General features: G+C 34.0%; 1 protein-coding gene and 1 non-coding gene across 4 annotated transcripts; both read right to left on the bottom strand.

The window, feature by feature from the left end:
• Nucleotides 1-41,295: 41,295 nt before the first annotated feature.
• LOC149540521 (uncharacterized) lies at nucleotides 41,296-108,448 on the bottom strand. Of its 3 annotated transcripts, XR_016356412.1 has the most exons (13): nucleotides 108,107-108,448; nucleotides 106,904-106,996; nucleotides 72,688-72,839; nucleotides 72,440-72,533; nucleotides 72,197-72,267; nucleotides 71,981-72,087; nucleotides 63,776-63,897; nucleotides 42,779-42,867; nucleotides 42,631-42,690; nucleotides 42,440-42,547; nucleotides 42,197-42,344; nucleotides 41,529-41,952; nucleotides 41,296-41,402 (listed from the first exon to the last, which is right to left on the bottom strand). XR_016356412.1 is itself a non-coding variant. In XM_089801607.1 (12 exons), exons 1-11 carry the CDS (start codon nucleotides 108,261-108,263, stop codon nucleotides 42,222-42,224), a joined length of 1,176 nt encoding a protein of 391 aa, XP_089657733.1. In that variant the 5' UTR covers nucleotides 108,264-108,448; the 3' UTR covers nucleotides 41,461-41,952; nucleotides 42,197-42,221. The 3 variants fall into 3 exon arrangements, 2 of the variants coding, with proteins under 2 accessions (XP_089657733.1, XP_089657732.1); XM_089801607.1 differs by lacking the exon at nucleotides 41,296-41,402 and having other exon boundaries at nucleotides 41,461-41,952; XM_089801606.1 differs by lacking the exon at nucleotides 41,296-41,402 and having other exon boundaries at nucleotides 41,461-41,965.
• A 31,578-nt stretch (nucleotides 108,449-140,026) lies between these two features.
• Nucleotides 140,027-140,114, bottom strand: LOC149540522 (small nucleolar RNA Z103). Its single transcript, XR_016356582.1, has one exon. It is a non-coding gene; the product is annotated as a small nucleolar RNA Z103 (small nucleolar RNA).
• Nucleotides 140,115-144,179: the final 4,065 nt, after the last annotated feature.

Below are 144,179 nucleotides of genomic sequence, written 5' to 3' on the forward strand. Positions count from 1 at the left end.
CCCCATTATTTGACTTCTTTTCATTATCATAGCTGGGAGACAGGAATGGGAAGCACCGAGACATTGAATCTCAAGTAAAGCTAGTCTTTTATTTGATTTCGTGAAATGGGTGTTGCTATTCACTTGTTCCATTTTTTTGTATTTTCACAAGAGTTTTGAAGACAGTATAATCAGATACTATTAGTGTTTGGATACATTTCTTGTAAATGAAAATTCCATAATCTTGCATCCTGTAAATACAAGATCTGCAAAACATATGCCTTTCACAACCTACGTTTTTAGAATTGGGAATAAAAAGGATGAGACAGTCGATAAAAGTGGATATTGAAATCAAAGAGACTAGCACACTGAATCTTTAATATCATAAGTAAAATAGATGATCATTCATTGAGGAATAGGTTTCTCTAAGGTGATTTTGGTACGATTAAAATCAGTTAAGCCAACACTGTATTGGGTTTTGGCTTTATTAAAAATCTCATAACCAAGCAATTTTAATTTAGGTATTCTGGATTTGGAATTAAGAAAGCAGTTCTAAGAATGTAATGGGTAAGCATTTTTTGTTTGGATTTTCAAGTTTTCGGAGTAAGGAAATAGCACTAAAACTGTAATGGGTTTTATTTATTAGAGTATTTTAAGTCCATTAAAAATTAGATTTCCACAGTGCATTGGTAGTGAATAGTGTTTCTGGATTAAACTATGTTTTGAAAGTTTTAGTATCAAATCTAGAAGCATTATGGATACCAAAAATTTGGAACACAACTATCTCCAGAATAATTATTCAATATGTTATGTCCATTTGGATGCCCTGACGTAAGACCCCGGATTCTTGTATAATTAGATACTAGGTTTGATTTTTGTATCATAGACTGTTGTGAGATTTTCTTTTCTCGATTGGAAATTTTGAGGTTAAAGCTGACTTATTGTGCTTTGTTGTTGTGATGTGTGATCAATTTTGTTTTTAAACAATTGTAGGCCCGTCGTTCGGTGTGTAGGTAAGAATGAAATTTATACTATTATGAAAGCCTAGGTTCTTGTTATAGCTTAGTACACATACAAATTTTTCAATTATAGACTATCTTTTACGTGAGATTTGCTTCTTGGTGGAAAAATTCCTAGATAGAGTGAGTATATGGTGCTTTGTTATTGTTTTGTGATCCAATCCATTTTTCTTAATTGCAGGCCTACTGATCACTGTGTTGGTAGGACTAGAAATTATAAATGCCTATTATTTGAGGATGCTCAGATGGGTTAAGAATTCAAGCAAGATCAACATTCATGAATTGCCCTCCAACCAAGCTTAAGCTAATAAAAAATTTGTTAATACAACAATACATATATTGTAAAACAAACAGGTTGTTGCAAAAAAAATAGCACAAAAGTCAAAATTTGTGATCCATATCAATCATTCTAATATGATTGCTCTAGAAATTTTGAAGTAATAGGTGGCTTCTATCCTCAAATTTTTGTTTAGATTGTTTTAGAAACTTGTTTTTATAATACAGCTCTTTATGTATTTGAATATTTATCTAGATATGGTAATTGTTGTTATTTCCCTTAAGCTTACATACAGAGAACAAATAGAAACAGAATACCAATACATTGATTACCAATCAAAATTCCATAGCAAAAGCAAAGTGTGAAGTATACTAATAGATATGATGAGTCTAGTATCCAAGGCCTTCATGGTTGTGTCATTCTTTCATTTTTAGGTGAATTACAAAACTAGCTCAACACAAATTGGATGCACCATTGATGCTTTCCTTTTCCTTCTAGACAACATGGATCTACATGATGGCACCTTAGAATGATTCTAATTAGGGTGCTAATCTTGTTTCTGTAAATTAGTAAGTGGCCATTCAACTTCATAAAACAATGCTAGTTTAGAAAGAAAAACTTGTATTGCTTTGGCTCCTCATTAATAAAATTAAAACTTTTTTTAATTTGGTAGTAATTGGTGAACATGATCTCTAGCAGGGAGTAGCTAATAGTTGTTTTCCAAAATCAAATGGACCTGACATGAAAAATTCTAGTGCAAATTGGCAAAATTGTGGGTGTTCACACTATTTTTCTTAGTAGCATCCTCAACTCCTTCTTGATGATCTTTTAGGACTGCTTTTTTATTTAGGCACATATTTCCTCTTCATCCTTTTTGAATCTGGATTACTTAGGATGCAATGTAAATCTATGTTATTTAACTCACTTCTATTTTATCTTTTCCTTTAAAAAGTAACCTACTTTGTTTTATGTACAGACCTAATCTATGACCTATTTTTCCTTCAAACTACCATTTCAGAAAACCTAAGATCTAGTTTTAAGTGTAGCATTGGAGTATTCCTTATTAAAATCTCATATATTTTTTAAGTGTAGTGGTTCTACCACTATATATGGTCACCTTCCTTTGTTAATCTATCATGACCTTTGTTTTTGTAAGACAGGCATGAAACTTCTCTTGACAATCACTACTTTCCAACACAAAAGCTTTGTAGCGATCCTTGGATATATTTAAAATCCTATGGAAAAAAGATGGATCATTTCTTAAAAGACTTGCTCCTTCCACAGAAGAAGCTACTTTTGAATTGTAGATATCAACCAAGTTATTAACAAGCTCCTACCATTCTTAGCATCATGGAACTCATAAAAAATTGAATCCTTAAAATTAAGCAGCTTATTATGTTTATGCCTGAAATATCTTCAGGTTATAACCAACACCTTGGATAGGATTATAAACTAGCAACACCAAGCAATACAGTTAAATAAATGTTTGTCATGAGCTATGGCTAATTGGCCGCATTCTAGATAACTATAGATTCAATCATAGGGATCTAATAAATGCTAAAATCTATTTTTCATTTTTGAATTTATAGAAGAGCATTTTAAACATAAAATAGTATCAATGTGTTTGGTTCAATAAGAATTTTCTTGGGTCACTTTGAATTAGAAATTATCTAAATTTCAAGATTGAAAATGAAACACTTATTACATTTTAGCTATTTTTCCAATTGATATGTTCATCAGTTGACCAAGGGAAGGCTAAATCAAGAGAGCTTTCTGTAGCGTACAGAATCACAATGTCATGGCTTAACATGAATATAGTCATAATTATAAGATGTTGAACTCAATTCTATAGATCGAATATATCTTAATACATCTACTAAGAAAGTTCCAATTTTTCTCTTTTATTTGATCCTCATTGCAAGTCTGCAAAGTGATGTTGCACATAACATATTTGGATTCTAGATAGCTGCATAAATTTCAACTACTGAAACATTAGTATTCTGGCTTTACATGAATTGGTATGGTGGAAACAAAGCTACATTTTTTTCTATTGAAGTTTCATATACCCATTTGATTTTGTTCTATTCAAGATTCACAATGTGCTTCATTCCTTAGTTTATGGAATTTTCAAACATGTGAGGTCTCAATCCGAAATAAATTTGTAGAGAGGTCTTGGTAATATTTTGGCATTCTATGTGTAATATATTAATTGCTAAAACAACCCAATAAGGGTCAAAGAAGAAGCTAAAATTTGAAGTAAGATACATCTAAGCCTCTTAGATTAGTTAAAAACTAAAAGTATTACTAAAATATCTTACATAGATTGCCTTCTTTTATGACTTGACTTTTGATAAATTTCATATATAATAATGACTATTGCATGCCTTAAGCATTCAATCAATGCAATTGGACTAGATTTATCTTCACAAAATCACATCAGTTTATTTTCTAAGCATCATGCTATATGGAAATTGGATAATTGAACCTTGATGAGTAAAATGCCTAACCTATGATCATTTTTAGTTATGAGACTCGAGAAAAGAAATTTCTTTTCCATTTGGTAAAAAACAAACAAGTTTATTCATTAAAAAATCATATGATTTTTCTATCATATTTTTGTTCTGGATTGGGTTATTCTCTCTATAAAAAGAATCTCGGACCTATTTGAAATTGACAAGCAATTTTTGCTACATTTTGAATGATCAAATATCAATAGTGTAAAACTTCTAAGATTTTGCTTTTAGTTCATCTGCCACACGCAAGAGATGGTTGATGTCAATCAATGGATAATGTTGAAGAAACTTCATATTTGATGTAAAATCACCAGCCAACAAGTGGCTTCTTACACACATTAGCATAGCACAACATATGCAGAGTAATATGTCCTGTAGTAACAGAGTAGGCAATGCCCAGTCACTAGATAGCCTAAAATTTTATGCAAAAATGTGATACACCTCAGAAGCATCGACTCAAGCTCTCTAATATGCTAGTATCTTTTATTTCATTATCAAGAAAATTAATAGAGCACATATTATATTTATTTAATTTTTTGGGTATTTGACAGCTTATAACTTTTGTAAAACTCTACTCGAAACTTTGTGTAAATGATTAATAGAAGATTCGCTCTTTCAAATGGAAGATAGAAACATACCATAGGCCCATATGGATTGCTTAGAAGTGAGTCCCAAATCCTTAGAACATCAAGGAATCTAAACTCTTGTGTGAAAAGCAGAGTAATCCACCTGAATGCATAAAACTGAGGGTTAACCTACACAATACAAGGAAGAAGAAGCACTAATATGTTTCGATCTTTTAGTCATCTTTACTATTTTATGCATTAATCACATTATTCATTGCTATCAGGATTAGTCAAGGCATGTTGTTGTTAGCACCTAAGTAACTTTCACCTTGTGACATCTCTTTGAGGCATTTTGCAAATAATTAACATACATTGTTTATAAATCCACATTTTGCAAACATCTAGGCCTTCTAGAAATTATAGGATCATTTTAGTTACATTTGAAAATATTAATCAACAAAAACCATATGTGTAGATATAAACATTAATCACAACATGTCCAATTTACTTGTAGATATATTTTCCTGTGAAGAAAGACCATGCCTGACAATATGAACACTGAACAAAATAATAAGACAATGGCTGCATTGTGGGCTCAGTTTCAAAGAAAACCTGATACATGTTATTGTCCTTGCAAAAAGTGTAAAGGCTTAAAAACTCGAAGAATTCTAATCACAACAGCCCAGAGTCATTGTAGGCAACATGGTCATGTTGAAGGGGGCCACCATTTTCATCCATTGTTGAATGTCAATTTCCTACTGGAGGAACATGGAGGTGTGAATATCCAAGCTGAGGATAACAATCCCATGAAAGAAGATGATAATGTGCCAGAGGACATGATTGAAGAAGATGGTATTGGGGCAGGTGATGAAGAGGCTCACAATGATGGTACTAATGAATCTGATAATGATGATGAAAATGGTCTTGATATACCTTTACTTAAAAAGGCACACGAGCCCTTATACAAAGGCTCCCAAACAACTCTACTCTCGGCTATAGTGGTGTTGGTGAACTTAAAGGTTATGAATGGTATATCCAATGTAGCAATGTCATGTATGCTAAGGTATGTCATTTTTGTCATCTTCAATGTTAGCAGACAATTACTATTCATTATATTAATAATGCATATTTGTTGTTGTAGGTTGATTAGTGAGTTTTTCTTACCACCATCAAACATTTTGCCTCATTCGTACTGAGAATTATCTAACATTATGAATCAGATTGGAATGAAGTATCAAACAATACATGCATGTCTCAATGATCACATTCTATATTATAAACAACATGAATTTGCAACAGAATGGCCGTATTTTCATATTAGTAGATATTGGTCAGATCAAATAACAAAAAAAGTGCCTCACAAGGTTTTTCGATACATTCTCATTATTCCACGTCTTCAATGGTCATTCAGGTGCGCTAGCTTGGCACAATTTATGGATTACCATGCATGCAATAGAAGTCGAGATGACATTATGTGAATGCCTGCCGATGGTTCTGTATTTAAAGAGATAGAAGAAACATGTTCACACTTTAAAGAAGAACCTCATAATCTAAAGCTTTCATTGACAGCGGATAGTGTCAATCCATATGGAGATATGAGATCTGTTTACTCAGTGTGGCCTATTTTTGTTATTAATAATAACATTCCTCCTTGGATGTCCATAAAGAGGGAGCACATAATGTTGTCAATGATTGTGCGGGGTATTTTTCATTTTATAGTTATCTAAATTAATTTATAAATAGTGCATGAAAATGGTCATAATAATTATGTAATGTTTATGTTCATTCAATTGCTAGGTAAATACCAAGTAAAAGATATGAGCGTATATATTGAGCCCCTAATTGATGAGTTGTTGAAGTTATGGAATGGCATCACTATGTATGACATCTCTAAACTGATAGGACATCGACAATTTCAATTCCATGCAATGCTTGTATGGACAATACATGATACCCTTGGGTTAACTCATTTTTGCGGTATGTTATATTGTTAATATTACATATTTTTGGTCTGTTATAGTGCTTACACATTACTATCGAATGTTTAAGTTATGTAGGCTAATTGTACATGATTCACTTATACATGATCTTTTAGGTCTTCTGGAACAAGAAAAAATTCGCATGTCCAGTTTATGGTCTGAAGATGAAATCTTGTCATTCTAGAACTTTAGGAAAGCAGGTGTTTGATGAGTTTAGACACTTTCTCCATAATAATCATAGGTATCAAATTGTCAAAAAACATCTTTTCAATGGGAAAGAAGAGACATCATCAAGGCCACGAAGAATGACACGTCATTTATGGAAGTTGGAATACGATTCACTAAATCGTCGAGTAATGTCCAATTTATCATCTGAAGTTTAAAATTTGTATTTTGATATTGTCTTATATTTACTAATATTGTAATTGATGCTTGTGAAGGTCGTCAAGGCATTAATGACCAACTTTCTAGAGGAATGAAAAGTTATCCTACTCAATTTAGTAGGTTATTTGTATTTCAAGGATCTCCCAATTGTGCATTTGTTTGATGCTATGCATATTGGAAAGAATGTAACAAAGACATTATGAAAAATGTTGGATGGAAGGCATGATAGAGAAAAAATTGCCAAAATTTGTACTGACATTCATGAATCCAATCATGCACTAAAAGATTTCATTGAATCAAATAGTAATGGAGACCGCATAAATATAAGTGCCCTTCTTTGGTTATTAACAGAGCAACAAAGTGATGCATTAAAAGAAATCATTAAAAAAACAAAATTTTCAACAAGATTTGTTGCAAATATAGACACTCTTCTATCAAAGAAAGGTGATTTTGAGCCAGGGTTGAAAACTCATGATTGGCATACCTTCATCAAGGTGAGTCATGCTCTCTATTTACAGTATATTTGTAAGATTGAATGTACTACCTATTGCATTATTTAATAATATATTGAAATGATCATTTTTAATGATTGCAGTTCGTCCTACCTATATCCCTTCCACAATAGTTTGACAACAGTATTAAACAAGTTATATATAATCTTAGAAAATACATGAGGTTAGAAGTGTTTTTTTTAGATTTGTAGCTTTTTATCTAAAATTTATTGTATAATTTTATTTGAAATCTCATTTATGTGTTTTTGCATGTTGAATCTCTTTTAGGTGGTTCTCATCTAAATAAATTGACAAAAAAGATATAAAATATTGGAAGAGAAAAATTCCACAGCTTATGTGTGAAATGCAAAAGTGTTTACCTCCAACATTTTTCAATGCTCAAGAACACTACCTCATACATCAAGTTGAGGAGATTGAATTGTGTGGACCTGTACAAGCTAGATCAATGTGGATGGTTGAGAGGCACTTGAAATTTATGAAGGGCTTGGTTTGACAAAGAGCACGTCCTTAGGGTTCTATGATAGAGGGATATATGATATACCAAACCATGGTGTACATTACTAAATATCTTCCAATGTTTGCAACAGATATCCATGTAGATCGCATTTGGGATCCTAACTCTAATGACAAATTCAAAGGGGAGTACCTAACAGGAAAAGGTCGATTGAGGAGGGTGAGAGATAATTATAAGTTTTTTTTTGTAGTTTAATAATTCTTACCCATCATCAATATATATAAGTTATTTCTAACTAGTGTAATTTTTTCTTTATAGTTGGTTGTGTGTGGGATACACTACACTTGTATATTGCAAACAGTCTTTATTAGGTGAGGTATGGATTGAACAGTCTCAAGAAAATGGTCACTCATTAACATGAGATGGTGTTGAATCATTGGTTAAAGAAGCTCATCGTAATGGAGATCCCAATGTTACACAAATGGTACTTGATCTAATATATGGCTTAAGAGATACAAAGGTACGCATAAGATTAATAATCATGAGACATAAGTTTAATATCAACTCACGGATCGATGCAAACAATCTTGACATGTTTGAATAATTACAGGTCAAACACCACAAAGCTATGTACTACCATGGCTATAAATTCTACACAAATAAGTTAGATGAAACAAAGAAAACGTGTGATTCCAGGATAAGTGTTGTCTTCATGGTCACTAATATTTCGTCTAGAACTAACATACATCCTCAACGATCTGAAAATTGATACTATGGAATTTTGGATGATATACTTGAGTGTGACTTTAATTCATTCAAAATAGTTCTATTTGTCGTCAAATGGTTCAGGTTATGACTGAATCGAAATAATCCTAATAGGATTGTTATTGAACATGATAGTGGCTTTACTATGATTAATACAAGGTCATTTGAGCCAGTCGGAGATAAGCCCTATGTTCTTCCAAGCCAATGTGAGCAAGTGTTTTACTTTGATGTTCCACATAAATCAGGTTGGTCATTTGTTGTTAGACATGACCCAAGAGGAAGGTCGGTAAAGTATAATGTGATCGAAGAAGAAGAAATTGAAGAAGCAGAAGAGGAAGTAAATGATTATTAAGAACAACAGTTACCCAGTGATGAAGATGAAGAAGATGGTGATGATTTTGGTCATGCTGACGATAATGGTGATAATGATGATGATGATGCTAATGATGATCATGATCATGGTGATGATGGTCATGATGATGATGGTGATGAAGATGATGATGATGGCGATGAAGATGGTGGTAGTGACGACGATAATCAAAGTGACAAGTACGATGATGGTGATGATGATGATGACATGGATGAAGATCATGATGATCAATGAAATGTCCAAGTAGGATCAATGTCAACTATGATGGGGTCTTGTACGACCAAACTTTTCTTTCTAAACCATATGTGCACATATAAACATTAAGTAGAACATGTCAAATATTTTTTTAGATATACACATTAGTTACACTAAATTTTTAACTTAAGACATGATTTACATATACAATCTACTTTATTATTAATATTTTTTTTGGTAACTCTATTACTTTAATTTCATTGCTGATTTCTAAGACTTACTAATTTTTTTCACAGGGCGATATGGATGCACCATCTCAGACACTTTCAGCAGAGGTAAACATTGATTAATGTAAATTTTAATGTTAATATAGAAACAAATGTCATATTATTATGTTCTTTTCTTTATGTCTTTGGAGTTATTTTGATGAAATTTTACTGATATTTTATGTCACAAATGATAGGAAAAAGCTAGAATGATCGTTGATCAAATGCGATCTGAAATAAAGGCTTCACATCTACATAACATCATCCTTAGTACTGACTGTCTATTCATCACCCAACAAATTAAGAAAAGATACACTGATGAACTTGTTAACATTATCATTGAGGGTGACAGAAGCGAGGAGAAAGAGGCACTGAGAATAGAATTGGACTGTAGAATTCAATCTTTGCAGGTAAGCAATAATTCGACTAAAGCAATAATAGAAGTTCAATAGATATGAATATTGTATACTATCTTATGTATCATGATCTCTAATTTTATGTGTACTTGTATAGACATATGTGCTAGTTGCGACATCTCATTGTGAACATGGTGAGGGTTGTTGCGCACAACCTTCGTGTAAGTAGCACGTTGTTTGTTTTCATCAACATTATAACACTTACTTTTTTTTGGTGGACATTTCTAGCTGGTATCCCATTTGATCTTTATCTATTTCAAATGTCTTTGCTAACAATATTGTATTCATGAGAGCAATGTTTCTGGATTAGATTGTGTGAGTTTGTTTTAGCATCAACATTTTGGATCATACTACATGATCCATCATCAGGATGAGAGAACATCAAAATATGAAAAAATGTCCATATTCTGATGTTCTTTCATCTTGATGATGGATCATGTAGTATGATCTGAAACATTGATGCTAAAACAAACTCACACAATCTAATCCAGAAACATTGCTCTCATTATTAATGGATTGTGGAAATCTGATAATGTTAATATTGTATTCTTCAACTCATGATGAAGTGCGGACTCCTGCTTCAATTGGCAGTCCATTATTGCCTGATGCATTGTCGGCAACAAGGGCCATGCAAACATCCTCATCTATGCCCACTGGAAATGGTAAAACATTGTTTTGCTATATTTTGTAATGTGCTATATTTTGTAATGTATTTGTACAAGTTGATGAACAAAAAAGTAGCATATCAGTGCTTAAATGATGTCTACAGAAGCCTGCATACACAAACACATGCATACACAACATTTGTTAACAATGGTAATGGCATATATAATTGATAAAATAATGACAATTATTGATGGAATTTTGTACAAGTTAATATAGGTCATATGCCTTGAATTCTTTGGCTTGTCAAATACACTTTTGTGATGCATTTACTTTTTAGAATTGCCTTGAACGGCACAATCACTCATCTACATTTTATTGAAAGCAAGAAGCTCAAGCACCTAAGGCATTTTGATTCATACATCATCCTTATGCATAGGAGCTTTAAGCTTCGAAGTATGTTTTCCATTGTGTTGTAGATGATTATGTGGTTAAAGCTTACAAGTAAAATACACTCTCCATTCTATAAGATTACAGTTGCCAATTTGAACTACTTTGCTAATGTTCTAGATTTTGTAGCCCATTGGTTATGCTTCTCTTTCATGCTAGGCTAGAAGTTATCTCCATTCATACTTATCCACATGAAATTCATTAAAACACACCTTATAAAAATTAGTGGTAATGTTCTTTCAGAAGTGGACATGAATTTGATTAAATTCTTGTTCATTAATACTTTACTAATATCAAACAATTGATAGATGAGGTTAACCTTCTAAGTAGAAAACAGCTTGAGGTAATCTATGAACCATTATTTGTAAAGGTTTTGTTGATTCATGAAAATGTGCTGCAAAAAACTTTAGATTCTAAAAAGCTTTTTGTGAGGAAGCATTTTATAGTTGATAAAGATTGATACCCATGGACCTTGATAGTTATATGACATTTATATGCTTCAATGTTTATGTGCATGTTTATAACTAATGTGGATCTGGGCTTGCTTGTATTGTCATTGAGAATGTGAAACACCTACATGGGAAGAGGGGTTAAATGTATAATACTGATATACTCTTTCACAAACTCATCATATTCAATTTGGCCCGGAGGAAACTCTGCAACAATAACATGATCGTCCATGTTTACTTCAGTTTCCACCCAATGCAGAAATCCATGTCTATTCTCAGTCTGCCTTTACATCAATAAAAATTGTTATTCAACAAATATTTTAGAAGTTAATTGGTTTGAAGATCCTTTTTGTTTGGTTAAGATATATTGTAGTTGAACTATAGTTACAATTGTAGAGTATTTAATGTCAAAATTAATATAGATGCAATATAAATGGAAAGCAAATCCTAAATTGCTGAATAAGAGATATGCTTTAATAAGATAATTGGAAAGCAAATCCTTGATGTGATCTGCTTAAATTGTCATGATGTTTCAGTTGATAGACCAACAGAGAACAGTACTGCTAAAGCTGATCCATTTCCTAGAGTAGTTTGTGTGATTAGTACTAGTTCATATGAAGGGACATTATTGTTGAATAAGAAAATTATGTTTTCGTTAAAAGAACAGGTGCTTTAAAATTATTTTTATTTAAAGTGTAAATTTAATTTATTTTTGCGTTACTCATTTTGGACTGATAAATCCTTTGTATTTTTGTAGGTAATAATGTTTTCTTTGAACATCTTTTTCATATGACAATGAGACTATTTGGACCCACCATACGTAAAAGGTAAGTAGTTTCATATCATTGCTACATAATTTTTCTTTTCTTCCATTTATTGTAATATATTAAAGTTATTGATCTAACAACCTATTTGTTTTTAAAAAGGTGGAATTTACAAACTGTGGAATTAAAAAATCAATTGATTGCATCTTTTGACGAAAAATTTGGAAAAACACATTTTTGACAATGGCCTACTTCTCAAAAGAGCAGCAAAGCATATAAAGACTGTGAGGGATCAATATAGAAGGGCTCTTAAGAATAACCCAAAGTACGACCGTCCTCCTATGATTCCACCAATGGAGTGGAATGAAATAATAGAAGATGCAAAGGAGAAAAGGCTATGTGAAGATAGAGATAATGAAGCAACATAGGGCAAAAAGAGGTATGTCATGATAGTATTAAGTACATTGTAATCATGCACTAATTATTGATATTTGTAAATATATAATCTAAGATGTTTGAAATTGTTCATAGATTGTAGGACACATCCATGGCTAAGTTTGGCCAACACAAACTTGGCTCTGGTGGCTATATGAATCTCCAGTCTCAACTTGTAAGTAGGAGCAATGAAATTTCATTTTTTTTTTAATATAATGTTGCAAACAATTTTGTTTAGTGAAACCATACATACAAAACTGATGATATTAAGAAAAAAATACAGGGCACAGAATTCAATGTGGAGGTCATAGATGAAGATAGAAAACTTGCCTTGAAGGAAGGCTATAAAGTCGTGGTTGCACGCCTACGTGAAGAATCTGTAAGCCTTGCCCAAGAATCCAGTGCACCAAAGGATATCTCATAGGTAAATTGGCCAGATGAAAAGTAAATTAAATTGAATAGTTGAGAAGATTCTTTTTTGGTATTAGTTTTGAACGTAAATTGACTACATAACAAAGTGCATAACATTTTATTGCAGCCTTCATACCTACCACAAAAGATGCTCATGACGAAGGCCATAATGTGCATTATAGTGGTGGAGGTATTAATTTGCTATTGGAAATTAATTATGCAATTATGAATACAATTTAACATCTTCAATTGCAATTTGACATGTATCCTTTTTTTGAATATTTCAAAGCATGTTGAACATCATGCCGAAGGAGTGGAGCATGTTCCAAGTGTTCAACATGTTGACGTGGTGGTGGATCAAAATGTTAATGTACATGATGTGGCATTGTCAGGTAAAAAAAATGCATGTTATATTGTACTAGTACTTGATTATAGACTTGTAACAGTTAAAAAAAGAAAAAGAGTATGCCAATTTATCCCATTCACTTGTTCTTGCAAGAAATTCCCCTTTATTGCAGTAGCTTCCTGCTTCTCCAAAGAGAAGGAGCCATCGTAATTTGACATTACACATGCTAGAAGAGGAGGAGAATGATGCAAATATAGATGCTCCTATGAGCGCTTTTCTTAAGAGAGCTCAGAAAAACAAAAAAAAGAAATGATGTTTTAAAAATCTTCTTTGATAAACCTTGTTGGATAACGAAAGAACTTTTTTTTAAGTAATTATGTATGAATGATGCGTATTAATACTGATTTTTATTTTATGTTAATGAATATTTTTATGTCTTAATGAAGTCTTGATTAGTATTGTGTATTAATGAATTTTATATCATATTAATGAATGTTATGTGATTGTATTGATTGAATGTTATAGTTCATAAATGGATGAATAAATGAATGAAGTATGTAATTAGATGATAACAGGTACTTTAGATTTATGTTAGGGGGAGGGGGGTGAGGCCATATGAGCTTCCACCTTCACGTGGTTGGCCTTGTTAAGTAGAGAATATTATAGTATTCTTGAAACCAAGTGAAGCTCAAACTAACATAAAATGGACACTTTGCACATGGTAGGTCTAAAATGATCCATGACTACTACTGCCCATAACATGAATTTGTGAAATACATTCTGATATCACCAATTTCAACACTCTATTCGAAGCATAGGAGTGGCCTATAGTCTTACCATGAATTTTGAGTAAAGCCTCAGTCCCAATCCTTATTAAGAATCTTGTCTTCTAGCATATCTTTGACAAAACCTAGTGCAACTTTTGACTCACAAGAAAAGTTGACCTTTAGTCTCATGTTGGAGACATGACCACATGCTTTTACCTCCTTTCCCTTTCTTAAACTATACACTTGCTCACCATCCCTCGAAAATGGGTTTAGCATCAATGTTCTTTCCAATCCTCCTTAATTTATGTTTCAAACATGCCTAATGTGAAGTGTCCTCCAATTTGGTTATTTTTATGCAAAGAAACACTATTTGACATCTTCTTTTCAGTCTCAACTGATCTATTTGCTTTTTATAGTCATTTCAATTGCCCTTGAAAGCATGAATAGAAGATATAAAATCAAGAAATTGTGGAATGTAGGAAAGTTTATGTACAATGCAACAACATGGGGAATCACAGCTATTGGGTCAATTCTCAAATTATCTATCAAAAATTAGTCAAATATCAATATACATTTTTTTACTGATTCTGTTAAAAGAAGTTTGAGGTTCTTGGCTAATAGACATATTGTGCACATAATAGTTGACATGGATGATGAAGCCTTTTACCTTCAAACCTTAAATCTTAATGTGTAACATTGTTGTCCCCAAGTCTTATGGTTTAATGTTTTTAGCATTGATCTCCAATAGGGTGTGTGCATTCAAAATTGGGAGTCCATTCCTTTAGGCTATTTATGTTTGGATTTACCTTATTTTTTTTTATCAACCAAGTCATAGAATATATTGAATTTTATGATATTTAACATAATATTATTACTTATTAAACTTCACCTGAATTTTATGATCCACAAGGTCTAATTCAAATTCAGAACTTATGATTTAAGTTGTCAATTCATTCCTATTCCTTATATTTTATTGTTAACATCTTCTTGCACGATTTCTTCTACTCCATTACTACCTATTGTAACTTCAAGCATACATTGACATTGATATAATTTCATCACTTCTTTTGGCATGTATAATTGCAATACATACTGTCTAGCCTTAAAGTTAGAGTTGTAGCCCCTGGCAATGAAAAATGGGGTCATCAACCAAGCAATGTGGGACACTATAACAATTGGCCAAAGGACACCCACTTCTTCAAAAGTGAAGGTGGAGACTGGAATTCAGCTTATGGACACTTTTTCCTCAAATGGTATTTTGACATGCTTCTCCACCATGCTGAGATCATTCTGGCAGCTATTGTACCCATTTTTAGTAGCACTGATGCAAAACTGGCTACTAAAGTCTCTAGCATCCATTGGCATTATTTAACAAAATCACACACACCAAAGCTAACTGTGGGTTACAATACTATATTCAATGATGGGTATCTTCTCATAGCTCATATGTTTTCTAGATTTGTGTTAGATTTTACTTTCCTTGCTAGAAGTAATATTTAGGTGCAATCTCTCTCTTACAACTCCCTATTTTGTTTCCATTGTACTCGATTGGTTTAGGTTTCTAAAGGAAGGGTTCAATTTGTGGCATAATAGGAGATGGAACACAACAATGGTGATGGATTTGGGGTGTTCCCAACTATAAGATGATACAACTAACTCTAATTTGGACAGGAGGATAAGAACTCTTCAACTCCTTGTTTGATTTCAACGTTGCCTCTATGATTGATTTTGTATATCTGATTTGGTCCTAGATATTTGTTAGATTTTTATTAGCATTCTAGAAGTAATGTTTAGGTGCAATCGTTGTCCCTTATAACTCTTATTTTGTTTCCTTTCTACTTGATTTTTTTAGATTCGTAAAGGAGGGTTTAGTTTGTGGCATAGTAGGAGATAGTACGTCACAATGATGTTAGGAAGTTTCACTAAATCCATTAAATAATATTATCAGATAGAAACTCAATTATATATATATGTATTTAGAAGTTTATGTAGATATTATCTTTATAGTTGAAGAATCAATCATGTGATATGTTCAGTGCGATTTAGACATTCACATGTTGCCCACTACACACAACCCAAAAAGCACTGAGCCTTGCATGTGCTCCTTTACAAGATGCCCACCTTCTCTTCATATGTTTAATGTATTGAAAATTCTTCTAGTACAAGTGGGTCATTCTCCATGCTTCTTGTCTTTTGGATTCAAATTTTCAATAATAAACCCCAATTTCCTTTTATCACAAACTATAAGCTCTTGCAGTATAATGGAATATAGAGTTAGGGGACAAAATGACTAGTGACTGATGTTTAATAAAATGGTATCCAATAGATTTTAGAAACCCATTTCAAAAATTTGTAAGCCTTGCCATATATCAGGCTTCACATTTTATTTGAGGCTTCTCGAAATGGGTTACTGCAAGAAATTTTAATGGAATAGAGAGTAAGAGGATAAATGTACTTGTGATTGATGTTTGTTTCAGTGGTATCTAATGGATTTCAGAGATTCATGTCTAGTGATGGATCATTAAGATCATAAGTGGGTTTTAAAACATATTGAACTAGATTGGTACACTAAGAAGATCTTGCATTATCTTCCTCCTACAACATCATCATGTCTATCATCTATTGTTGTTCTGGTATGTATTACTTTCCTTTTACTTTGTCGTGTTAATATTTTCCACTGAAGTTTTATGGCCCAAGTTTCTCATCAGTTTGAATTCATGGCTTTTTCATCAATATTTCATACCATTATCAATAGATGAGATCATATGTTCTTCAAAAAGAGCATAACTGTATACCTTATGAGCATTATGTACAAACATTGCTAGTTGTGAGTATTAATCCTCTTTTATGATCATTTTCCTATGCACTTGATTATCTTTCTTATCTTGGACTGAAAATGTGTTTTATTGCCACTAAAAGTAGTGCTATCACCATGATTTTATTGAAAGTAAATTCTACAATTGTAACCTAGAATGCTTGTGTTTTTTGGTTAAATTTTTGATATAAGGGAATCAAAAGATATTCAAAAGTTTATTTTCAAAAACTTCCACTTGTTGTTGATTTCTTACTTTCAACACCACTTTAACTCATTTTCTTCATTTATCATATCTAGATGAAAGGTCTTGAAGATGAACTCGAGTGCCAGACCCTGACTTACACTTTTTGGAATCAGTCTAAAAGAAAACTTGACATGCAAGGATGACACCCTGTCACATTTAAACATTTAGATGTTGATGGAAAATTTATGGAGAAGATAAAGGTACAATAGAAGTTTTAAAAAAAAAATTGTATTATTAATTTGCCCATTTCAAATATCCCTTTGGGTGTTTTTTTTGAATTGTTGTTTTGAATGATAGCTACAAAATTCATATCTTATTATCAATTAAATTTATTTCTAACTGTGAATTTGTAGTAAAATAAGCAATTCTTTAGAAAACATTACGTGATATGGAACATTATGGAATGCCAAATTTATTTATTTTTGTCTATCCCATACCTTTGAGAGAGAGACACAAGGTAAGAAAAGGATATATGAAGGTTAATCAAACTCAATGCAATATATAGCATAAAAATTTTAGCAGAGACTTAGATAAATATGTTTGTAGTCTTCTGTTGAATGACCTATCCAACTAATAGCCTAGAAGAGTGGAGAAATGTGATCAAACTTTCTAATGGAGTTGTCTGGGAAGATAGTAGCAATATGTCCTTCAAGGTGTTGTAGTATTCAATGATCATCTACAGTCCAAATGAAGTAGCTCATTTTATACTTTCACAACCCATTCATTCCTTATGAAGTAGCTAGAGTGATGTAGGTGTCTGTCTTTCACCACATTAGTGCAAGGGAAGTTTCTTAGGCAAGTTTGCATGTACATCCACTTCTTGGACATAGAGGTGATGTAGGTATTTATCTTTCACCACAGTAGTGTAAGAAAAGTCACATTTGGAATTGTATCCACACATCCATACCTATAATGGCTTTAAAAAAATGCAAGGGTTGGCACATCTTGGGTTGGCACATTTTTTAAACATTAATCTTAAATCTAATTTCTCATAAGGCTGTAACAATAACAAGGGAGTCACCCTTGGTCTGTACTTCGCATTAGAAAGCTACAACTTCTCTTAAACCCTTCAAAGCCATGAAAGTCTTTGCTTCATTGTTATTTTCAGCAAGACTAACTGTAAATGACCATTCTATGAAAGCAAATGCCCTAACCCTCATAGGATGGTCTCAAACTAACCTGTATCATACTATTCTAACCATTAGAATGCAGAAAGACTAACTGTGCAAGGTGATGCCCTAACCCTCATAGGATGGTCTCAAACTAACATGTATCATACTATCCTAACCACTAGAATGCAGAATGACAAATTGTGCAAGGTGATCACTGTACTTGTTATGATTGAAGGAACACTAATTATGAGCTTTGGTTACAACAGTGAGCAATCTACCTGAACAACATTATGTTTTTATGATTGGGATAAGTTTATTATGTTAATCTAATGCTAAAACATCTTTCATTTAGTTGAAACTTCATTGGAGAGTCATATAATGAGCAAGCCCTAATTAGATGAGGGTTTGCAAGATCAATTTGGGGCTTTCATAGTTATAGGGTATATGAGACTGAATTGGTTGTAATTTCTTTTGATTGGGGTTAAACAAAAAGCCTGTTGAAAGCTTGAGGGCTAGAAGCCACATATGTCACACACTTGTTCTGTAAAAGTGGGGTCAAATAGGCCTAAAACTAGTCACAGTCATCTATTGGGGATAGTTGGTCCAGAAATGAATAGGATATGGTTATGGAAGAGATGGATGTCATGTTGGATTTAAAGATACTGAGGTGTACCATCAGAGAGTGCTTTCAAAATATCTTTTAAATTCCCTAATCTTGAGGAATTTTGGTTTGTTTTGGTTCGAGGATAGTATTTTTCCTATTTTTATTTTATTTATATCATATTGTCTGAATGCTACTTAAATTCAACCATTTTCTTCTTTTGTGTGAATTAGCCTTTAATTTTTGCATTTTGTATATGATTTGTTTTGGATTACTTGAGTGCAAGAGAAATCAGTATCACAGAAGCCTTGGTAATGGTGAAAACTTTATATATTCACTATTTTTCTTTCCATAAGATTGTAAGCATTTGCCCGATTGGATATGAACTCATAGGTCCAGAAGCAATGAACAAGCATACTCTTTTCCATCATAAGCTACAAGGTGCTTCTAGCTTAATAATAAATATTCTTCTAGCCTTAAATAGAATGTGTGAAGTTGTATCGTTACTAATTGTTAGAATGTTAACTGAGTACATTTAATGTGCAATACCGAGTAGACAATAACTCTTTAGATAGAAAAAAAAAATTGATATGTTCATCTACCTTATATGAACTCTATCATATTTTAGTATTCAAAGGTATGGAGTTTGGAAACTTCTGAATATACATGTAATATTAATTTAGTGCATTTTATCATAAAGTTCAGAAAGACTAGATAGATAATGTGCAGGCACATGCCATGTAACAGATTTTCTCAAGAAAAATGCATCAATTCATCTTGGATCATTTCACTGAAATCCTCAATGGACTGAATCAGAATTGCCACCAATGAGGACCAGCATTATGCGTAAGGATCTCAAAATAGACTTATGCACAAGGAGAATAGAATCGCTAGAACTAAAGATACTTTTTCAAATCCAAGCAATGAACAATAGGAATATGAGGACAAGCCTCTATCTTAATAGATCACTGTATTATTCATCTCTCTTGCATCTACACAATTTTAGTTCATATCATTGAAACTACATTTACTCAAAATTCTTGTATCTAGTTATTGTCCTTAGTTTGTTTGCTACTATCTACTCTCCTGAATGTCGAGCAGGATAGTAGTTGCTTGGCTTACAAAGCAAAATTTATTCACTAAAGTCTAGGTCAAAAATTTAAGTGACACATCATGAAAGTATTTGACAAGGACAAATGCAATATACCAACGAGTAAGAGCAAAATGCCAAATATAAAAGATTGTTCATGTTTTGGTAGTTTTTTTTGAGTGGGCAAGAAGACAAATTGATTAAAAGGTGGATTGACATTTTATTTGCTTAATTTTTTGATGGAGGATTCATAGTCCAGACTTGCAAGGTAGCCTGGCAGAAGCATGAATCTTGCGAGCTACCAACTAGCAAAGGCAACCAAGGAAACATTTTAGCAACTCTATACTAGTGCACTCATACAAGAGCCAAGGCTCTGGCCTCATCCATTATAATGTCAGAGCCTTGCACTCAGCAAGACTTGAACCCTGGTGGACTCATTAAGAACCATTCAATTTTTCACCAATAGATCAAGGGCCCATTGACCATTTGTTGTCTTGTAATTTGGAGAAACTGGACAACTGTTTACAAACCCTTGAAGTGAGAAGAAATGTTTTTTTTTTTTTTTTTGTTGAATTTCCAATAAAATTACATATAGAGTTGAACCACTGTACAGATTTACTGCATTCATCTTCAAAGGTTGTCGAAAATCATAATCCTCCGTTATAGACAAGGTTGTCGAAAATGTTGAAGAATTATTTTATCAAAGATTGTGGTATTCATAAGTACCAATGCTAATGGTGCTTTGGATGGGACTGCTAGTTCCTGGAGATCGAATTGTCAAGGCTTCTCCCCTTATGGAAAACTTGAATCATGTTGCTACCAAATTTATTCAATTTTGTGATGCCTGTTCTTGGATCACATCCAAAATTTATGTTTCAAACATCAAGATTGCTATATGAAGGCTTTGGTCAAAACTTTCTAGTTTCAAATCTTCTGAACCTGATGTGTGCTGGATGGTTATTGTAGAGTTGAATACTCCATTGGAAGATATGAGACAAATGAGAGGTTCACAGATCCAATTGATAGCCATTTTGATTTAATGGATTTCATTCAAGATCATGCTCTTTTGGATTTGGATATTTAGAGTGGCTCTTAGACATTATCAAATAGAAGGGTTGAAACTGATCATTTCTAAGTTAGATTGGATCATGCTTTGTTTCTCATGAATGGTTAATGTCTAATGTGTGCTCTCTTTTATCTCTCTCATTGACTCTAACCACTTCCCCATTGTTTTCTAGTTGGAGATCTTGGGAAGGTCATCCCTTTCCACTTTGAAAAGATGTGGCTGAAGCTCCCTGATCGCAAAAATAGGTTAAAGGTAGCTGGAGCATCAATATTGATGATACTGCAATGTATAGATTAGTCAAGAAACTTAGCTTTGTGAAACCCAACATGAAGAAATGGAATAAATCATCCTTTGATTTATAAGAAGTTAAATTGTAAACATGTGATTGAATATTTGTACATTAAACAAAATTAATTAATTTCCAGGACTTTTAAATTCATCTAAAGAAGGGTTGTATGAGGCTACAGGACGTGTGACATCTTATACTCTTTTTATTAGTGACCTCAATTTTAAATTCTAGTTATAATTAAATTTATTTTGGAATTGCTATGTTTACAGCCATCTTTTTCCAGCGAAATATAGTTGCATCCAAATATTTTTCAAAATCTTGATATTGTGAGCTAACTATAATAAGTATATATTTGCTTGTAATAAATATATTTGCTATCTTCTCCTTGATCATATTAATAGAGTCCTATTTAATACATTCAAATAGAAATATGCCATTTATTACTCAAAGGTTTTGTTTAAGGATAGAGTTTATTGGAATCTCCAAAGTTCTGAAGCCTATCGGTTATTTTTGGCAGCTGTTGGATGCAAAATTGCAAGTTTGCATACGCAATTAAAGTGCAGACAGTTTCCAAGGCATGTGTCTCCCTTTTGGTTTTGGAAGGATACTATTTACAGATTATTTACTAAACATTCCTTCGATATTGTATGTCTGACATGATCATTAAACCCAATTTTTTGTACATTTTGAAGGATATGGGGCATAGTATAGGGCCCTCTGGTTGGCTGCATATTACAACAGTCTGTACTATAATGCTTTTGTGTATGATTTTTCATCAACATGCAATCTCCAAGAGCATTTATGAAACTGAGTTGGCTGTCCAAATCTGTCATGAGAGTCTATAGGTATGTGTCTATCTTTAAGATTGACGTTTCTTGGCAATTCAAATGAGAAAACTTAAATAGAGACAATTTTACATCTAATTCTAATTCAAATCATATCAGGACTGAAATTTTCATCTACTTCTATTGTGATATTTTGATTTCCTTTGCCCATTTAAAGAGTTGGAATTGGCAAATTGGTCTTTACTATAGTACACAACACACGGTGACACCAAAATACTATCATGAATCTTGTGTCTCATTTGCATAGCTTTAGGGTATAGTTATGGACTTCAACCATAATGTGCATTGAAGGTTTTTAATTTAGTTATCTCCGGAGTATCTTGATTTTCCAACATTTTGTTTCTTGACTATTCACATTTTGGGTTGGCTCTCCATTTTTCTCTTTTCTCGTTCAGATTAACTCTTTGTTCTGTACGATGATGCTTTGTGGGATATTGAAGCTTGTACCACTCACAAGGTGCTCTTGCTTTAACTAGCATTACCCCTGGATGCTCATTCATTTAATGCAGCATAAGCCATTTCCAAATGTCATTAGTCTACTAATTTAATGCTTTGTGGGATATTGAAGCTTGTATCACTCACAAGGTGCTCTTGCTTCAACTAGCATTACCCCTGGATGCTCATTCGTTTAATGCAGCATAAGCCTTTTACAAATGTCATCAATCATTAAATAAGCAAGGAATAAATCATTCACAATGCTGGATTTTTAGAGCTTGTTAATTTTATTTCCTTAGTACACTTATTGTGCCTTATCTTTGTTTACATATTCACAATATCATCTTCATGACACTTTATGTTGTATTTTCCTAAACACTGTTACATTGTCTCTTTGGGATCCTTTGTACATGATTTGGTGTATTATTTTGTCTTTAATTAGGATTGTTGTTTGGAGATTTCAGTGTGGAAGAGTGTGCTCTTTACTTGGAGACAATCAAACATACGAGAACAAGCCAGCTGACAGTATTCTGGAGCATACTGACAACGATTATCTATCACAAGTATTCTTCATACCTCTGTTGAATAAAAGTTGTGCATTGTTCATGTAGATTTAATAAAATGATTTATGTTTTAAGTTCAAATTTTCAAACATATAACGATCATTTAGATTTTGGAGGGAAGTATTAGTTTTAGACTTGCACCTTTCAACCCAATGATGGTTGAATTGGTTATATTGTGAAGTCTTATATATGTAAGAGGGAGCCGCTATTGCAGATATAGAAGAGGCAGTCGGGTGTATGGACTGGTGTAATACCACAAGCAATAAAATTTCAATTTCTACAAGATTTCCTTGATCCTTTGGAGTCTCAAATCAAGTTGGTTTGCTTTATTAATGCATTGATAGGAGTTATTAACCATCCACATTTCTAATTGATGTTTTCCACATTGTGTTAAACTTTCTGCCACACCAGTTGCAGAACTAGTTCTTTTAACTATTTACTTTCTGCAATAGAATTTAAGAATAATGGAAATCATTCCATGAGTATGGGGGCTCGATATTCATGGAATGATTAGAATTGACTGCATGTATTATAAGTTACTAACTAGGCACATGCAGGATTAAACAAGATAGGAGTAATCTCAGTTAAACAACAGCATGACAATTGAACTATTTGTCTAGGACTCCACATTTTTCATGCATGTCTACCAAGGTAGTTGCAACTTAAACAAATATATTCTCTCAATATATCTATTTTATGCATATCCAGCAACCATGGCTTTTGATGACCACATTACATTTAGGCATCTTGTCAAACAGTTCACATGACTTATCTATGCTTCCATTTTGCAAGCATGTCTCCCATGGCAAATGCTACTACTTCATCTACACCGTCTAACAAAATCATTTATGCTTTGATGGATGCCTATAGAATATCCCAAAGCTCTCATTCAACAGTTATGAGATGATCAATCAAGAGGAAACAGTTGAGAGCTTAGGGTGACACAATTTTCAGATGATCATATGAAATGAAATGGGTGTGCGAGTAGATAGAAACTAGAAAGACATTGTGTACAGATGAAGGCATGAAATGGATGGTTTTCGAGCACTCAACATAGACACTCAACATTCAGTACGTATCATCATTCGAGATCAAATGGATGTGTGGGATTATATGCATAGTGAATAATAAAGGAGGGAATTGAACCTTCCCTGAGGCTCACACTTCTTGAGGTCCACTTCAGCAATGGCCCTTCCTATGAAATTGCTATCGAAAACCTTTCTAATATGATAATGTGCTATGAGCTCTTCATTAGTGGGATGGAACATGAATCCAGGAGGCAGTTGTGCATCACCCATATCATGACTGTAACTAAAGTTAAGAGTCTCTATTATTGAATTTTCTTCCCTATCACCCATATTCATTTCCTTTTCTATTCATGCTTCACATGGGGGTCTTTTTTCTTTTTATATGATGATTTATTGTCAATCATGTCCATTCGCTACCAAACAATTCATATTCTACAAATTGGACACGCTGGAACTTTTGTGGATGTGCAGGCCATTGGAACATACTGTAGGGAGGATGATGAACTTATTCTCAATTGTCAGACTCAAGCAAGTGATACAAATTGTAGAATCTTAACATATGGTTGTTCAAATTCTGTATCTCCTAAATGATTTCCTTTTAGCGTATAACTTTTTGTGCATAGTTGCCAAGTTTTCTTATTGTATCGAGCATATTAATGAAGAAGCATATTAGTTACTGTCAATATTTTTCAGGCATTCTATAAAATAGTTCACATGCCTTGCGTATGATATATCCTGCACTCTCTCATCCGGTTGATGATGGATTACAGAGAGTGATCTGAAATGATGACGCTAAAAAATGCATAATCAAATCCAAAATGAACTTGCATTACAAATGGATTGTGGAAATCTGATATGTTTAAGTTGTGATTGTCCTGCTAGACATGCATGCAAAATCAAAAATATCAGATTTCCACAATCCATTTGTAATGCAAGTTCATTTTGGATTTGATTGTGTGTTTTTTAGCGTCATCGTTTCAGATCACTCTCCGTAATCCATCATCAGCCGGATGAGAGAGTGCAGGATATATCATATGCAAGGCATGTGAACTATTTTATAGAATGCCTAAAAAAAATTTACACCTAGGCGTTGGTAGAAATTTCTACCTTCATTGGTCAAAATTTCTACCTTCAATGGTCAAAATTTTTTACCTTCATTGGTCAAAATTTCTACCTTCAATGGTCAAAATTTTTTACCTTCATTGGTCGAAATTTCTACCTTTCTTGGTCAAGATTTTCTACATCCTTTGGTCAAAATTTCTACCTTTATTGGTCGAATTTTCCACCTTTCTTGGCCAATATTTTCTACCTACATTGGTCGAATTTTCTACCTTTATTGGTCAAAAATTTCTTCCTTATTTGGTCAAAATTTCGACCGAAATTTTTTTGACCAATGGGTTGGTCAACTTTGGTTAAATTTTGGTCGAAAAATGGTCTCAGATGTACTAGTGTACCATTCATGTGTCGAGTGATCATTCATGTGACGAGTGTTCTTGTTGATGTTGAGTGTCAGCATTTTGGACGAGTTTTCTACATTTTTGATGGGAGCCGACTTGCAATATTAATTATGATCGCTATGTTTATGATAAGATCTTGTCTTGGTATGTGTGCAGATAGTTTTAGGGTCAACCTTTATGTTTAGTAATGTTCTGGAATCTTTTGTAAGCCATTTTGACAAGCATAAATTGGGTGTTTAGGGTTAGAGTTAGGAAAGGTTTTGGAAATAGAACTTAGAGATTTTGGAGGACCGAGAAAGTGTATTGTATCTAGTCGTAACCCAAAAGGCCTTACAGCTGGGCATGTATGTTGATTATTTGATGATTCAATAAAAGAATATTTCTCTCTCTCTCTCTCTCTCTCTCTCTCTCTCTCTCTCTCTCTCTCTCTCTCTCTCTCTCTCTCTCTCTCTCTCTCTCTCTAGTGTTGTTCTCTTTGTGTGTTTGCTTTTGTTGTGTTAACTTTGCAAGGTTGGTTTGGATTGTTGGGTGTGCCTTTGGCCCTAGTTCTTCTTGCCCTCCTTGTGTCAACTTCATAAGAAGTCATCAAAAAATAACCTTAATTGATTCTATTTTTAATAAAGCACTAGTGATAAGATACCTTGATTTCTCATTCTACTCATAAGTTGAGATTTCATCTTGAGTGTTGAGTCCATTCTGAGGCAACACATAATTTGTCTCTACATACTTCTAAGTATCGCAACCAATCAAAACCAAATATCCTTTCATATGAGTTTTCCACGCATTCTTGTCTAATCTGTCAAGCATAAGAATATTTAGTTTGTGCATAATTGGATCTATCTAAGGAAGTTAAAATATTCACCAAGGAAATTGTTGTGGTTTCACAAGGCATGTCTCATTTCTAATAAGAAATGGGGACCCCCTACTTTATTTTTTTGGCTTTTGGACTCCTAATCCAGGATCTGAGCCATTTTGAGGTCTCACATAGTCCCCTAGTTCATGTCCAGGTCTTGTCGAAAAAACTCTAAGGTCAAAAATTTAAGAGAATTCAAAGAAAAAGGCTAAATATTCAGAGTTTTGGCGCACTAGGTGCACCACATGAGGTGCGCTAGTGCACCCAAAATGAGAGAAAAGACATTTTTGCAAGGTGCACCTATGCTGCCTCACCAAGATTTTGAAAATCTATTTAGGGGGGGGACCCCTCTCTCCCCACTTTGTTTTTCTCATTTATGCTTTTTTTTCAACTCTCCATGCCCCTCTAAGTGCAACATTACACCAGGTGAGGTGTGGATCTCTCTACCTTCTATCCTGCACACATTGCAAATAACTTAGAACTCAAGTCGAGTGTGCATCAGTGCACCCACCCACGTGCACTGATGCACACTCGGCCACCACCTTGTTAGAGGCAGAAAATAACATAACGCTAAAATAAACTTAAACCCTTAAAGGGGTGCATAGTAGCTCACCTAACTTGGTGCGCTACTCCACACCACCCCCCCCCCCCCCCCCCCAAAAGCATTTAAGACTCAAAACCAAGGAAACACCCAAATTGCTAAAATGAACGAAGAAACACAAAAATACATTAAAAACATTCTTTTAAAGGTGTGCACTGGTACACCTAATTTGGTGCGCTAGTGCTCACCTAAAAATTGTTTAAAACATAATCTTAAAACACAAAAATCTTAAACACCAAGTTTTTTTGTGTGCATCAGCACACCTGACTAGGTGTGGTGATGCACACCTTGTAATTGATATTTTTCTTTTAGAGAAATGTGCAATATAGGTGTGCCAGGTGTGCCATGGGGCTTTCTAAGTGTTAAAATAGGTTTCTTTATGTTTTCAAGCAGTGTCGCTATACAAATTTTGCTGACTTAACCTTTAGGGTTTGAATTTATCATAATTTCTTTTGAACTAATGGGTTCTCTTTTGTGTAGAAATAATGGCATCCTCATCAGCTTCCTTGAGCGAGAAAATGGCACTAAAACTTGTGGTCTTCAAGTTCCAAGGCATTCCATCAAAGTCAAAGTTTCAAGATGATTACTCAGAGATCAAAGATATAGAATTAGGGCATACTAATTTGAGGTAAATCCTGAAGATTTGTAACAAACCTACTAAGAGGTCTAATATGGTCTCTATGTTGATTCGATCAAGGCTAGTGAATGCAACTTCGCACCCAATGTCGATACAATCTTCAGAGCTCATAATGACACTTGTGGAACACTTTGTCCCTGAGGAGAGGATTGTGAAGAGCATAGCTGGGCAAATTTTTCTTGATCTTCGACCTAACAACATTGAGAAGGTTTCCATCTCCCACGTGCAGATCAATTTATCAAGCTTACCTATGAACAAGCAGAAAGGTGTTAGAATTCTTTAGAATAACTGAGAGGGGGGGTGAATCAGTTATTCAAAGTCCAATAATGTCCAATCAAACTTTCTAATAAAACAAAGGTGAATCAGAAGTACTATCCTTTTTACTTTCTTATCATGCATGCAATTAAACATTAAAGAATCATGAAAAGTAAACATGCATCACACCATAACACAAAGGATTTTGATGACCCAGAAACCTTCCAGGAATAAGAAGGTAAAATTGGGGTGGGGATGATACCCACAAAATAACTGCGCAATTGATTTCAACCACTTCTGATGGTCTGCCCTATTAAAAGCTACAACACATTGTTAAATGTGACCCTGTTAAAGGATTTATACATCCTGTTAGGAGTGTGGCCTATTAGAGGACTTTAAGAACATTCAACTTAGAATGCCACCCTGTTAAGGGATTTACATAGAGTTGTTAGGCTCACCCAAGCCCATGGGATTTACAGTCACCTTCTCAAAAGAATCTTTTATCCCCCTCTAAGGATCTCCTATCCTTCTTTTGAGGATCTCTTATCCTTCTCCTAGGGATCTTCTATCCTTTTCCTGAGGCTTATCCACCTAGCTGTTAAGCTAACCTAGCAATGTAGGATTTCAATATCTAATACAATGGTAAGAAAGTATTAGAAAGGTTTTGACTTGATAAAGGTTGCAACTTTAACCTTGCAGATTTCATATCACTCTTCAGTTCCTTTCTTTGCTTGGCTTTTCTCCATTGCAGTACTGACAGCTTGTTCACCCTTCAAGATCTGTCTCTTTGAGTTCTTCCACTCGTAATGCCAATGCACTCTATGGTCACTTGATCAACTCAGAGTCTTGATGCGCTATCCTTACTCCTCACTGTGTCCTTTTCTTGACACTTCACACTAGCCTTCTCTTGGCTTCTTTGCATGACCACACTTATGACCAACTCCCTCTCGCACACTTGATCTCTGACCTGTAACTCCTTATATTATTTTCCCTCCAAATTGCTTCTTCTAGAAACTTCATCAGTATTCGCCTTGAATTGGTTTGCATGGTTTACATAGAATTTTGTGACATCTACTCATCATCCTTATCATCCAACTAATTCACAAATTTCAATGTAATAAACTTATCATTACTGATCTGGCGAATCTTTGACTTAACAAATAATGCAGCAACTTGGCATCATCGGTTTACTGATGCTCGACACCTTCTGTGTTACTCGACTCCTACTGTATTTACTGATGCTCAACACCTGAAGAAACTTTCTCGATATCCATTACCTTTTTTTGATACTCAACACCTGAAGGATTCTGTGTTACTCAGCACCTGAATAATCACTCGGCTCACACTGAAGTTGAACTTGTTCGGCTCTCTCCAATGAACTTAGTTAGGCTTTACAAATGACTTAGTTAAACCTTACATCTTTGATGTGTCTCAGTATGTCCATCCTCTTAAAGCATGTCATCAATACACTATTTCATCAATGGCTTAGCTTATCCTTATACTTCATTACAACATCATAACTTCAACCTTTCTCTAGGTGCTCTAGTTACATCTTATTGATTGCCTCCTCCTTGTTAATCAACCAATTGATATTATTTGGATCACTTAAGCAATTGTCATTCCTGAAAGTAGCAAGTTTGACATCAATGACAAAACAATGATTGAAAAAAAAATTTACCCGTTCTATTATTCTTCATTCATGATCCTTTCAATCATTTTCAAAAAAAGGTTGTACTTGGAGCATATTGAGGAAGCCTCTAAGATCACTCAATCATCCTACCTTATAGAGAAGACTCCTTTGGGAAAAAAGATTGGTAAAGTTGACATGACCAAAGGATATATGAAAGAAGACATTGGATACTCAATTATACTTTTGAGTTGGGTTATGGGTTTTCTAGCAGCTAGACATTTGAACATCTTTATAGTGCATTTTATCGAAACCATCAAGATGACAAAGATGCCACTTGATTGGGCCTCTACTTTGAGTGAAAATTTATGTGAATAGTTGGAGGTAGTAAAGAACAAAAGGAAGTGCTATATGACATCATATTTGGTGTACTTGTTAGTCATGAGGGCAACAGACTATCCAGGGTTGTACAAGAGGGGTAGCATGCAAGGTCCTAATGCATAGCCATATATCGTCTACCCTTAATTGTTAAAGAAGAGACTCTTAGAGTAGAGAAAGGAGTATAGAATTGTTAATTATGCCTTCATATTTGCCATAATCAGATTCATAGAAGGAGATTATGCGAAGAGATTACCAGATGATGTAGTGGCACAGATAATAGTACTTGAAGCACACTACATTCAAGTCAAAACATTTACATATCTAAGGGTATCTGATACCACTGTCAACCCGAAGAAGCTTTTGAGGTACCCTTGTGATAGACTTGTCCTCCTAGAGATTTCTCAACAAATTGTGTCTACATGCGGCAAAGTCAAAAAACAACATAAACATTGTTGGACATGGTCTCTAACCATAGGACCTTTTTGGGTGCTTCGAAAACAAGATATTTCATCTTTTGAATTTGAATGGTATCAATATCCCTTAGAAGAGTAAATTTCTCCAAGTACATGTTTTGATAATATCAAGAGAGTACAATATCTAGCAGGCAAGACATTCCAGCATGAAGAAGCCATTGATTATCATTGGATGAATGCTACAAATGACTACAATGTCTGAATAAGGGACTATTGTAGGATGACTTTGTACTTGGTAGAAAAGGCCCTGAAGATAAAGATTACATTGAAGACATTGCAACAAGACTCAGGGGAGCTGCTTGATCCTTTATTCAATGTAGATAAAATTGGGAACTACCTATAGTGAATGATGAGGTTGACAGAGAAGAGAATTCTGACATTAATCATAGGGTGAGGCACTTCATTAAAATGATATAGGATTGGATTAAGAAACCATTTAAACTTGATCCAATACCTAAAACAATAATCTTTCATGCACAAGCTCGTCCGACCAAAGGTAGAGGGAAGAAAGTCACCATCCCTACCTTTACAGCTAAGTCATGAATAAGACCCGAAACAATGTACCAACTTGACAGACTGGTTGGATACTATCACCCTCAAGAGAGAAGAGGAAAGGAGAAAAGAAAGAGGAATTCTCCACAGAGAGTCAAGCCAAAAGAGGGTGAAATCCTAGCACCTCCATAGCAAGGAGAAGTAAATATACAAGGGCCACAGGATACTGGGGCATCACAAGTTCAAGATGACCTGCAACTACCAACAACTACTGCACCCAGCCAAATAAAGATAGAAGTTGAGATTCACGAGGTCTCTCAACCTCGATAAGCAGAACAAGCATCCCCTTCTGCGCTTAAGAAAGGAAGAAAGATCAAGACTCTTATCAAGAAAAGGCAAAGGGTGATCTAGAAAGTAGTCTCTATCCCATCAATCCCAGAACCTATTCTTGAGGAAGATGAAGAGGATGATGAGGATAATGTAACTTTGAATAGAAGAACCTGACTAGCAAGAGCCACAAAACAGGAGAGGAGAAGAAGTTCCACTGCTACACCACCACCAATCTTAGAAGAACCTCTACAAACAACCAAATCAGAGGATGAAATGCAGCAATGGATTGATGAGCAAGATGTAGAGGGTACTAACATATTTAAGATGTCAGATTTTAATTTCATGCCTATGGGGATTGAGTTAATTGGAGACAAGATCAGGGATACATCAACCAATGAACCCCAACAGGAAGATTAGACCCAAATGCCACTAGAGTCAGAAGGTCCTGAGATAACTCCATCTCCATCACAAGTCACAGTTGATAAAGGTTCTGCTACTCCTCTGCCATCAGGTATAGAAGAAGAACAAGTTCAAAAGGAACAAGAGGAAGAGCCACAGCAAGTATCAACTGATGAAGTGTCTGGAGAAGGACGAATTAATGGTTGAATATACTCAACAGGCTTCCCAAGACACCGAGGTGAGAACTGTGGGTTCTACTGATACAAAAGCTCCTAGTATAGATCCATCACAAAAGGAAAAGACTTCGGAAAGGAGTGATAAGGGAAAAGGCATAGTTGAAACGACTCCTTCATCTTCCAAAGGCAAAACTTCAGCAGAACACATTCCAAGATGCGTTGCGAAACAAAATGGTGAGTAAAAAGAAAAAATGTAATGTTGATGAAGAAGATATGATAGAGTTGATTGAGGTTCTGAGGAAACCTAAGTCCCCATCAAAAGAAGCAAGAGCATTCATGTTTATTAACAATGATCGAAATCGGGATTTATTTGCAAAAGTGGCTATCCCTCCTCCTGATTTGAAAATAGAAGATTTGGATCCACAAGATTGCCAAATTAGAGAATTTATGCTTGGGAAGCCCACATTAGAAATTACCAAATTAATGGTTACAATGGGGATGGAGGAGGTATTCAAGAGTTTGGAATAGGAAGGGGCAGAATTAATAACACTTCGAAGGAAAAATGAAATCCTAAAGGTATATTTAGCCGAAGTTGTTTGTCCCTTGGATCTTGAATACCCCAAGGAGACTCTGAATGCTACAATGGAAAGAAGAGGTAGGGGGGCTATACAATTAGATCCATTTTTGAATGCCTGTCAACAATGGCAGGAAAGTTTTGAGGAAAAAGGTGTTCTCATCATCCAAGGAAATTTGAAGCTACTTCATGCTATGCAGGAAAATGTGGATAAAATCGTAGCAATTTTGAAACAAGATTTCAGTATTATGGATGAGGTACATGCATGGGGAAAGGATTTATAGGTGCTACAGGTGATAAAGTGCTAGAGATATAGAATGCTCATGGATGTATGCACTGGAGAGGAACTAGATTTAATTGATGATTGGATGGAAAAGATAGCGGATAGCAATAAAGTAATGGAGTCATTACATGTGGAGATCCATTGGCTCAAGGGCCAACCCCGACAGCAAATTTTGGAAGCAAAGAAACATTATAGTGATGCGTGTCTCAACATTTTTGAAGATGAAGCACGGGAAAAGTTGATACTGGTTGAGGTAGTAGTGCAAAAATTTAGAAAATAAATTTATGAGGTTTCTAGCAATGAAGATATTTGGTAGGCATTCAGGACAGAAGAAGCCTTGCTAGAGTTGGATACTAAACTCGGGGATTTTGTTGAGACTCGAATCGAAGTAGACAACTACAAGCAGAAGGTCAAGGATAAGTATGATGCTTTAGATTTACCAGATGTAACAAAAATCACTGAGATTATCGAGAAATTCAAAGGCAAGCATCCAAATATAGCTCTGGTATGAAGGGGGACCGAACCCAGAAGCCAAAATTTCATTTTGTACACTTAGTAGAATTTTGCAATTTTGGACCTTTGAGGTGCATTGGTGCGCTTCTTCTGAGGTGTGCTTTTCCAAAGGTGCGCTAACAATTAACTGCTAGTTCCAAAATTAGAGCTTTCCATGCATTGGAAACACATTCTAACAGCAATTTAACTCTGATAGACGCCCAGTGAAGGATTAGCTCCTATTTTTGACACTTCCAGACACTTCCACATCGACTGAAGGCTCTCTTCCTCTTATTTTCTCATAATTTCTTTGTTTTATGACATGTAAAAGGCTCATGCATCCAATTAATGAATATAAAAATGAATGAAGTCCTACTAAGCACTAGTTAGATTGTTAGTTTGTATATAATTAGTTTGTTTTATTAAATTAAAAGCATATGATTGCATGAAGATATCTCTCACTCTCAACACAAATTGAGGAGATGATTTCTTATAAATTCAAGATTGGAATATGTAATCAGGGCCGTTGTTATTTTGCAATAATATTATGCTTTTGGTGTCCGCATTTGGAGTGTAGTGATTCTTGCCTAAATGTGTCATTGTTTTGTGAATGTATGTTCATGGAATTATGATTGAGCCAAAAGTTTATTGCATTATTTATGGTTGTGCGATCTTTTGATTCTAGTGTTTACTACGGTTTTACGAATTCCGCTAACGTATCTAGCTCAAGAAGAAATCATCAAATTGTTCCTACATAACTTTTCATCTCACATGAGTGCACTTTTCATGGCCTTGTGATTTGATAAAAAGCAAAAGATCTTACAGTTGCTAAATTCTTATCGACAATTGCATCAATGGAATTAAGGAATCGTTGCTCCTACTTTCATTGGTTACCCATCGATTTCTTTGAAAGCTTAACTCGCAAACATGTTGTTTTCCGTAGCTTATGTTCATTAGGATTTTACTTTCACATTATTTGCTTTAAAATTCTTGTTATTTGCTTTACTAACCCCTTGTTAATTTAGGAATTCATATTAGTTACATTGTTAGATTGCATTCATCGAAAAACAAAAAATACAAAAACATAGTTCTTTTGCGTGTTTATTTTGAAACAACAAACAAATTCTACATCTCATCTGAAATCATTCGAACTACCAAAGGCCTCCTCATGAGCAAAAACATTTATCTTCAACTAAGCAGATTCTAGTAGGTCGCAAGATCACTCGAAACCTTGGAGTTGATTCATAAGATTGACTTTTCAAGAGAGGAGTTTGGAAGAATTCTTGCCATTTATCATCATGCATAACAACAGCTCAACAATACCCCCCTTAAATAGATTTTCAAAAAATTGGTGGGGCAGCACAACTACAGCACTGTGTAGCTACGCCTTGCAAAAAGGTCTTTGCTTTCATTTTGGGCGCACTAGCGCACCTCATGTGGTGTGCCTAGTGCACCAAAACTCTTAATATCCAACCTTTTTCTTTGAATTCTCTTAAATTTTTGACCTTCGAGTTTTTTCGGCAAGACCTGGACATGAACTAGGGGATTATGTGAGACCTCAAAATGGCTCGAATCCCAAATTAGGAGTCCAAAAACCAAAAAAATAAAGTAGAGGGTCTCCATTGCTTATCAGAAATGGGGTGTGTTGTGAAACCACAACAGAAACAAGCACCGATGTCAATTATTGAACACTCTAAATAACTAAGAGGGTGGTGAATTAGTTATTCCCACGTTAATTATAACTTATACTTTATTGTTGAACTCATAATAATAATAACAATATCGACTATTGATCTATCAATTACCCAAGTTAAGAATCCATAATAGATGCAAAGATAATATCATATTGACATGGGAACCCAAACTAGAAAAACCACAAATAATCTAATTCACATGAAATGAAAATCGATCAAGGTAATGTTCAGTAATACTTAATGTCATTTTTTATCACTATAGCTTGTCTCACTATCAGTCGGATAACAACACTTAGAAAGGATTATAGATAACTTATAAATCAAATAGGCTCACTACTTGTACATTGGCTCACTGACATCATATATATATATATAAAGATTGATTTTTCCACTAAGATCGTTGACACTTATAGTCCACAACACAAGAATGATGTAGCAATCTAGTAACAATTGCATCCACACACACGATCATCAACACACAAATATCTTATAATAGAATCACAATCACTTCATGCACAAGAATCTGCACATCCCTTCTATTCTTATACTGCTTGATGCCATCAACCATGTTGATCAAAACAATTTATAATAGACCAGGTCAAAAACATTCCCATAGAAGTAAGTAATGAAGAAAATACAAGAAAATACACCTCATGCATGCCAACACCAAAAACCCATCTCGAAATACATCAATTTCAATGAATATGATGAGCACATTACAAGATAACTATTGGGACTAAAATGAGCACACTCCATATAGAACCAAACTTTCAGAGGCCCTATCTTTTGAACCATGGACTTGATTGGCTATTGTGAGAACTTCTTGGAAAGATCTCCAAGCACTCTAAAACTCGGTGTCAGGATGCACCACTTGATCATATTTTTACCCTTTTTTAGAGATCTAAATGCTACAAAACTATGTTCATAAGTTTGTGTACTACATTTCCAAAATCAAAATTTAAGTATATTAACATGAAGACTTGATCTTTCCATGAAACATTACTAGTAGGCTTATATAACCTCAAAATCTATTCCTTGAATTTGAGCATTGACTTTGCATACCAATCTTGTCTTGTTTCTAGTAACTTATCCATTTTCATTCAACTTGTTGCACAACACCTACTTAGTTCCAATCACATTTTTCTCCAGTAGTCTAAGTGCTAGTCCCCATGTCTAATTCGTCTTTGTCTCCACTAGATCTTCATTCATAACATTCATTCAACATTTATCTTTTCTTTCTTATTCATAAGTCTTCGATTTTGATTCAGATAGAAATTAATAGTTTCTCTGTTCCCTGTTCTTGGCAAGTCTTCTCTGTAATTGAATGCGGCTATCTCTTCTCTTCAAAAGGGGTAACAAGAACTTATAAATATATTTTAGGTTTAAGAAACATTTTGATTCCATCATTCACTCACCCATACCTTTGCACTTTCAACAACTATTTTCCTCTTTTTATAGTAATTTTTTTAATGGTAAGAGGTTGAATACAAGATTAATTATTATTATGTAGTATGATTAATTACTAGAATTATTTATTAAGCTTGAGTATATTCGAACACAGGACCTCCCAAATAAGAGGTTCACAATTTATCGTTGTGTTGTAGGCTCTTTCATTCCTCTTGTTATAGCATTGATATACCTTACTTATATTAGAATATTCTAAATAAATTCCCTCATTAGATCTTGCATCAAACTTCCCAACTTCGTAGTCATCACTTTCTATATAGTACTTTCTTCCAAACATTTTGAAATATACGACAATAGGTCTCTTTCCAAATTACGACTCATATGATGTCTTTGTATATACACTCTCACCTATACCCTATTAAGAAGTAAATAGTAGCATGTACAACATCTCTCCAATACACATTAGATAGTTCAACATCATTCAACATAGTTCTAGTCATTTATACAATTGATCTACTCTTAATTTCAAGTACTATATTTTGTTGTGGACTCCTAGGGATAGACAGTTATATCCTAATGTCATATTCTTCACAAAATATATCAAACTCATGTAATGCAAATTAAGTTCGTCTACTAGAACTCAAACATTTGACTCTAGCGTTTATTTGATTCTCAACCAAATTGTTGAAAATCTAAAATGTGTCCAAAGCTTCATTTTTTTCTCTTAAGAATCTAACCCATGTCATTATAGGATATAGTCTAGATTACTCTCTTGCATGTAAATAAATTTTCTCAAGTTCTTTCACATTATTTTTTATTTTGGATCTACTACAATAATTCTCCCTAATAGCCAAGAACTTAACCTCATCATTCAAATCATTTCGATCTTCATCTTCTGATGAGTCTTCATTTAATAAGAAATATTCTTACATTTATCTCTCTTGTATGTTCTAATATTTCTATGTTTTGTTTGGTAACTATCTTTTCTCTCATCATCATCAAACACCCTATTATCTTCCTTAAAAGGAAATCTTGTGGCATAATGTCCCACTTCCACAATTAAAACATTTGACAGGTAACTTACCTTTATATGTTCCACATCCTTTCCTCAATCTTATAACAAATTTTGTTTCTAAATCATCTAGATCATCTCTTGCCTAAAGTACATCCTCAATCTTCTTAGCAGCATTGGATGTAACATTGTTCTTTTTGTACTAGCTTTCTTCAAATTTAAACATCTCAAAAACAAACTACCAGATAGATATCTTCCGAAGTATATTTCTCTGTATCATTAGTCTATGGAATGGCAATCAACAATCTTTTTTAGGGTCTAGGTACAATTCTCATCATTTTCAATGATATGCTCTATCATTCCACTAGTGCCTCTAATTGCACTTATAATTTCCTTCATCTAGTGTAGGTAACCTTCAATATTAACAACCTTAGACATCCTCAATATTTCAAATTTATGCTTCAAATCATGCTACTTGACCCACTTGATCTTCTTATCCTTCATATATGCAAGATGTTTTTTTCCTAACATCATATGTGATCTGACATCTCATGACTTTCAACAACTCTAAATTACCTAATTTAGCCATAATAGCATTCCTAGCCTTCTCATTGTTCTCATATCCCTTTATATCATTCGATATAGGAGTTTCCAAACACCAAAGGAATGTAGTGATTTCTAAAAGCTTCTAAAACTCCAAGTGGCATATAGTCCAAATATAATTCCATCCTTACTTCCAAAATGTATAATTTGTTTCATAAAACTTTCATACTTTGATACCATTCCTAGCCTTCTCATTGTTCTCATATCCCTTTATATCATTCGATATAGGAGTTTCCAAACACCAGAGGAATGTAGTGATTTCGAAAAGCTTCTAAAACTCCAAGTGGCATATAGTCCAAATGTAATTCCATCCTTACTTCCAAAATGTATAATTAGTTTCATAAAACTTTCGTACTTTGATACCATATTCACTTACTATTTTAGATCTCACTCAATCTATTAAGCTTCTCCAAGAGGATTTTAGCTCTTAAACCAATTGTTGAACACTTCAAGATATTAAGAGGGGGGTGAATCAAAATGTGCAATATGTCAAGTATTTTGTCACAAATGCTTTTATACTTAATCCAACTAACTCAATAAAATATATTCCAATGATAATGCATGCATAAGAACGCCATATTTACAAGATATGTGATGTGGGAAAAACCACAATGAGAATTGCATTCATTGTATGAATAAAAAATTATAGTATTTTACACTCGTTGTCATGGAAATACATTACTCCCTAAGGAGCTTGCAAGCTAAGGCATGCTAGCTTTGGGAAACATATAAAGGACTCCAAAACCTAAGATGCAGTGTCTCAGGGAAAATACAAGTCTACACAATCTATCAAAAGAGTGCACAACTTTCTAGTAGGCACATGGAAATGATGAAATGAAAAGACATAGAATCGCTTTATGAAGCACTACAACTCTGTCAAACTCGTTTCTCCACATATTCTCTTTCACATTCACATAACTCTTGCTTCATATTCAATCCCAAACAATCCAAATCAATCAACAAAACTAATCATGCACGCATGTGCACATGCACACACCAGTTTACATCATTTACACAAAGGTGGCCATCTTAAGCATTTTCCAATGCAGTCTAACTTGGGAGATAAAGAACACCCAAATATATAACACATCTTCCACGAATGGTTTAACCAAAACGCAAGCACTACAACTACCTCCAACATCATAACCAAATAAAAAGTGAGCAAAGCAAAAAAAATACATTAATTAGTCTACTTAAAAACTCTCTTTGATACACACAACTTAATCTGAAGCACAATACACCATAGAAAGGGCCACAAGAACCATTGGACTCTTTCTCTAAAGCAATATGCAAACCAATAATTTATAAATCACATTACCATAATCAAGTCAATCAAAGACCAACACAAACAACAATGAAATGCTCATAACAACATAGCTTCACTCGCGAAGTAAACCAAAACAAGAAATCTCAACTAAAAAATGTGAATGCTCCATAGGAACATGTCCACCAATTCATACAACCAAAATTACAAATATAGAACATTTTTCAAACTTGTCCTAATCAATCAGCCACACTGGGGTAAAATGAAACCAATTACAGATTAGATAGGGACCTAAAAGCATAATAGTGTGTGATTTACAACCAGAACCACAAGCCATCAACATCTTATGTGGAGGAACGTAAAGCATTCTTCCATAAGAACTTTAAATACATTTTTTACTGTGTATTCCATCTTCTCATACTTCCATCTTTTGAATACACCTCATAGTGACTTACTATCATCACTAGACATCACAAAAACTTCTAAACTTTTAATACCAAACCTCTATTAGCACTTTAAATAATCTTTCCTATATATTAGAGTTCAAATGTATTCTTTTATCTCAGCATTGTGGACACCAAGAACACAATTTAGCCAATTTCATTGGATCGATATTCAACCATGACAACTAACTAGGTGGCATTAATGCAAACAAATAAACACAAAACATATAATGGTAGTGTAATCAACATAAATAATAAAGTACACATTAAATATGCAAACTATAAATGCAATTTTGGAAAGAGGAATAAAAAGGGAACTTGAATTTGAAATCTAGGCATAAAATGGATGACAATGTCAATAGGCAACCTACTTGCAGTGGTGTTTGATGTAGATATGAATAAATTATAACTCAACATATCCCTGATCATTACTAAGGGCCAACCCCCTAGTTTTTGGTTGCTTTAATATCAAAAGCATGTCCCTAACCATATCCCTTATATTTCATAGGAAATTTGTTAGACTAAGTCAATAACCATACTCTATGTAAATAATTGACAACAATCACACCTTTTGGCTTCTTCAAAATTGCGTTCTCTATCACAATCTAAGCTTTCTGGATTTATAATTATTTCCACTTGAATCTAAATATTTGCAAACAATAGGGAAAATGGTATTGGGTTGTATAAGGGTTTGCCTCAATCAAGCCCTGTGATAACTCAACCTTCCATAAAGTAATTATAAACAAAGCTTAATGTGAAAGTACAATGTTGTATATCAACATATTATGCCTCAAACTTGATAGCATTAATGAATAAATATGTCCATCGAATAAAGTCTCAAGCATTGATGCAATATGAAATCACAAAACAAGATCAATCAAAAGCTTGTTAACACGAAGATCAATTTAACTTGTTGCTTTATAATGCTTAGATCTTTAAAAAAATGCCCATAACACTTGTTGAAGTAAGGGATTAGAAAGAATGGTATATTTATGAATTAGAAAGGATGCTCTTATACAAGTTTTCCAAGGTATTTCATAAATTAGGTCAAACCCCAATACTCGTGCAAATATCAAACTAACAAACTAACATATTCAAATTTGGGCTCAATTTTGGGGGCGTATAACACCTAGCATTATGGCACGTCGTAACAATGATGTCATATTCCATCCAAAAGAGGTTGGAATAGTGGCAAATGAAACTTGCACAACTCAAAGCACATAATTTGATCACTGTACTAGCATATGATGACTTTTTTAAAAGTGAAGGGGCTAGAAATAGGCTTGGAAAGAGCTATGAGGAGACGCACTAAGGCAAGGGCACAAAGGGGAGTGTGGAATTGTAAGGGATTTCAATTTATGATACTACTGAAGAAAACAAGACATGACATGTTTTGACAAAAAAATTGATCCTACAATACTACCAATTAGCATTTTGGGAGAAGTTCGATTGATAAGGCTTACCTTCTTAAGGAAATTGTAGCCCTCCAAATGTACTAACATGCATTTGGAAAAGCCATACCAAGCTTTTTATTGTTCATCGTACATTCTCTTTCATTAACATTTTTGTTTCGTGAGATTTTTTTTTCTTAAATCAACTTTTTGGTTTCTATTTGGTGCTTTTGAAAGTAGCTTATGCTTTGAAATTCATGTTTGTAAATGACAAACGTGGAAGATATGCCTCTAAAAACCAGCGAAGGATAATTTTCTTCTTCCAAATCTATTTTCCTCGAGAAAAAGAAGATTGAATCCTTTTTCCTCTTGTTTCCCATGAAAAAAGATTAAAGGGCCTTATCGACCCAATCTCAAGAGTCAAATCACATTATCCACTATAATTAACAACATTAAGAACCAAATTATATTTATCTTCTTGTGATACAAATTATTAGTTACACTCCTCAGCAACCTTTATAGACACTCCTACCCACATTCAAAAAATCTCCTATAAATCAATAGAAAATAAACAATTATATACTTTAACCTAACAATAAACTAACAAATTTGTCAGAACATAAACAAACAAAACTTAATTCAAAAATAAATCATCACACAAAATCCAAAATTATACTCTCTTGAGAGCTTCATATCCGAAATGTGATCTCCGGAAGTTTAACATCTCACTTCTTTACTCCAGAAAACTCTGTCAAGCTCAAGCTTCCAGCATGTTGCACCCACTCGGGCAAGTAAAATATTTGAACTGTATGTATGATTTAAGAATATAAAGTTCAGACTTTTTTGATATCGATGATTTAAAGGTCCTTATCTACTAATTTTGAATTTTTCATAAAACAAAATCTTTTATTTATTTTTCAGGATGCTTTTTATAATAACCGAATACAAACATAAAATTCTGGGAAGAATTAGATCAGAGTAATACCCGTAGAAACCCTAAAAACAATGATTTATAGATACTAAAGCAAAAATTCTCATCTTTAAAAATGTCGACCCGCAGCACTTGACCACGTAAATATTTCTTGCAACTTTTGTTCCGCCTGTTGATCAAAACTGTGTGTTCAGTCATAGCAGTAAATTAGATAAATATATTTCAAGCTCTGCAACAAAACAAATTAAATATTTATAGCATTCAGGTTTTTGAGATGAACCGAAAATATTGTGAATTAATCTCATGATTTGGGGACGCGATATCACCATAGCGAATTAAGTGTTGGTTTGGTTCTACAAACACCAAAAGTACTCCAGAATTTCTATCAAATTTAATCAGGTAGACTGACTCACCATGATTACAAAATAGTTTTAAAAATTATATGGTCTTTTTTCTTTTTGTGCAATATCTTTCGTCAACATTCAATGAAACTTCAAATCCCATATCCCGAAGATGATTGAACATCACAGAGATGCATTCCTTCAGCTTAGAAGAGTAGACCTGCGAATGAAAAGAATATTGCTAAGAAATGAAAGATACAAAAAGAAAATAGTACCAAACTGCTCATATTTAACACAATGACCATTGGACTTTACCTTCCTGTCAGCACCAGCTTGCTTAGCAATCACCGTTTTTGGCCATGTCTCTACCAGCAGTTCTAGTTCCTGATTAACTGCAGACTTCTTTGTCTCAGACTGATTTTCCTGAGAAAAATAACATATCTTATAATTTGCACGTTATTGCATTTGTCTTCAAAACTAATTTTGAATTAAACAACGTAGCATGCCTGATCGAATTTTAAAACGACTTCAGCTGCCTTCTGAGGTTGCTGCTTCAATAGATAAGCCTGCACAATAACACTTCTTAATTTTCCCCATCTTTCCAACACCATCATACGTGCTTGGGAACAAAACATTTGACAAAGTTATCTTCACCTTAGCACACACAAATGTGCTTGGAACCGTCTGCGTGAATCCATATTGTAATAGCAGTTCCTGTACTCTCAAAACCAGTTTTATTTGACCTATAAAAGGAATGAGATGAGAAAATTTACATGCAGTGTTTGGTATTTTATAAACTGTATAACTCTTAACAAGGGTTCAATATCATGAAAATCCAAAAAAACATTTAAAAAACAAGTGTGGTGTATAATTAAATAATAATGGCTAATTATTGAATATTTATTTACAAAAACACATAATTTCCTCCCATGCAGGTTAGTGATAATAGACATAATATTTCCACTGTTAAAAAAAACTCTTTAAATGATTACATCCAGAACTATTCTTGCTCATTATAGAAAGGCAACCCAGATTCAGTTTAACTGAAGCAAAATAGCACAAAAAGGCCTCAAGTAATTGCTAAATATAATTCTGAAAAAAATTGTACCAAACTGAAACAGGGATCATAATATGATGAATAAACATACATGTTGATTTAATTTAGTACATATAGTATTTCAGGAAAAATGTCTAGCTCCATTACAAGCAACCAATCCACCCTGCCACAATATATTCTTGGAAAGTATAAATATGACTCTGACTAAATACATCCAACAGGAGTGTAAATTTAGCTAATCAAAAACCAGTACCTTCGACTACAGAAATACAGTTTGCAATACTAAGCAATTGAAAAGATGTAGAGAAAAGACTATAAGCCAACTTAGATGTAGGTTAGAGCACACACTCAGCCCAAAATGCCATACAAATGTAACTCAGAAATGCAAAGAAATTATCAGTAAAACAGCAAGATAATACTTTTAAAGTATATTCAAAATCCAAATACTCGTGAAATGAGCAAAATGCATAGCAAAGCTGAAATTGCAATGTATGACAGCCTAGTCTTGTAGGCATCACTGAGAATCTGAAATCTGTTCTAAATCATATATAAATCATAACATATGCAAGCAAGAACTACTAAGAAAATCCATCGCCTTCAATTATGCCTGCTTTTCAACTAGTTCTTCATTATTCAAACCTTCATAAGATTTTCACCTCTAGCAACAAGCATCAATTTATAGCCTGAGGCAGTGATGGAATAACTGCAGTTTACACATAACCGAAGGATTAGAAGCCCCCCCAAAATCCTATGCCATAAACCAAAAGTCCTCTCGACTTTTGCAAATATCATAAATTTTACAATTGAAGTTGCAAATGGAGCCTACCAAAACTGATGCAGGCAAAGGATGAATAACTAGCGCCAAAGGCACACCCAGCTATCCAAGCCACCCTGCAAGAGTTAACACAACGGAAGAAAACACGAGGAACAGCACCAAGGAAAGAGAGAACAAGGATATATTTATTGATTCATCAAATATTCAGCATGCATGCGCAGCTGTAAGGCCTTCTGGGTTACGGCCAATTACAAATGTACAACTTCCAGATCTCCAAATCAGCTTTTTAAATCCAAATATCTCTTTTTCTTTTGAACTCTCCCCAAAAATCTGCCCTAACCTTAAACCTAAACACCCTACTTATACTTGCCAAAATGGCTTACGGATAATTCTAGAACATAGAGAAACCACAAGTCAGCCCTCATCAAATATAATTAACTATACCAAAATTAAATGTGAGCAAAGTCGGCCCAATTGGAACTAGGCAGAATGAACTACTGTGCAAGATTACAAAGAAACCCAGGATGCTCCTGCATCAAATACCCCGAAGAATGGAAGAGTAAAGAATCTCATTGAAGATGGCATTAAATGTTTCTAAATGTGTTGTCATAACCTCTTGTCTCCTATCAATAAGAATAAACTACGACAACCTCCCAATAAGTAATAAACTCCCCAAGAATCTGTAGTAAGACATGCACTGCCACTTGTCACCTATGGCACACACCTGTGAAAGATGCTTCCACAACATTGTAAATGTAACATTTTGAAATGTTTATAGACCTGCAAATCCCAAATTCATGCCAAGAAGAAATGCATGTATCTGTATTTAATATTTATGCTCATGTATCTTTTCAATCTGGCACACGTTATTAAGCTGCACTATTCCAGTATACCTAATAATTGTTATTATTTTGTGTATTTAATTCAACCTCCTCTGTAACATAGAGGGTTCTGTTTTCTCCTCAAAACTGAGTTCAATCCTTGAGTGGATGCATGGGATTTTAAGACTTACAGATTTTAAGACTTACATTGTATAAAACCTACAATGCTTCAGTGATTGTTAATGTCGTCATTTGTTAAATGGCCCATTCTCTTCAACGCTTCTTAGCATCGACTCCCAGTTTTTGTGTAAACAAAGGTATAGTATGCAGTGTGATTTACCATCGTGCTTTCCCCATCGTCAATCTGATATAAACTTCAAGTTACATTGCATGACTTTCTCACTATTATAACCAACACCTTCAGATTGAATGCCTGTAGCTGAATTACTCATAATGATAGCTGAATTACTCATAATGATTACTGAATAAACATTGAATGGAAACAGCAAGCCCAGGTATGTGACTTAAATCTCCAAACCCCACTTGCTCCAAATTTCCATATCTGCTGTGTCATGTTTGCTTTTAGATGACTACAGTTCATGCAACTGGAGATCTCTACACTCCTCCTATGCAGGCTCGGGATAATGCTCAGGATCAATAATATCCAATAGAGTATGTTATCAGCAATATAAAACCCTGTGCAATAGTAGAATATCTATGAAGAACTTGGATTCTGGAAATAGGATGTATCAACACAAATCTAGTCATGATAAGGTATATAATGGTCAAACCACAATATGTGATTATAATCTTGAGTAGGTCTAAGATTTACTCAATATGAAAGTTTAGATCTACGGGCAATGGATTAATAATTTTAAAAAACAAGATCAGCAGTAGAAAAGGGTGATTAGAGTGGTATTTAAATGGAGACCCTGATTTACAAAAGCAGGGCTCCATCAGTTGTTATCTCGTTAAGTTACATATGTAGAATCTTAAAATCCACTATGGTGGATATTGCTGTGAGAAAATTTGCAACAAAGAATATAATTGTTTCCACATAACCCATAATAGATCTCAAACAAATATGTAATTAAAATCCATATGCAAGAAAATAGACAACATACCCACAAAATGTGACACAAGATACACTCTAGGAAATCCTGATTGAGGGAAAAACCCAACATCCATCACTATGCATTTTTCAACAAAACACTATTGCAATACAACCCATGGAAGCCTTCAAAATCATAGCCACAACCAGATAATCCATGTGAACAAGCATGAATCCACCTTCACAACTGCTCCATTGGCTAGCCTATCAACACTTGTCTTGATCGACTTTTCTTTGTCTTTTGCCCTACTTGTCTTGTCTTTACAACTACCCTAGTGGCTGCTTATATAGAAGCAAGTCCCACAAAATCACCAAGTGGTATTACATAAACCATGTGCTAAAACCATGTGCTAACTAACCCATTGACCCCACATTTAATATTGGACATTTAATTCTTTCCCCAATATAATATTATCACAATGTTACAATACAACTCATCAAATATATTCTATGGAAATCTTTACATGTTGTACGACCATCTAGGTGCTCCTAAGTGCAACATTACATAATAAAATAAAATAACACAATATAGCAATATTATGCAATGTGTGCAACATGCATAATCTCAACAATCTCCCACTTGTCATATGTATTGCATAGGGTTAATCCATAGCCACATAAATGAACAAGGGAACAATCCCTCCTAGCACATCCACCATCATGGATCAAACTACACCAAGTACTCAATCCTATTACCCACAAAAAAATCAAAGTATTCAACTTCTCAAACATGAATGATCCCACTTCTTATTATGCCACTGCCACCGGACATACATAGAGGCCATCCAAAGAGAAAGCCACCCAACCTGTCGCATTAGAAGATAATTAAATCTTGTATCAATTGAAATGTCAAGCACAAACACTTGATCCAAAGGTAATCGCATTTATCCGTAGTTGTCCAAATATCCATAGCTGAAATAGCACCCACAGCAAGTGTCAAACCCATCCAACTATCCATACCTCCAAACGTCTATCAAGTGAATCTCACATCATCAACATATCCAATCTGTAACCTGCAATCACTATAACAACCTGTTTTCCCAAGTCTTAATTAATAACTAACATACTCAAATACAGTTATTACTTCAACTTCATAGGAAGACAGTTATAACAATCATGTTTATGTGAAAGAGATTTACCATTAAAAATAGTTAAACAAAATTTCTTAACTAAGAACTTAAAACACCATCAATGAATTTACTACAGAAATTTAAATCTACATACTAGGGAATTTGAAATCAGAAATCATTGTAGGTATGCTTCTGCAACCACCCAGATTAATCCACAAACACCACTATAATAATATCAAATAACTATTAAATACCTCTATATAAAATTAGGGCATCGCAAACCACTGTATCAATTAGGACATCGATTACCATTGGATCATTTAGGGTTTCAAACACCAATGTATCGCTTAGGGCTTCAATTACCATTGGATCATTTAAGGCATCTAATACCACTGTATCAATTAGGGCTTCGGATACCACGAAATCAATTAGAGTTTCAGATACCACTATATCATTCCTTTCCTTCTGATTGCTTAACTATGACAATAACATAAGATTAGATGATATGCACGTACTTATTATTCATATAAATGAAAGACAATCCATAAATCTATCTCTTGCATCTAAGTGTAAAATAACTATAACGATAAAATAACTCAATAAATCTTACCTTCTTGCATATACATCATAAAAGTGATAATACCTGTTTTCCAACAAACAATTGAATGTATAACTTATCTTTGTCTGTTGTACGTCTGACAACTTTCGGAGAGATGAAACATTGTCAGGGGCTTTACCACCCAACATTGAACCACAGCTTTATCCCCACACAATTTCTAACGAAAAAGGCCCTCCCTACCCGGAACCGACAGTGTCCATCTTGTCATCCACTAAGCATCCTGGTGTTTAACCACACCCCTCGACTTGACAACAGAAGATTACAATAACAGGATCATGCATGAGCTATTAAATAATTCATATTAAAAATGATAAACATTGTTATGTCATAATTGATACTATTTCATGTTATTGCAAATTCCTTTCTCTCACCTCATCACCCATTTCCTTGGTTACACAGTCGGGTAAGTCCCAGGTGTTCGAAATTCTCAGAACAACCGATTCTATCAATTATACAAGAAGATTACATGCATCCAACATTTCACAACCTGTGATTACATAATTATGTTCTTTAAGGATTCCAGAATTTGATTCTAATATCCAGTGGCATAATAATTTATGGATCCATACCATGGTTACTTGGCTTTCACTTGCCATGAACAAAGTTAAATTTAAAGGTAAATTTATAAATTACAAACTAGATATCATCATGATAAATGTTGAGAATTGCTGCTATGAAATTCGATGTTATTCTTTTTTATTTTTAGGTTCTATTGCATTTGGAAAAACTCTCCCACAAGAGATACTATTCAACTGGATACAATGAAAGTAAGAAGAAAGTTCATTATAAATCAGAGGGATTATATAGTAAGATTAAAAACATGATCTTAAACAAAAGATAAGAGATTCTTGTGCCTAGCCGGCTGCTATAGAAAATAAACATATTGGAATGATAACTTAAGACCTGTTAAGAATTCGGTAATGCTTTGAAGATCTTGAAAACTAATCGGTTTCCTCCAGTTACTTGAGATGTCACCTTCAGAGCATACAATCTCTAATTCTTAGCCGGATTACTTACACAACAAAGGGAAGACGTCACTCTGATTGATCAAAGTTACTCATCGATAAATGCAAGGTATTGGCAGGAGTAAATTACTGAAAACTGAGATGAAGTCGTGTATTAAAGAAATAGGAAATAAAACAGCGGAAGGACTTCAGAAATGTGTAAAACGTACGATATTAATAATAAGTCCGACTCCTCTCATGGCTTCCTTAAATGGAGAGCAAACATCCTTGGTTCCCACTGGTTACAAAAAGATTATTTGCCCATTCGAATTTCCAAGTATTAAATCAATTGGGAAAAGAGAGGAAAAATAAAATAAAAAGGTTGGAAGAGAAGTTGGAAAGATTATGGTTTGATTATTGTTATAATTTATATTTACATACGTATATGTAAATACGTTAACGTGGTGACATCATTTTATTATATTATTATAATATAATGGTGTCGTTTTATTTTTATATCTATATGTACATATATATATATGGTGAAAGATCATTAAAAATCCTTTGAGGTACGTTTTATATTTTAACTAGATTATTTTTAATTAAATTATTTATTTAATAGCTCATGCGGGTCCCACAGATGTATCATGTTTCAATCGCTAGGTCCTCAACCCATTTGCCCAGTGATAATGATGCTCTTGCCTAATTCTTTTCTAACAATGCTTCCACCCCTTTGACGCATTTCCTGCAAGAAAATTTTCTGTAATTAAATTATATTATCATAATAAATTATTTAATCATAAATAATCATATTGGTTAACCATCTTCTCAGTTCCATGAATTCGTGATAAATGATCAACTAGCTTGTTATCTTCACTTGAAATTATAATGACTAACCATCTTACCATTTCACTAGATTATAACCAAATTAACTGTCAACTGACTTCATGTGAACCTCAACGGCTATATTTATATTAGGTCAAAAATTGGGATGTAGCAATCACAAGCCTCAAGAGAAATACTTGCCACATATATACCAAGAAGCTCCCACTACAAAAGAAAATGTCAAATCTGTAACCAATCCAATCACAACATCTCGAAGAAGTGAATCCATGTAGTCTCAAGGACATCCACAACACAAAACCAATATCCTACAAAAACAACTCTTAAAACAAGTCTACAATGCTTTCTCAAGTTCTCCACAACCAACAAAAGGAAAGAGATAAAGAAATAACCATGTCATTGTTGAAAACAACTGACCAATTGTATATTGTCTTTGATGTTACACAAAATGTCATATCTTTACCAGTCAGTGTCTACTGAGCTCACTTAGGCAATGAAGACAATTTCATGTGTCTGTTGAGCATTCTAGTGTTTACCAAGTTCAGAAGACAGTGTCTACCGAGTTCACTAGGCCACCAAAGAGAAGTTTGCAGAAGTTCAATGTTAACCGAGCTCACTCGGTTAACAAAAGAAAGTTGGCATAGAACAAGTGTTAACCAAGCTCACTCCATTACCAAAGTTGACGAAGCTGCAGTGTTAACCGAGTTCACTGGGTTAACACAAGAAAATCATTTTAGAGTTAGCGTCCACTGAGCTGGGTCAGCTAATGAAGGATTTTTTTGTTTTGGCATATTGAGTTTTATGAATTTGTTTGTTGGTTCTAGCCGACTGAGGAGATGAATATTAATTATTTTAAGTTGTATTCAAGCCAACTTGACAATGCACATGATATAAGGTCAAGTTGAGGATTGAATGTGTGAGAATGTGTGGAAGATAAGAAGATGCTTGGAGGAAGAGAATTGGAAGGATAAGCAGAATATCCTTGTTGGGCGGCAAAGATTAAGTTGATCAGGAAGGATCAAGTATTCGAGCCAGAATTGAGATCTAAAATCAGCAAATACAGTTGCAACAACAATCAGGTCATATCATTGTTACTCTCTAACCATTGTAGCAGTGTATCAAATCTCTTAACAAAGTTAAGTTAACAGCTTTTTGTTAATTTTCTAACTCTAACAAAACCACTCCTGACAGGGTGATTAGATCCTCTAACAGGGTCACACCTAACATTGTGTTTTGTAAACTTTAACAGAGTTAGCTCCTAACAAATCTCACTTCAAAAGAGTGAAAAACAGTAACTAGTTGCAATTGGTGGTTTTTGCCAAATTGGATTTCTACGTTAAATCTTGGTGCCACTTGTGTTCATAATATTTCTTTTATGTGTATGCAACTAAGTTAACTAAGGTTAATCACACGTAAAATCTTGAGATCTGCATATTCAATATTTGCTAAGCAACAGTTGTTATTTCAGTGCTTGCCGAGTTACAACATATTATTAGTGTTAACCGAGTGCCTGTGTGTTAATTGAGTGACAGCAGTTTCAATAGAGTTTATGTTTTGTACTAACATCTAAGGGATCTGGGATTTATTTTTGTAGTAACTGATCAACTCCTCTCCTCTCAGTTACTCCTCTTGTATTTCCAACAGTCATCTCTCACATGACATACATGAACACAAACTAATGATCACAATCTCCAACCCATCTCAAATTCAATGAAAGTGAAACCAAACATCTGGGAAGATAACCAAGATGAAAGAGAAACCATGTAAATCATAACCTGTATCATGTCCTTCTACACACACCTCTAGATATAAACTATGCAAGTATGATCTCCTCCATAAAACCCCAACAAAAAGTCACAACACCAAAATTATATCATATAACTAATCATGGATGTAAGCCTCTTGCGAGAAAATCAAACTCATAAACTATTTTTAAACCAAGGAATAACCACTCCTAATCCAAGGAATATGTTCAATGTCAAACCATCTCCCAAACTCAACCAACATAACAAAATATGCACAAGGAGATAACCAATGTCAAACCATCTTTCAAATGAACCCACCAGAAATAACTCATGTACCATAGCTCAAGATCCATATTCATGAAAAACAAGCATAAAAATAATGTACTTGAGAGAAATAATGGCCTATACCTCTCAAGTAGTAAACTGCCGACTAGACCAAAAGTGGGGAATGGGAATGCTCATCAAGATATCCAAGTCTCCAACCAAGACTTGTCTAAAAATAATCTCCTCTCAAGTCTATATTAGATGAATGCCCCTCAGACTTCCTGTTAAAGCCATCAACCATTCTAACAAATACTTCTCTAATTCAAGACAAATCAGCACACCACCATTTCTAAGTATCCATGAGCACCTATAACTAATCAATCTATGCCAACTCCAAATGCAACATAGCAATATCATGAAATATCCATCAAATAATCAATGTACTCAATACCAAGAAACTAAACTAAGATCAATGTCACAATTCCAACCATGCCCTCGAGAACATAAACATGACAGCTTGATCTAAACCATCTCAACCAAAGAGACAACATGCTCCATATGAACATTTTATAACATGTCAAAAAACTCTAGACGCATATGAAGACTATACTATGACATAATAATGAAACCATCATAATACCAAGGACATGTCAAATGAAACCATAAACCACACCTTTATCAAGAACCTTGTGAGTTCTCGTGATGCAACCGTCTCCACGCACCATGCAAATGTCAAAGATGCTTCTATAGCAACATGATCTAAGACAAACCTCCAACATCTGCAAACACTCAATAAGTATATCAATGTCAACAACTCTCACTCAACAGTGGTACCAAGTCACCCATGGCATCATAGAATCCATCTCTGACATGAAGATCTTTCAAATCTACACACACACAACCATAGTGTCAATACCAAATGAAACCAAGATCTCCAAACTAAGAAGATACAAACCAAACCAAGAACTAATCTTGCACTACCACCTCATCACAATCACAAGCTCCCACTAACTGTATATCCAAGCTATACATGACATCATGATGAAAAACCATCCTCTAACTATGAAAATCAACCAACGCATCAAACCATCAAAGAACTCAAAGTTCACATCATGAGCTCCTCAAAAGAAACCAATTAACCATGATCTTCAATCAAGAAGATATACCACCATAACTAAATCAGGAATCCAAACCAATGAACATCAAGGATGTACCTATATATCCAATCATGTCATGCCAAAATCCATCGCACCATGATCACATCGATGAACCGAAAAACTAACTCTCAGTCTAACCTATTAGCATAAAATAGTCAACCACAATCCTCCACCATGACTGTACGTGGTAACATCTCATCCACTCCTACATGAAAACAGATCAACAAATCATGTGATTAAGAGCATAGACAACCCAAATTCAAGCCATCAATTTGAATATGCATCAATAATGAAAGATCAATTGGCAAAGACAACTCATAACCAAGACATAAATGCAACTTGTAAGTATAGACCACTTACAACACTACACAACTTGTAGACCCAATAAGTCATCATGCATATTCAAACCAAAAACTGATAACCATATCATGAGACCAATATGAAACATGAACTAAGGATACAATGACATCAAATCCAAATCTTCAAAAATACAATGTCATAAATTCACAATGTTACTATGACCAATATATATCATAAACCATTTAGATCAATATATTACCAAATAAATCATGTCGAACTTGTACCAAATTTGAACCAATGTATAGAGCTCTCCAAGGGTTTTTCGTTGACTACTCGAAGTCCAAAATCCAACTTTGTATGCCCAAGTTATGCCCTAATTTGTGCTCAAAATAAATAATATCTAACTTTAGGGCTCTTAAAACTTGACAGAATGTTAAAATCATAAAATCAAACTTACACAAATTGTAGTGTTCTGAATTAGCTTTCCAATGATTGTAAGAAGTCCAAAACTTTACATCCTGAGTAAAAGTTATGGTTGTTTTACCAAAATAGTCTTTTTACCATTTTCACTGTGATTTTTTTTATTTATTTTTTGTGACGAAAATTCTGACAAAATTAAATTTGATAGCCGTCATGGGCTGAAACTATAAAACCTTTGCATTTTTCTACCAAGATGACCAAACTAGGATATATCAAAATTTATGGAAAGGTCAACCCAAATCCAATGGTGAGGACTGTTTTTGCTCAAGAGGTCATTTTTGGAAGCTCCCCCCTAAAACCCACATTTAAATGAAACATCCAAAAAATCCATTTGACCAACAATTTCACATGCCCAAAATCTGCCAACATTCCATCATAACAGTAAATTAAAAAACTTCAAATCTGCAATAAACAACTCATATATCTTGCCCTTTGTTTTATCCTTTCATGTATTCCCATAGATGCACTCTAGGGTTATAATAACAAAGCCATAGCTCTGTATGACTAGTAAGGAAACTTGCAACAAAGAATATAACTATTTCCACATAACTCATAATAGATCTAAAATAAATATGTAATAAAAATCCACATGCAAGAGAATAAACAACATACTCACAAAATGTGACACAAGATAAACCCTGAGGAACCCTCATTGAGGGAAAAACCCAACCTCTAAAAGCATCCATCACTATGTATTATTTAGCAATGCACCATTGCAATACAACCATGGAAGCCTTCAAAGTCATAGCCACAACCAAGCAATCCATGTGAACAAGCACGAATCCACACATTCCATGCCATGCTTCTAACCTTCACAAATGCTCCATTGGCTAATTTATCAAGCCTTGTCTTGCTCGACTTTTCTTTTTGTCTTTTTCCCTTCTTATCTTATCTCTACAACTACCCTAGTGGCTGCTTATATAGTAGCAAATCTCACAAATCCAACAAGTGGTATTACGTAAACCATGTGGCTAAAACCATGTGCTACCTAACCCATTGACCCCACATTTAATATTGGACATTAATTATTTCTCCAATATTAAATAATTACATCAAATATATCACAATGTTACAATACAATTCATCAAGTATATCCCATTGGAACCTTTATATGTTGCACACCCATCTAGGTGCTCCTAGGTGCAATATCACATAATAAGATAAAATAATACTAGCACTTGCACCCGAAGGAGCAAGGGGTACGCCGATAGTGACAAAAGGTGGAAGTCTATATAAGATGGTTGCCTAGCATATTTTTGTCACATATTTAATACAACATGAAAGGAATATAAGCAACAACAAAAAAGTTAAACATTTTTAATTTGACATACATAATTATTAAATCCAAGATGGTTAAACTCATTTTGGAAACTAATTAATATAAGAAGATGAAAATAAAGATCTACGATAAAAATCGCAATGTTTTGAAATTATCCATTAATTCCATGGGTTACTTTATAATCAATTTTAAGTCGAAAGAGTATTTTGTGTGTGTGCGTGCGCGCATGTGTGTGCGTGCGTGTGTGAGTGTGTGTGTGTGTGTGTGTGTGTGTATGAGAGAGAGAGAGAGAGAGAGAGAGAGAGAGAGAGAGAGGTTAGGAGTTAGTAAGAGAGAGATCTTAGGAGTGTGTGTGTGTCTGTGTGTGTGATAGAGAGAGAGAGAGAGGGAGGGAGAGAAGTTAGGAGTTTCTGAGACCTTGAGTTGTTATCGTGGATTTTTTATTGCTTGGTCAAAATTTGCATGTCTAGAAGATTTTTTTAATAATTTAAAAATCAAAATAAATTAGAATACAATTCTTTTCCTTCATTTTTTATCAATTAACAATTTGGATGAATGGTGGTCCCTGCATAGACATTGCATAAAGTTTGCACATATTAGTTTAATGTCCATTTTAGTCCATCAACTAGGTTCTTTAATCTAAGTTCTTGCTTAGTTGTGTGTCATTAAAGATCGCCAAGTTTCATCAAGTTACATAGTTATAATTCAAGTTGTGTAGATAAAACATGTTACCCATAGTTGCAAACATGGCTGGAGGCACAACTGTTTCAAATTCACCTCTGTATTGATTACTTGATTGCATAGGTATTGCACAAGACAAAGGCACACAAATTTTATATTTTAGTCTTACCAAAAAATGTTCATCGGGTTATAATTAACCTGTGTCACAAGGTTCGCCGCATTTCTTGTATGAAGTTCGAAATTCGGCGAATTCTAAAAGAATCTATAGCATTCGTTCTAATTCGCCCCAAAATTCGTACAAAATAGGGTTAGGGCTATTTTAGATGATACATTTGATTCTTTGAAAAACATTCTTGGGCGGAATTAATGGAAGTCCCGAAAATGAAGAAATATTATCAATGCAAGCAATGCCAATGTTGGAATCGACGGAAATGAACAAGTCGTAGCGATGCAAGACATGCCAACCGTCAAAAGAAAATCCCTGCAAAAGAAAATCCGCACAAAGAGATTGTCTACTAGGCATCTAGATTCCTTGCAACGCGAATCCTTTTCCAACATGGTGAGCGGTCAAAATGAGAGTCAATAATACAAGTCCCCAAAGTATTTTTAAGTCCTACAAATGTATATGCAATACTAAATAATAAATTAAAACACATTATTTAATGTACATATTTAAGATATATTTATTACTTAGCATACGTTTAGGGGAATTATTATTTCATATACTATAAATAACACTTTGCTAATTTATAGATTAATTAAATAAATAATTAAAACTTTAATTTTGTTTACATTATAATGATTTTAAATTTGTTGTAATGTTTACATTGATCTATTTTCTGTAATTTTAACGTATCAATTGTAAAACTAAAATATATACATAAAGTTTCAAATTTGAAGTAAGATTATTTTATTTTTATAAATAATTAAATTATTTATTTTATTTCAATTCATCTATGTTAAGTTATTTTTATAATTTAATCAATTTATTATTATATATAAAAAATCAAATTTATATAAGAACAATTTTATGTCGAATTTTTTTCCAAACTTTTTACCCTTGTCGAACTTCATCCGAATTTTATTGTTGTCGAACACGAACTCGAACTCGAACCTTGTGACTTAGTAATTAACAGAGTTATAATCCAAATTGTGTAGACAAAACATGCTACCCATAGTTGCAAACATGGCTGGAGGCACAGCTGTTTCAGATTCACCTCTGTATTGATTACTTGATTGCATAGGTATTGCTCGAGACAAAGGCACGCAAATTTCATATTTGAGTCTTACCAAAAAATATTCTATAACCACAATTGTATTTCCAGAGTAGTGGTTTTGCCCTTTACTAATTCAATTGGATAGATATGATATTTTTATGGAGATAATCTTAACATTTAGGATGGATGCACTTTAAAGAGTTTCATGTTGTGAACTCTAAAAATTCCAACACTAATAGTTGACATTGGATATATGAAAATATGCATAAATTAGTAAATTGCACTGCATCGCCACAAGACGCATCTTTTCACCATACCTCCATACCTATAACACAACTTTATACATTAGCGAAAGATGATATTGGAATGCATAACTGCAGCCAATTAAAAATTCAATGAAGTAACACACTGAGTCATATATATTAAGGGAACGCATGATAGTTTGTTCTTCTCTCTATAGTGAGAGTTGTTGCAATTGAGACTCTTCCTTTTTTCTAATAATAGTTTATGGATTATTTTTCGTTCTTGAATATCGGTCAAAGGATAATGGTGGCTCTATACGAAGGTTGCCTAGTGACTTTAACTCTTGATATAGTTGTAAAATTAAAACTTTGTCATTCCATTGTCAACATCAATAGTATGAAGCATGCCTAAAATGTCTATACTTGTATCTGAGATATTTTGTAAAGATTCAACATCTATTAGAACACCCTTATAGTATGGGTCATATTTGATCTTATATTGTAATGCAGCCCAAACATGACTCCTACTTACTTACATTTACGAATAAAACACTGTTACAAATGAGGTTTTGTCTCTCAATAGATGTAACCGTGGCTCACTGTTTCACGTAAGTTTGGTTTTAGTTCTCTGAATTAATCCCATGGACTTTCTTGCACATCTAAATTCGAACATCAATAGCCCAAGAAATCACACACACACACTCACACTCACACTCACACTCACACACACACACACACTTCGTGCAATAAGATGAGAATAATATCAATCTCAAACCAAAAGAGTAATAACCTATTAAAAAATGTAGTGTAAAGAGCAAACATTGCAAGGTAGTAGAAACATCATTTCTAGACTCAATCACCAATTTTTTAATTCACTAAAAAAAATATCATAAAGAATTACATTGTTGGTAAAGATCCTCATTGGATTGAACTAAATGCAATCATAAACATTTAAATTCAATCACCAATTTTTTAATTCGCTAAAGATATATCATAAAGAACTAAGTTGTTGCTAAAGATCATCACTAGACTTAAATAAATCCACTCATAAACATTTAAATTCACCAAATGTATATTTTTCTTTTTGTAAGATTGACTTGTGGCATCCTTGGGAATTAAATGGAGATGCTTAGACTACAAGCTTTTCCTTAGGTTGGATTTTTATAATAGTAGTTAAAATTTAGCAACCAAGTTTATAGTTGGGAGGGATTCAATGTTCTAAATTATGATTTCAGATTTGTAGAATTATTCATGAAGTGCAATATCAAGGTACTTGGACTGCACAATGTCTCTTATATTCTTTGTGGGTCCCACTTATTTTATAGTCCTAGTTACACAATATTGTTGTTCATTTTTGTATTTAGCACAACAATAAATTTATATATCTAATTTTCTTAAAATAATTACTTCAATAGTAAAAACACATATGACTTATTTAGTGATAATTAGGTTCAATGATCTATACATATAGTTGGAAGTAGAAATTTGAGACACGAAACCATCCTTTGCCATGATATTTGTTACACATGTACTATGAAATTAATATAATAACATGATTTGACCATGGGTGAAAAATGGAGCTATTTATTATATTCAAAATAAATTATTATTGGATCTTGAACCTTGATTTTCAAGATATATATTTAAATACTTTCTCTAACTAGCACAAATCCATATAACATTATCAATAATTTTAATCAGGAATGTAATATGCACTCATTTTTCTGTTACTCTTTGAATAGAGATTTTCTCTCTACTATTGCACTTGTACATTGATATATGCAAGACACTCATCTAATTTGGAATTTATGTGAAGGTATAACAATAAACCAAAGGTGTCAACAGATCTAAGCATTGATGTTGATGAGATCTAAAATTTATGCAAATTGATAGCGACCCATCTGCATCATTCCGCTATCTTTGGATCTTGAGACTCAATTGCCAAAGTGAAACACAAACTAACATGACTTCAATTTTTTCATAGAAATGTATAGAGATACATGTTTCATTGATACATCTAAAATCCCTCATATTCTAATAAAATATTTCCTTTGCCCTTTTGAAAATTAAAGATATTTACTATTTGCGAAGTGACTTTTTCTAATTATATTCTATTATTTTGAATTTATTAGATTTTTGTTCTTTCTTAATAATGACATGTATGCAATAGGGTAAATTTATTTTATGAAACCATATTTGAATGCTTTTATAATATATTTATTTTAAATTTAAATTTATTGTTATTTATACACAACACGTGATTTTGAAATGCTTTTCCCTAATTATTTTGTATGCAATTTTTTTATGAATGTTTTCCTTTATTTGTGGTGAACAGCTAAAGTGATCTAACCTATAGATATGTGGAGTAACTATCACGCTACCCTTCTCAACACTACTTCCATACATCAAAGTTTATAAATACATAAAAATGGATCATCGTCTCTCAACAAGTTGATAAATCTCTCTAATATTTTCCTTGTGATAATTTTCGTTGCCGTCTTAACATGGAAGCAATAGAAATTACAGTTACATGGATGACAATTTTTCCCACCATTGGTTTGTAAATTATATTTGATAAAAAGTATTTAGAATTCAAGAATATAAATGGATCTTGTGAATGTGCAAATCTCATAGGAAATCATAGCTAACTTGCAAATATAGGTTTATAGTTATGAAAATAGTATGCAACTTCATTTCAAGCATTATGTAGATCAATATCTAGGGTTGTTGATCAAAAGGAATATAGGAAAATGCATTTCCTTTGAAAGCTTGTGTTGGTAGTCTTCTCACCAATATGAAAGAACTAAATCAAGGTGTACATGTTTGTAACAAAAATTATGCAATAAGTTATTAGAATGGTTATCATCTATTAATTAAATGTTAGATTTGCAATATTCATGAAATAAGGGAATACATTTTTTAAATGATAATTATGCAAAATAGTCCAAATCAACATTGGATCACATCTATGATCTCTAATAGAAAATGTAGTTTAATGAGGATGTGTTTTTTCAGTGTGAAGCAATGAAAGAAAAAATTAAGAAGAATAAAAGTTGGGATTTGGCTGACCTTCAAAATGACAAAGAGGAACTATAATTAAAATTGATTTTAAAAAAGATATAAGAAATATGAAAAAGATGCACAAGTCCAGTTTACACAACAAATTATCATTGAAAACCTCCTATTTGTAGAAGAAAAACCCAATCAAATATATCCCTACTATATATATATAAACAAAATGCATTTGAAGAGCCTCTTCTCCTTCAGATGAAACACAAATAATAACACTAAAAGATGATGACCAAACTGCTCCTAAAGATTGAAATTTTGCTCTGCTACTATAGTTGGAATTTCCTTGGCATTCCTCGAGATGGATCCTAACAACTCCTATACCATGTGTATTGTTCCACAGTTAGAATATAGGCAGATAGAGCATTATATCAGACGACACGACTTTGCAACTTCATCTCAACCAATTATTGTGTATCGCCCTTGATATTACATTTGGCCCATTTGGCTGCGGAATAGGAATAGCTATTCTGGAATACTTATTTTGGTATAGAAAATGGGGGTAGATATTCCTATTCTTTGTTTGGTTCAGCTAGAATTTGATGGGGAATTCGCAGACCCAAAAATTTATGTTTTCTAAAATAAATAAAACTGGAACAGGAATACCTATTCCAATTCCACCTATTTGGGTGGAATTGCAAAACCTCATTTTTGGGCCACAATTGAAATATGTATTCCTATTTTATTTCGTATTCCAATTCTGATTTGGTGCATCCAAACGAAGAATTCAAAATTTTAAGAACTTACATATGCCTATTCCGCTTGTATTCCTATTGCCAAATGGGCCCTTGATGAGTTGGTATTTATGATGTGCATTTCATAGGTGGCACATCTTTGGGACATTCTATTGAAATATCACTTCCTTATCTCTTGAAAGATGTTGGACTTCAATAAGAGATAAAGAAGAAACTTTATCAGAATAACTCACAATCCCCCAATCTTATATGCAGGATTTCCACAACACGTCTAATTCAAAATCATAAGAATCGTCAATGATACTAATGTTCTGATTTATAATGCACAGCTACAATCATTACATTTCATAATATTCCATATTAATCCTGGAACAGAGATTCTAATCCTGATCAAAGAACACAATTTGTGAACTGAAATTGCATATTGAATTAACGATTTAAGGGTTCCAGAATGAGATTAGACTGCGTGCACTCCAACTAATAAAAACCTGTTTGTTGAAACTGGTGGGTATCAAACAAACAATCGTGAGATCGTGGGTATTCATTGACCTGCTGGTGTGCAGATTTGCAGAGAAAAATGGGGTGAGAAAATACCTTGGTTGTATGGATAACGAACGGAATGATATGCTATGCTGATATCATAATCGCATTTGGAGCTTTCTTTCGCAGCGCCATATGACCAACCTGCTTCTGAATGGAGAAGGGTTCTATGGTCGTAAAACCGAGGGTTTTGAGTTTAGTGGCTCCACAGAAGTTTAGATTATTTTAAGAGAAAAGAAAAGCTGTGCACTAGTTTTGTTCTTTCTACTCCTTCCCCTGTATTGAAGGCAATTGGGTGAATTAACTTTTTGACATCCGAGTAGAGTGTCTTTTTTTTGTTTTTAATATTTTGAGTATACGTAGGCAATTAATGTTTTCTACTGAGCGCAAAAGATATGCATAGGACGAAATATGTGTCTAAAAGAAGTCAATATGAGATATTAAAAGATCTAGAGATCAAATAAATATAGTCAGTGTTGAAGATTGATACAGGATTTACATTAACATTAATTGTTCATTGAGTAGCTATGAATACAACTAATGGGATCCGGTTTCCGGTTTGAATGAATGGACAAGTTTGGCTGAAATGCCCACCTATAATAGCCTATCGGCTAACAATATAACAATATTATGCAATGTGTGCAACACACATAATCTCAACAATTGCATGAGATGGTATTTAAGGACATGGCATAATGGTAACTTTTTAAATACACAATGTTGTATATCACATGGAATGATATGAGGACATTTCATGTGGTAGATATCTAAAATCCATTTTGGTGGATAATACATGAGGTAGTATCCGATCCGTGGACATGCCCTAATGGTAGATATCTTAAAATCCATTATGGTGGATATTGCATGAGGTGGTATCAGAGGACATGCCATGATGGTAACTTTCTAAATCCATAATGGTGGATGAGGTAATATCTGAGGACATGCCATATGGAGATATCTAAAATTCATTGTGATGTTTAAGGTGAATCATAATGATACATTCATTATAACTTAACCTAATATGGAAACCTCCCTAGCTAAAACGGAGTGTTGAAGTTAGCTTCAGGAGGCTTACATATATGATTCACAACGATGTCTCAAGTGAAGTATTATTTGAGACATTATATTATATTATATAATTATCATACCATAATATGTTTAGTATGGAAAAGTGGTGCCCCTTGGTAAAATGGCACCACCCAGATGTATGAAGAATGTGTCTTCCTCTAAGCATTGAATAAAAAAAATTATACAAATAATCAAAAATTTAGCAGCAATGGGAAAGCTTACCATTCAAATAGATGTTTAACAACTAAGAAAATTGATTCAGTCACCTATCAACAGGATCAAGCATTTGCAGTAATAAGTACAACTAAAGGATCTAGTAAATTGGCCAAGAGAATATACTCAGCACCTATTGACTTATCTAAGAAAGGCATGGTTATCTCACTCTTAGGTCACACTAGTTTCCCCTGCAACATGTAACTTATCTGCATGATGATACTGTCAAACCACATGACATAAAACTTGTGTGGCATCATGTCGGCAAATTGACACAACTAACATCACCGTCCCAGTCGAGGCTCTACTCAATTAGAATCCCTCAAAGACATTTCTGCATCATTCAAAACCACATGCACATGGTATGTGCCACATCAGAAAACCAGCTAACATCGTATGCATTTGGAACACAAACCAACACTGAGAGGAAGGCAAACTATCAACTATTCAAGATCCTGAACAGCCTTCGATCATCCTTGATTAAAACCACCCATCTTGGCTTTGTACATATGCAACTACACTCAAACGTTAATGCCACAAACATGCACATGTATATAAAATTTCCTTTCAGTTTCAGTCATTTGAGCTCACATGTACTATACTTATTCAGCTACTTTGAATTGGCGAACATTAGTTGCAATTGCTTCTCTTAGATTGTGTGATACTTAAACAGTGCTTTCCGTTGCATGTACATTCCACAACTAAGTAATTTACAAGCCAGATTTTATTACGGTATCCTTCTGCCACCATCTCGATGCCCTGTGTTTTAGATCATCTTTGAGATGAAACCCCTTGTGTATATTTAAGATTCTAACACACAGCGTATACTCAAATTCTCTGCAAATAATTTAATGGGATATCATTAAGGCATAATAATTGGTTACACTTTCAGTAAAGGATCAAATGATGTGCTATCATACTATGTACATATCAATTATTCTTTCTCAGAAATATGCCAAAGCTTCTCTGAATATTACTGATAGTGAATTATATACTTAAGGTCAGGAGGCCTGACAGAGATTCATGTGCTAGAGAAGCACTACCAACTTCATTTTCTGACAGGTTCCCTTTACTATGAATTTGTAAATAATTTAACTAAGCCTAATTCAAAGAATAACCCATTTAAAGAAGATAGTTTACCACATCAAACAAATACCAAGGGGATCACATGATAAAACTGTCAGTAAACTACAGAAACTTTGCACTCAAACACATCTACATGTCACCCATGCATTCACTATCCATATGTAGAAATCTATTTTATGTTAGCCAATACCAGTTAGTCCAAAAAATAAAGAAAACTGGAATTCTAATATAGGCAGTCTTTTATTTTCTACAAATCCATAGAGATAATATTTATGCTAGAGATATGTGTTTCAAGAAAAAATAAAATAAGAACAAGATAACACCTTGAGACATTTAACCCAAAATCAAAAAGGGGTCATTGTCCAAGTCAATTACCAGCTCTAGCTGCATGAGAAATCAACTTGTCATAAGCACCAGGATGAAGCTTCACCCCATCCTCGAGAAACTTTCTAGCATGCTTTATCATCAAACCCCAGTTCCGGTTGTCATTGCATATGCTGCCAAGAAAAAAAGATCCTTGTTAAATTCAATAAGTTCTAAAAATCCATGATCATATAGTTGAAAAAAAAAATATTTGTTAAGATGTAACCCTAACCCTAATTTACTGCAAATGTGACTTTAGGCAAATTCTAGGAAAAATTAGGAAGGGGGCATCACAAATCCTTAATACCATTAATTGCTGAGCTAGATGGAATTCAATATATTATGCTACAGCTTACACAATTAGTAGTTGATTTGAGCTCCTATTTCTGGCTTTCTATTATTCAAAAAAATCACAAGAAAATTGTATACATTTATACAATACAAAACATTGCATGGTTTTCCTACTGTCCTTGATTGAGGACACTACAATTCTTTGATACTTAGTGGCATAGAGGATATGAGCCACATTCTTTGTGTGAGTATTGTCAGTGGACTTTTTTATATTTTGGTTGGTTTAGGCTAGACATTGTCCAAGAGGTGGAAATCCTAGGGAGGCATATGTGTCATAGGGCTACAGTACAAAGGTCTTTAGGTGTTCATTGATGGAGACAGACTTTGTGCAGGATAATGAATATTAGGTGGTATACATACATACATACATATATATATGATGTGTTTATACATATTTTTGAAGTTGGATGAGTTAGCAAACGATTGCCATTGTTTTTCCAGCTATAAAGTTGAGTATTTAGCAGACATTCAATCCTATTCTCGAGGAGACGGACGTCAGTGCACATGTTCAGGTTGAGGCATGATACAGTGGTTTTCATGTGAAATTCAAGTGTGTTCTTGGCTTTCATTTCCTACCCTTTATGCTTAGGCATGATAGAGGATAAAAGCATTGCAATCAATATAAAGATTACTTGGTTGATGTCGCATTGTGCCATGATATACTCGTGAGAATAGAAGTCTGTGCAAAATGCTTATGCCCTTGTTGGTCAGTTACCTTTGTTGAAGCCCCACTTTTGTGCTAATCACCTTGCATATGCTAAGTGTTTACGCAATTTAATTCTTATTGACATATAATTAATGTATCTGCAAAAGTCATGGAATGGGCAGCAGAGATTGTTGACACTGTAACTTTGATTATCATGCTGATCTGATTGTACAGATCACACAGATCTTATCTAGCATTAAACATATATATCTTCCTTCGTAGGCATTATCAGTGTCTCTTTAGGGATAGTGGTTATTAAGGATAAAACTTAACTAAGTTAGTTAATGTTTTTACAAATCATATTCTCCCTTGAGTGCCGATTATGCGAGTACCATTAAGGGCCAACCTAGATAAGATCATGTCCCTTCGTGGCACATGCCCTTTGGTTATCATATATATATCAGGTATAATTGTAGATAAAGGACACACAAAGAAATATAGTCTGCTCCTTTAAACAATTCTGCTCTATTCGATTACTTGCAGAAATAAAAACATCTAAGGATAATATTTATATTATTGACATTACTTCTTACAAGTCTGAATCACAAAAGATTATTTTCAGCAAGCATAACAGAAGGTATTAACTCAGTCTGATCTCACAGAATTTGAAGAAACTTTACATGGTATCAAAGCTCTAGTAGTTGAACCTCGGCTCTGCAAATTGACAATCAAACTTAATATATCTAGCAACATCTTTCTATCTTCAAGGGCAAGCACAATCAGACCCGAGGATAGGTTTGAGGGAAAGAACACTTCGTTGCTTGGAAATTCAGAATTATGATGATTCTTGAAGACAATGGTGTGAAACAGTTTGTTGATTCAGCATCCAAGCAACCTGCTGTTGAACCTCATAAAACTATCTGGAGTAAAGGAAATAGGAAAGCCATGCAGATCATATTAGATGGAATGAAAAATGAAATAGTACCTATGCTAATGAAACATCAAACAACATTTCATATGATGAATGCATTATTAAATGCATATGAGGTTAACAATGCGACTAGAACACTTGCACTAAAAAGGCAACTAAATAATATACAGATAAAGAAGGGAGAATCTATGAACTCCTACTTTCTAAGGGTGGCTAGTCTAAGAGACAAACTTGCAAGTATAGGAACCATAATTGAAGACAGGAAACTAACACTTATGGCTATAGGTGGGTTACCTAATTCATGGGAAACTTTCTCACAAGGAGTAAGTGCTAGAGACAATCTTCCAAACTTTAATAGACTTAAAGGAGATTGCCTGCAAGAAGAATATAGGAAACTTAAGAAAGGAGGAAGATTGAAAATTGAAGATGAAGAACTTCATGTTCTCAATACAAATTCCTATGAAGGTAAGAAGAAACACATCAAGAAGAAAAAGGGTAATCAAAGAAATAACAAACCTATGAAAGATCTATCCAAAATAAAATGCTTCAAATGCGAAAAAGTTTGGACTCTATAGATCTAATTGCCCTAAGAATACAAAGCAGCAAGTAAACTGTAAAAACATTTCTAGGAAAGAAGATAACTACAATCCTGAGAATCGTGTATTGTATTCTGCACTATCAAATTAAGTACCAAGCAAAGCATGGGTAATTGATAGTGGATCATCTCGACACATTACAAGATACAAAGAAGCACTAGACTCTATATCTGAAGAAGTTGATGGCAAAGTTACCATCAGTGATAATTCCACTCATTCAGTCAAAGGAATTGGGAATTGCACCTTGAGACTAAAGTCGGGTAGTTCTCTACATCTCAAAGGAGTACTCTATATACCAAGAATAAAAAGGAATCTAATCTCGGTTACAACACTTGAAGATGGACATAATGTTGCATTCATGGACCGTAAAGTAATGACCTGGCCTAAGAACTTTTCATTTAAGAAATCTAAGTTGATTGGTCAAAGAAAGGGATACTTGTATGAATTAAATTCAAAACCTTGTCAAACTATTCAAGCCTTAATTCATGAAGCTGTTGATATAAACGAAATATGACATAGAAGGTTAGGACATCTAAATTTCAAAACCTTATCAACTATGGAGAAGATGGTAACTGGTTTACCTAAGTTGATTAAAAATCACTCAAGCATATGCAAAGGAATACGCTCTGGGTAAGAACAACAAAAGTCCATTTCATGATTGCACAAGGAAAACTAACAATGTTTTGGAATTAATCCACTCATATTTATGTGGACCTATGTCTGTTACTTCTCTTGGAGGATTCTGGTACTATATAACTTTTATAGATGACTTCTCTAGAAAAACTTGGATTTACTTCTTAAAATGTAAAGAATCAAAAGAAATCCTTAAGACATTTAAAGAATTCAAAACATTAACTGAAAACTTATCAGGACACAAAATTAAAACTCTTAGGACTGATAATGGAGGGGAATATATCTCAGATTTGTTTAAAGAGTTTTGTAAAGAAGCAAGTATTAAGAGGGAGTATACCGTTCCTTATAACCCACAACAAAATGGGGTAGCAGAAACGAAGAATAGAACAATTATAGAAGTTGCAAGAGCTATGATATTTGATCAAAATCTAGAATATTATCATTGGGCAAAAGCCTCTTGTACTATTGTCTATATTCAAAACGGAAGTCCTCACTACTACCTTAGAGATAAAATTCCTGAAGAAGTCTTTCCTAAGGTTAAACCTAATATAAGTCGTCTTAGGATTTTTGGTTGCCCAATATATATACATGTTCCAAAAGAAAAGAAAACTATGTTAGAACCCTCCAGGAGGAAAGGTATTTTTTGTTGGGTATAGTGAAACATCTAATGCATATAGAATTTTCATACCTGGTCAAAAAATATTGAACTTAGTAGAGATGTAATATTTGAAGAAGATTTAGCATTCAAAAGAGCCCTAAGTTTTGGAGATCCTCCTCCCTTACCTAGTTCTGAAGAAAATACTGAATCTAAGTTTTAGAGGAAGAACATTGAAGAATCGAAAATGAAATTCAAAATCTCAGTCTTGAGGAAACTCGAAATTCAAAGAAACGACCACTTTGGGCCATTAAGACAGTAGAGGAAGCACAAAACTTCGCTGCACTATCTGGAACCTTCAAAGAAAGGAAAAGACCCAAAAGATTTTCTAGTTATGCAGCAAACATGAGTGATTTGTCTAAATTAGAACCAACCAATGTTTTAGATGCTAGTAATCATACAGCTTGGAAGGATGCCATGAGGGAAGAATACTAATCCATTATGAAGAATGATGTTTGGGAAATTGTTCCAAGACCTGAAGGAAAATTCGTTGTTTCTTCTAAGTGGATATTTAAAATCAAGCATGCTGCTAAAAATAGCATTGAAAAATATAAAACCAGATTCGTAGCCACGGGATTCTCTTAGAAAGAGGGGATTGATTATGAAGAAACCTTTGCTCATGTTGCCACATACACCTCTATAAGAGCAATCCTAGCTATTGCAGCATCGAAGAGATGGAAAGTACATCAGATATCAAATGGATGTAAAAATAGCATTTCTGAATGGAAAGATTACAGAAGAGGTATATTTGGAGCAACTTGAAGGATTTGAAACTCGTAACCCTAAAAATTTTGTTTGCAAGCTCAAGAAAGCTCTCTATGGGCTTAAACAGGCTCCAAGGGCATGGTATGAAAGAATTGATAAGTATCTCACTGGCTTCGGATTCTCCAAAAATGAAGCTCATCCAAATCTATATTATAAAAGGGATAAAGATGATATGGTAATTTTGATACTGTATGCTGATGATTTACTAATAACAGGTGATAATCATCTCATAAATCAATGCAAGAAAGATCTAATCAGAAAATTTGAGATGAAGGATTTAGGACTCCTTGATTACTTCCTAGAACTAGAAGTATGGCAGAATTCTGACAACATCATACTTAATCAAGGAAAGTGTACATTAGATATCTTGAAGAGATTTGGAATGTGGAACTGTAGGCCTACGTCTTCTCCAATGGAGACTAATCTACATAAACTTAAGGAAGCACTAGCAAAATCACCTTCCATAGATTCTACTCTTTACAGACAGATGATTGGGTCCCTTATGTACTTGGTAAATACAAGACCTGATATTTGCTATGTTGTTAATGCCTCAAGTCAGTTTATGTGTGAGCCAAAGGAGATTCCCCTAGTTGCAGTCAAACACATCATGAGATACTTACAAGGCACTCTTAACCTTGGGCTCAAGTATAAGAAAGTTGAATTGGACCTACATGGGTAGACAGACTTAGAGTGGGTTGGAAGTGTTACTGCCAGGAAAAGCACTTCAGGATGTTGTTTCAGTTTAGGCTCAGCGATGATATCATGGATATGTAGAAAGCAGTCATTAGTAGCACAAATTTGCATAGAAGTTGAATACATTGCAGTAGCAATGGCCTCTCGGGAAGCAATTTGGCTTAGAAAGTTACTTGTGGGACTATTTGGTCAAGTCATGAACCCTAAGATTATTCATTGTGATAATCAAAGTTCCATTAAGCTTTCTATGAATTCAATTTTTCATGATAGGTCCAAGCATATTGAAATTCCTTATCATTATGTAAGAGATATGAGAGATAGGAATACTGTAAAATTAGAATACATTTGCACTGCAAATTAGATAGCAGATATTCTTACCAAACCTCTCTCTTGAATAAAGATAGATCACTTCAGGAAAAGACTTGGTATGGTTGAATTGTAATACATTTGTATTCTTTAAATTATTATTAAAATAAGTTTTATTGTCAGGCTATTGACTGTTATGGGCTCCACCATTTGTATTCATTATCTAAGAGGTGATGATCTCTGAGATGATGAACACTTGTATAAAAGACATTATGAGAGATGACGATCTCTTAGATAATGTGCTGAACAGTAGAGATCTACTCTCAGATCTAGATGAGTTCAAGATCACATTGTGATGTAGACATATTTATGCCTACAAGTCACAATTTGGATAAAGGAAGAATTTTATTATTCTTAGGAGTTTATTCTGTGTTTTGGTAGATCTTTAACTCGGGATCATGTTGTGATATAGGATTGCCAGTACCTATGAGTCACAACTTGGATAAATGACGAATTTAATCATTCTTCGGATTTTATCCTGTGTGTTGCATTCCATGCAATACCGTCATCACTAGTATAAGTGATAAGTCATATCACAAGATGATAATATGACTTAGTATCATTTGTTCTATGATACCAAATGCTTAGAAGATTCAGATAGATATAGGGTATCAATCTATGCTTATTCATCTTAATTGATGCTGCTCTCAGTATGATTATCAAGTTAAGAGGGAGTGTTAAAACTATAACTTCGATTATCATGCTGATCTGATTGTATAGATCACACAAATCTTATCTAGCATTAAATATATATATATCTTCTTAGGAATTATCGGCATCTCTTTAGGGATAGTGGTTATTAAGGATAAAACTTAACTAAGTTAATGTTTTTACAAATCATATTCTCCCTTGAGCACCGATTATGAGAGTACTATTAAGGGCCGACCTAGATAGGGTTATGTCCCTTCAAGGGACATGCCCTTTGGTTGTCATATATATATAAGGTGTAATTGTAGCTAAGGGACACACAAAGAAATATAGTCTGCTCCTTTAAACAATTCGGCCCTATTCGATTACTTGCAGAAATAAAAACATCTCAGAATAATATTTATATTATTGACATTCCTTCTTACAAGTCTGAATCACAAAAGATTATTTTCAGTAAGCATAACGGCAGATATTAACTCAGTCTGATCTCACAGAATTTGAAGAAACTTTACAGAGATGACCATGTGAAGTTAAGGATATATGTAATAGTTTTATTATTCTCTAGAGTCCTAAATATATATTATTTGTAATGAGACACTGAATATGGGGTTACATAGTAACCTTGTAAAAGCATCTTCTATAATTAGAGGGTAGGGTTTGTAACTAATGCTTTTGGGAGCGTGCTGGGAGTTTGCAAATTAAAGTCAATGGTGATTGATTAGTTGTGTTAGAATTATTTTCGGCTCCACAACGGCTCCACATATCAAAGTCATTAGAATCAATAGCATAATATTTTTGGACCTTTTTTGGGCCCATGGAATTGTTTTTTGGAGTTTAATAGACCTCCTTCAGTCTATATTTTGAAGGAAAGGTATAAAGAATGTATTGAAGGGACTTTACAAGGCCAAGCTCCTGATTGTCCCCCAAATGAATAAAGAGTGTTCATCTCATTAAAGCTCAAAACAGTATCCTATGAATGTATTATAAACATTGGTGCTGTTGAGTAAAATGTTATATTTGTGTGCTTTGGATGGTGACCCTTTCCTGAAACGATTTCCTGTTGACAAGATACAATTGCATCAATTGTCCTAGTGTACTTGTTTCCATTTCTTCCTCTCAGTCTTGTTATTTTCTAAGCAATGTTTACATGTTGCCTGTTGGAATGCTGCTGAATTCCTGGCAGATTTGATTCTGTGATATTTTCATTTAAAGGTTAATGAGGGAAATGATTTTGCCTTGTTTCCGTAATGGGCATAGCTTGTTTGCATTTGTTTCAAGTTAGTTATAAAAAATCTTACGATACTGGAGGTTCATAAAAGTGTCTTCCCATGGATTATGTAAATAGTGAACACCTAGCCTAATATAAGAATTGACAGTCCTAACAATCCCTAACAGATATCAGAATTACACTTCTAATTTTGACAAGACAGTTCACTTCTTTTTAAGGTTCTTCATGTTACAAAAGGGTTTTCATCAAAAAGAATGCGGAGCAGACAGAAAAGCACAACAGAAATTAGACCTTGATTGAACAAGATGTATGATTGCAGGAAATTGAGCCCTTGCATAAATAGACATTTCATCGGTTATCAAGCTTATCAATAGCTAGCATTCTAACAAATAACTTGAGTTGGTGATTATGATCTATAAGCCGACTCCTGCTAATTTAATAAATCCCAATTTGACAAGGATGAAAAGATTATGGGATACAAACAAAAGTACAGTAGTGGCAATAGTTTTGATCGAAGCACAAATTTGAAGAGTCGTCCCATTGGTTAACCATATTAACAGCTTGCACTCAAACCAATGATCAGAACTGTTAATAACTTTATAGTGACCAAAGAACTGCTTAATGCACTAAATATCTTTGAGTCTGAGATAGATAAAAACATAAAATATAAACAATGTATAAGTCAATAAAACTTGAAAGACAAACCTGAGAACAATATCTGCAGTTTTGGGATGTGGTTTCAAGAAATTCTTTTTCATGGTCTTTAGGATTTCGTCCATGAGAGCAATATTCTTTTCTTGTCTTGAATAATGCTGCAGAAATGCGACCTCACTTTCATAAGATACCAAATTATAGAGAACTAATAAATAAATAAATCCTAGAAATTCAACTAAATAATCCTTAGTGAGAAACTTCTGCTACCAGAAGATGATGGGCAGCACCAATATCTGGTGTGAGTCCATAGACATTGTGTCTCCAAAGAGTCCTTAATCCTGCAGAAATTGTTATCTGATCTTAAGGTACTTTTCTCAACTTATTTTTATTTGAAAACTAACCCTTTCATTTAAGCACCAAATGGTTACAAACGATTAAGACAATCAGAAAAAAGAAATATAAGGCCCATTCACTTCCAGCAACAGAATTACAGGCCCATCCATTCAATACCAATTTCTGGAGCTTTTCCATGAACACATGCAGAAGCAACTGCTCTAGTAAGCTTTGCTGGCCAGTTTGTGTGCTGACTTAAGCCTGCTGTTTTCTGCACCCCAAACAAGTTTCATGAACTAGTTACACACTAGTGCGAGTTGGATTCTAATCCAATTTTACTTGCATGGTTGCATAATCTTCCATAACAAATAAATTGGAAAAAAGATAGCAACAATTTGAAAACTTCACTGGGATTTGTATATTACAAATATCCTAAGCTTCTCGAGGACCTCAAATGCCAGCTTCACATCTTCAGTGTTCTTACAATTTTCCAGAAATGAATCCCGCAAGGTATTTGGAGGTAAGTTTTTAGAATCCAGAGATTCAATAATTTTTTGGTGCAACTCCTGTACAGCTTCTATACAACTAACAACATTCAAAAAGTTAGAATGGTCAAATATAACTGAGAGATAGGATTCTGTAGAAGAAATTTTTAGCATCCACTCTAAGCAAAATTTAATTTACTTAAAGAATAAATACTTTAAAAAATAGTATTGGCATGGACAACCAGGAAAGTCAGCTGTCAATGTTGACACTAAGGGCTCAAATGCATGACATCTAGAGTTCTTCAACTCCAATGCAGCAGATAAATGCAGACATAAAAAAACAATGTAATAGCATTCACGATGATATTTTTTTATGTTAGCCTGATATAATTTAAGGAAATCTATTTAGCTTTGTAAGATATAGTCATCTTTGAAGATGGGCATGTCCACAAGACTCAAGTAACTCCAAGGAAACATTCACCATACTCAGTCCCACTCCCCTACAACTAGCAAGGCGGAGACTCCCTGAGGATGTTTCCTATGGAAGTTGGTATGCTTATGAAGAATCAACACTGATGGAATTGCTGAGAGGATGTCTGGATGCCCTGAGACCCTAACGAGACTAACTCATGCCCCTTGGACATTTCTGAAACTTGAGCAAATCCGTCACTCCAGAAAGATCAAAAAAATTGTTTAGTTTTTTGAAGGATATTTTTTTGGAGAAGTGGGCCATTAGCCTTTACCCTAAAACGTTTATTGACCTCACCTTCACCCTAAAACCCTCAAAGATCATATGACAAGGAATCCTAATCTCAATCCAAGTCACTATAAAGTTTTCATTGCATTGATCAAGAGTGAACTATGAGCAACAACAAGGCTTGAGAGCAAGACCAGTAGTGAATACCACATTAAGTTGTCATCTTTTGAAGACTTTGTAAAAATAAATTTAAATTAATTCACCTTAAAAATTTCACATCACAATAGCTACGTGATTGACTTCACTTGTTTATTGAGTTTTATTAGTAGTTGCTTAAATGAAACTCAACGCAGAACCAAATAGAAGCATACAGATATCATAAGCATTCATAACATGCTATCCAAAAACATATGACCTCAGAATTTGTGTTGAATGAAATCAAGACAGTCTGACCTTAAGCTCCAGTAAACAAATATTGAACAAAACATGTATTAAGCTCATTCAGTTACAATTGATTTATTAATACCATTGTTGGGAGTGGGTGGTATTAATTATCAACACTCATATATAACAAGAATATGCAGTTTTCAATCTCAAAAGGCAGCTTCAGCTCACTAACATCAAAGAATAGACTACTATGTTAAACCTGTACCTGGGGATTGACAATGATGAGCTTGGAGAGGAAGCTTTGCTATTACCAGTGAACCTGTATGCAAGAAATACTCAAGCCAAATACACCAGGCGGCTCCAACAAGATTGTTAAGCTCAAGTGCAAGGCCTCAACTTGCCAAGATAGCGCCGGAAGCCCCACAATGCTCAATCACAACATATGATGGTCTTCATGTGCCCAGTATTGAGCTTCTTTATGAGATTTTTTATTGTTGCAGAGCTTGCAAGATGTCGTGACAATCACTCTTGTTGCAGGTTATTTACTTAAATATTTCCCTTTAATATATTTAAAACTTCTATGAAGCCCCCTGGCATGCCGACTCTAATATTATCTGCAATATGCATCACAACCACAATTTCACAATAATAATCACCAATATTAATCAAATCACTAAAATACAATCATGTCCGATGTCAGACTTCATGGCAGTAAAAGATTTTTTCAATGAATTTCTGCTCGTCTGCTACGATCAATATTCACACTTTGGAGCTGGGAGTACCCAATTATTATCTTTATTACATTGTTGCTTAACCCTTGACACTGTTGATCTTTTTGAACCAGAAAAGTATTATTGCAATAAACTGAAACACATAAAAGCATAAGAACAGATGACTTGGTTATTTATCATGGGAAAACCCTCCTACTCGAGGGAAAAAAACCCAGCCACATCCAAAAATAGCTCCTTAATTGAGATCCATGAATAAATTACAAAACCACTTGCTTATGATTGAACAATATCTCAGTCAATCAGTAAGCATTATTTATGAGCTTTCTTCAAGTTACTCTCAGTCTCTAAGAATACCTAGAATTACAAAATCTATCTCTGCAATATAAAAAATGTATCTCTGCAATGCAAACAATATGAGACTATACTCAAGCTGCTCACAGCAAACAAGCAATCAGGTAGCTTCCGATACACGCACAAGCACTCAGCTCAAGCTGCTCACAGCAGACAAAACATTATATTGAAGCTTCTACCACCCAAAAAAAAATGATACGCTGGTGAATTTGCAGTATCATCCAACTCATCACACATGCTAAAACCAAAATACATGACATCCTATAGTCACATGAAGTAAACTAATGAGTGTTAACCGATGTGCATTACAGGAAAACCAGAAGGCTATCATCAAATGTGAATAGACATCCATAAAATGATCATAAGCAATAGTAAATGAATCATTGACACAATAAGTAGAGTGTTCAACTTCAACCTCAAAGTCTGGTTCGATTATGTACAAAGTCTGGTCCTCGTCAAATTCATCTACAGAGCTACAAATTTGCTGTGAATTCTGTTAGAGGAACCCAGGAAAAATTTGGAGCAAATTTGAATGAATTTGCTAGTCAATGCCCAAATTTGGTCTCCGAACATTTTTTTTACTTTTTTAAAGTGTTTTTTTGCCTAATTTGGTCTATTTGACTCTCTGACCCTAAAAGTGACCACTAAAAAGGCCAAAAGGGATGTTTTATGTGTCATTTGTGCATTTGTGAACGATAAAGAAAACTTTCTTATATTGGACATACGAATTGATGATTATAGCTAATTTTTTTCAAAAAAGCTATGATATCTTTGAATCTAGGGCTTAAAATTTGAATCTTAACTTTTGATCTAGCTTGGTTAGAAATTCTCTTAACAAATACAAAATAAAAATTCAGATAACTACACTTATCTTCTGACAATTCCTTTCATTCTCAAACTGTCACCTTGATCTGAAAATATGTTCCATGTGCATGACCAAGCAAAGTATATCATGTTGTATGTATGGCCAACTGATGCAATTAATATCCTATCGAACTGAAACATAGATATGTTGTTGTAGTTTGCTATGTTGCTTGACTATTAGCATAGTGGTGTATGGACTTATATTCGTTGTTGCATATAATCTCTCTCTCTCTCTCTCTCTCTCTCTCTCTCTCTCACACACACACACACATATATATATTTCAAAACAACACATGCTATGTTTTTGTACTAACGAACCCAAAATGACCCTGAACCCACCCCCAAAAAAATTGAACGAATTCTGAATCTAAATCTCCAACCCTACTCTAAACCCAAATCTGAACAGCATCTTAGAATATTATTGTTGATGCAAGTTTTGTTATCACTACATAACAGATTAGTAATTGAATATCCGATACGAAGTATCAAACATACAATTCCTCTCTTGAAAAGTTATTGCTCATGGGATATGAGGATAACTCCAATGTTCCTACTCTTGTGGATACTCGCTTAGTTTTATCGATGTGATTTGCTAGAAATCACGTAAGCGGCCTTACACTATTCATTCAAGGATGACTTGGGTTTTTGGTGAGATGGTGATGATTTTGTATGAGTGCCAGGTGATGTTGATGGTGATGGTGATGGTGGAGGATGTAGTGCCAGATAATGTTGATTGCGCAAGGAGGAGGCAATAATGGTTCTAATGACTTCTACCTTCCTAACTTTCTTAGAGTGAAAATTCGACTACCCAACTACTTGCTATTCTACTCCTACTCCTTCAACTACTCACTATTTTACTCCTACTCCTATGAATGGAAAGGTTAGCAAATGGACGGAGATCGAATCTAATGAAAGCTTACCAGCGGCTCCACCTCCATAGATGTAATGATTTAAAAGAAAAGATAAACTAGTTTACCACACAAGGCTCCCTAACCAACGGCTAAGATGCTAGTGGCCTAGTTGTAGATCCCTATCAAACATTCACTAACATCAACATACAATTAGCCATCTACTTCTCTAACAACATGAAACGAAATCCTACTTTAATTTGAGAGATGAGAAGAATCATGCAATACACCAAAATGATCATGTATATCCACCATGCAAGTCGCAACAATGAATAGAGAACAATTTTGATAGTATCTTGGCAACAATCCTCCAATATAACTCTCTCACAAATGAGAGCAAAATGGCCTTATATAGAGGCCAAAATTACAACCGACGGTTGAGATCAAAAGCAAAATCAATGATCCAAATTGGATCCTAGAAACCTTAATTAGGGTTGCTACCCCATCGGCCAATAAGAAGACACCACCTCGTCAATGGACCAATGAAAAAAGTGGAAAAGTGGCAACGAATGAGAAGGCACCAAAATGGTGGCCAATCAGAATTAGACACTTGTCCTATCCTAGAAGAAAGAGAAATTGCCACTTGGGCTTACATCAAATGATCTTCTAATATAACTCTCCCTTTTTCTTTCATTCTTTAAGCTAAGGCAATGAACCTAGCTAGCCTTTTGTTGACTTCTTCCATAGGAGGACAAGGTGTGTGCTTTCTCTTGAGCTCAGCCGATTTCATCACGTTGCTTGCTGCTTGTAGTGTCTTCTCATGATCCTTCTCATACTCTTTTGCAAATCCGATAAAGGCATTGAGGGAGGAAAGGGTGTTCAAATGTTTCTTCTTGATAGTAACCTTTCCTAACGCATCCAATCTCGATCGAAGCTTTGCTTCATTGATGTCCTCTTCTCTGATATCTTCAAAATCTAGTGTTGCTCCGATGTCGCTCATCATGGTTGTAATGGAAGCATCAACACTTGAGCTGTGATGTGCAACCGCCTTTTGTATATCTTCTTTGCCAAAGGGGATTGTCCTTCCTTTAGTCTGGCTTTTACCTGTATCATGTTTACTGTACCAGCATTGGTATCGGTTATTCGCTTCATTTTCGAGAAGAAAGTTGTTTTGGGCATCATATCCTCTTTGTCTTTCTTAGTGTTTGTTCCCTTAAGATTCTTGCTTGCACTACCATCCTCCATCTTGTCGCCCTATTACAATATGGTAAAGTGGTGGACAATGAATGCAAGAAGAATCAAGGGAGACAATATCTAGACAAGAACGAAAGAAGGGAGTCAACTTAAGGACTCCTTTCAATTCTAAATGATTAAAAGTCACCTCTACCAATAGCCAGATTTGTTATTCGCCTCATTTTCGAAAAGACAGTTGTTTTGGGCATCATATCCTCTTTGTCTTTCTTAGCATTTGTTCCCTTAGGATTCTTGCTTGCACTACCATCCTCCATCTCATCACCCTATTATGGGATGGTAAAGTGGTGGACAATGAATGCAAAAAGAACCAAGGGAGACAATATCTAGACAAGAACGAAAGAAGGAAATCAGCTTAAGGACCCCTTTCAACTTTTCAACTCTAAATGATTTGAAATTACTTTTACCAATAGCCGGATTTTCTTTTTGGAAGTTAGGATCAGACTTCGAGAATTTCAAACCCCTTGCAAATCTTGAGGCCCTAGCTCTAGGAGAAAATCACAACCCCTCTTGAAAATCAGAATTTTATCTTCCACAAAATTTGCCTCCCACAGAATTTGCCAAGCAAGAAGAGTGCAGATCTGCTCTTGCAAAAAAACCATCCAAGGAAAATACCAATCTGCCCTTGCAAAAATTGTCCAAGAAAGAAGAAATCTGCCCTTAGGCAAAAATCGCCTAAGCACCAACAAAGAGGAGTGAGGCATGAGGAGAAAAGGGGAAAGAGTTTCCTCTTATACCCAATTCCTATACTCTCCTTAGCTGGCCAACTGGGACCTTGGGAGCAAGAAAAATATTAATTAGCACACAAAACTGGCCCCCAATTAAATGCTTAGCACGAAATTAACTTTGCCATGATGAAATTTACTTTTTTAAATTGCCAATTAGACCAAAATTGCAAAAAGAATTAAATAATGCCTTGGAGACACTAAATATTTCCATTCAATGATGATTTAGCAATTAATGTCATTAAAATCGGATTTTGGCTAGCCAAAAGCCATTTTTCAATATTAAATTACCAATTTCATTAAAGGTTTAAAAATTTTCAAGGCAATTTTAATCCATTAAAGCCAATTTTTTGCAATTCAATTCAAATTGACTTTGCCAAGCAATTTAAATTTTTAACACAAATAAAATTATTTCTGTAAAGTCAAATCAATTTTGCAATTTGCTTTCATCATAACAAAAATTAATTTTCTCACTGAAAATATTTCAAGATTTTCCAAAAAAGTTCAAATCTAACAAAATTTTATTTTTTGAAAATTATCCAAATTTACACGACTATATCCAAATTTTTAAAAGAAATCGTTTAAGTACAAATTTTACAATTTTATCCTACCAAATGTTGTATTTGAAAATTTTGTCCAACCTAAGGATGAAATTGGTCATTCAGAAAATCAAGTTGGAATTGGGTGAAAATAAGCTAAACCTCTCCCCACTGACCTGAAGGTGTCCCAAGCTTAAAAATCTCAAAAAAATCAAATCAAAATTGTTGGACAATCCAAAAATTTGCCAAGGTGATTAAAAAAAGGGGGTCCCCAAAGTTTTGGGGCGATGGTGTGAGAACCTCACAACAATTATCTCAGTCAATCAGTAAGCATTATTTATGAGCTTTCTTAATAAATGAATTTCTGCAATACAAACAAACAATAATACGCTGGTGAATATATTTGCAGTATCATCCAACTCATCACACGCACTAAAATGAAAAGATGTGACACCCTATAGTCGCGTGAAGTAAACCAATGGGTGTTTACCGATGTGCATTACAGGAAACACCTGACATCATCAAATGTGAATCGATGTGTCCATAAAAAGATCATAAGCAATAGTAAATGAACAGTTGATGTAATAAGGAGACCATTGAACTTCAACAGCAGAAATAAATATGTAATAGAAGCAACACATGATATGCCAATGACGGCACAAGGAGGCAAGATGGTGCCATGTCATCAATGCCAAGTAAGAACAAGTGCTTGATACAAGAATAAAACACGCCACTACACTGTTGATGCATGAACCAAACATGGTAGGAGATGGATATAGAGACTTGAACAAAACTGGTCAATAACCAGAACTCAAAAATGCAAAAAAGAACACTGTAGGATCAATCACAAGTAAGATTAATCTGTCTCGCAACTACCAAAGTTTCAATAGGCATTACTCATCAATACCGTGACTTGATAACAATTATCGCCAATATTGAAAGAATCAGAAATATGAGAACTTGCCATTAATAATAAAGTTAAAAGTTAAGCTATCCAACCCCATTAATAATGGCTCATGGCAAATCATCAATATTTATATATGAATATAACATCAAGTTTTTGCCTAGATGTAGACAATATCGTGAATCCACCTCTTAGAAAGGGCTAGGTTTTCATCCAGCCTTTTTGCAGGGCTACTGAAGGTTTTTTGTCTCCAAAAGTATAAAATGTCTATCAAACCCAAAGCATGTCTTACTTCCACCATCCAAACTCCTAAGAATCCAAGAAGCATCTAGGATATTAGGCTGACCTGGCCGACTTTATTATAGATCATATTTGGAGAACTTTATTTAACAGAGTGACATTTTAAATGCTGTGTTATTTTTTTATTATTTAGTTAAGCAAATTAATAGTAAGTCATCTTTTGAATATTTCATTTATTTTTGACAACTTAATAAAAATCAATTTGATTAACTTGTCACCTTAAAAATTGGGGACATTCCATTGTTTAGTTAAGCAAATTACTAGTAAGTCATCATTTGAATATTTCACTTATTTTTGACAACTTAATAAAAATTAATTTGATTAACTTGTCACCTTAAAAATTGGAGACATTACATTTTCAGATCTTGAATAATTTGAATTACTACCTTCTTGTTCATTGCCTTGTGCAATGCCTCAGGAAACTAATTGTATTGTTCATATTCTAAAGCATTTGAAGGAGCGATTGTATTGTTTGTAAATGCCTTAGCACAAATGCCTTTCAATTGTTCTCTCATTCTTCCTCTTGATCAGCCATCTCATTCTCGATAATTTAGTAGCTACCCTCTTATAATGCTGCCTCTCATATTTTCTCTCCCCTACATTAACTGGATTTAGACCCACGGGTAGGTAGGACTGCTGCTCTGATACCATTTGCAATGTCCCATTTAATAAATTTAATATTCTTAGGCAGGCGGATATTTTGTAATGTAGGATCATGTTTGGTTTTTTAATTTCTATACAAAAGTATATATGCACCAAAAACTATACTTTCCATAACAAAATTTAGAAAGAAATTGCACAATTTTCTAAAGCTTTCTCTAACAATGTGATTTTTTATTACAGTGACCTAGAAAGGAATCGACTTATACTCTTCACACTCCATTCATTTAAACTAGAAGCATCCAGAGCTAAGACTAAGTTAAGCCTCAACTGTCTAGTCATGATTATTGACATAACTAATGGAATTGATAGAACAAGTGATGATGTGATGATGTGAAGAACAAGTGATGATTTGATTAGATGATGATCCGTTATTGTGTTGTCATTGATGTCAACAATTGACCTAGCATTCTTAGTATGTTGCCAAGCATAATTGAGTGGATGCAATTGGTGTAGAGAAGTATGAGAGGATCGGTCAAGTAACAAGTGCAACTCATGAATAGTTAGTGACAATCAATACGTGATTTGATTGGTTTATCAAATCCATGATGAATTGAGTTGATTGATCACAAGAGGATATTCACTAGTCAATGAAGCTGATTTAGTTACAAATTAAACTCATTAACATTACAAGTAAAGTGTTTCCAAGATGGAAAGATGACACGTGAGACGGTTCCAGGTTAAGGATAGGTGATCGGTGAAGCTATGACAGATAGGTTAATAAAGAATGAGGTTTTGAATAACAATCAGTTAAACTGCAATCAATAAAAGGTGTCACAATTGCAATGACTTGTAATGAGTCACTTGTAATTGTATGACGTGGATATACATGTGGAGGTGATGTCAGATATCACAGTGATCGAGATTAAATATTATGGAGAAAATTCTAGGGGAAGCTCATGATAGGCCAAAATGTGTTTGACTTTTAGCACAAAATACTATGAATTAGTGGTACGGTCGTGAAAGATGATTTATGAAATAAATTAACATCTTATTGCAGTTAGATCTAAGTGAGATATTTGAATTCCCAATGGTAATACGTTTAGGGTTTTTGTCAAGTCGATGGAAGCGGCAAAAACCACTATAACAGGTGAAAGGCCAGGTTTTATTGTTGTTGATTGTGTTCCAGTGGTGTGTGAAGAAACGGAAAGAGTGGTCCAGCCACAGAGGAGAGAAGTAAAGAGAGAAGAGAAAGAGAGTTGAAGCGGATCTAAATAGGCAGAGGAAGTGCTATTTTACAAATCATTATTTATGTTGTTCCTCAACAGTTACAACAGGTGAAATCCCTTAACCCGGTGGATCCTAACAGATCCTCATAGTAAATCCTCTAACAAGGTGGCACTTTCATTAGTGTATAAAGTCCTTTAACAAGGGTACCCCTAATTAGGAAAAGCTCTTAACCGGGCTAGAGGTAAATCCTGTAACAGGGTGGCACTTAACCGTGACTTTGTAACTTCTAATAGAGTTAGGTTCCTAACAGGGCGTACTTCAGAATGTTGGAGATTGTAGTTGCGATAGAGATCATTATCTTTGGGCGTTGATACTGTTATAGTCACCTTCAGCTGAAAAGGACATTATGATAAATTGTAATATTATATATAAGACATGTATTATACAACATGAGTTAGTGCATGCAAATACGAAGAGTTGTATTTGAAAATAAAGAGTTATGTTTTGGAAATTGAAGAGACCTTTGGTTGGAATGTGAAGAATCTCTCCTTATGTTATATATATCACATGAAGCAAAAGGCATTGTGAACTTGAATATTTTATTATCACTAAAATAATCTTTTGTTGTGTGGCTAGGTTTTTCCCTTCATTTTGGAAGGGTTTTCTTAGGATAATTTTGTATGTTTCTTGTGACTATTTCTTATTGCTGTTTACCTTAATTTCTGGGCTAAAATCTAACATGGAATCAGAACCAGGTTGGATAATAGCAATTAAAGGAGAGTTTCTTGATTTTCTTAGTTTATGTCATGTTTCTGAGGAAGATATTTTCAAGTCTGCAAAGAGAGCATATGAGATGTGTCTACATCATTCTCTGTGACCCTTGATGCAGTTCAGTGCATGAGAGTGCAGAGATAAAACCAGACTTTTGTAATGTCTTCTTGTCTTTTCGTATTGACCATCTGTCCTTAAAGTTCATCTTCATATTAATTTTCTGGAAGGTGTCGATATTTTTTTTTTGGCTGCACTGTATACAGGCGGCAGATTAATGGTAGTCATGTTAGTCTGCATGACATATCAAAACATTCTCATTGTATTGTGAGCTGCAGAATTCCTTATATTTCTTTTTCCCCCGCATTTCAATTTGCAAATTCATGTTGTGCGAATGTCACCTGCTGATAATGGAATTTTTTTTTATTCTGTCAAGAGATGGTTTTATTCATGTTTCTATAATCTTTATTTGTGGAACAGCTTCTCCTTATTACCGTATTCCAGCTTTAATGCTGCTATTATGGCACTTTTGTATTCATCACTAACGTCTATGCTAGCGTTTTTATTTAATTTGTAATGGCCATGCTTTATTCATTCTCAACAGTTGATGGAAGTCGGGCAATGTCTCTACTTTTTATTGTGTGTTGTTTTTTATGTGGTGGAAGACGTATTGTTAGTATGTACAATTTTTAATTATCAAAGACTCGCCTTTATGATGGTTGGTTCCCAAGTTCACATTTTTGTAACTGTTTTGTCATTTATTCCTTCGCATGATCATTTTGGCAATTGCCTATTTGGAACACTGAAATACAACAAAGATAACAGATCTTGTTAGGTCTGGAGTATTTTTTGGGATCATGTGATGAAGCTACGCTTCCATTTATTGCAGACGAGCTCAGTTCTTAACGTTCCAAGTTCTACAATCTGAGTGATTGCTTTGTGCGAATCATTTTAAATATTGTTGCAGTGTGTGTTTTAGACACTTTGATTGTTTTGTTCAGTTTGCTCCACAGAAGACGTCAACTATTTTTGTTCCTTACTCTCGAAAATACAAAGTTTGATACCTTCATCACAAGTCAGTGGACAAATCGGGAGGTCTAAGGGGGAAAGGGCAGAGCTGCTCATAAAGGCCATCATATTTTTTCAGACTTCGGTGTTTACCTCCCAAGCGTATTTCTATTATAGCACAGGCTTTAGAGAAGAAACACAGGGTGCACATTAATAATATTCTTGAGTGTCATTCAGTTGAGGAAACCAGGTTATTGTAGTACTCTGGGCATAAATATATGTATTCAGATTGAGACAAGGAAGGGCTACTCTATGAAATATAGTGTTGCCAAGATCTGAATGTATCAATCCTTCAATGAAGCCTCTTGGTTTGGACTTAGTATTTGCTTGCTGGCTAAACAAAGAGCGATGTAAGGTTGAAATATTGGGCAATGGCATATTATCTTGCCAGGATTTTTAAGGAGATAAAAATCTGAAAAGACAACCATGAGGTAGGTTTTTCATATTCTTGAATATTGATTTGTTATCATTTGCTTTTAGCATTGATGTATAGCTTGATTTGTGAACTATTTTTGCTTCTAGGATAAATCGAGAAGCAATGGTGTGATAAGAGAGTGCATGCAAAGGGATGGAGAAATTCCTTAAAGTCATGGGACTGAATTTAAGATAGAGAAAATTCAGAAAAAGCATATCCAGAGGGAGATGCTCAGCCTCAGAGGGGGGTTGCATACTCTTGCTTATTGTTGTTATCAAAATAATACTTGATTAAGAAGGAGTATTTATAGTATCCCTGCCTTTATTACACATGCTACTAATGTTTGTGGTTTTGAGACTCTTGTTGGAAAAGAGTTTTCAGCTGTGATTTCTTTTCTTGCTGATTATGAGTTCTTATTTATGAGAAATTATAAAGTTGTAAGGACAACCTGATAACTCTCACTTATGAGAAATTCATAGTGAACATCATATAGAGAGAGTCTATGATGTCATTACATTGAAAAATTCCGTTATGGGAGTTGGAAGTCATGTTGAGAGAGTCTATGATTGTATCATGTTGAGAGAGTCCCTAATAAAATGTTTGTTGTAAACCTTACTTGTCATGCTGAGAGATTCCATGACAGCATCACATTGAGTGAGCCCCTGATGAAAGGTGATTATGATTTTTGCAGGTTTGTCTTGTTGAGAGATTCAATGACAGTATCACGTTGAATGAGTCTGTGATAAAAGTTGAATGTGATTTTTACAGGTTTTTCATGTTGAGTAACTTCATAATTATTAGTTATGAATAAATATTTCCATCTATCATGTTGAGTGATTTCATGATTATTAACAATGAGTAAATTGTTTTCTTGAGAGATTCCATGACAACATCACATTGAGAGAATCTGTGATGAAAGTTGGTTGTGTTTCTTGTGATGTTTTTATGTTAACTGATTCCATGAATTTTATAGAATCTATGCGATTCGATTTTATCGCTCATATTTTGGGTGCAGCCTTGTGTGACTGTTTAGCTAAAGATCTCTCTCTAACTAAGAGGGAGTGTTGGAGATTGTAGCTGTGATAGATATCTTTATCTCTGGGTGTTAATACTATTATAGTCACCTTCAGCTGAAAAGGACATTATGATAAATTGTAATATTAAATATAAAGACATTTGTCATACAACATGCATTAAGGCATGGAAATATGAAGAGTTGTATTTGAAAATAAAGAGTTGTGTTTTGGAAATTGAAGGGACCTTCGGTTGGAATGCAAAGAGTCTCTCCTTATGTTATATATATTACATCAAGCGAGAGGCATTGTACACTTGAATATTTTATTATCAATAGAATGATCTTTTGTTGTGTGGCTGGGTTTTTCCCTTCATTTTGTAAGGGTTTTCCGAGGGTAATTTTGTGTGTTTCTTGAGACTATTTCTTATTGTTGTTTATCTTGATTTCTGGGCTAAAATCTAACACAGAAGAGTGCAAATCATTTGTGGGTACTAATCTCCACCACGGTTTTGATCCAAGTTGGGTTTCTGCATAACCAAAATATTTGTGTCAAATGTGTGGATGATTTCATGTGTTGCATGTTTCATTTAATGCTTTAAGTTTGATTACCTGTTAGTTTGTTTAAAAGGTGAAAAAGTTATTTGATTTGTTGATTACTGATTCACACCCCCCCCCCCAACTCTTCAGTAATCTAATAACTTAAGACCAACAATTGGTATTAGTTTTTTGATCCTCAGTTAAGTGAAACCTTAACAGCTTCAGGTAAAGATCAGAGATGGTGAAGAAGAGGCACCTAAATTCTCAAGAGCAAACTGTCCACCATGGTGTGGAAGGATGAAGTTATACCTCAGGCGTATGGGAAACCAATACAGGAATCATGTTAGTCACACGAAATGTCACTTCTGCAGGAACTCTCAATGCAAACTAGTTGAGGATACAACAAGAACATACAGCTGCAATGGATGCCATCGAAAGTACACTTTCAGATGCAGAATATGTTGATGTCAAAGACCTAGATACGGCTTATGACATGTGGGAGACACTAAAGTCAGTCTATGAAATGGAAATGTTATGAAAGCAAAGGTGGACAGCCTGAAAGGCAAATATGATGAAATGAAGATGATGGAGACAAAAACATTGAACACTAGAGTCAAAGGATCAAGAAGGTAGTTGTTGCTATCAGAGGTGCTGGTGGAATTATTCTTGAAGATGATGCCGTAAGCAGAATTCTAAGAACTCTGACACCCAAGTATACTATTAGAGTCCCTTCTATTCAAGAGGTTAGATCTTTAGGCACTAGTGCAGTTACATTCGATTCACTGAAAAGAAAGCTGACAGCTTTTGAGCTTCAGTAACTTTGATACTAGTATGCCTAAGATAGAAGCTACTTTAAATGCAGTTATGACTCTTGCTCCTACAAGAAAGAAAAAAGAAATTACTAGTTATGCATCATTTTCTTATGATTTAGATTCCGTTTTAGATATGGAAAGAGAACAGGAAGAACTAGAGGTGTTGCTTGCAAAAAGGTTGACTAGAGGAAAAGGAAAGGTATCCTACCTTTGAAGTGCTTCAATTGCAAAAAGATTGGAGATCTCTTTGTCAATTAACCTGAAAAGGGGAAGAAGGATAAAGAGAAGAAGTACAAAGAAAACAAGAAGACATGCTATATTGCAGAAGGTGTTGCCGATGATGAGTCTGATGGAAAAGATGAAGAAGACATTGTGTTTGTCGCAGTCAAGGGAGACCTTGCAAAAAATGATGAAAAGGCTTTGACTCCCAGAATAAATAGTAATGGTGAGTGGATAATCAATGGTGGTTGTTCGCATCGCAATGTGATGAAGGTGTAGTAAAGTTTGGTAAGAACAGTCCATGTGTTGTGGAAGGTAAAGGTACAATTGTTCTAAATGGTAAAACACAATGTGAAGATGTTTATTTTGTTGAAGGACTAAAGTACAACTTGTTAAGTGTGGCTCAACTAAACAATAAAGGTTACAAACTAGAGTTCAAGAAAGGGAAGTACAAAATCGTTGAAAAATCAAGAGATGTGATTTGTATTGGTGAACAGACAAGAGGTAACTTATTCCAATTGAATTCTACTATCAATAGTTGTCTGATTGCTAAGGTTGAACATTGTTGGTTGTGGCATAAAAGGTTATGTCATGTCAACTTTGATAATTTGGTCTAAGCAAGATGAAAATAGCAAGAGGACTGTCTAATCTAGAAAAACCGATTATGCTATGTGCAAAGAGTATCAACTTGGAAAGTTAACCAAGTCTAGCTTTATCAATAAAAGTTACACTTCTGAAGGTATACTGGACATTGTTCATACAGATTTATGTGGTCCCAAAGGAATTCAAAGTTATCATGGAGACAGGTATTTCATGCTATTTGTTGATGATTACTCCATAATTTCGTGGATTATCCTTTTGAAGTGCAAATTAGATGCATTCTCCATGTTCAAGATCTTTAAAGTCAGAGTTAAAAGGGAAACTGGTAGGAAGCTAAAATGCTTGAGATCATATAGAGGAGGTGAGTTCACTTCACATGAGTTCATTGCATACGGTGAGAAACGTGGAATTAGAAGACAAATGTCAACCCCCAAGACACCACAACAAAATGGAATTGTCGAACAAAGAAACAAATCAATCACTAACTATGCAAGAACTTTGATGTTGCAAAAAAGTGTAGCACAAACCTTTTGGAGAGAAGCAGTAAGCAGTGCAGTCTATACATTGAACCAGGTATAACTAAAGAAAAGTATGAACAAAACACCCTATGAATTATGGTATGAGACATCATCCTGTGTGAGTTATTTCAAAGTATTTGGAAGTAGAAGTTGCATCAAAAGAGATGACTACTTAGGAAAGTTGGATTCAAGAGGAGATGAAGAAATATTCCTAGGTTATTCCACTAAGAGAAAAGCCTACAAGTGCTTTAACAAAAGAACAAATAAGATGATAGAAAGTGCTAATGTGAAGATTGATGAGTACTCTGGATAGAGTGATGAGTCTGGTAACAAAGAACTAGAAGACTATAAAGGATTTGTCTACATGCAGCCTATTGAACAAAATGAGAAAGCACAACCAATGGTAGAACACCAGTTCAAGCAGTTGAGGAAGCTCTAAGAGCATAACCAATGTTACTAAGATATATCAATCATGATCATTCCCCAGATTAGATAATAGGTGATAAAAATGGTTGTCTTAACTAGAAGAAAATAAAAGGGAAAGTACACGTTTGTTAGCTCAATTTGAACCAAAAATAGTAAAAGATGCCTTAAAGGAAGAAGAGTGGGTAAAGGCCATGAAGGAAGAATTGGAACAGATACAAAAGAACCAAAAATGGACTCTGGTGCCCAGGTGCCCTACCTAAAGGTAGACAATTAAGACAAGTCATTGATTGCAAAAATCTTTGTTGATGATATTATCTTTGGAGGCAATGATGTGATGAGTATTGCATTCTCAGAAGAAATGAAGAAGGAATTTGAAAAGTCTATGATCGGTGGGATCAAATCTTCGTAGGTTTGTAGATTTACCAACTAAAAGTATGGTATATACAAGCATATCAAGGAAATATTAAAAACAATGGTTTGGAAGATTCAAAAGCAATTGGTACTCTTATGATTATAGGATGCAGGTAATACAAGGAAGATGAGACAAAGGCAACGGATGAGACACTATACAAATCTATGATCAGTAAGATACAATATGTGGTATACAACAAACCAGATATTTACATGTACATATATAATATAAAATTATAATAATATTCATATATAATAACATTTGAATTATAATAATATTCAAATATAATAACATTTGAATTATAATAATATTCAAATTATAATCTTCGAACTCTATTCTTTCCATTTTAATATTCTTTCTTTTAATCGATTAACATTTGGCATGTTAAATCGAATATATGTTTGTATTTGAATGGTCATCTTGAAACTAATGGAAGCCGAGGAGTCTAGGCTAACCTTTAAAGAAGCTATGAATCGATTTAGGCGGATCATTCCCTTCTTCCTTCCTTCCGCTCCTTTCTTTTACGTTTTATATTAAGCCAAGCTTAAACGTTCTCAGCCAAACATCTTTTCTAGTTTTTCTCATCCCCGACTTCCTTATTTTCCTAGATACTATCGTCGACTTAAGTCTAGGAACCAGTATCAATTTAGTGGGTGAGCTAGTAGCCCTCAAGAGTTCCGGCCAAGAAAAGAGCCACATCTTAATCACAGGTTACATGTCTTATTTTATCATCTCCGACTGTAGTGGGCTACTCATTCCAAGGTTGAATGAAATACCATAGAAGTATTTGAAATTCGTAGTTTGATTTTCGCAGAGTATAATGTCTGATTACAGTCGGTATATAATGATAGGACTGAGAATAAAACACATATGCTTTAAGATCATAACTCCTTTCTATTCTGATTTGAGTATCCATCCATAGCCGGCTATGCATTGTAGACTAAGATCAATTTATAATACTTGTTGATTCCCTACATTGCATAGAGATCATTGAAGATCTTCATCGAGTATCCTTGTGATTTATATCATTTATGAATTCAAATGGTAGCTGTAGAAAACTTGATTTATTGTGTGAATCAACATCAATGCGCATACTATCATAATTTCCAAACATATTCAGAATACTTATAACACCGAGGAACTCACCGGCAAGATGTCACAAAATTGGTTAAGAGGTGTAAATTATAACCAAATGCTCATAATCTTACAGACACTGAGGAATTCACCAGCAAAGAAGTCATGAAATGGTGAAGAGGTGGAATGAATCTACAAGAACGCAGAAGAGAAATCAGATATGATTAAGTTAATTATTTAAACAATAAATTCTGCAATCCTTAAGAATATCATTTTCAAATCATAAATTGTGATAAGCTAGAACATATATGTTGTTTATGAATTTGTTGGAAATCAATAGACAAAGCCGACTACTCTGAGATCCAAACACCTAGGATTCACCGGTTGTATAGCCATGGAAAGGGTAAAGAGGTGAGATGGAATCTACAATGACTTAGAAAATAAAAGTCAAATATGATACATTAAATCTAGAATAATATCATTTAATAGCTCATGCATGATCCTGTTAAATGTAAGTCTTGATGTCGAGTCTTCTGGTGTGGTTGGATACAAGGATGCTCAGTAGATGACAAATGATCCAAGTCCAATTATGGGTAGGGAGGGCCTTTCTCGTTGAAGACTGTGTGGGGAATAAGTTAAGGTCTAAGGTTGGGTGGTAAAGCCCCTAACAATGTTTCACCTCTCCCCAAGTTGTCGAACGTGCAACAGACAAAGATAAGTTATACATTCAATTGTTGTCGGAAACAGGTATTGTTACTTTTATGATGTATATGCAAGAAGGTAAGATTAATTCAATTATTTTATCACTAAGTTATTTTACACCTAAATGTGAGAGATAGATTTATGAATTGCTTTTCATTTATATGAATATCGAATATGAGCATAGCTTCTAATCTTGAGTTATTGCCACAGTTAAGCAATTGGAAGGAAATAGATTTATGGATTGTTTTTCATTTATATGAATATCAAATATGAGCATAACTTCTAATCTTGAGTTATTGCCACAGTTAAGCAATTGGAAGGAAAGAAATGATAAAGTGGTATCTAAAACCCTAATTGATTCAGTGGTATCGGGAGCCCTAATTGATTCAATAGTATCTGAAGCCCTAATTGATACAATGGTATATGATGCCTTAAATGATCCAATGGTAATCAATGCCCTAATTGATACAGTGGTATGTGATGCCCTAATTGATACAGTGGTATGTGTTGCCCTAATTTTATATAGTGGTATTTAATGGAAATCAACATTTAATTTTGATAAAGTGGTATTGAATGGAAGTCGTTATATGATATTGTTATAGTAGTATTTGTGGACTAATCTGGGTGATTGCAGAAACATCCCTACAATGATTTCTCCATTCAAATTTCACGGTATGTGGATTTTAATTTCTATGGTAAATTCATTAACGGTATTTTAAGTTCTTAGTTAAGAAATTTTGTCTAACTGATTTTAACGGTAAATCTCATTCACATGAACATGACTGATATAACTGTCTTCCTATGAAATGAAGTAATAATTGATTTTCTATGAGTATGTTAGTTGTTAATTAAGATCCGAGGAAAACAGGTTGTTACACATAGGTAGTTGGATTTGTACCAAAAATTTCCTCTAAGCCAAAGGGATCACATATGATTGCAGTCAAGAGAATCTTCAAATATCTCAAAGGAACTAAAGAATATAGATTGTGGTATCGACGTAAAGGGGATTTCACATTAAATGCATTCACTGATGTCGATTGAGAAGGCAATGTGGATGACAGGAAGAGCACAAGTGGTAGTGCATTCTTCTTATGAGAAAGACTTGTTTCATGGACAAGTAAGAAACAAAATTGTGAATCTCAGTCTACAGCTGAACCAAAATATGTTGTTGTTGCAATAAATTGTACACAAGTAATCTGGATAAAGAAAATTCTGAAAGGAATACAGGAAAAGGTTGATGAATAGGTGGTTATCTACTATGATAACTCAAGGGCAATTAACATTATAAGAATCCAATGATACATTCTAAATCTAAGCATGTAGCTATCAAGAATCACTATCTTAGAGAGCAGGTTCAAGCAAAGGAAGTGAGGCTAGAATATGTGCAAACCAAAGAACGGGTAGCAAACATTCACAAAAAACTTAAAAAGCCACTACCCAAGGATATGTTTGAGTACCTGAGAGGCAGGTTAAGAGTAATTCCCTCACCTAAGTTGAACTAAGAAAAAGATGCAGGTTGCATCAATTCAAGTGCGATAATTGAACATTATACATATTTGAATTGATGTGTGGACGCTACTCCTTAGGGGGAGTAGTTAAAAAATGAAGGTGTGCATTGATGAAATAGGACAAAGTTGACCAATAAGTAGTAGTGGAATGGAGTCGAAGAACAAGAACAAGCCGAACAATAATAGATTTGAGCGGAAAAGTTAAGTGGTGTACACTCACACATTTCGCATTGTTGTCAAAGGGGGAGTATTGATCAACAAGTAGAAGAAGTAGCAAAACGGAATCGGAGAACAAGAACAAGCAGAACAATAATAGGTTGAAGCGCAAAAGTTAAGGGGAGTACACTTATCCCTTTAGCATTATTATCAAAGGGGGAGGGCTTGAGAAGCATGAGGGAAAAAGAGAAGCATGTCTGAAACGAGAGTGAGTATAGAACATTGGAGAGACTGAGTAAAGAATGAGAATATGAAAATACAATACAAGTGAAATGAAAGGAAATGAACCAACTTGTACGAATGGTGTTGTCCAAGAAAGTACAATGAAAGAGGGTGAATCAAAATAGAAAGAGAATCATAATAAGGTGGAGACATAAGTAGAAATCACATACATGCTCTATGTTGCCATTGATGCCAAAGGGGGAGACTGTTGGCAAAATTGATGGAATTGATAGAACAGGTGATCATTGATAGAACAGGTGATGATGTGAGTACATGATGATCGATTATTGTGTTTGCATTGATGTCAACTATCAACCTAGTGTTCTTAATATGTTGCCAAGTATAATTGAGTGGATGCAAGGAGTGTAAAAGAAGTATGAGAGTTTCAGTTAAATAAAAGGTGCAACTACTGAGCAATCAGTGACAATCAATAGGCGATTTGATTGGTTTATCAAATCCATGATGAATTGAGTGGATTGACAACAGGAGGATATTCACCAATCAGTAAAGTGATTTAGTTACGATAGCAACTCATTATCGTTACAGGTAAAGTGTTTTCAGGAATGGAAAGATGACAGGTGAGACAATTTCAAGTTAAGGATAGATGATCGGTGAAGATGTGACAAACAGGTTAACAATGAGTTATTAAGTAACAATTGGTTAAACTAAATCAGTGAAAGGTGTCACGATTGCAATGACTTGTAATGAGTCATTTGTGATTGTATGACGTGGATATACATGTAGAGGTGATACCAGATATCACAATGATAGAGATCTAAGTACTGTGGAAAAGATTCTAGAGGAAGCCCATGACAGGTATGTTGGTCTCATTTTCACTTCAAGTTTATCTTAATATATATCTCTGAGTGAGCGTTCCAAGTTCTTTTTGAGAAAATTAGGGTTTGGTGTTTTTAATTTTGTTAACCCTAGAATAACCTAATTTTTGTTTCATTTAGTGTTGCCCTAGAAAGCCTTTGGTATATGCTTGCACAGCATGCCCTTTCAAAGGAGTGCGTGGGAAAAAATCTTTTAAAATACCCCTTTTATTACTTCCCAGGTACCTTTCTAAAAAATTTGTTCCATTATCTAAACATTATCCCACGTCTCCAAAAATAACCTTAACCTAAACTTTCAAATTTAATTTTCCTCATTTTATGTTTCTATTTGAAAAATCAATTAAATAACGATAACCATTGATCTTCCTTAAGATCAAGGGTTGTCACTATGTTGCCATAAGAAATCACGTGCTTTTTATTCCTAGCGGCATAGCGACCAAGCAATATTCGCCTGCGAGACCCAATCAATAAAGGAACAAGGTTTTAAGCATGAAGTCCGCACCGTCAAATCATCTCACAATCGACAACGGTCGCTTTGTTGCCATGGGAAATTGCAAGGTTTTTATCCTTGGCGACATAGCGACCGCTCGCCACGTGGATATGTGGCGGGACCAACCCTTGAAGACGGTGTCATAACTTTCCATGTCATTAACAGCTCATCAAAATGTCAGGTTGCCAGGATGTTAGATGCCACGAGGGATTCACATTGAAAGAAATGAACTATTGATCTACACCATCAAATCTTCTCAAGATCGACGGTGGTCGCCTTGTCACCATGGGAAGTTGCATGAACTTTATCCTTGGTGACATAATGACCAAGAGAAAATACCGCAGGCCCACTCTATTTATAACAAAATTATCATATGAGATCTACCGTCCAACGCAAGTATCATCAACGATGGTCGCTATGTTGCCAACGGGAGTTGCTTGACTTTTACCCTTGGTGACATAGTGAGAACATGACACGTGTCCGGAAGTGTAAGTGGGTCCAATGTGAGTCGCCAATAGTGAAAGGAGAGGCTTCTGTGGAAGGATTCAATTGGATTGACTGCCAACTTGGAGGGGTGAAGCCCAATCATTAACGGTTTTATTCCTAAATTGTCAAATTTTTCAAAAATCGACAACCTGTTTTCAAATTTGAAAGGTGGTGCCACTCTATTTTTCTGCGATCCATTTAATGAGAGTTAAAGCTCCTCATGCGAAATAAAACCAGGAATATAGTGTAGACAGTCGAGATTTTCTTCATGCAAGTTTATTTCTGATTTTTTGAGAGCTGGAACTTGTTGAAGAGCTATTTTCCCTGCTTGGTTAAATTGTGAAGAACTTTCTATATCAATGATTCACTGCAGAATTCAAAGAAAGAAACCAGAAAGCCAAGTAAGTACCTCAATCAAAATAGAATTCAAGGAATTATGTTTTCGCTTAATTATTATCAAATATGCCTCCAAAGAAGGGTTTCTTAAGGAAAGTAGAATATGCTAGTAGGAATGTCCATGATGATTTCCTTGAACAATTGAGTGAATCTATGAATGAATCAGCCCAAATTAAAAAGATAGTTCCTGTAAACCCTAGGCTCCGGATTGCAGACTGATTGTATGATAAGGGGAATTGGACTAAGGATGCCATAACCTCTAAAACAGGGCTCCAATTGTTTAAGAAATGGTTCTCAAGGAGGAAATTGTTTGCTCCCTATGGGAATATTTGAAATTTTGATTTGGGTAAGTTAGAAGTCCCTAGGGTTTTCATGGATTCGGACCTTCTCACATTTGTGGCCCTAAATTATGACTCAATAGCCAGGATGGAGAGGAGAATAGATGGGGAGTGTTTGATAAAAATCACTGCAGAAGAGGTTCAAGAGGTTTTTAGAATGGAGCCAACCACAGAGTATCATGAAGTCATTGATTTTCAGGGATTAGAGAAAGAATATTTGTCTCGAAAGGATCAAATCAAACAAGGTGCATTGAGAGGACATTTGGCTACAACTGGAAATTTGACCTTTGTCACGGCATCAACTAAACAGCCTTTCAAGAAGCAATTTTTCACTATTAGGACCATAGACATTTGCATGACTTTATGTAGGGTTTTTGGTGAAGATGAACAAGAGTTTATGCCAATAAAGTTCATGTTCATAATGATACAAATCTCTTCTTATGGAGTGGATATTATTTTTGATTTTGCATCTTATCTAGTAGAGAAAATTGACATAGGTTTAATTGGGATTGCAAAGGGTAAAATTGAAAAGACATTTAGCCACTACTCTTTATTGATGCATATGTTCTTGTATAAAGGTGTTAATTTCTTTGAAAAAGAAATGGAATTGAATAGAGAGTATGAGGGAGAAGCTCTGCCAATCCAATTATGGAGTGCAAATATGACCTAGGATGCAGAAGAGGCCAGCTTTGTGAGATTTGATAGATACTTTACATCTAGTTTGAGAAGCCTTTTATTAAGGGACAATCCCAAAATACCCAAGGCACTGTTGGATTTCATCAGGCCTACGGATAACCCTGCTAGTTTGAAGGTGTCCCATAATTGGGCAGATATCATACCATACCCTGTGTCTACAATTTTTAGAGTGTATGGATCCCAAGGGAATCCCCATGTACTTCCTTACCAAGTACCTCTGAAGGTGGGAATAGCTGAAATGTTATGGTAGATAGGTGGGCTAGAGGAAGCACAACTAACTGGTCAGTCTAGAGGATCAATTTTCCCATCTTGTACTGTTGCCCATCAGTTCATTATCACCAAGGGTGGTTGGCTGTTTTTGTATAAATTTTGAGATCAATATAAAATGGCTGTCTCCCATGACCGTTTCAATGATAGTGAAGGATTCTTTGATATTTTTAGATAGAGGGCCAAGACCGGTGCCAAAAACATCAGCCCTATTTCCTTGAAGATATAATTAGAAATGAATTCTGTCTCCAAGAGTAAGAGAGATTAAGAAGGAGAAGTGGAGAGTTTACTCCAGGGTGCTAAAATTCATTAATCGTTTTGATAAAGATTACAAGCCTCTGAAGGATGCCAAGACAGAGGCAAATTAAAATAAATAAATTGATGATCACTTTTCTAGAGATCATGGAGGTTGAAAAGAAAATATTCTTTATTAATTCTTATCCTGATAAAGCTAGAGAGGTCATGAAAAGGTTATCTTTTACCCCTGCAGTAGGATGAGGGCAGCTAATTATTCAAAGGAGACTTGGCTACAATATCATTCAAAATAAAAGGTCCGCAATTGACAAAAGTAAATAGATAGTTGGATCAACTAGTGCTCTTATGGAGGAGAGGCCTGATGAGCCAATGCCCAAGAGGCAAAAGACAGAAGAGAAGCAAGTGCCTCAAACAGAGGAGTACTCACCCACCCAATCCCCATTGCATATAGGAGATGAACAGCTCACTAAGGAGCAAATGAAGCAACTAGGATCCAAGGGGGAGTCTTCATTACTGCTTCACAACTGGAAGGGAATCCTCAAGAACCTCCCATGCCAAGCCTTGAGTTAATTGTTGCTGATTACAGAGGAAGGGAGTTGGACCCTGTTGTAGAACAAGCTAGTCATGAATTTATTTCTGATGACAGCTTTATTAAATCAAGAGCCTTTTATCAATTTGCATGGAGAACCAATATTGAATTATTTGAAGAAAGATGCAATAAGAAAAAGGTAGAGCATCCTGAGATGGAAAAGGCTTCCATACAAGACCAAATAAAAGATAAGATGATGCAAGAGTTTAAGAGCTTGACCCCTGAAGAAGGAAGAAAAAAGATAAAATCATCCGAGGTCTTGCTTCTGCCAAATTGGGACATTGTTGATGCAATGGTTTTTAATTCTGTTACCAAGAAATTAAATGCAGATGAAAAGGTTAAAACGGAGTTGAGAGGTGCCAAATTCAGTGAAGATCATGTTGCATTAGTTATCTAGCCTATGAGAAAAGGATCCAGAGCTAGCTCCTCTCAGCCTGATGATACTAATTTGATGGGAAATTTAATTGTAAAAGGGTAGAGAATTCTCCAAATGAAGAAGCCACAGAGCTAAATGTTGGAACAGCCAACCTCACCCTAGCCACAGCCTTGAGAGAGAAAAGGGATAGATTAGAGTTGCAAGAAAAATATGAAAAACTTATGGCTGCTTGTAATAAAGAAGTGCAGAAGAGGATAGAACTTGAGAATAAGTTGATGGGGCACCAAGGACAGTCTAGCAAGCCAAGAATTACTTATCCTTGTCCACTAGTGGAGCCCTTTAAATCCACTCCTCTAATTGAAATTCCAGAGACACCACAGAGATCTCAGTATTATATAGCAGAGGATTTTGAAGAGGAAAAGAGAAAATTGTGGGCATTGCATGTAGAGCTAGATATCCAATATGAGGATAGGTTGAGGAAAGCAATCATGTATTTGGTTGATAAAATTGGTTGGCCTACTTTCTATGAACAATTGGCAAAGGTATTAGACATATGGAGTGAGATGAAAGAAAATGAGGAGGCCTTGAAACCAATTGTTAATAAATGGAATAACAAGGATAAAGATGTTACTCTTCTATGTTTTGCAGTTATCACTCTATCTTGGGAGCATATAGAAAAGACTTATGACTTGACTAATGATCTCTCAAAGTTTGATGATAAAAGAATTGCATTACAGAGGAGGATCATAAACTATCTTGCAAAGTATAAGAGTAAAAACTTTGGACTCTTCCCCCATGCCTTGGATAAAAAGGATAAATTAAAAAATTGAAGAAGAGTGGGCCCGGGAATTGGATGACCTATTATGTCTTAGGATGAATAGAGTCATAAATGAGAAGGGAAATGCATGGTGGGCAATACAACAAAAGAAGTTGTAAAAGTGCAAATATTTTATGATTCTTTAAGAGAAGATTTTATTGAAATAAATAAATTGGGAGATTATGTGATGAAGAAACAGCATGATATTTTGAGTTTTAACTAGCCAGATGACACTTTTTGACAAGTGGATGGCAGACTTTGTACATGCAAAACAATTGGAACTAGGTGAAACTGATGATGATGAAATAGAGCGAGATGATTTGCAAGTAACTAACACATCGATTAAAACAGAAGAAGACAAAGATACAGAACCAGCTACAGAAACAAATACAGATGTGCAAACTAATGACTTGGCAATAGGACAATCAAATGTGACTATCAATTTGTCTAATACAAGATGATATGGATGGAGAAACCTGGGTTCAGCTCAGCTTTCAAGTGTCAGAATAGGGCCCATCACATGCAAGTCCAATGGTCACATGTTCCGAGGAAGGACAACAACAACAAAGCCAATCATGAATTCCTCAGCAACAAAGAAGTGCAGCAGAAGTGGTCCCACAAAAGAATATTTATGATGAAAAACATTCTATTGCACAATTTTGTCTTTTGTGACAATAACCTTGTAAATATCTTTCTGTCTACAACTATCAATACTCTCTAGGCCTGAAGCTTGTTGCATCTCACATTATATAAGTGAGATTCCAAGGCTAGAGACGAGGTCCGAACTATTGTATAATTTTTTGTTTTGCTAGTTTTATTTCAGTCCAGTTTCCTTGATGTATTTTCTCTGCGAATCTAAGAATACATTAATTTTCCAGGATTATGGTGTCTTGTCTTGACTTGTTTTGAGTATTATTCCAATGTTACATAACTTTCAAAGAGAATTAATACAAAGATGAACTGTCACCATATCTATTTTCTCTGAATCTTGTCTCCATTGTTATTGACTACTTATTTTGAGATTGCACGGGCAAAGCTTGTTCAATTTAATGCAACTAGGATAGGTTGTATGTCAATTCACTATTGCTTTTGATTCAATGAATTGAGTGAATGCTTCAATGATATGATAGGATTTCCAAGCATGTCATGTCCCCAATTTTTAGGTGACAGTTCGATTTAATTAATTTAATTAATGGTTGTCTAAGGACGACTAATTAATTATTTTAATTAAATAAATAAATATTAAAAGATAACCTTGTATTTAATAAAGTGACTCAATTATTTAGTAAAAGTAAGTCTCCAGTGTCATATTAGTATTTTGGTGTTTAAGAGGCAAATATCTTGTCGGGGTTATCTCAGAGGTATCAGAGCCTGTTTGCCAACTATTTGACGAATTGCCACAGTTCAGTATTGGTTTTTAATGACCTTTATAGCTAGGGTCATTACAGTGGTATCAGAGCTCGATTGCTAATTGTTTGACGAAATGTCAAACCTCTGAAGTTTAAGAAATTTAGTGCTGAAAGAGTCAATCATCCTGTCGGGGATATTACAGTGGTATCAGAGCTGAAGAATAAAGAGTTATTTTTGGTGTTTAAGAAGCAATAACCTGTCAGGGTTATTTCAATGGTATCAGAGCGGTTTTCTTGCCATCCTGTGGGGTGAGAACCGAATTACATGAGTGATCAGCACTCTACTTCAACCAAGATGTACAGGTACAGCACAAAGTCTCCAAGGACACAATCTCGGACAAGTAATAGACACAGTATTCAGAGTCGGAATTGTGGAAAGGAGGACTATTCAGGCATTCAGGATGAGCTCAGAAAAATCAAACGTAACATGTCTGAACTGTTGGTTAAACACCACCGTATGCTTGACAGGCTGTCCGTCCCAGCTAAGGTGAATAAATCAACTGGATTTCGTTTTGTCAAACCTTCTCACAAAGCGTTGACAGATACAATGAGAGATGCTACTAGGAACCTTAATGAGGAGTTCGAGAAACAAGTGTGCAACCAGTCAAAGTTTTCAGTTCAGCCTCAGGAAGAAGCGGTGAAGGATATTACGCTGATGGATAGTAACTATCAACTTGACACTCAAGTTGAGACAGTTGAATACGAGTTTCCCAAGGGTGATGTCTCAGATACTAAAGGTAGTTTGGTTCCGACAGGCAATGATTACAGTGAAGTGAGTTCAGATGATGATGAAGATGTCATTGTGCATGATGATGAGATACTTGGTGAAAATGAGCAGACATCGAACATTTATGATTTTGCTGACAAAGAGTACCAGGCTCAGTTAGATGCTTCATCACATGAGGATGAGAATGGCAGTACTTCACAAGATTTGTCCAGCCAGCTGAAGGTAAGCAAAGATAGTATTGTGGCTTCTTTATCTCATCATGACAGGATGCGGGAGATGTTAGAAGGGCACATCCAGATGATTCAGTTACAAGAAAGACATAAGGGAGTTCAGGCAAATTCTTCTTGCTTTGACTTACATGCAATTGGTGAAGGAATGGGAACAACGAAGTTGAGTTATTTACATCTTCTATCAGATCGTGACCATCTTCTAAGCCTTACCAAAGACTATTCAGATGCCTTGAGGAGGAAGGAGGAGGAAGTTGTCAAGCTTTCTTGCGAGCTTGAGGACACTCGAGCAACTTTGGCATTACAGGACTGGGAGAAACAAGGGCAAGAGCACGACATGGAGCTGAGATCATCATGCACTCAGTTTTTGACAGAAGAGGGATCATATATGATAGCTGATAATGTTACGAGTTCATCTTGCATTCACATCCAGGATACAAGGACAATGGCAGACAGGTATGTGAAGTTAGTTGGTATTGGTCACATTACTCAGGTAAGGAGTTTGCTTGAGTTACCAGCTGTTCCTTGTTTACGAATATGGACTCAAGCATGTTTCAGCAGCGTTTGGGATTCAATTGACTGGAGAACATTTAATAGTAGCAATGTTTGTTTGAGTGCTATCATGGATTTGATTAGCAGAATATACGGTGTTATCTTCCCTTGTGCCAGCAGAACATCCGATGTTGGTATTAGTTTTTATGCACCGTTGTTGGGTTTGGTTCATATTTCCAGTCGACCATCCTTGCTGAAAGGTGTTGAAGGTTTTTCATATTTGGAAGCATGTATAGATGAGTCCCAGGATCGTTTTGACCTTGATGACATCCGGGAGAATGAAGTGAACAATTTTGAAGATTCAGCTTCCTTGACAGTTTCTTTAGGTACAGAAGAGCTTGACAGCAGAACTACAGATTTTGACACTTTGGATGTTGATATGAGTTTTGGAGTTGATTCGCAAAATATGGATGGTAATAATCCAGAGACCAGTATCTCTGAAGATACTCCTTTAGACAATGTGTCAGAAGGAGTTTATAGAAGACAGTCTAGCCAGAGCCATCATGTGGTTAGCCAGTTGAAAGTTAGTGAGCGAGACATTGCTATCGCTTGTGAGCATTTTGATACTGCTCGTCAGTTGTTGGCTGTTACTGGTTGGGGTTCTTCTATGACAGATGAGTCCAGCGGTGGTTACTTTTCTTTGGCAGAGGTTCATGCCTTGCGTGAAGCTGTTCGGATTTTGAAGCAAGATTATTTACGATTGGTAGCCGACCGTGATCACTTGGTTGAGTGGGGGAGTACAGCATATGAGGCACTCTTGGATCGTGAAGAGGAGGTGAGTGAGCTTTCCCAAGATCTCACAGCGACTACTGAGGCTTTAGAGGACACACGGCAGGATCTACAAAAGTCGCAGTTTCAGTTGAAGGAGGTGACCGTGGAGTTGGAGCATTTGCGGTCAAAACCAGCCCCAGACCCAGTTCATTTGACTACTGAGGTGGATGATGGTAAGTACACTTCCGCAGTTACTACTAAGGAGCATATTGTTAAGGCCGACACATATATTCAAGATTTGGTAGTAGCTGGTTCTAATGAATTTGGGATACCAGTTGAGTCAAGTCTCCAGATTGATTCTACTCAGATAGTTGATAGTGTGGTACAGTTGAGTACGCCATCCTTACAGGAGGACCCGATGTGGTGTAAAGGGGAGTATGTAAATGTTTCCTCATATAATTTTTACTGCACTGAATCGTTTATGGAGTATTTGCTGGACAGTGCATGTGTTCATTTGGACTCGCATGAAGTGACAGAAGGTGTTTTCATCCATGATACTAGTGTTATTTGCAGATTGGTTGAGAAGATTATAGGGGTCCTTTCTACTATGCTACCTCACAAGGATCTCGAGAAGGGGTTTGTTGAGCAGAGTGCACAAGGACCTATCCGACCTACAGTCACTCGGAGTCAGAAAATGGAGCCATATGTTGATTACCAGTTCAGTGATGATGAGCTAGCAGCAGAATTTGGAGGTTCTTACCGGCATTATACGGTAGGGTACGCTCATCATTTCTCTTTTGACACAGAGATAGAAGATTTTATTTCACGCAGATGTAGATTGGCTCCAGTTTCTTACCATCCATTAGGGGATAGATTGGCACCATCTTTTGAAAATAAAATTGGTAGTAGCAAGTTACTCAGCCTGCAGCATCGACACACCCGGAGCAGTTTTTCAGAGATTGAATTTGATGGCAGTAATTCAGGTACCTATAGCTGTTGTCACATCTACAGAGCAGTTGGGTGCAAGTGTCATTCTGACGGGGGTTTGAGTTTTGGTAGAGTTGATGTTTCAGTTGGCTTGAGTTCCGCAGCATGGTTTCTTCTACTGACATCTACAATTGGTTTTCAGATGATTTCATCAGAAGTGTCAGTTGTTTGGATGTTGAGTACAGTTTCTCAGATACTGGTATTGATGATTTCTCCACGGGAGTATGATGCGGATTGGGATGATACACAGGTTTACATTTGGGATCCAGGCAGACTGATTGGTTCATGGTTCAGCCATTGCTTGGGGACAAGCAATTTCAGGAAGGGCGGACTGTCATGTCCCCAATTTTTAGGTGACAGTTCGATTTAATTAATTTAATTAATGGTTGTCCAAGGACGACTAATTAATTATTTTAATTAAATAAATAAATATTAAAAGATAACCTTGTATTTAATAAAGTGACTTGGAAAATATTTAATAAAGTCACTTATGAGATAAGATCAAAATTGTTCTAGAAGTCTCTGGAGAAGGTGGAGAGAAAAGAATAAATAGGCACCCCGGGGCTCCATTCGAAGAAAGCAGTTGATTATCTCTCTCTTTGTTTTCAGATTGTGATTCAGTCACGGGTGCATTGTGGAAACCTAGGGTTTCTATAATTGTCACAGTTGGCCATTGAGAACGATAACTCTCAATCGGTACGCAATTTTGAGGGTGTGAAATATCATCCGAATTATTGCAGATTGGAGGTGACATTCAGTCATTTCATCAGGGCATTAATTTGGGTCTAAGACCAATTTTGTTGGTTATTGCATCACTAGTTGTGGAAGGATCAGCGAGTGCGGAATTAATTGCCGCCTACACAAGCATTGCAGAATTGAAGACTTGTAACTCATTGATCAGTCGGAGGGTTTAAGGAAATCATAAACAGCAATCTACTCTACCAAGCAGGTAAGAACTTGTTTTCCATAATAATTTTGTTATCCTTTGAAGAGCAGTAGGGCATCGCAGGATAGGAGAGTTTGTGGGTATTTGTATTGAAGACAAACTCCAGTCATCACTTGACGGAGACTGCCGCACTGGAAGTATACATATACCATGGTCGATCCACATTGATTATTAAAGACGCAATGCGAGGAGTTGATTGAAGATGCGTCGCAAGGAGTAGCGGAAACAAAGAGTAGACCCCGGTCAGAATATATGACGCAGTGTTAGTGCAAACAGAGGTGGCAGACATTTCTCAAGGTCAAGCAGAAGGCGAAAAAGAATTAATCGGGTGCCGTTATATATTGGAATAAGCACACATTGGAGGATTAGCAGGTCGTGTTGCTTGAACAGAGCCAAACTGATTGGGAATCAGCTAGTCCGGCATCCACATTGGAGAAAAGGCGCACTATATCGGGTGGTCATATTGCATCGCATAGTGTATGTATTGGTTCCTTGCAGAAGGTCAAAGGTGAGAGCAAAGACGGAAATTTAGTAACCAGAAGATCTGCACAAAACTCGAGAAAATTGGTAGTCGAATACCTGAGGCTCAATCCCGACCATCAGCTCCCAACACGCGGCAATCTCAGACCGATAGTACATACGGATAAGGGAGACGGCAGCAATAGTCTTGATGGAGGTCGCAAGCGCGATTTGTCACAAGTGTCGATAAGGTGTTTTATCAAACAGTTGGAAATAACTGTGATTACCATCTGTTTTGCTCATCCGCTAAACATGAGATGGTTCTGTGTGGGTTAAAACAGTGACAGCAGCCCAACCGGACAACTCAAGCATATATTCAGGGACTTGATATTTATTCCGACCTTGCCCATCTTCTGAAGATCAAATATGCCATGATAATTGGTAGCAAAACAAGGTTCGAAGATTCGAGCAAACTCTTGGCTTTTCATATCTATTATATGTTTTTGTTATTGTAACATCAGTATCTCATAGTTATTAATAAATGAAGAAAATACTTAGCTTGCCCATTCTATGTGTTTTGCCTTCAAAATCGGAATAGCACAGACTCAATTATTTAGTAAAAGTAAGTCTCCAGTGTCATATTAGTATTTTGGTGTTTAAGAGGCAAATATCTTGTCGGGGTTATCTCAGAGGTATCAGAGCCTGTTTGCCAACTATTTGACGAATTGCCACAGTTCAGTATTGGTTTTTAATGACCTTTATAGCTAGGGTCATTACAGTGGTATCAGAGCTCGATTGCTAATTGTTTGACGAAATGTCAAACCTCTGAAGTTTAAGAAATTTAGTGCTGAAAGAGTCAATCATCCTGTCGGGGATATTACAGTGGTATCAGAGCTGAAGAATAAAGAGTTATTTTTGGTGTTTAAGAAGCAATAACCTGTCAGGGTTATTTCAAAGCAGTAATAAGGATATGCATAAGAATGAGTTTTAGGGAGGTTTGCTGATGATACTGATTGTAATGCAATCAATGAGGTCAAAAGGTTGGGTAGACTCTAAATTCCAATGGCTGAGGCACTGATCAATAAGTTCAATTTGCATATGAAGAAATCATGGACAAGCATCAAGCAAAATCTTAAAATCAACATCAATTTTACTTTAAATGTATGAAGAGTATCATAGCTGGTCAATACTTATTTGCATTTAATCTTTGTGTTTTAGTTAGCTGTTGTTACCCAGAATTACTTGTAAATTTGAGAAGAATTATAACCAATCTGCTGTAGGGGATGAATTTTGTAATAGAATGTTATCAAATGAATGAAATGTGAAGATAGTATCAAGCTTTGAATCCTTTTATCCCTCAGGTGCACTTGCCTTGGTTTTGCAGAGCCAAAAGAGTAGAAAATCTTTATGATTTTGTTGAAGTTGGGCCCAAATCTGAAGACCATCTGGCTGAGCATAGGAAGTAGCTAATGCTTACGTTATTTTGATCTTCATTATCCTGGTATCAAGTATTTTGTTGCTTGGTAGTGTAAAAACACCAAGGTCAAAACGTGTTTGACTTCTAGCACAAAATACTATGTTAGTGGTGCACATATGAAAGGTGACTTATGAAATAACTTAACATCTTATAGTGGTTGTATCTGAGCGGATATTTGAATTTCCCAATGGTAATACATTTAGAGTTTTGTCAAGTCATGATCGAGATCAAGTATTGTGGAGAAGATTCTAGAGGAAGCTCATGACAGGTCAAAACATGTTTGACTCCTGGCACATAATACTATGAAGTGCTGGTGTGGTCATGAAAGGTGACTTATGAAATAAGTTAACGTCTTATGGTGCTTGGATCTGAGCGGAATATTTGAATTTTCCAATGGTAATACGTTTAGGGTTTCGTCAGGTTGACGGAAGAGGCAAAAACCAAGATAATAGGTGAAAGAAGGATAGGTTTTGTTGTTGTTGGTCATGTTCCAATGGTGTGTGAAGAAGTGGAAAGAGCAGTCCAGCCAGAGCAGAGAGACATGAAGAAAGAAGAGAAAGAGAGTTGAAGTGGATCTAAACAAGCAAAGGAAGTGTTATTTCACTAATCATTGTTTTTTTCATTCCATAACACTTACAACAGGTGAAATTCAATTAACCCGTGGAGCCTAACAGGTCCTCGTTGTAAATCCTCTAACAAGGTGGCACTTTAATTAATATTTGAAAACCTCCAACAAGGCTACCCTAAAAGGGTAAAGCTCTTAATTGGGCTAGAGGTAAATTCCCTAACAGGATTGCACTTAATTGTGTATTTGTAACCCCTAAAGTGGTTAAACTCCTAACAGGGCGTACTTCAGAAGACTGCAAACCATTTGTGGGTTCTAATCCTCGTTGCAGTTTTGATCCAAGTTGGTTTTCCACATAGCCAGATTGTTTGTGTCAAATGTATGGAGGATTTTATGTGTTGCGTGTTTAATTTATTGCTTTAAGTTTGATTACCGGTTAGTCTGTTTGAAAGGTGAAAAAGTTGTTGATTTGTTAATTACTGATTCACCCCTCTTAGTAATCTAATAATTTGGAACCAACAATGATAATACTCTTTAAGTATATTATTTGTTTTGATATAATGAGAACTAAAAGAAATTAATAGACAGATAATCAAGCAGAAAGTGTTAACCTGTAGGCTTTAGCTTTGGTTCCTCAACTTCTATGGACAGAAACCGTTGCATTCTCCTGCTCAGAAAATTCTGACCGGATTGGTAAATATTACCTGTCAAAAACACTGAATCTAAGAATGATGCCTGAGATGTAAAAAATACAACATATCCAGGCAAATGTAAGCATTATTTGATAAAGGAAAATATAAACGCATGCCTGTAAATACAAAAACAAAATTTAAATAGGATTATACTAGGACCAAAAAGAACCTTTAACATTTATTAATATTTTACTTGATAGTTTCTATTAATAAATTATTATGGTAGCAGAAATGAATGATCACACTGAGCAAAAATTAAAAAGAAAAAAATCTACTTGACATTCATGTAAAGACAAAGGCAATATTTATAAGAAATAAAAACCAGCAGATAACACAAATGCTATAATGAAATAAGCACATCTAATGCAGATCAGTTTGAACGCAAAAATGCAGTTTGAAAAAACATAGCAAATGAAACCAAAATGGACTATAATGCACATCATAATGCTTCCAAGTCCAAGAATAGATGTACAGTTAGCGAGTTGACTTCAAAACTTGTAAGGGCAGTACAAGGTGCTGTATCATATAACTACAAAATATTCTTTCTAAAAACTATTTTTGCTGGGTAAGTCAAAAATCAAGCAAACAAAATCCATCAAGGTCTATTGTCATGAATTCGATGTCTCTAATTCACAATCTTCCCAAAACTAAAAGAAAAAATAAATTAATACCTAGTTAATTAATATCAATACAAGCCCAGTTCTTCATATAATTCTAAATAAAAGTAGAAGACATCAAGAGTATTGTCATTAATCCTGTGAATTACATATCAAGATATGTATGGTATTTTATTAGTGCTATTTATGAGTGGCTCCGCAAATTTATTAGTGGAGCAACAAATAGAATAGTAATGATACAGGAATCCATAGCATCGGGAAAAACTGAACTGAGACGGGTACTAGAACCCAGGAAACAGCGCGGAATAGGGAAAAATCGGATGTATGCTCAAATGGGCTCAATATACTGCATGTCTGAGATCTGAATCTGACATTATTAGTAATTAAGTTTAATAAAACCAATCTCACAAAGCCAATTAAGTAACGAATGTCAATCGTGTCACTATTTTTTTTTTAATTCTAACATGAAACCTAAAACTGGATAATATTGCACGAAAATATGAACCTGGCGTGTTGTTTCCTTGGACCAATGCGTTTAAACTCCTAACGGCATTCAACTGTTCGTAATCTTGTGTTGATTTTGAAATTACAGTAGTCTGTATTGAAAATAAAAATGGGCTCCTAATAGCCCTCTGGAGAGCTCTGTTCCCAGTAACCTGCATTTTCAGAAGAAACTTGCCCCAGCAATCCCAAACTAAAAACTACGTCAGAGTCTACTGATTGGATACAATTTACAGGACGGCTCTGATAAACCCTACTTAAACCTGTCTTGTCTAAGAGCTTGTTCGAGGGATTTTACATGGGAGGGCCTTAGTCATGGTTTAGTAGTTTTGAATATTCTTTCCTCGAGGATTTTACTATCTAGAGGGTTTTATTAGTTGTCAATGATGACCTAATCAATGAACATCAAACATTTTTTTTTAAATGAAATAATATCTTTTTTTTTTTTAAATTAATGGTGTTGAATTAGAAATCATTTATATTAAAAAATATATATATCATTATATATGTTAATAGATATTAATTGGTTGTATTATTTTGTACAAATTACTAGAATTTAATGTAATTTTCGAGAAGATGCATGTTTGTAGATTTCTATATAATTGGCATAATTCTTTTAGTTGCTCTTTACTTTTGTAGCATTACAGTAAAAACTTATATATAATATTGTCCAATATTTTATGGTCTAGTGTTTGTCACTTAGGTCAATTTTTCAAATAGGAGGTATTTTTAATCCTCAAGATAAGAGATATATTCTTTTTTATTGATATTGTACCTTTATAACATCATGGTGGAAATTGTAAAACAAAATTTGAGCATATTGCAACTTTCCCACTCTTTTAATGGTTTGATTTCATGTTTTGTATGGTGCCTACGATACAAGGGATAAGTATCCCTTTGCCCCATACACCGCATGATACTTCATTTTAGGTCATCTTGTCTTCATGTGAAGGTTCTAATCTTTGAGAAATATTTAGTTTGTCAATCAAGTTGCCTAACTCAGTTGGTGACCACATCATTTCCTTCATGCACACAACTATTGTGGGAAAACTCTTATCCTTCCACATGATTATTGACATGGTTCATTAATGAATTACGACTAGATGAAAACTTAAATTGTTGGACTAAACTAATCGTACTAGCATGATTGATCAACAAACGGTGATGGAGTGAACTCAAACATTGAGTGAGCATTAAAGTGGTGTCATTGATCGGCAACTAGTTAACAAGAAGACTGAAGTGTTGCAAGTGAGTGCAACCACCAATTGACTAGCACACTGGTCACAACAAAGGAGAAGAGGCAAACGAGCCTATCACAGGTTAAGAGGCATAGAAATTAGATGGTTACAGTTCAGTCACCACTGATGTGACCAAACTATGAGAGGTATGATAGAGACATGACATGCACATAAAGAGAAGTGACAAAAGGAAGCAAGGACACAAGTATAGATGTGGACTTATAGGTGAACAAGTAGGCTTACGTGAATAGACACATATGTATAGGTAGTCATGAGTATTTTGTGACTATGCTCATTATGCATTTCAAATTTTGAATTGGATGATCTGAGTGGGATTGGAGTTTTGACCAAGGATTAGACGAGTGGATTTAAGATCACTCAAAATTCAATTTTGAAGTTGTTGTTGTTGTGTTGAAGAGGGATCTATGGAGACAAACTAGAACAGTGTGTAACAACAAACTGATGCTTAAGCATGTGAAAGAGGAAGTGAGTAGAGTGCATTCATTGAGTTAAGATAGAACAATGGAAGAATATTTGAGAGTCTTCATAGAGGATCACAATGGATCGATCTATAAGGCAATTTGTGCCACATATTTAGATCTAATCTTTACTTTTCATTCTTACCATTGCAACTATTGTACGCCTTTGACAGGGCAGACTTATAGTAAGTCTTTGAAATCCTCTAACAAGGTATCTCCTAGAAAGGGATCAAAATCCTCTAAGGAGGTAGCCTTAACAAACTTTCATAATCCTAATAGATTAGTTCATTCTTAATAGGATGAGTTCTCAAAAGGAATAGATGTAAGTCTTTAATAGGGCCCCTTTTACTTGCAAGGAAAGGCTAGTGGATATATTACTTCCATCATGGTTTTCACCCTCACACTAGGGATTTCTATGTAAAAATGTTTGTGTAATTGATGTATGCTTCTCTATATGAGCTTTTATGGTTCTACTGTATTGCTTTCATAATAGTTTTGCTTGTAAAATAACTAGTAAGGACAATTAATAAGGTTGTTTGAACCAGTAGAATTATGTGTATTGATTGACCCCCATAAATGATGTAAACTACTATTAGTGTTATCTAGTGTGGTCACTTTATCTTCAAATTTATTTTAGAATATCTCATTGTAAGACCATTTAAGGTCCATGGTCTTATAATAAGCATCATTTATTGCTTTGTTGATAGAAGACATGATCTAATTACATATGAGATGTGAACAAGATGACCCTTGTTTGGTTCCACTATTTAGCTTCCCACTGGAGTTTTGGGATGAAGAAATATTTAAGTGGATTGGAAACTGATTTGTGCACTATGTCTCTTCTAACAAGGTGATCAAAGATAAGTCTTGGTTAATGTTTGCTTGATTTATGTGAATGTTGATATTAGTCAAACCCTTCCTAATTTTATATGCATCTAGCCTAAGTTAGGATAGTCAACCCAAACAATCTTGTATCAAATTATTAATGCTCCACGTAAGAATTGTTCCAATTTGGAACATAACCTATCTTTGATTAGAAAGCTCCCGAATATATATCCTTTAAATTTGAAATATCTAGTTTACATTATGAAGGAGGGCAAATCAAATATTGAATGTCCCATAATGTGGGTATTGACTACCCTTTTATGGAGGGATTTTTAAATAACAGAAAGAAAGAAACTATGACTAAGATTATCAATCCCTAACAAGAGCTTACCTTGGCAATTAATGTTGAACCCTCTCACCAATCTCTAGAGGATGGATAATTTTCTTCTTCCGTCACTACAACCCCTATCTATAGGCCTAAATACACCCATGTGGAAAAGGTACTCTCACCTAAGGTAATCATTAGCTTTACATTTTTGAAAATTAGTTCACTATGTGGTTCTGTTAAATCCCCTCGTGCTAGCTTGAAAGGTTCATTAGATAGAAAAGGATAGATAACTCAAAAGAAGAAAACTAGAAAAAATAGGATTGATGTGAGGTGGAAGAAAAGGTTGGTTACCCCTCCCAACAAAGCATGCATGTTAGAAGGAAGCTGCTAGGTAGATTACAAATAGAACACAAAAGGCCTTGGAGTCCTCTAAAATCCATAAATGAGATTTCTCTCTTGAAATGTTATAGGTCTCAAAAGCAATATGTTCTTAAAAAAATTGTCTTTGAGAATAAGATGATATATTATTATGACAAGGAAAAAAAATGACAAAATATGGTTTTCAATATATTGCTAACAATGTTTAGAAAGGTGTGATTTATCTATTTGGTGGTGCTAATGGTGCCTCGAGTGGTGTTGTTAGTATGTAAGATGCTAAAAATATCTTCCTTTTCCCCCTTTCTACAAATAGTTTAGATGTTAAATTCTCTTACTTGCAAGGTTCTTGGTGTTTTGTAAATATTCATGCCCCTAACTCATGTAGTTCCCATATGGTTTTTCAAGAGGGTATCCCTTAATAAATATAGACATATAAGGAATTCTAATAGATGATAGTTAGTGACTTTAGTACACCCCCCTTTCCTTTTCAAAAGTTAGGTGGTCTAGTGGATTAGACAAACAACATGGTTGATCTGGCATATCTCATCGACATGATGGAGCTAATGGACATTGATTTTTTTGGTCAACCTAACCACAATAAAGTTGTTTATCTCATACAGATAAAATTAAATTATTTTTTAGTCTCATCAAATTGGAACATTAATAACAACTCCACCCTCCATGTATTTCCCTGGACACTTTTGGACAATAATGATATAATTATAATTTGGGTTGATAAACATAAAAGGGGATCATTGATCTATATTATAAAACCATGTGGTCTATCCACCCAAACTCAGAGAACTTTTTTCATAATTTGTAAGCTACTCTCTTTAGAGTACTTCTATGTATATGGTGTCCCAAAAATTTAACCTCATAAAGAAAAATCTCGAGGATGAAATAAGTTTGCCTTTGGTGATATCTTCTTAGGTAAGAAAGAGATAAACATTGAATTGGCCAACACCCAAATATAAATAACTAATGAAGATGAATCTAAGGTGACAAATTCTAAAAGAAAATCTTTTAAGGGTAAATGGAAAAAAAATAAAACAAAACAAAAAAAACTTAAAAAAGAAAATAATCTTTTGGAAGTCTTTGGTCTAATGGCTAAAAGAATGTGACCAATAATTTGATTCTCTACAAACCTACTCTCATACATAGGAAGAGAAATACATTTTAATTGCTAAAGGATGAAAATTCCCGAATAATCATGGATGATGCACATTTGGTGTTGTAAATAAAGGTGAAGAAAGCTTGCAATACGAACTTAAACTAAATATTAATGCAAATCTTAAATAAAGATTAACCTTCAAAAAAGTGATTTTGGAAGTTCAAAACAAGAAATAGAAAACCATTGCACATAAAATTCCATATTTGCATGGAGTACTATGTGGGGGAAAAGACTCTATCATACAAAGAGAGAAAATTATAATACAAATATAATAAAGAATACAAAAGTTGTACATTTCTCTAACCTTTGTAGAACCCAATAACACTATGTTACTCTAGAAACTAAAGAAGACTAAATGGATAACTCTATCTCAAGGAACTACTTTATAAAAATTTATGGACTAATACAACTATGAAATCACAAAATAAAATGCAAGAAACCACCTAGAAAAACCTCATGCATGCATCCAAAAATAGTCTCTTGCTGATGCTTCTTAAACTTTCATATGACATTCAACTAATTTTAGCATCCATTGACCAATTTAGAAGCATTTTTTACAAATGCTTGTTATTATACTTATAAATAATGGTTGTCCTAGTTATCATGCATGCACTCACAACCCCTACCAAGTTTCCAAGCACCTTAGAATAGGGGATTCCAAGAGGGAACATGTAGTCATTTTTTTCCTTTTCTTAGAGGACAAATTATTAAAGTAACTTTGCCTTTACACAATCTCTTTCACCACCATTGTTAAATAGTTGGTAAATAACAAAATACATTAGGAAAAAAATAATAATGATGATTTAGAAGGTTTATGGCTCCTAAATCATAATATTCTTTCACTCAACATTGTACATTATAAATTATCGCATAGTGTTACAAAATACATATAAGGTACAATTGCCAAGGTCTATGGATTTCTTGCACCAATAAAACTTATCCTTGGTCACTAGCCTTGTTAAGGAATTTACAAAATTATCCATTGTGTTGACTTTTACAATCAAGATATGTCCCCTCTTAACCATCTCTTTCACAGAGTGGTGTTGAACACCAACATTTTTAGTATGAGAATGATGTATAGGATTTTTGGCCAATCATATGGTACTTTAGCTCTCACATCTAATTATAATTCAATTATAATTTTCAATCTTGTTGCATAATACTTTGGATTTTCATCCAGACATAATGCACTTTGATTTGAGAATTTACAAGGTTGATGATGACTAAATCCTAATAGTTAGGCACCATGGATTATAATTGTTTTTCATGCCTATGTGGAGAATGGCATAACTTCAGACCGTCACTTGAAGGATTAGTTGTTTATATGCTCATCTACAACTCTTTCTCTAAAGGAAAACCCCCAAATTTTATACAAAAGCACTAATGATGAGGTTGAAATTATTACTTTTTAATGGATTCCTTTGAAACCCCAAGGCCAAATTTCCCCCCCAACCTTCCTTCATGAATTTTGGTATATTGTGGGGTATAATATCATTATGGATACTAAATTTTCAATCTACAATATTGAAATTCCAAAGAAGCTTAGCAATTATTTTATTGCTTTGATTTTGAAGACCCCTAATATATCCAGCTATCTAAATTTTGACCTATTGGTTTATGAAATATGCCATGAAAGAGAAGGTTCCACTAAGTAAAATCAAGACTATATTGAATACCCTTATTAATATGAGCCATAAAGGAATTTTCTTGACATGGAACATCCTAGATGAAAATATTACTACTCATGAAATCTTAGAATTAATGAATAAAAGTGTTCTCCCTAGAATTATACTTAAACTTGATTTATCCAACACTTACGATGGAGTCAAATAGGTCTTTCTCTTTAGAGTCCTCAAGAAGGTGGGGTTTCTTGGAAAAGTAATTTACCCATTGAATATATGTGTTAGCATTTATTAATTAGTCAATTTTTCAAATGGTGATCCTGTTGGATACAATTGTTAATTGAGTGTTGTCTTTGATGTTACACAAATGTCATATTAGTCATCAGATAGAGTCTACCGAGCTCACAAGGTCAACAAAGGAAGGTTAGTGTCTACCGAGCTCACTCGGTCATCAAAGGAAATGTGGCAGAAGGTTAGTGTCTACCGAGCTCACTCGGTCATCAAAGGAAATGTGGTAGAAGGTTAGTGTCTACCGAGATCACTCGATCATCAAAGGAAATATGGTAGAAAGTTAGCTTCTACTGAGCTCACAAGGTCAGCAAAGGAAGGTCAGGGCTAACCGAGTTCACTCGGTCTCCAAAGGACTTTTGCAGGGTTTGCGGTGTTTACCGAGCTTCACTTGGTTAACACTAGAAAACCATTCTGGAGCAATGGTTACCAAGTTGGGTCAGCCAGCGAAGGATTTTATTTGATATTAAGCTCAATTGTTTCATGGAACAAATGTAGCCGACTGATGTTTTTCAGTTGTTGTAACTTATATTTGAGCCGACTTGATAATCTAAAAGATATATATAGATGTTCAAGTTGTGGAATAATGGATGAGTGTGTGTAAGTGAGTGTGAAAGTGTGAGTATATGGATGAGGAAGGAATAAGCGAGTAATGATCGAATTTTGATGGAGGATTAGATATCTTGGAGGAGCTGCAAAGTTGTATTCGATTAGTAAGGATCCAGTAAAGCAGAACATAGATCTGTAATCAGCAAAAGATAAGTTGCATATCCTTCAGGTCATTTCATTGTTGCTTTCTAATCATTGTAACAATGAATCTAGAATCTCTTTACAGAGTTGGTTTAATAGCCATTTTGTAAATCCTCTAACGAGGTGACAATTCAGCTGAATTATTCTAAAGACCTCTAACCAGGCCACTCCTAATAGGGTGATTAAATCCTCTAATAAGGTCACACCTAACAGTGTGTATTGTAACCTTTAACAGGGTTGGCTCCTAACAGGGCTCACTTTAGAAGAGTGAAAATTGTTGACTAGTTACTTGGTGGTTTTTTCCATATTGGGTTTCCACGTTAAATCTGGTGTCTCTTGTGTTCATTTAGTTAACCTTTGCATGCATATTAATAACTTTGAATGCTAGATGATCAGTAGCTAGTTAACTTACCGAGTTACAGTATTCTTGCACTATTTACCAAGTATCAGCAGTAAGTAAGCATTATAGACATCTAAGGGATTTTTGGAATTGTTTTTGTGGTAACTGATTCAGCCCTCCCCTCTCAGTTACTTCATCTATATTTCCAACAATTGGTATCAGAGCTTTTGGTGCTTTTAGGAAAAGATTTCAAAGAGCTAAGCTAAAGATTAGGATGTCTTACAAAAGGAAAATTCCAAGACTTAATAGGAACAACTTCTCAGCATGGCAAGGACTGATGAGACTTCACCTAGCATCCATTGGAGATACAGGACTAAAGTACCTTAATGAAAAATATGCAGAACTTGTTGGTACACTATATGTCAATGATATTGCTGAAAAGAAGACCCACAACATTATGATGATAGATATAGCATCTGCTCTGAGTTACGAAGAATTTGATGACATCAAGGATTGCAAAACTGCCTTTGAAATGTGGAACAAGCTGAAAGAAATCTATGGAGGAGATGATAATGTGAGAAGAGCCAAAGCAGAAAGTTTGAGAGGACAATTTGACCAAATGAAAATGAGAGAGGATGAAAACATTGCCAAATATGTTGAAAGAGTTAAAGCATGTGTTAGTGCAATCAAAACATCTGGAGGAGATATCAGTGAAGAGACAGTTATAAGTAAAGTTCTCAGAACATTACTACCAATCTATGCAATTAGAGTCTCTGCAATTCAAGAAAGAAGATGTGAAGCAAATCATAAGATAAATCTAGAAGCCATAGTTGGAAGATTGACTGCATTTGAACTAGACAACTATGACAACTATGTTCCAGCTTCCAAAAACATTGAATCAGCATTTGAAGCCAAGCTTTCACTTAAGGAGAAAAGCAAAAAGAAAAAGGAATCTCAGTCAGAAAGTGAAGATGAATCAAACCAAAGTTCAGAAAGTGATCTTGAGGTGATTGAAGCTCTACTAGCAAGGAAATATTCTAGAGGTAGAGGAAAATATAAACGTAAAGTTTCTCTAATTTGTTTTTCATGTGAAGAAGTTGGTCATATTGCTGCGAGGTGCCCAAACAAGTAGACCAAAGATGAGAAGAAAGATTACAAGTATAATGGCAAGAAAGACTTCAAATCATTCAAGGATAAAGGTAAGAAAATATGTTTTATGGCAAAAGATTTCAATAATTCTGATAATGAAGAAGAAGATGAAATTGTCTACATTGTTGTAAAAGATGAATCTGATAATGATGAGGAGATGGCACTAATTTCTCATATGAGAAAAAATCATACATGGATCATAGATAGTGGTTGTTCTCATCACATGACTGGTGATAAAACCAAGTTTGAATATTTTGAAGACTATGATGGTGGCAATGTAAGATTTGGTAACAATGAACCTCGTTGTATAAAAGGAAGAGGAAGAATCTCTCTAACCAAAGAACTTATATGTGATAATGCCTATTGCGTAAAAGGACTAAAGCATAATTTGTTGAGTGTGGCACAGCTACTCAATAATGGATTCAAAGTAGAATTCATGCATGGAAAAGCAAGACTGCTGGATGGCAAAGGAAAACTGATTGGATCAGGCACTCAAACAAAAGGTAACTTATTTTATCTTGAACTTGGTGAATGTTCATGTTTTATTGCTCAAGTTGAAGAAAGTTGGTTATGGCATAAAAGGTTGTGTCATGTCAATTTTGATAATTTGGTGAAGATAAGCAAATTCAAGAAAGTAAGAGGCATTCCTAACATAAAGAAACCTGAGGTCAGTCTATGCAAGAATTGTCAGATTGGTAAAATGGGAAAGACTAATTTTAAAAGTAAAAACTATCAGTCTGAAGATATATTAGAAATTGTGCATACTGATTTATGTGGACCCATTGGAATTCAAAGCTATACTGGAGAAAAGTTCTTCATTCTTTTTGTTGATGATTACTCAAGAATGATGATTGTCATGTATTTAAGGAACAAATTAGAAGCATTTGAGAAATTCAAATGGTATTTGGCCAGAGTAGAAAAGGAAATAGGGAAAAGATTAAAATTCTTGAGGTCAGACAGAGGTGGAGAATTCATTTCACATGAGTTCAATAACTTGTGCATTGAAAGAGGAATCCAAAGACAAGTATCAACCCTTGAAACTCCTGAGCAAAATGGAATAGCTAAAAGAAGGAATAGATCTATCATGGATTGTGCAAGAACCCTAATGATTGAAAAAGGCATTGCTATCAAATACTGGAAAGAAGCTATCAGCATTGCAATTCATACCCTGAACCGAGTATAGCTAAAAAGGGACTCATTCAAAACTCCCTATGAGTTATGGTATGGCTATAAATCTAATGTAAGTTATCTAAAAGTATTTGGAAGTAAATGTTACATTTTCAAAGAATCTAGAAAAGGAAAATTTGATGTGAAAAGTGATGAAGGAATATTTTTGGGATATTCTTGCAAAAGTAAAGCATATAGATGTTTGAACTTGTCCACTAACAAAATCATAGAAAGTGCACATGTGAAAGTTGATGAGTTTACATAAAGGACTGAAGAAGAAAGCAAAAGGGAACTAGAAGATTATAGAAGGTTTATTTTCATTAAACCTTATACAGTACCAATCAATTAGGAATCTTCTACTCCCAAGTCATCAGTAATCAAGTTACAGGAGGTTCAAACCGAGCTACAACTACCAAGCAAGTGTCTACCAAGTTTGAAGGACCCGAGCCAATATCTACCGAGCCAGAACAGCTAGAACCTGAAGTTGAAATGCAAAAGGATAACAATGAAATTCATTCAAAAAGCAAAGAACCTGTATTAGAAAAATATGTTAGGAGACATCATTCAGTAGATCAGATCATTGGAGACAAATCTGAAGGAACCATGACAAGAAATAAGTTGGTACTTGTTTACTTGCTAATTTTGAACCTAGAAATATCAAAGATGCATTAGGAAATGATAGTTGGATTGAGGCTATGAATGAAGAGATAGAGCAGATAAATAAACACAAGACATGGACTCTTGTACCCAGGCCTAAAGACAAAAATGTGATTGGAACTAAGTGGATATTCAGAAACAAGTTGACTGAAGATGGTAAGGTATCAAGAAACAAAGCTAGACTAGTATGCAAAGGATATGCTCAAGAAGAAGGAATAGACTATGGAGAAACTTTTGCTCCTGTTGCATGATTGGAAGGAGTCAGAACCTTACTTGCATATGCTGCTCACAAAAGATTCAAAGTTTATTAGATGGATGTCAAGTTAGCATTCCTCAATGGTATACTGGATGAAGAGGTTTACATTGAACAACCTGAAGGTTTTGTTAATCCAGATAAAAGAAACATGGTCTGCAAATTACACAAGGCACTATATGGTCTGAAACAAGCCCCTAGAGCATGGTATGAAAGATTACATAACTATCTTATTCAGATTGGTTTTCAAAGAACTAATGATAACAGTAGCTTGTATATAAAGGAAGGACCAGCTGATAAGATTGTCTTGGCAGAAATATTTGTAGATGATATTGTTTTCACAGGGAATGATGATCTTTGCAAAGAATTTTTAGAGCAAATGAAAAAGGAATTTGAAATGTCTATGTTTGGTGAGATCAAATTCTTTGTTGGTCTTCAAATTTAGCAAAATAAAAATGGTATCTACATCACTCAATCAAAATACATCAAGGAGATATTGAAAAAGTTTGGTATGGAAGATTGTAAACTAGTTGGGACTCCTATGTATACTGGATTAAAACTCACCAAGGAAGATGAATCAAAAGAAGTAGATCAAACCTTGTATAGATCTATGATTGGAAAGTTGTAGTATGTAGTTCATACTAGGCCAGATATTGCCCTTGCAGTTGGTATTGTAGCAAGATTTTCAGCAAAACCAAGAGAAAATCACATCATGGCAATCAAAAGAATAATAAGATATTTGAAAGGAACTGAAGATTATGGTTTATGGTACAAATTTGGAGGTAATTTGGATTTGAAAGTGTTTACTGATGTTGATTGGGCAGGAAACCTTGATGACATAAAAAGTACAAGTGGAGGAGCATTCTTTCTTGGAAAGAGGTTAGTTTCTTGGACAAGCAAAAAGAAGAATTGTACATCCCAATCTACAGCAGAGGCAGAGTATGTTACTGCAGCAGTAAACTGTTCTAATATTGTTTGGTTTAAATAGTTGTTGAAAGGCATGAAGGTGGAAATCAAAGAACTAGTTGTTATGTTCTGTGATAATACAAGTGCAATCAACATATTTAAGAATCCAGTAATGCATTCCAAAACCAAGCACATTGCAATAAAATATCATTTTGTTAGAGAATTAGTGCAAGATAAGGAGATTAGATTGGAATATGTCCATACAAAGGAACAAATTGCTGACATATTCACAAAGCCATTACCTAAGGATGCATTCTTGTATCTAAGAGGTAAGTTAGGGGTCACTCCCCTATCCAAAGTTCACTAAAATGAAGTTTTAGTGATGCATCAACCCATACCAAGTTGAAGATCTATCAGTTGATGCAGCATAATCAGGAAACATTGCATATGAATCAGTACTAAAGGTACATTAAAATTCATTTGAGTTGTGTTGTCTTTGTCATGTGTTGTCAAAGAGGGAGAATTTTAGTGTCATATCTTTCTAAAATTTGTTTGAGAGGAAGAGTTTTCTATGTAATTCCTTCATAGAGGGAGATTACTGAAAGAGGGAGAGTTTGCTAAAAGAAAGTTGTTCTAACATAAGAAAAAAAAACTTGTTAGACTTGTTTTCAAATTTCATTCTGCTATGACATGTTGTGTTGCCATCAATTCCAAAGAGGGAGATTGTTAGATACAATTGTTAATTGAGTGTTGTCTTTGATGTTACACAAATGTCATATCAGTCATTAGACAGAGTCTACCGAGCTCACAAGGTCAGCAAAGGAAGGTTAGTGTCTACTGAGCTCACTCGGTCATCAAAGGAAATGTGGTAGAAGGTTAGTGTCTACCGAGCTCACTTGGTCATCAAAAAAAAATGTGGCAGAAGGTTAGTGTCTACTGAGATCACTCGGTCATCAAAGAAAATATGGCAGAAAGTTAGCTTCTACCAAGCTCACAAGGTTAGCAAAGGAAGGTTAGTGCTAACCGAGTTCACTCTGTCTCCAAAGGACTTTTGCATGGTTTGTAGTGTTTATCGAGCTTCACTTGGTTAACACTAGAAAACCATTCTAGAGCAATGGTTACCGAGTTGGGTCGACCAGCGAAGGATTTTATTTGATATTAAGCTCAATTGTTTCGTGGAATAAATGTAACTGACTAATGTTTCTTAGTTGTATTAACTTATATTTGAGCCAATTTGATAATCTGAAAGATATATATAGATGTTCAAGTTGTGGAATAATGGATGAGTGTGTGTAAGTGAGTGTGAAAGTGTGAGTATATGGATGAGGAAGGAATAAGTGAGTAATGAGTGAATTCTGATGAAGGATTAGATATCCTGGAGGAGCTGCAAAGTTGTATTCGATCAGTAAGGATCCAGTAAAGCAGAACATAGATCTGTAATCAACAAAAGATAAGTTGCATATCATTCAGGTAGGACATCTATTTGTGATTGGGCATCCATCCCACTTGGCTTTCGCATTTGATGACCTAATTATGAATAATTTGAATCTCTTAAATTCCTTCTCCAATTTGTCAATTCTATTAAGACATTCAAGCTCAAAACTAGACGGGTCTCCCCATCGTTTGGCTAATACTTGAGATCAATTTTTATAGGGTATCCTAAGGTAAACCAATCTAGGCTACTAGTGGGGAGGCCTTAAGATCCCATATCGAGGCCTCAATGAGAAGTTGTGTAGGAAGTACTAGCACATGCACTAATAACCAAGAAGAGTGCATGACTTTTATATGGGAAGTTAAGTTTGTCCTCTCTATTGGTATTAGGATTCTCATTTTGGAAGGTACTCCAAACCAATTGTTCATGTTGTCAAAGGTTTCAAAATGTTGGGTTAGTCCTTGGGAGACATATCTATTGATATATACAAATGACATACATGTATAGGCAATAAAATAAGGTTTTTGATCTTGTTCTTGTGATAGAATTAGGATCTGGGTCCTTGCAATGTTAGAGAATTTTCAAGTGCTTATCTCAAAAAGTGCAAAAAATCCTCTCAGAGAATTGGAATGTAAACAATAGACAAGACAATGAACAAAAATGTATGATCGTATTGCTTGGATCCTTTTAGTGCTCTAATGGGTATGATAGGATGGAGTTCAATATGTTAGGTAAGTGAACAATTAAATTGTATTGGTGGGAACCAAGATGCTTTAATGGTTATGATGATAGTGTTTGAATATGTGGCACCACATCAACTCTTTTGGGTCTTGTGGACAACTTTAAAAATGTAGTTACACATATATATTAGTTTTTTATTATGTTGATTCATTGATGGTTCCTTGGCTTTCATAGGGTGTAGTGGACTTGTATGATGACACTCTTATCACTTGCTTCACTTGCTAGTGTGGTTCCCACTTAGGGTCACATCTAGAAGATAATGTGTTATCATTACTACTAGAGTAAAGAATTAATTCAATTACGTAGATTAATTTATCTTTACTCCATTTTTAAGATTTCATTTTATGCACTTGAATTTATATTTTATAAATAAATAGTAATTATTAAATGTCATTTACCCTTTAGGGTTTCCCTTTTAGGTTTTACGATATCCTTATGTAACGATTGATCTTTTCTACTTATTACTCATTCTCGTAGTATGATAAATATATTCTTGCATATTACATAGCCAAACCCTTGCCTTATATTGTCTTTACTTCTCTGTGATAGGTTCTTGCATGTAGGTGTTCTACGAGATCTGTGGATTTGTTTTACTAAAATCCTCCATGGTATTAGAGTCAAATCTGCTACAACTTGTTTGTTGTTGAAGAAAGAAAGAGCAAGGGTTTGTTGGATAAGATCTAGTAGTTTTTGGGTATTAGTTATGCAAATAGAGGTGTCATTGTTTTTTGGTGTACTTAGAGGTAAAATTGACTGCACCATTGAGCTCATAGTGCCTAAAAACCCTTATTTTGACATAAAATACATTGATTTTGGATAACATAGTCTTAAGAGAGAAAAAATCTACTAGGGCCTGTACAGCCACTAACATGATTCCTAAAGGGAGAATTCAGATAAAAAAAGTTATTGGCAAACACAACAATTTCAAATAAACCATGAGGTGTTAAAAAACCATTGTGGATTCTTACAATCCATAGGTTGCAGTTTAACTAAATTGGCCACCATTGATTGTTGCTCCATCTTAGTTTCCCTATCACTTTCACTGCTCCGACCATCTCTACTAGCAATGATCGACAATCACATGATCTCTTCCCTTGGGACCACCGGCGGGCCACTAGCCCACTTGCGATCAACTAGAAGCCATATGCAAGCCCAGTGGGCTAAATTTTTGGTCCTATAAGTTTTTTTTCCTCAAGGAGGTGGTTTTAATAAACTAGGCATATGTTGAGAAAATAAAGGCCTTTTTGGGCAAACAAGATACTGTCAGAGAGCTAATTTTGAGCTCAATGCTCTCATGGCACATTAACTGGCTTTTTTCTACATCTTGGTATGTATTTTTGTAGTCAAAGCTAGTTGATACTTCTTGCATTTTGGGGGGCCTAATTTTCTCAAATTACTTTTGATTTTTTACCTAGAAGCACCAAAAATCTCTTCTTGAGTACCTTCCAGATTCTTTGTTGTTTACATCAGAATTTTTTAAAGGTACACATGATACTCAAAAAATCTTTTTTACTCTTTCCTTGTGTACACTTCATGTCTAACATCTGGGTCCAATTATTTCCACTGTAGGGGTGTTTTTATTTCTTGTTTCTATGATTTATATCAATAAACCAAAAATATTTCAAAACAAAACCCTTCTAAAAAAATGGTTGAGACCTCTTCTTGTCTAGTTCCTCTAAACCCACATAACTATCACACATGGCCAACCTTCATGAAACAACTTCTCCATTCAAAGGGTTTGTGGTCTTATTTAGATGCAATACAAACAATTTTATAAAGGCCTTTTGAGGTCATGCGACATAGGAATGAGATGGATAAGACCATGGGTTTGATTTTTTTGCATGTTTTAAACAACTTACAATTTCATCATGACGGGTTAAATACTCCTCTAGAGATGTGAGCCAAGTTCAAGGACTTATTTGGTACCATTAGTGAGTTTAGAGCACTTCAGATTGAGGTAAAGCTTACATCACTTGTATTTGGTGTTTTCCCCCCATTGAGAGATTTCTAATGAGCTTTACCAAAACCAATTTTACCTATCATAGAAGGACTCTATTCTACAATAAAGATTCCAAAATAAGTTCCCCTTATCTTCTAAGGAATACATCTTTTCCTGAACCAAAAAACCTAAAGGAAATTTCTCTATCAAATTAGCTTACTCTATTATTAAAGGAGGAGAATGATAGTATTCTTTGGAACAAGTATGAAATTATTAATTTATCCCAAAAAAGAACATTTTCGATGGATTATAATGCAACTGAGTGTTGTGATATGGAGGCTAATTAGACTCAGAGGTTAATTTCTTTCACTTTATTCAGTAAGATTTCCCCCCAGATTATTACTACAAGGTCAAGGGGTAGTGCCCCTTCTAGAGTCCTAGAGTAGAGACCTAGGTGTGCTCCCTATTGAAATATAGGCTGGGGTTGAGGGGCAATGCCCCCATGGGGGTTTTCGAGGATAGCACCCCCAAAGCCAAGAATTAATTTACTATTGTTAAAGGCATTAATTGTTGTTTTTCTATTAGATGACTTATTCTGGCCCTAATTTTATAAGCGACAAAAAGCTTGTATAAAATGTCTTAGAGTTAGGGATTTCATAATGCATGATGAGATTGTAGCTTATTGCGACAACATTGGGCTATGAGGGGTTGTAGATTATAATCACAAGATAATAATAATATTGGACTTGGTGTTGGTGGATGTAGCCTAGGGATTCAATGAACCATGTTAAATCTTTATGTCTTGTGTTCTCTTCTGTGAGATTTATTATTTTTTGATATTGGTTATATTTGCATGTAAAAATTATTTGTATTTGTGGTTAATCCTAAAAAGTGGTATTAGAGCTGTTGGGTGGATATTTTGCAACCTACAATTTTGTGTAAAAATTTAGTTGCAAAATAGGATGACCAGCCACAACATGTGAGATAAAGTCTCTCCTACCTTAAAGGGAAAGCTCTCCCTTCTCACTGTTCCTTAGATAAACTCAAGGTAAGCAAGAAGTCGAGAGATTTTATAAAATGGTGTTACCAATATCCTTTTTTCTTATCTTTCAATAAATAATCTACTTACTCATGGAGCGAGTAATGGGTAGGGTGAATCTCTAACTACACTTCTATCAAGAGCTAGAAACAGTGATATCGATAAACCTTCACTAACTCAAAAGCTAGCTAAAAATATACCGATTTGGCTCTAAGTCCAGTCCTACTTCTATATGAAAAGTTGTACAATTAGGGCACAAAGACTCCTAAAAGTAAGAATACTTAGCTATTTTGCGAATTAAGAAGAAAATGTAAACTACAGACAAGGCTTCTAGCTATACACTTTCATAATTTCTCCTGCTCAAAGCTCTGGCTTCAATTGTTTCTTAACTCTTTTCAATTCAATTCACCAGAACAATTACCAATAACACAAGACAATATGAATCAAAGACAACTTGGATGAATCATAGACAAAGCTTACAATTCATTCAAATCACAATCTCACCTAATCAAAGTTAAGTCTCAAATGCTCTTTTGTATTCACTTTCTCTCAAAATAGTGCTATGCAAACAAAGTTATGCTAGCACAATTTTTTCAAAGTTTTCTTGTATAAAGATAATGATAATTTTACAATAAGAGGGCACTCCTTTATATAAGCAAAGAAGTTGAGAAAAAAGTGGATGAAAAAGTGAGAGCAACTCAACCAACTTTGACCTAGTCTAACTACAGAAAATAAAAGGTTACATGCAACTCGCATCACATGTAATTACACTTTTTCATGCAATGCATCCTCTCCAACTACAAACATGAAAGAAGAAGAAGAAGATAGAAGAGAAAGAAACAATCCTAAAGGACCTTGTACTTGATGATGCAATCCTGGATGATCATAGGATCGGAAGTTCTTGTACTTTGTACTGCTGAATTCACTTTGATAACCATGGTGTTGTGTCTTTTGATAACCTCTAGCTCTCTTTGATGAATTGTCCATTATCATGTGAAAACTTGATGTCATCCATCTTTTCTTGCTCAAGTTGTTGTGAATTCTCCTTTGTAGATCAACACAAACTGGAGTCTTTGATACTTTGAAAACCTTCTTGACAATGTTTAGATGTACACTCGGAACAACTTTCCATCAACATCTTTAACTCTTTTTTTTTGAAGTAAAGTGCTTGGTGCATGGCAATGCGTGTAAATGAAAATTGTTGATTTTTAAAAAGTGACTTGGGCTTTCAAGATGGATTATATGTAAATGCAACATGTAACAGAAAGTGGAGGGTGAAATGAGATGCAAGTGTGAGTGAAAGATACACTTTACATGTATATGCAGATGAAGGCTAAGATGGAAAGCATGGAAAGATGTGACAACATGTATTTGCTCATGGAGATGCAAATGCATATGAAGAGGCGAAAATGACATCTTTTTGACTTTTCAAAAAGTGACTTTTAGATAAAATCAGACCTTTTAGATGCAATTACATCTAAGACATTTCATGTAATCGTGTCGTGTGAATGGAAATGAAAGGTGAGATGGGTGAAAATAAAAGTGAAAAATGGGATTACATGCATATGCGAATGGAAAATGGGATGAAAAATATGTAATCACATTTCATTGAGTGAGAGATGAAGTGTTGTGACATCAAAATGGAAAGTGGGGTGAAGTGAAACGTGCTCAAGTTCTTGGAAAAGAACTTGCAATTTCTTCCAAATGGAAAAAAAATTGAAATGCAAACAAGCAAAACACAAAATAAACACATGCCTTTGGCAAAAGACTCAAACATGTCAACAAGGAAGCCACTTCAATATGAAAATTCAAATTTGGAGTTTGAAAAAATTTCAAAAGTGTGAAAATGAGAGTTTTCATTCTTTTTAAAGGCAAAATGCACTTTTCATGGCATATATATGGACAAATGGGCAATTTCAAGCTAAAATATGCATGGAAATAGCAAGATGAGCACAAATTAAATAGCATGAAAGAGTCCACTTACATGAAGATTAAGTGCCAAAAATGAAGGAGAAGGAGCCAAAATAGCAAGTTTAATAGATTTAAAACCAATTCTCCCTTAAATATGGATTTTCAAACAACCTTTTGACCTTTTCCACACTTGCATGTAATGGACATTCAATGGTCAAATTTGACATGAAAGTGTCAAATAAATGGTCTCCAAAGACAATATCATGGATTTAAAACTCAAAAACAATCCCTCTTGATCAAAGGTATGGGCTGAAAATACTTTTTTTTGAGTTTTTTGAACAAAAACATGACTTTTTAATGCAAAAATTTAAGCCATTTTTGCAAAAACGTGGCCAAAAAATGCATGTTTTTTAGTCATTTTTTACTTGTGAATGCAAAAATGACTTCTCCAAATGTATATACATGGATCCAAATGCAAAAAAGTTGCTTTAAAACACATAAAAGTGAATTAAAACCCCAATATTCTTAACATTTTAAGCAAAAACGTGATTCATCATAAAAGTTTCAAAAATATTTTTGAAGCAAATGAATCCATTTTAGAAGCAAGGAAACTCATTGCCATGCAAAAACTTTTCAAATGGAACCAATCCCATGCAAATCCATTGAGTAAAACTCAAGTTATGAGCAAAACTGAAGGAATTTGGAGTTTTTTTACAAAAATGTGCCTTAGATATGAACTCTCAAAAATGGTTTTCAACACATTAAACTCATTTTTGATAGAAGCAAAATGATCATCAAGCAAAAACGCCTTGAATGTAAAAGATTTCGTTCAAATCCATGAAGAAAATCTTAAGTTATGGTCAAAATCAGATTCTTGGGTAGCAAGAACACATTTTCTTCTCAAAATAGGATATTTTCATGACCATTGCATATTTTAAAACATGTATGCATGTAAAATCAAACCTTTTGGAGTCTATTGCATGTTTTAAAATATGTCTCATCTTTTTGATGCATAAGCACAAAAACTCAACTTTTTATATTGTTGCATCAAAAAGGTCCACTTTTACAATCTTTTGATGTAATAGCATGAAAAGTATCCTCAAAGTGAGTTTTTATATGCAATAACATGAGAAAAGTTTCCACTTTTCATAGATTTTTACATGCATTTGCACATAAAAAGTCCATTTTGAGGCATTTAAGTTATGTATTTCACTTATATTTATAAAAATGTCATTAATATGGGTCAAAAATAACATTTATGCATCATATTAATCAATATAATACATAAACATTATATTGAAGTGACATTTATATAAGTATTTTATTTAAAAATTTAAAATTTAAAAAGTAACTATATAGTTCTATAGTCACTTTAAGTGAAAAATTAAAAAGCAACTCAGCTTAAAATTATAACATAAAGTGCACTAGAGTCACTTTAAGTTATAATTTAAAAAATAAAGTAATTTAAAAACATAACAAAAAGTGAGTAAAATGTTATATTTTTGAAAAAGTGAATGTCAAAATGAAAATATAACATCATTTTTAAAATTCGTGTTGTTGCATAAAAAATGTCCACTTTTTGGGCACTAAAATGACCATAACTCTTGACTGACAACTCCGATTGACCTCTAGGTTAAATCTTTCTATACCAAGTCGCGAAAGTGGAAGGATTTTAATGTTTTTCATAGAAAAAATGGCGGTGAGATTAAAGAGGAGAAGAGTGTGAGAAGATAGTAAGGGCATTGGCCAAATAATGGTCCTTGGCGGGATTGTTAATTGGTCCAAACTAGGTAGTGCGAGATGCGCTTTGCTGTTACCAAACACCAATCTGATTTCTTCTTGAATTATTGTGTGTCATTTGGAAGTTGATATTTTTACTGTCTTAGAAAATCACTCTTTTCATAGGAAAAATGGCATAAGAGCCAAAGAGAAGACCGTATGAGTCTATGACCATTGACCAGTTGATGGCTGCGGGTGAGCTTTTAAACTGTAAATCTTTATTTTAGAAATATAAATATGTAGAGTTGACTATCTTAGATTTGTAAAGATATACAGTAAATTACATTTTGAAAATTTATAATTGTTGAAAGTACACGGCTTTGTTATAAGATTGGAAAATAATTAATTCCTTTGTCTTTTTGGTCATGACTATGAATATTTTATGTATGAAAAATCTAAAATATTTTAGAATGTTTATTTGTAGATCCTTATACTAAAAAATTTTTCATTATATATTTTAAAAGATTTATTTGAAATAAAATATGAAAATGTTTTATGAGAGATGAAATTTTATAGTTAAATATATTTGAGTTGGAGGTATTGGGATGACAAATATCTTGAAAAGTTCAATACTCCACATTTATGAGCACCATCTAGATGCAATGAGTACAATTTGTTCTCATGAAAGAGAGTTTCTTGTGAACCAATACTCATTAAACATATAGCAATGAATTTGATTCAAAATTGCAAAGTTGAACCCTTATGTTATTTTACATATAATTTATTTGTAAAGAAACCTAAAAAATAGATTTTAAATAGTTTGTAAGATAAACAATTATTCTGAAATCATAAATAAGTTGTTTTAATGTTATGAACTAGGATTAAAAACATATAAGTTGGGTGATAAAATTGTTTATTTAATTTTTTGATTGATTTGTTATTCTTAATGATGGATATACCTATTATCAATAAAGAATGATTAATGTGAGGCTATTTCTTGAAGTATTTATCTTTTACATTGTGATATATATAGTAATATTTGACAAGATTTAATTATCTATCCATTTGTAGACTTGGTTATTCAATTTGAATAGACCGAGGATTGCCATACCATGTATAAAATTTAATAATTTGGTGAAAATACAATTATATATTAAAAATTGTGAATATATATGAAACAACACAAAAGATAAGAAAAATTCAATGGTTAGAGATTTTCCACTAGTTATAATATTGAACCAAAAAAATGCATCTAAATTGATTTCTACTCCTATACAACTTTTTTAAAATGTTGTTGTTCTTAAGGATGAAAGTGAAACATATCCAATGTTGGTACCTTATACAGAGTTACAAATTCATATCCTAGTAAGAAGATATGGTATTCATGTGGAAATAACAAACAAAGGTATGAGGTTAATAATGAGACATGTTTAATATTCCCCCTCTCCAAAATTCTAAAAATTGTATATAATATTCAAAAGAATATAAAAAATGATATTTGAGTCATCCTACACTAGTAAGAACAAACATGGGATATTGTACTATTTAAAAAAAATTGTGGCATGTTCAAAATTGGAAACATCTTCAAATGAGTGTGCCTTTGTTTGAAGGTTTTTGTTGTGAACATAACTACATTTTTAATTCACATAAGATGAACTTGACCAATGATTTAAACACTATAAATTTAATAGTATACTCACCACTGAGTTGTAGTATAACCCACCTCTCATGTGTATGTATTTTTCCTAGGAAACTAAGAATGCTTTCAAGGATCTTGATGTAAACATCATTAGAATGATCAACCAACCAATCACTAAGGAATACAAACATCATCCATGTTATTCACATCATCAATTCCACATTAAAATAAATAACTTCATTATGATATTCTTCATACTAAATTGAGATTTGTAACTCATCAAATTTTTCTTTTTATTATGAAAGGAAAGGGCCTTGCTCCCTCACAAAGATACTTCCAAAAATAATATAACCGATCATAGACACCAAACAAGTCTAACCTCAAATAACTGCAAGTAGAAAAACTACCCTGCTAGAAATATATCCAAAAGATAATTTAAAAAGCAAGTCTTATGATGCTCATCCCTTTGATCTAAACTATCCAAAATCTATATCATAGTCTTAATACGATTAACAATAAAATTTCCACTAACCTTCATGCCTAGGCTAGTACTACAAATATTATAACCATAATAAAAATAAACCACAATATTGATAGAATGAAAACTCTAATCTATATGCCAAACTGACAATAAAACATTGTACAACTATAACTTGCTAACTTATACCCTAATCTACTAAACCTCATCTAAATTTTGCATAAAGCAACAAGATCAAAATTTTCAAAAAGAAAAAAATGACTTAAGGACCAAAAGTCCTATGAGAACCATAGCATAAGCCACTATGAAGAAGCTCTTGATTCTTTGGTATACTTTGAAGATACCCATTCCATGCATCTTGGTCCATTAGTTGGTCTAGATTCAATTTAATGAGGAACACTACTGAGTTCTACTATGATAAGAATTATAATTCATAGCTACATGCATGAAGTTCATCAAATGCCAAACTTAGGTATAAAAATGACTCTAATAATTAATATTAAATTAACATCCAAAACTAAATTGTTATATTAAATCTTCTTGTTGAACATTGATTTACTTTTATCACCATGATGATACAATCAAAATGTTGTTTCAAACAAGATATCAAATCAACTACTCTACTCACAACCTATAGCTCAGTTTTCCCCCATTGCTCATTTGTGTGCTTTAACATATATGATAGTTTTAGTACCAATGCATTTGTTCAAGAAAATGATGAAGCCCCAATAAAAAAAACCTCAATTCACCACTAAAAAATAAGAGTGCTTTTAATACATGCCTAATTCATATCTTAATATTATTCTAATATTTTACTTTCCCTTTCTAAGTCATTTACTCTTCAATTGTTGATAATTTTTTTTTCACAAACTATAGAAAAGATCTACAATATAGTTTTGTAACATCTTTCTTTTATATCCATTGACATTAATGACAAACTAGTGCCAACATTTCCTTTCTTTAGAGGGGTTTGGCTTACCAAAAAGGATTTTATGTTTCTCTATGTCACCTTTGAGATCCTTAATTTATGGGACATCATTCATAAGAAGATTGGTTTTAGCTTTATTATATTTTTTGGAGTATATTTAATTGTCTTAGGAGGTAAGTGGTTACTTTCTATAATCTATATCTACACCAAGTTGTGAGGTTTATCAACTTGGTCAATAGAAGTATTACTAGGGTAGGATATAAAATAACAACTACTAAAGGAGTGTTCAAGCTCAAATAGATACATGGAGAATATATTAACTTGATGAAGATGGGGAGTGACCCCTTTGGTAATGTTTGTGCTTAGTGAGCAAGAAAGAAATGAAGGTCTATATTTTCTCCCGAATGAATGTCATTGAGAATGAGGAGATTGTAGCCATCCATAATATTGTGATACCCTTTAAGGGTGAAATATTTCATCACATTATAACTAGTCATAGTAAAAAGGGTAGGTAGAAGAGACCTAACATGGCCACTTTGGATCACCTTCAATCATTCTCCCTTTTATATAATTTCTTGATAAAATCCTTGCAGTCTCTTGAACTTCTTCTCTTTATATTCAATCCTTCACATTTGTGGTTGGTTACCTCCTCTATGAGTTTAGTTTTTACAATCAATTTGATGGTTTTTATTGTAACAAATTCCCTTTGCAAAGAATTAAGGGATTAGGTCAATAATGACCCATTATAACCCTTCACATAGCCATGAAATAAACAATCATATTTCTCATTTCTAATATGTCTCACAATTCATTAATCTACATTAATTCCTTCCAATTCTTTGGTTATATGTTTTTAAGAGCTCCTCAAATTGGGTTGTTATCCATAGCAACAAAAAAAAAGAAAATAGAAAATGATAGGATAAGTAGGTCCACAAAGAAAAATTAGGACTAAAAGGAAAATAGATAAATTACTAAGGGTAAGATTGACTGCTTAAATCACACAATAATATCTATTCTACACTTTAAAGTGTTAAACACCTAGAGTTGACTGAGACTCTCTAAGATTAAATACTACAAATTTACAAGGATATAGTAGGACTAATAAATTTTGAGTTCATATCTTAAATTCTATAAAGGACATTTTTGGGGCTTAATCATTATTGACAAGTTAGTATTAAAGAATATACTCTTTTGTTCTTATCCTTTATATAAATGAGAAAGATCTCATCTTGTAGTTGTTTAATGCATCAAGGTGGTATTCCATTATTTTATTTGGAGAAAATAGGTTTAAAGGGACCTCAATCCCTTTACAAATAGATTTTGAGAGGGATTTGGAACTCCACTAAAGAACCTATTACAAGGACAAAACACTATAAATTAAGAACTAACAAACAACTAAGAATCAACGTCCTAGAAACATAAAAAACAATATTTTCCCTAGGCTCCATTAACTTGAGATATGGTTTTAACAAGACTCTCATAACCTTCATTTTTACTAGATATAAGATAGAGAAATAAAGCCATATAATAGGGTCTTTACATGATCTCTTAACCTAAATAATATGTTTTAACAAGGATCTCACGATTTTAATTTCTTCTATCATTCAAATAAAGCATATAATAATCTATAGGGAAAAAGACCCTCCCAAACAAAGAAGATAACTATGAGGCCTTTGAAGGATATCCTAACCTCTTCAATATGGGTTTTTAATTAGCTCCCAAAACTAAAGTAGACACCAATAGACTCATACAATCAACCCATCCACAACACTCTTTCTATACTCATCTCCACTTAAATAGGAGAGTATTATGCCTCCATAAGACCAATAATTGAATAGACCACCTGAAGTGAAATGAATACTTAATTCAACCCCATAGTCAAGCAACCACAACTTAGAGAAGACCAAATAAAGCCAAAATTAGCCTATTTCCAAAATCTATAATTTTCCTCCATAGAACAAGCCTCCACCTTAATAGTGTTGGAATATTGTGTAAATTATGCATGCTTCAGAGATTTTTATCACATATTTGGGAGATGTCTTGTCATTGATGTCAATATATTTCTTTCCTTTTGTCATTGTTCTAGGTATGTTCAGTGAGAAGCTTGGTTTAGTATGCCTATTGAATTGAAGATCATCTCTCATGATTGTGCAAAGTGTTTCAAGGATGTTTTTGGTTGACATATGCCAATTTAAAGAGGCTAGAAAACTAGTTTGACAGAGTTATAGGTGACTGTCAAGGGACTCGTATTTTGGATTTTTTGGAAGAGATAGTGTTATGATTTTTAAATTCGTGTACATGGACTATGAAATGCTTTTGGTTGTTAACTTGGTGATCTTAATGGGACATATATTTTTGTCCTAGTCTTGATTAATTCATAATTTGAATGGTGAAATCTAATTTTCTTTAGTGACAAAGGTTATTGATTGTGCTTCTCGGGAACACAACATAGATAATGATAAATTTTGAGTAATAGTTTTTTGGTTTTATTGTGAGATTCCATGTTGTTTGTTAATGTTTCTAGATCCTATCCTATTTATGTTGATGCATAAAATTTATTGGTGTGATTGGATTTGATAATTTTATTGTGGCTTGGTGGTGTTCTCATTGCTCTTGGCGAACATGATGGTGTAGCATGTTGTGATGGATAAAAGAGTAATTTATGATGTTGAAGTTTGTTTGAGTATGATGATTTGGGTCCTAACTATGTCATGGATAACATGTTTTGAATCATAGTGTCATTTTAATTGTATATGATATTTAGAATTGAGGTATTAAGGATAAGTCAACATTGGTTATATTTACAAGGTTAATGAAATGTATAAAAGGTGTAATGATTTTTTATCACAAAGATATGATAACTGTGTGTGTGTGTGTGTGTGTGTGTGTGTGTGTGTGTGTGTGTGTGTGTGTGTGTGAGTGAGAGAGAGAGAGAGAGAGAGAGAGAGAGAGAGAGAGAGAGAGAGAGAGAGAGATATTTTGTGAAGATGTATGGTTAGAATCTACCATTAAAGCATTCATCTAATGAAAATCATGTACACTTCATTGGAACTATATTGGCATGACAAATATGTTAATATCCAGTTCATGATTTGTGGTGGACTATAGTCCATTCAAGGTTGTAGCCTTCATTATATTTCTTATGGTTGTTTCCCTTATTTATATTTGAGGATTGAGTTCTAGGAAAAGTTCTTGAACCCATGCACACAGTACCCTTATAATAGTCGTAACTGGATAAAGCACTTAACAAAGTATATTATCATGTGGCTTTTATCCCCACCATGGATTTTTCCCCAACAAGGTTTTCACGTAAAAAAATATTGGTGCTATGTGTTATTTTAAATTATTTCTTTCATGTTTAACTTTAATATATGAGGTTCATTGTTATGATTTGGTTAACATTTTGAGGTTGCGGAGACAATTGATTCACCCCCTTCTCAATCATGTGCATGATGCCTTGTTCTTTCAAATGGGACATATATGAAAGAAGAGAACAAGATCAAGATGAACCAATCCAACATCAAAGACACAAAGAGACTCCACCTCCAAAGAGGTAGACCTCACCTTAATAGGAGTCTCGCTAGGAAGAACTCAACCACAAACAAGAATAAGAGAAACTTGTCTAATAATATCCACCAAAGAGAACACCAAGCCTAAGAAAGGACAAGTGTAACCTAAACAAAACAATCCCTTACCAAAAATAGAATAATGGTAGATTTTGAAAGATAACATCAATGATGTAACCCATCAAATAACAAATCCACCAACAAAAAGTCCCACAAAGAGGAAACAAAGATAAACCCCATAAGAAAGAAAAAGAAAAACACACCATAAAGGAACCAAAGAGAAAAAAAAACCACAAAGCTAAGAACCAATAGAGATAGAGTAGGATACCCAAGATGAATGACACCTAAAAACTATATGCCCACATTGAAGAAAGCAACATCCACATAAACCTTTCACAACAAGAAAAAGAGAAGGGTCACCAAGAGGATGGGAATTAATATTCCTACCTACATAAGGAGTAAGATAAAGAGTCACAATATTAAATAGAAACCCCCACTAAATGATACCAAAAAAAAAAAAAACCCACTAACACACACCATAAAAAAGGCCCCAACCATGCAAATCAACCATAGAGGAAGAGAAGGCTTTGAAAACCTAAAGAGAATAGAGGAAAAAAAAAAGAAAAAAGCCATAGATGGGCACTAAAGAAGCTAAAAAGGAAATATAGCACAACCACCAACTTTTCAACCTCAGCCCAAAAAAAGACCTTCACCAACATAGAAACTCTACCAATGAACAACAAAAGCCATAAAATAAATAACAACACCCAATGACCAAACACCATGCTTCCCATTATTTGCATCTTCCTCGTCATCAACCTTTACAAACTCAAAAGCTCTCATTCTCTTGTCGCTTTTGCTTCTCTTAGTCATCTCAAAACTATCCCATTGAGATTACATTCCATATTAGGTGTACTCAAGTTCATTCAGAATTATTATAAGCTTAAATTAATGTACATACATAACAAGAAGCCTAGTATTAAAAAGTAAATTAGGTGATCGTCTTTAGTGACACAATAAATGAATCAGTTAGCGATAAATAATAATGAATTAGAATATATGACTAGTGGACTAATCAAATTAGATTTTAATAACTATAGATTTAATAAATGACAACATGATTTCCTAGTAAAGGTTTTGAAATTATAGAAATTTCTTTTCTATATAAAAGGAATTCACTTGTTAAGATAACATTGGAAATACATTAAATGGTAAACTATGATAGATGTGCTAGTCTAATAAGTAGGTTTATGTGCTATGAGAAAGGTTACTTCAAATAGGTTAATGAAAATTTATCCTTAATTGAGTGAATTTGTTACAAATATTGACTAAATCATGAAATTACTCTATTATTAAAGATTTGGAAATTCTTGTATGAGACTAATAGTTGTATAGATTTCAATTTATTAATGACACGTGTTAGGATAAATTATGACTAGTAATTTGAAAAATATATATTGATGTTTCATATTTAGGAAATAATAAGAATATGTTCTATTGATGGATCAAATAGTGACAATTCCCCTCAATAATTTTAATTGACATTTAGGGGAGAAGGTCCAATAATGGAGTACCCCATTTTCAGGTTTTGAAAATTTCATCACTCCCTTTTACAAGATCTTACATGGTAAGTTTTTTATTTGTAATTAAGATTTTGAGATTACATCATCAAATTTGATGATGCATCAACATGCTTTTTACCAAGGCGTCCAAAACAACACCCAAACCAAAAAAGATGAGGTGGATGATAATATAAAAAAGATGTGTAGTTGATGTGGCCTCATATCACTGGTTACTTTTTTGCAATTGGGGGTACATTTGTTATGAGTAGTCTTTAAAACAATAACAATTTTAAAGTCATAATTATTAGTACAATTTTCTAAAAGATATAAATATTCAATCAACAAATGTAAGTAGCAAATCAATAAAAATAACTATTAAATACACAATTTCTAATACAACCATAAGATTATATTCAAATATTATATATTTTGCATTGAATAAATTAAAAATTTATTATTAAAATCTTATTTTTATTATACAACACATCATATTCTAGTATAGATATATAACAAAACTCTCAATTTATATAAGAATAAAACCATATTAATTAAATATACTAAAATGAACTAAAGAGAAAATAAAATAATTTTAGTCATTGCATAGCAGCATAATAAAAGAAAAGAAAATAAATGCATTTTGATCCTGACATATTGAAGAAAAAATTGATATACAAACAAGAAACAAGAGAGTTTGGGACAATAAAAGTTGTATGTAGATATTCTGTTCGACTGGACAAGAACCTGACATTTCATTAAAAAAATTTAATCTTACGATATAACCGCTAAAAGGCCATATACAAACTGATTCAAAATCATCAAAGCATCTGAGTCAGCATAAAACATTATACTTGAAATCCTGCTCTTTTATAACAGTGGGATGGATTTCCCACTCGACTGATAATCTTACCAAGAATCTACCTTAAAAAAATTGCTCATCTCCACCTAAGCTTCTGTAAAAAAATTCATAGAATGCATGGACAAGATTTGTGGCTATTGGAATTAGAGAAAATCAAATAGATTAGTTCACACATCTTGACATCTTATTCCAAATAAATTATACATTCTAGAAACGTTAAAACCCTTCCATTTCCTGGCACTTTTGAGACCTGGTATAGAAAGATTTAACGAAAAAAGAAGAAGCATCTTTAGTAGAACTACTTTTGTTTGAGGAGTACTGATGGAGAGACGACTTGCATTGCTGACTGAACAGCCTATAGAACGGGACCTGGATGCACTAAGATGTTGAAATGCGTCAAGATTATTCAAATTTTAAATCAAACAATGGTGAGAAGATGGGCATGAGAAGACAGTAAACTAAATTGGTGAATGCAGCGATTAAAAAGGTAACAATAAAAAAAACAAAACTCTTTCTAAAATCTTTCTGATCTATTGATGCCAAAAATAGGCGGGCAAAGGGTTGGGCAGGAGACATTCAAATTTTAAATGTAATAGCAACTGTGGCGGTAGAGAGTTACAGAGTCAAACTAACCATGGTAGTAACTGTGGTAGGGGGAGTTAAAGATGTGACCAATAACTCTAACGAAAAATATAATGAAAGCAGAATCCTTACGGGGCCCCATACCGGCCACTCGAAGCAGTCAAAGCTTCGAGTGTGCCAGTTAAGCCTGGCCAATCAGCTTGACTCCATCCTCTATGAGAGCAAGAATGCCAACCTCCAGATTTTGCATCCAGTCTGTAACCATAGCTTCATAAACAATAGTGCTAAAGGAGACAAATGTTCTATCATCAACTCCCAGAGCATCCCTAACAGAGATAAAAGAGAGAATTTCTCAAGTTTAAGAGATAAAAGAGATAATTTCTCACATTGATATCCTCGACTATTGACATACTAGAGTTGAAAATTGATGTGCAAATCAAATATGACGCAAAACAAGTAACAGTCCCCTTGGTACCTGGCAAGACATCATATTAGCTATGATGATAATATAATGATAGTCCACATTATGAACCTAAATTGAAAAACTTAAAATGAGATGAAGCATAAACATCCTTTAAATACAATGTATAATCTTCAGTCAGCTCCTATTAGCAAATATCACGGTCATGTAGATATTGGCATTGCGTAGCTCTCACCATCTAGCCATGGATAAAAATAGAAAACAAAATTTACTTAAAAAGAAACTAGAGATCTGAAGTGCACAATATTTCTCAAATTTCCACGAATCTAGTCAACAAAAAATTTAAAACAAGCTGTCGGTACTATTTCTAGTTTTCCCTTCAATTATAAATTTATTAGTTGAAGATTTCAAAAGATGCTACGTCAGAAAACTTCTTTTGCAGTGGTTTCAATAACCAATTAGATTCATTATCTAATTCATTAGGTAGTTACAATATCTGAAATCAGAGCTAATAAATCTACAAACTATGCTGACATCAGAGCTAATAAATCTACAAACTATGCTGACACATTCTTGACAAAAATTATGATTATGATTCCTTCTGTCAAATTCATTAATCTATATTTTATATATAATAAATAGTTCAGTGGATTTTTAAAGGAGATGGATAAAATGTCTAATAGCTAAATTGATGATGATGCTGAGCAACACCTGTAGTCTTGTTATGGCTTTTGCTTTCTGTCTGCCAACATGTTCACTTCGCTTTCAGTGATGAGTAGATTCTTCTCGTGGCCCCTGAAAGTACAGAAGAAACAAATCATGAGTAATCAAGAATGAAAATAAAATAAAATACAAACCTAATTAATTACAACTATATAAATACTAAATTTAAAAAAAATCTAATATTAAAATATGCCAACCATGAAATAAACTTCAGCCTACAAACATTGGAGAACCTAATAACACGAGACTTTTCAGAAAAACTCTCAACCGTATCATTCTACTTGTGAACAAAATAATAATGCAAAACAATGCATTCATTCATAAATCCATAAAACCCTAATCGAAAGATGTGTAATACACACAATTCCGGTACAAATAATGAAAGTGGAAAACATAATTCTTCTTGAACCGATGATACAGTTCACGAATGATGATGAAATTTCAAAAATGATGGGACAAACAATTCAAAATAATAAAATCTCAAAAACGATGGTAATGATGGTACAGACAAGGAAAGATAATGAAATCTCAACACCGAAGGTACAAATAACGAATGATTAATTTTATCTCAGATAATGAAAGAAACAAAGCAATGATAAATTTGTCTGAGATAATTTTATTTCTCACAATGAAGCAAAGGAGGATCCGATCTTCTGCTATAAAACCATTAATCTATGGCTGAACAAATACCAAAAGCATGAAGCCCTAAATTAATGGAGGGAAAGAAACAAAAAAATCGGAAGCCCTATATAATGACCGAAACAAATATAACCCTAAGGCTTTGGCCGCTAAAAAATGTCAAAAAAATAAATCAGAAAGAAGAACGATTACAAAGTGATGGATCAGGCAATTTGGCTTATCTCCAAAGAGAACGCACACAATTGAATCATTGTCGATCATTCGGGGAAAAATTCCTCATTTCCATCCATACAGGAAAAATAGCCAAGCAATTTATTTAAAAGCATAACAACGGAAAAAAAGGAAGAAATTATTTTCCAATGAAAGCAAAAAAAAAACATCTATAAGAAAGATGAAAATTCACTGAATCGAAGGGGAAAACAACAGGCATGACATGAGCAAAATCAAAGGACTAAAAATAAGCAAATGCAAACTCAAAAGTAAAGAACAGACTGTGAAGGCTTCAAAAATCAAGCAAAGGCTCGACAGAAAGCAAAATGAAAAAGACTTGACGAAGGCCTTCAATAAAATGATTCATTATATCAATTGATATTGATTGGTTGATCAATACTAACCAATTAAATAATGAAATAAACTCAGAGAAATGCGAAACTAAGTTTGAAAAAGTTTCGTATTGTTACCTACAATTTGTGGTAACAAAATGCAAGACAACAAGAGCGAGCTATCATAGTTTATTTTTTTAGCTATCCTCTAGAGAAGGTCTCACAGTTGAGTGAGAGTGTTGTAATTGAGTGGGAGCTATGGCAGATAAGGGTAAGTTGAAGGTTGAGAAGTTTAATGGGTAGAACTTTCAGTTATAGAAGATGCAAATGGAGGACTATCTTTATCATAAAGATTTATGGTGGCCATTATAAGGACAATCTAAAAAAGCAACCACTATGATAGATGAGGACTAGAAAATCTAGGATCAAAAGATGCTTTTGAGTATTTATTTATGTCTAGCGCAATCGGTGGCATTTAATATTACGAAAGCTAAGATGACAGAAGAGTTGATGCAAACCCTAACAAAATCTATGAAAAGCCCCCCACTTCAAGCAAGGTATTTCTCATGAAACATTTATTTAATATGAAGATGATATAAGGTGGATATGTTGTTGATCATTTAAATGAGTTTAATATGATTACTAGTCAGTTATCTTCTATAAATATCAATTTTGATGAAGAAATTAGGGCTCTCTTGATTTTGTGTTCTTTGCCTGAAAGCTAGAATGGCTTGGTAATGGATGTGAGTAATTTTGTTTCTAGATATAATACCCTAAAATTTGATAATGTGATTGGTGTTATTATGAGCGAGGTAACTTGTAGGAAATGTAGTGCCTACCCCTAGTTTACCTTTCATGTTTTATTGTCGAATTCTTTTAGGCCAGTTTTTATGGTTGTGTTATGATTTAGTGGTACTAGGTTACTTGATTTGATTGATTTTATTTCATACTTAGTAATTTATTTGATGAACTAATTGATACTCAGTTATTTCATGTGTTCATGTTTATTCTTCCAATGATGATGCTTTGTATGTTTCATATAGTGATTTCAGTTATTTCATGATGATAGTTGGATGATTTATATACGATTTTCAATGGTTACTTACCACATACTTGCATGTGTATAGTGTACACATATGTTTTACTTGATGTTTGACATTTCTAATGTGGTTGAAGGAGGGAGTTGTAGTCACTTGCTAGTTGGGATCTACATGATGTACCACTCCTCGCCATTATCTGTTTAGTTTAGATATATATGTATATGTACATGTTCATCTATGTAGATTGCAGGTATCAAGCATCAACTTCCTTGAATTGCCATGATGAGTTATGTCAATGGTAAAAGAGGGGAGATAGTTCTCAAGTCCAAATCCTAAACTAAAGCTAATCATCCTAAAATATAGGACAAGTATATGATTTATTTACTTTTTCAAATTTGTCAAAGTTATATGAATTTGAGATTTTTAACCTTTGAGTTTGATTCGTACTTTGTTTTTTTAGTCGAGTTTTATCTTATTGAGTTTGAGGGTATGTTCTAATTTTCAAGTATAATTAGATAAAATAAAGATATTATTAAGTGATTTAATTTAACAAAAAAATTATAAAGAAAAATCTAATTTTAATTATATTTTATTAGTTGAAAATTTAATTAAATAAAGGAAATAAATTTAGAGATTTAGTTAAAAGTTTGAATTTGGTGTAATTATATTTATTTTATTTAATAATAATTAATTTAGAAGTTTTATTTTTAAAATGAACTCTATATATTATTATTAGTTAAATTAGTAAATATACTTTCTAATTATGTCTTATTATTTAATAAATACAAGTGAGAATAATTTAAATGAACTTTTTTATAATTAAAATGTAAAAAAGTATGCACATAGAATTAAATTAATTAAAATAATAAAAGGAAAGACTTTTGCACATTTGTAAACACTGAAACCCTAGGTTGATAAATTCTTTATTAGGAGATTATAGCTCATTTCTCTACAGATAGGTTTTTGGGAGCAAAATTTGGAATTGGAGCAAAAAAATTGTTGAAAGTTTCAGAGGGTTTAAATTTGCATGCATTCACAGGTTGTTTCAAATTTTAGCTGTTATTTTAAGTTAGGGTTTGAAAACTCATTGTAGAATTTTATTGAAAGATTTGTCTACTTCATGTCTTCCTGGGCGCTTGCATAATGCTTATTAATTTATTCTATCAATCTTTGGATAAAGAATTATGTTGCAGATTTTTTAAAAGGAAATCTTATTAATCAAGAAAATGTGAATGAGAAAAATTGTAGAAAAAATTAGACAATTATTATGACTCTATTCTTTTAAAACCCTTTCTAATTCAATTATAAAAAATTGAAAGAAAATAATAAATTGAATAGTTGGGGTTTGAACTTTAAATTTGTCGTGTGATTATCATGAATTTTCTAAATAAAGATAAATGTTTTTCTTATATCTAAAATAATTTAATTGCAAAATTTATTGAAAAAACAAAAGATTAATTGAGAGAAAAGTATGTTGTAGTTAAACTTATGCATGCATGTGAAAACAAATATAATAAATATAGAAAACTAAGTATATTATGGTTGCATGATTTGAGAGATCAAAGGCATGCAAAAATACTAATTGAATATTTATTTTTATTTATAAAGATATAATAAAAAATTTAGATTTATTTATTTAAAAAAATTATGATTAATTATTAATTTTAGAAATTAAAAAAATATTAACTAAAAAAAATCATTTATTTGTTTGAAAAATTAAATAAATAAATACGACCTATTTTCTTATAAGTGGGTTTTTAATATTAGTTCTTTTTTTAAAAACATTGAGTGGGTTATAACTTGTTATATATTTATTAGTGCAAGTGGAGTTATAAGTTAATAAATATATATTTGTGATGTAGCTATATTTTAAGAAGAGTTATAGTTGAGTTAATTTTATAATCATCTAGTTATAGATATTAAATATTATGAGAGAAATTGTAAAGAGTTTAATTATAATTATAATTTCAAGTTTGAGTTATCTCGAGTTGCATTATGAATTAAAGGAAATGTAAATATTAATATGAGACTTAAATAGAAGTCAAATTAATATTTTAGAAATGAAATTGATATTAAAATTTAATCTAATAATATATATTTATATTATTAATTAAATCATTCATGATTTAATATTATTTAAATTAATAATTTGATGATATTGCATGATTGATAACCTTTATCCAATTGAGATATGATTATGAAATATAAACTTGAATTTGATGCAAATCAATTTTTATGATAATATTTATAAAAAAAAAGACTAAATAACTACACTTGTTTCAAATGCATGTTGAGATGTCATGTTTTATTTTTTGGTGGTTTTGGGGGAAACCTAGTAGTTTGACCAAATAGATATGTTTACCAGAGGCTTGGTAAATGGTTGTTTTTGTGATGCTCTTATGTGATGTTATTTTGTCACGATTATTTTATTCCCAACCAATGAGCTATATCCATGTATTCGTGTGATGAGATTGAGTTCTTTTTTATAAGCTCATGTATTGTAATTTTCTTGGTGTAACCTATGAGGTAAATATTGTGATTTATCTATTGGTGTTTTCCAGTTGCTTGTATTGGACTGAGGTGAATATTGTGAATTATCTATTGGCGCTTTTCAGTTGCTTGTATAGGATTGAGGTGAATATTGTGATTTTATGAGATGTACTTCAATGAGCTTAGGGTAGGTTATCTATCTATATGCTAGGAAGTGGCTTGCAATAGAGGTCGGAGCCCTAAAGAGGCTACCTGGGTAACCCATTGTAAATTGTATTA

This window comes from Cupressus sempervirens, chromosome 9 (assembly GCF_028749045.1).
Source record: "Cupressus sempervirens isolate cs-2001-9-10 chromosome 9, ASM2874904v1, whole genome shotgun sequence".
NCBI lineage: Eukaryota > Viridiplantae > Streptophyta > Pinopsida > Cupressales > Cupressaceae > Cupressus > Cupressus sempervirens.

Coding starts and splice junctions, on each gene's coding strand:
- LOC149540521 (XM_089801607.1), bottom strand. CDS start 108,263: ATGCAGGTTACTGGGAACAGAGCTCTCCAGAGGGCTATTAGGAGCCCA. Junction 72,840..106,903: donor ACCAAAGCTAAAGCCTACAG/GTTAACACTTTC, acceptor TTAGTTGTATAG/AAGCTGTACAGGAGTTGCAC. Junction 63,898..71,980: donor ACTGCAGATATTGTTCTCAG/GTTTGTCTTTCA, acceptor TTTTCTTGGCAG/CATATGCAATGACAACCGGA.